General features: G+C 43.3%; 4 protein-coding genes across 7 annotated transcripts in view; 1 reads left to right on the top strand and 3 right to left on the bottom strand.

Annotated features, from left to right (window-relative positions):
• The window catches only part of COQ7 (coenzyme Q7, hydroxylase), a 5,542-nt gene extending 5,434 nt beyond the window's left edge, over window positions 1-108 (bottom strand). Inside the window, exon 1 of one of the 2 annotated variants that reach the window (XM_069486017.1) lies at window positions 1-108. This exon is cut by the window's left edge and continues 25 nt beyond it. In XM_069486017.1, the coding sequence (XP_069342118.1) occupies window positions 1-48 (48 nt within the window). In that variant the 5' untranslated portion in view covers window positions 49-108. The other variant, XM_069486016.1, reaches the window with a different exon arrangement.
• A 5,379-nt stretch (window positions 109-5,487) lies between these two features.
• Window positions 5,488-29,460, bottom strand: TMC7 (transmembrane channel like 7). The gene is made up of 14 exons (XM_069486015.1): window positions 29,316-29,460; window positions 26,802-26,969; window positions 24,614-24,696; window positions 20,030-20,175; window positions 18,049-18,196; window positions 16,739-16,912; window positions 15,301-15,458; window positions 13,104-13,221; window positions 12,730-12,827; window positions 10,561-10,747; window positions 8,064-8,194; window positions 7,794-7,949; window positions 6,344-6,422; window positions 5,488-5,562 (listed from the first exon to the last, which is right to left on the bottom strand). Exons 1-14 carry the CDS (start codon window positions 29,443-29,445, stop codon window positions 5,488-5,490), a joined length of 1,851 nt encoding a protein of 616 aa, XP_069342116.1. The 5' UTR covers window positions 29,446-29,460.
• Window positions 29,461-77,119: 47,659 nt separating this feature from the next.
• TMC5 (transmembrane channel like 5) lies at window positions 77,120-121,093 on the top strand. The gene is given in 20 exon segments (XM_069486014.1): window positions 77,120-77,914; window positions 80,572-80,743; window positions 84,209-84,298; window positions 89,038-89,137; window positions 91,197-91,284; window positions 91,705-91,953; window positions 94,190-94,338; window positions 96,178-96,322; window positions 97,600-97,755; window positions 100,494-100,645; window positions 102,645-102,723; window positions 104,351-104,448; window positions 105,805-105,900; window positions 110,118-110,193; window positions 110,357-110,490; window positions 111,852-112,025; window positions 114,351-114,429; window positions 118,691-118,795; window positions 120,077-120,119; window positions 120,880-121,093. Coding segments are annotated over 20 exon segments (3,027 nt in total). The 3' UTR covers window positions 120,927-121,093.
• Window positions 121,094-128,156: 7,063 nt separating this feature from the next.
• On the bottom strand, window positions 128,157-143,571 carry GDE1 (glycerophosphodiester phosphodiesterase 1). 3 transcript variants are annotated; one of them, XM_069486877.1, is made up of 6 exons: window positions 143,176-143,571; window positions 141,130-141,305; window positions 134,820-134,925; window positions 131,931-132,023; window positions 129,833-130,044; window positions 128,157-128,569 (listed from the first exon to the last, which is right to left on the bottom strand). In XM_069486877.1, exons 1-6 carry the CDS (start codon window positions 143,434-143,436, stop codon window positions 128,422-128,424), a joined length of 996 nt encoding a protein of 331 aa, XP_069342978.1. In that variant the 5' UTR covers window positions 143,437-143,571; the 3' UTR covers window positions 128,157-128,421. The 3 variants fall into 3 exon arrangements, with proteins under 3 accessions (XP_069342978.1, XP_069342980.1, XP_069342979.1); XM_069486879.1 differs by having other exon boundaries at window positions 141,130-141,301; XM_069486878.1 differs by lacking the exon at window positions 131,931-132,023.
• Between the last annotated feature and the right edge of the window lie 608 nt (window positions 143,572-144,179).

Below are 144,179 nucleotides of genomic sequence, written 5' to 3'. Positions count from 1 at the left end.
GCGCAGCCGCCACAGGGAGGGAGCCGCCACCGCCCCGGCACAAATCATTGCCGGACAAAAAAGCAGCCACTCCGTTGAGTGAAGCGGGCCAATCGTGCCCTTGGTGCGGACTGATGACGCACAACAGGCGTAAGAAAGTCGCTTCTCGCCCTGGCACCGGTGGAAACGCCCCCAAGCCCCTGCTTCCGTTCGATTGGTTGGCAACGGCAAATGGAGAGAGTCTATTGGATGCGGTTACTATCAATAACTGGGGAAACCGAAGGCGGTAATGGCGCGGAGGTTGTCATGAAAATAAGAATGCTAAATTACAGTCGAAGATTCGGACAGTGTCGTGATTTCTTACCTAAGTTCCTGGGAAAGAGGACCATGAGGGAATTACTTATTGACAGAGCCATCGTATTTTCTGTTAGGGTGGAAGACCTAGTAGGTGTTCACTGCGCGGGTGAGAAAGATTTTTCGCGCAGAAATTAAGATATAAAAGTAAAATTTTATCTTCTTAGAGGAGAGAGAGAGAGAGAGAGAGAGAGAGAAAGAGAGGGGAAAGAGAACGGGAAGACGGCGTGGCATCCCAAAGAGAGAGGGAGATGCCAGTAGCGAGGCCAAGTGGCTCGCTGATTTTAAGGGGGACGAAGAGAAGAAAAAATAGTGATGACTGTCAGTTGATAACAAAAGCGGCAGTAGGTAGATAAAATCGAGGCTGTAGCTCGTTCTCCTGCTGTTTAGTCAGAAACTCTGTAAAACCAGATTTTCAAAAAAAAATTTTTGAAAGAGATTTGCATTCCTTTTGTATTCATTGAGTTCTTTTCAGAAGTTGTACAAAACAGAACTCCTGCAGGGTATCTGTTAGTGAGAAAACTCATAGATAGATAGGCTTGATCTTTAACAGTTACAGGGAAAATTGTAGGATTAGGTATTTTCCTGTTTTTTTTTTTTTTTTTTTTTTTAAGGCTGTCCCTTTCATTCTGCTTTACCTACCTGGAAGGAGATTTTTCTCTATTTGTATCCAACATCCACTTTAAAATAGTGGAAATTACATGCTAAAATTAAATTCACCACATGGTGAATAGTGTTATCTCTAGGTGGTGGGCTGAAAGCCAACTTTAAATTTCTTCCCAGTCCTTTTCTCTATTTTCACATTTTCTACAGAGAACATGTATTATTTTTGTATCCACTTTACTATATTTTTGGTGTGTGTGTATATTGTGGCAAATTTTTTTTTGAAAGGAGGGGAAATTTAGCAACATATTAACCTTTTTTAGAGTGCATATCATTAATACAGCAGTCTTCTAGGGATCTACTCAACAGAAATAATTTTTCAAATGATTAATGTATAGAAGGGCAAAAAAAATCAAAGATACATATCTGGAAGTATATAAACAAAATGTTTAATATTGGTTGGGATCGTGAGAAGGGAGCTCTCACTCTACACTCTTGGATTATTTATATATTTTATCTGAGTTTACTGTAAAATATTTTAATATACAATACTATTGTAAAATAATTGAATTTAAATTTCTAGTTATTTTTGTATCATTCTACAGTGTTGAAATTAACACAGTACAATAATTTAAAATTATGATGAACCCAAATACTAATACTTAGTGATAGTAAAATTGATGTAACATTCTCATATATGGCTACTGAGAATATGAATCTGACTCTCAAAAGCCTTAAAATGTTCAAAACTTTTCCCATAATCTCACTTCTAGGTCTCCGTCCCTGAGGAGAAAAATGCTGACAAAGATTTATGGATGTCCCAGTTATTTATTAGTGGGAAAATTTGGAAACAAAATGTTAAACAAGGGAATATTTAAAAATTATGACCCATCTGCATGATGTTATATATAGCCCATTGAAATGTTTACAAAGAACTTGTAATAACATGAGAAAACACTTACACTTATATTAAGTGAAAAAGAAATGAAAATACCATTTTTTTCTTTCCATCCTTTCTCTCTCCTTCCTTTCTATCTTAAAAGGAATTTCACCAGAATTAACAATAGATGTACATAAATGGTGCTTATGAGTGATTTTAATTTTTTTCCTTGTAGCTTTTGATGTTCTTTGTATTTTCTATAGTAAACAAGTATTTTTTATGACAAAATTTCATAAAGAAAAAGCATACTATTCCCTAATTCAATCCTAGAAAATAAAAACAAATGTGTGTATATATGGTTTTTTTTTTTTTTTTTTTTTTTTTGAGACAGTGTCATACCCTGTCACCCAGGCTGGAGTACAGTGGTGATAATGTAGTTCACTGCAACCTCAACCTCCCAGGCTTAAACAATCCTTCTGACTCAGCCTCTCTAGTAGCTAGGACTACAGGTGCACACCACCACACCTGGCTAATTTTTTAAATTTTTTGTAGAGATGAGGTCTCACTATATTGCCCAGGCTGGTCTCAAAACTCCTGGCCTCAAACAATCCTCCTGCCTCAGCCTCCCAAAGTGCTGGGATTACAGGCATGAGCCACCACACCCAACCTTATACTAATATATATTATTTTTCCATTTTAAAGATAAGGGAACTCAGAGAGGTGAAGACACTTGTACAAAATCATACAATTAAACAAGTAGCAAAGCTATTCCATGTCCCAAGTGCATCCCATGCATTGGAAAGGAAATACACCAAATGGAATTTACTTCTAAAGCCACACCCTATATAAAGAAAATACATTCAGAAGTTCTCTGTTCCCAAGAGTCAGAACTTGTAGTGCCATCCTGGCAAAATTAATCCCTTTCTTTTCTGATACTTACCTAAGTGGGTAGCTGCTATCAGATTTGTAGCTGCAGGAATTTATTTTGCCAACTTAAGAGTTAATACAAACTAAAGACTTGCTTAACTGGATTCTTCTTTTTGCTGTGAAGAAGAATGTTCTGTAACTGTATGAACCTTCAAGGAACAAGGGCCTGAAGCAGAATGGGGCAAGACGGAGAAGGGTTTGCAGGTTCTTTCAAAATGCCAGTTTCCAGTGTTTATAAAGGAGAGGACCTGAAAACAACTTAAGTGTCTGTTAGTCCTGCAATGGTTATAAAGTATACATTGATGCTACAGAATGCTATGTAGCCATTAAAAAGAATGAGGTAGCTGCTTATATGAAAATGTCTTCGAGATGTTATTAAGGAGGGAAAAAGGGGAATGTCAGAAATATATTATTTTACGCACACACACACATGCTTGAATATATATCTCAATTCTCTGGAAGAATAAAGTAAGAATCATTAGTGGGTTTCTCTGGGGGTGGACACACATACAACGCTTCTTGGCTTCAGCAGAGTCAAGGAGTCTTAAAAGCACTCATCTGATAATTGCATTAAACACTTCTTTCTTCTCTCTGATTCTAGGAAAAGGCAAAGAACAACTTTACAAACTGTTATAGTTTTCTGTGATCACTTGATTGCTATCAAGAAGCATCCATGAATTCAAATAATCACAGTCACATTTTAAAACCTTCAAGACATTGTTTAATCAGTAGTTTTAATGCACCTTTGTTAGAGAGCTGCACTTTAAAAATTACACAGACATCACCTGAAGTTATTAAAGTTATCAAAACATATAAAAACATTCAAGTAAGAGGTATGCAAATTAGCAGCATCTAACAAAAATGACTATATTAGCATATTTCAGTATCACTTTTATAATAGGGAAAGAAAACAGCAATATATTTTCATTGTGTGCATTTCACACACACACATACACACAAATAGAAACCTCAAATGTCTTCAGAAGCATGGTGAAGGCAAAAACATAAAGGCACTAGGCTTAAATACATACAATTAGAATTTGCTTTTTAAGTGAGGTTGGAATGAACTTTGAGTTACTCAAAAATTTCATGATACCAATTATTAGAGTTAGAAACTCATAAGCCTTAACAAGACTGGAAAAGAATGAAAGGCTCATTGGTCTCATAGGTAATTATCCCATGTTAATACTATCTTTGTTGAAGAACATGAAAATGGTTTTGGCAAAGGGACAAGAATATATCTTTACTCCTTGGAGCAAGGAGTCAATCATTTTTGAGGAATGAAGGAATGGAAGTAGGGGTGGGAATTATTCTTAATAGCAGCAGCTTTCTAAAACTTGCACCCAACTTTAAATTCCAGACTACTCCCTGAGAAGGGTGAAAGAAAAACAATGGAAGAAAGGCTCACACAGTCTATTACAAAACTACAGTACTTTGAAAAGGATTTTGCAGACATTAAAATGAAAGTGATTACATTAAAAATAACTTAAGCTTCTATTAAAAAGTTCAGAGCTATCTATTTTGGGTAAGCTCGTGATGAGGTATTTATTGCATATGGCTTTTACTACAACGGAAATCTTAGATATTCCGCATGTTTTGTAAAATAAAGGCACGTGCATTTAAAACTTTAAGCATAGGAAAACAAACAACAGCCTTTAAAAATGCAGACACGTGTATTTAAGAAATGAGCCCCCAGTTCAGCTTGGTACACATTCACAGGCTGGTCGTATTAACAGGCTGAACTGCAACCCACATCCCAAAGCACTTATGCACATAAACTCTCAGCTCAAATACTAAACTGTTCTTTCCAGCCTGGCCCTGAAATGGTAAGTGTCCTTCAGAAATGAAGAGCTTAGTGTAAACCAGGAAGGGAAATGGCATTTAGAAGGCTGAGAGACAAACTTTGCCCGCCTCTTAATTTTGAAGGCACAGGGTCGTCCACCAAGTCTAAGAACTCAGGACTAGATGGGAACTGGAGGCTTGTGGGTAACTAGCCCCCTAAAGACAGTTTTCCCTTGAGTAATAAATAAGGCTGCAGCCAAATGCCCTGAAAGCCAAGCAACCGAAACTGCCATCCTGCAGCCACTCCCTTCCTCCCGAGGCTTAATCTAAGGCATCCAGGGACTTATTCACACAGTAGGGATGGGGTTTCTCGCTCTTATTACTACTATGAGCTGAAATGACATAACCTTCCTCTTCATTCTCACCATCTGTTCCCAACTTCACGATTGGAGAATTTCTGCTCATTAAAAAAAAAAAATCAGGTTTCATTTTAAGTCAACAGAGCCATTCAAAAGGGTCACTGCTTCTTAAGGAATACTCGTCAGCCTAATCCCCTACGACGTGGTTCACAAGAAATAACCCAGCCTCATGAACGATGAGCTCTAAAATTAACTTTAAAAGACAACATAAATAAGCTCTTAAAAAATTGAAAAGTCTCTCCTCAATTCTTGTTGTAAAAGCGTGAATGGCTTAATAAGTTAATTGTTTTTGGTAGAGTCATCACCAAGCTGCTGTTCTACAGGCAAAAGCTCGGGTTTGCCCTGATTTTCTAAGTCACTAAAGCCCTGCATAAGGGCGGAGTCAGGTAAACACAGCTACACATATGGAGCCACGATCAGGAAGAGCCTAAACTCCAAAAAATATATTTTAAGATTTCCACTCAAAACCCAGGTGGACTTTGTAGGCTTGACAGAGTCAGTGTCAGCTGAGAAGCAACAGGCAGCACCACTGTCCTGCTCGGTCTATGCTGGTTGGTTCCTTATGTCCCTTTGTGCTTCGGTGAGTTTCTGGATTAGGTAGCGCTTGTCACGACTTTCCTAAAAAAAGAAATGAGGTTGAAAGCATACTTAATATATTTGAAACAAATATCGTAATTACCTACCAGGCTCAGAGTAGGGATTCTAACTACTGGACTATTGTAATGGCTTCTGATCTGGTCTGCCTCTTTTATTTTGTGTCCCTTCCACAGCCCCTTGTCCACACAGCAGCTGATGCTTTTTAAAAAAAATGCACATTACACTTCTACTTAACACCCTCCAGTGGCTTCCCGTCACACTCAGAGTAAAACCCAAACTTCTTCCCGGAGCCCTCAGGTTCTGCTATGACTCTGGCTGATATTACAGCTTCTTCCTATCCCTCACCACCTCTCCCTTCCTCCTGGCTCCAGAAGTGCCTAGCTTATTACTCTCATCCCTAATTAGGATCTCGTAATTGGCTCCTCAAAGAGGCCTTCTGCGGCCGTCATCCACAGTAGCAGATGGCCCCCTCGTCACTCTGCCTTGTTTTCATTATCCTCATAGCAGTGATGGTTATCGGAATTTATCTTATTTCTTTAACTACCTAGCAGTTTTGTCTCTCTCGTCACCAGTGCACCCCAGCACCCACCACCATACAGAGCACAACAGAGTGGGTGCTCAATATATATGTTGGAGAGATGGATGAGTCAGTGAATGAATGAGGCTGCAGGTGGCCAAGCCTGAAGGCAGACTTTGGGGAGGAGGTGTGAGAGGGTGCCACAGCAATGCCACTCCCTCCCTGGAAAAAGCATCACTTCTCATATGGTGTCCGGCCATGACCTCTGGGCCTATGCTTCCTTACCAGGGACAGCTGCTCTCGGAGCTGGTCAACCACCCGTTTGTGTGCTCCGGCCAAGGCAATGAAGTAAAACATAACGAGGCTGCAACACAAGATGGACAGGTCATGAAGGAGTCTGGATCATTTGAAGGCCACTAGAAAAAAAACAACCTAACACATTTTGCTTGGACTGTTTTCACTTTTGTTAGGAAAAGAAAAAAAGAAAGAAAACACTCATCTCTCCCAAGCAGAGAGTATGAGAAAGAGCCAGCGGAGTTTTTTTTGTCAGTGGCAGCAGAGTCTGATGTATGCCTTGGTTTGGGGTCAATATTAAAAGTTGTTGATGGAGAATGCAGAATGAGAGGCAGAGAGAAGCAGATGGTCCAGAAAGTCGGCTGGGCGTGTAATTAACATGCGATCACTGTGGAAGCTCTCTGGCTTGTTTCCTCATCTGTAAAACGGGGAAAATGTAATAAAATGCAGTGATTGCAAGCTTGAGGTAATATAATTTTGATTAAAAGCAATTAACAACTGGTTCCTGTCTTCTTTGCAGGCCTGGATCTCACATGGGGGTGGTCAAAGTTATCATCTTTGGCGAGGGGGGCTAGTGGAGTGAGGGCAAGCCCCCCAGAAAAACAGCAGGCAACCTCATTTAATGAAGGGGGGTGGGTTTCCTGTCCAATCTGGCCGCACAGGGCTGATGAAATGAGAGCCAAGTAACCAGGAAGTCCTGGAATCACTGATATCCACAGCATTCTCCTGGAAGTGCCTGCTAGCCACAGAGGAACGGCCTCCAAAGACATCGAAGTCAGAGCAGATAACTGCCACCAGGTGGCGCCAGCCAAGCCATAGCTGGGGTGAACCAATTAGCGGGGAGCCACTGGAACCCCGGATCTTGTGAATTCCAGGCTCGCTCTTTGCACAGCTCCCCAAGTCATTTTATTACTCTCATCAAAAGTACCCTGCCTTTTTACGAGTGATTTTTTTCTGGCTTACGTGCCCTATGGTGGGGTTTTACTGTAGTAGCATCCACGTCATAGGGTATCTGTGATGATGTCATGAGTTCGTACAGGTAAGGTGCGATCAATTCCAGTACTCATGGCTTGTCAGTGGTAGAGCGGGGGTTCATGCCCATGCTCCTAATCTGGTGGTCATCTCTCTGTCCAGTAATCTGTTCCTTTTCAAAGAGCACGCGATTTTGTGAATAATCAGTAGTGTTAATAATGGGCAACGTTTACTGGGCTTTTATAAGCCAGGCATTGGGCTAAGTGCCTTGCACGTGTGATCTTTCTGAATATGCTCAAAGACCCTCTGAAAGGGTGACCATTATTATGCCTATTTTAGAGATGGGAAAGTGAGGCTTGGAGAAGCATAGTAACTTGTCAAGTTTAGGAGGGTCCTCAATTTCCCAGTGAAAGGAGCCCATGTGCCTCAGAGGAAAATATTTGCCAGGGTCCACCTGGTTTTCACTCACCAGATGATCATGAAGAAAGGAACCGCGAAGGCTTCCGATGTGATGCCGTGGACCAAGGACTGCAGCGAGCTGGGGAAGGTGCTCACTGTCCTGGGGATGACCTCCCAGGTGGTGTTGAAGTTGGTGAATGGCCCACAGGCTTTAGAGGAAGGGATGCTGCAGGTAGAACACCATGGGAAAAGCCAATAAAACATGGAATGGACCTTTTAACATAAAAGAGGAACACATCACGAAGCCAGGAAATGTTCTAGAAAACAAAGTCATATTTACCGTGACATGCTGATTGTCAGAGGTATTATTGCCAAACACAGCCCAATCAGCAATACCAACAGGAAGAAGAAATTAGAATTGGATGCTCTGAACTGCCTGGGTGAGGGTCTGCAGGTATAAAGAAGACTCAACTAAGGGAAGAAAAGGAAAGAAAAAGTTAGGATCAGTGAGTGCAGCTTCCATGAGGCGAAATCAGCATATTCAGGCATTCCAGTGGGGACGGAAATTGGTCTAACCTTTCTAGAGGGTAGTCCAGCCATGTACATCAAAATGAAAAAATGTTTAATCCAGACTCCAACTTTGGGGAATTCATGATGATGAAATAAAGGGGAAAATGGGCCAAAACACATGTGTGAGGATGTTTCCTGCTGCGGTCATTGATAACAGGGAGTAAGTGGAAACAACCTAAACAGCTCTCAGTGGGGACTCATTAGGTTAAAGTTAAAGGTTAAAATACACCAGGAGGGGCACAGTGGCTCACGCCTGTAATCCCAGCACTTTGAGGAGGAAGGAGGATTGCTTGAAGCCAGGAATTCAAGAGCAGCCTGGACAATATAACAAGACCCTGTCTCTACAAAAAATTTTTTAAAAAAATTAGCCGGGCATGGTGGTACATGCCTGCAGTCCCAGCTACTCAGGAGGCTGAGGCAGGAGGATCGCCTGAGCCCTGGAGTTTGAGGTTGCAGTGAGCTATGATAACACTATTGCACTCTAGCCCAGGCTACCGAGCAATACTGTCTCAAAAAATTTTTTTAAAAATAAAAAATATATGTATTTCCACTGCAGGAAAGAAGATGTGAAGGGAATATCAAGTGGGGAGGAGGGGAAGAGGACAGGAACAGCATCCAATTTCTCAATATTTTAAAAAGCTGTATTACTGGGTGGGGGCACCAAGCTCTTCTGAATTTAGCAGGAGCCAGAACATTTTGGGGGGCAAAAGACACTGCGTACCAGGGACACTGGTGCCCTGCTTTGGGGCAGCTGGCCAGACAGGCCTGGGGTGAGTGTCCCAAATGAGCCCTGGTGCCCCAGTGATATGTTTCATCAGCTCATGCTGTCTTTATTCCGATAAACACTGGGAGACCACAAGCTAACCAATATTTTCTGGAAAGGGGGAGAAAAAGTTCCTATGAGCTTTCTTACATCCATCTCTCCTTTGATGATTTCAGCCAATTGAGGTTTCCAAATGAAAGCATCAGAACATTTGTCAAAGGCCAAAACATCTAGGTAAAACGTTTGGTCCAATTCAAGTCCCTGCTTACTGGGTTAAGAGGTTAGGCTCTGGACTGAGATAAACCTGGGTTCAATTCCTAGGAGTCACTTTTAAGCTGTGTGATCTTGCACCAGTTACTTAACCTCTCTGAACTTCAGCTTCCTAATTTATAAAATATGGGACCTACTTCACAGGGTCGGTGTACACACTGCATGATAATCTATGTAAAGTGGGAGTAGAGTGGAGGAACATGGTATTATTATCTGCTATTATTGCCATCGTGATTATTAACATTATTATTATTTTCATTTTTGAATTCTCAGGGCTTGGCATAATACGTAACCAATAAATGTTGGGCTTGTTAACAGAGGGTACCTCTGGAAGAAGGGATAGAAGTTACTGTATACATATCTGCATTATTTACATGTTTAATAATGAGCATGTATTTCTCCTATAATAAAGAAAAAAGAACTTAGGTTAATAAGCCCAGATGAGCCAGCCATCTGCAAGGCCACTTCATCCATTGAGCACTTAGTTCTGGCACAATGCCTAGGGACTGTGAGCTGTCAAGGGCCTGCACAAATCATTGAGACCTGAAAATAAATGCATTGGCTGCAAAATCCAAGCAGAAAATTATGATATAGAAATTAATAAACGGGTCGGGCACGGTGGCTCACGCCTGTAATCCTAGCACTCTGGGAGGCCAAGGCGGGTGGATCGCTCAAGGTCAGGAGTTCGAGACCAGCCTGAGCAAGAGGGAGACCCCGTCTCTACTAAAAATAGAAAGAAATTATCTGGCCAACTAAAATATATATAGAAAAAAAAAAAAAATTAGCCGGGCATGGTGGCGCATGCCTGTAGTCCCAGCTACTCGGGAGGCTGAGGCAGGAGGATCGCTTGAGCCCAGGAGTTTGAGGTTGCTGTGAGCTAAGCTGACGCCACGGCACTCACTCTAGCCTGGGCAACAAAGCGAGACTCTGTCTCAAAATAAAAAAAAAAAAAAAAGAAATTAATAAACGTTTCATTAAATGTCACTGCAGCTTAAGTATTAGAAAATTACATAAAAAATTTATATCACAGGATCAAAACAATTCTTGATAAAACTCCCAAAATTATAAAAATGTGAAAAATCCATTAAAAGTCTTTTTCCAGAATAAAAATACATTTTAAACAAGGGATGCAATTTTGACACGTCTCACGGGATGCAGGGTGGGCTCCAGATACATAAGTGCCTTGGAGGGTCAAGAATGGTCCAGGGTATGCCCCCACCCTACTTGTCCTTACCTCTTTCACATAAAAGATGATAATGAATTTCAAGGTTGCAATCGCAGGAAGAAGGGGTGAGAAAAAGGCTCCGATCCAGCAAATGGTTTGCCCATAAACAATGCCCAGGACGTTGTCAGGAATGGCAAACTCCTGCTGCCCCCAGCACTGAATCAGCTTCCACGAGGAACAGTAGGTCACTAGCAGCCTGGAAACAAACCAGACAATTTCTTACCTGGGCTGCCGGTGTCTGCCACGGCCACAGAACCACATCCACAAAATCAGGGCCATTTCCATGCGTATTTCCCATGAAAACTGGTTAGTTCCATGTCTAACAGATGTGGACTATAGTGAACTCTGGAATAAGAGTCCAGGCCGGGCACGGTGGCTCACGCCTGTAATCCTAGCACTCTGGGAGGCCGAGGCAGGTGGATCACTCGAGGTCAGGAGTTCGAGACCAGCCTGAGCAAGAGCGAGCCCCCCCGCCCCCCCCCCCCCCCGCCATCTCTACTAAAAATAGAAAGAAATTATCCGGCCAACTAAAAATATATATAGAAAAAATTAGCCGGGCATGGAGACACATGCCTGTAGTCCCAGCTACTCGGGAGGCTGAGGCAGTAGGATCGTTTAAGCCCAGGAGTTTGAGGTTGCTGTGAGCTAGGCTGACGCCATGGCACTCACTCTACTCTGTCTCAAAAAAAAAAAAAAAAAAAAAGAGTCCAAGTTTCAGATCCACAACCCAGCACCCAAATCAACACAGGCTCCTCGACTTCCCTGAGCCCCATTTTCTCATCTGGAACGTGGAGGGCAGGATTGTAATACAGCCCACTTCGCAGGGTTGTGGGGAGAATACAAGACAAGGGAAGCCTCTGTACCCTGGCATCCTGGCTTCCTGCTTAGCACAAAAAGTACCATGTATCCACCTAGAACATGGCTTATGAGGACCCTACCACCTAGCAGTGCCACCTCCCAGAGTCCTAGAAGCTTCCTACAGAAATCCCAGGACCAGGGGCCCCAAGATAAACATACACAGTTGTTCACTGCAGCATTGGCACGGATTAGCAAAACTATTATACTAGCAGCAACCTGAATACCCATCGGTAGGGGCTACATTGGTAAAACACAATAAGCCAGGTATACAGTGAAACATTATTCAGTCTTTAAAATGCATGACGAAGATCCCTGTGTCCTGACATGAAAAGTTATTCGTGATATTTTGTTTGTAGAGGAGGGGAAAAAAAAGTAAGCCGCAGACCAGTGCGGATGTGCTGTTGATCCCGTGCAGGGGGGCAAGGACAGGAAGAACACTTGCAATAAGGCGGTCTTTGCTTACACGTGTACTTATGTAAATGTTTTTAATTTTAAGGACTGTGGATCTACCCCAAGGAGTGGCATTGAGGAATTAGGGGATATGGTCAGAAATGAGAATATCCACTGTTCTCCAAACTTCAGTATTTATTTAAATTCTACATATTTTAAATTTTAAAATAAGTTCATATTCATATCATATTTGTATTTTTTAAAAGAACAGTTTTTTAATGTTTATTTTTAAGGACTCACAGGCCTTCTGTCTTCTGCCTCAATTATCTGTCTGTCCATGGGGAAAACAGGGCTAAGTGAACAGTCTCACTTAAGACTCAAGGAGACGCAGGGAACGACAGCAGAAGTGACCACTCAGGAATGGTAATCAGAGGGTGACAGTGTGTGTGTTGTTGGGTTCTGTCCTATGGAGTGTTCTCGGTGCTTTTATCTGCATTCATTGTCTCATGTAATCCTCACAACAAGGCTATGAGGTGGGTTCTGCTACTATCCCCATTTATAGGTGAGAAAATAGGCACAGAGCTTAAATAACTTGCCCGAATTTGCATGACCAGCAAGGTGCAGGGAGACGTGGTGTCTACTGCCACCTGGAGGGCCTACAGTGACAGTGCCCATGGCTGTGCTCATGGCGGAAGGTCATCCCCAGCAAAGCCTCCCGGCACGTGGTGCTATTTCGACTCTCCCTGCCGCCTTTAGACGGGCAACTAATGGACCCTGAGGTTGACAGCCTGGAGCTGTCTCCAAGTCACCAGTTGTTCGTGGTTTCCGGGGCCGTGGAGTCATCCTGCACTTTCTGGGGAGGCCTGCAACAGGAGTCTCCGGTTGTGTGTGGGAGAGGGTAAGGTATCAAAGGGACACCCCCACACTTACTTTCTGGGAAAATCCACAAAGAGTGTCACAGCCAAGATGATGATGAAATCGAAGATCATCAGCTTGTACATTTCCTGCCCAACTTGGGTCTCCCAGCACTGCAACCAAAGAGAGCGAGGGAAACTGAGAGACCCTACCTGAGGCAGAGAAAGCTCCCAGTCGCCTTGCAATTCCCTTTCCGTCTCCAGATCCTGCTGCTCCAGGCATCAGCTGACTGACGTGCCTCTGAGCTTCCAGGCAGACTCTAGTTTCCAAGCCCTTTAAAGTGCCTGGCATGGTGCCCGACTCTGCTTCATGCATAGCTGTTCTCTTGACCGTGACACTGTCCTCCAGAATGACCCGCCCAGCCAGACACCCCCAGCCCTGCAGCTCACCGGGTAGAGTTTCTGGTTGTAGCCACAGAGTTCACACGTGCCGTTATCACAGGACGTGATCTTGGAGCCCAGTGTGAACACCAGCACACAGATGGTGGCCAGCCGCATAAAGACACACCTTCGGGGAAGAGAAAGAGGACAGAGGATGGAAACAGGAGGCCTCAGGGCAGGCTGGCCCCTAGGAACTGGGGCTCGGGAATGCAGAAGCTGCCTGTCTTAAAATCAAACCCACAAGTGCGTTCAGAGTTTGGTGAAAAAGCACTAGAGATGATGGTAGGGTTTCTTGCACAACTGCATGCCACTGAATTGTACCCTTAAAATGGTTAAAAGCATGTTATATATATTTTACTGCAATTTTTAAGAAAGATCAGAAAACTAGGAACTCCTAGTGCCATGGTGATATAGTTACACTACAGAATATTACTCATTCCTAAAAACAACAAATTGAATCTTTTATGTATCAGCACTGAGGGACATCTGATATATTGAGAAGTGAGAAAAAGTATGTGCAGAGTATCACGTAGGTATGATGCTATTTTTAGAAGGAAACTAAACGTGTGCGAACGTTGGCACGAACATCAGGAACTGTGCGGAGAACGCACACTGGCTGTTCCCGTGGATTCAAGGGAGGAGGGCAGAGAGGGCAAGTCGTTGCTGGTTTTTTTTTTTAAAAGACGCTTTTCTATTGTTTGTTTTGTAATAAAAAATTAAATTAAATAGAACCATTAAAAAATGAGGGAAAAAGCTTAACTCCCAACCATCTGCTCCCTCTCATTATTAAGCCTGCACCACCTGCTGTGACCTCCAGATGGGATACAAGAAACAGGACATCACACCGTTGATGAGGTTTCCATAAAACTGAAAACTGAAACGGAAGCTAAGGAAAACGGAATCTGCACAGTAGTTCACAGCAACTATGGGTTTAGAAGAACAACCCATAAAAGCCCATAAAAACACACCCCCAAGAAAACAGTGAAATAAATCCAGAATAGGAGACATCCTACAGGACAAATGACACAGTTTCTCTCACAAACCAATAGCACAACAAAAGGGGAGGGGACACTCTTACAAGAATAAAAGGGATTTAGGTAACATAACAACCAAACACAGCAGGTGGACCCAATTTGGATCCTGATTTGAACAAATCAACCACAGAAAGCCATCTGCAATCCCACCAGGGAGACTGACTCAATTTTATTACGTGTGATGATGGTTATATTTATTAAAAAAAAAAAAAAGGGCCGAGTGTGGTGGCTCACGCCTGTAATCCTAGCACTGTGGGAGGCTGGGGTGGGAGGATTGCTTGAGGTCTGGAGTTCAAGACCAGCCTGAGAAAGAGCAAGACCCCCTCTCTACTAAGAATAGAAAGAATTAGTGGGGCGTGCTGGTGTGCACCTGCAGTCCCAGCTACTTGGGAGGCTGAGGCAGGAGGATAGCTTGAGCCCAGGAGTTTGTGGTTGCTGTGAGCTAGGCTGACACCACGGCACTCTAGCCCGGGCAACAGAGTGAGACTCTGCCTCAAAAATAAATAAATAAATAAAAATTAAAAATAAAAAAAGAGGTCCTCATCACATACAGATATACTGAAGTATTTACAGGTGAAATGACTTGTTGCCTGAGATTTGCTTAAAATAATCCAGCAAAAGTGGGGGAGGCACAGATGAAACAAGATTAGCAAAATGTTGGGAATGGTTGACACTAAGTGATGGGCACTTGGAAGTTTGTTATACTATTCGTTCGGCTTGAAAATTTCCAAAATAAAAAGTTTTAAAAAATAAGATGTAAACATAAACTCAGGCATTTGGGAAGCAGAAAGAAAACTCTCAAGTTCCACACAGTCCTCACTGGTCCTCTTCATTTATTTGTGGTAGTGCCCTGGACACTGTCTGCCTTATACCTGTCATTCACGACAGGTTCAGAGCAACACCTCCTCCTAGGGCCCCAGCCTGCATCCTCAGCTGTCAATGTGCTAATACATGGACCAAAAAATATAATACCGATGAGCATTCTCTCAAGTCAGAGATTTCACTGCTTGTACAAACTCTGATTCATTCATGGGGGCTGTCCAAAGGTTCAAGAGGATTCTTGGCTCAGCAGCAACATATGCCACAATTGATTAGTAATGTCTGCCATGGGCAAGGGAATGGACAATCAGTGGTCTGCTTGGCATGCCAGCCGTCCTTAAATTAGGCATTACCTAAGGATTGTCAGCCGGATCTCAAAGCCTGGGGAATAATCCTCATAGTGGATGATCTTGGCAAAAATCACTGGGGTGATAAAATTGGCCAGTGTGATCACAATAGACGGTAGGTACAGTATCAAGAGGTTCTCTCCAAAAACCATCTTGTCAATCTCCTACAAAGATAAAAAAAAAAAAAAAAAAAAACTGTTCAGGAGTATAATAAATTACAACACAAATGAATTAAACTGAAAAGAACTCAACTATGCATGTTTGGCAAACAAACAAAATGTATTTGTCATTCGACATGGCCTGTTAACATAAGCCATCTCCTTCTTAAGTGTTCAAACAGAGGTTTGATACCATGCTGGAAGGGAAATGAGCTCTATTGGATTTATTAAGGTGACGTATAAATCCACATAGTCTGCATAAATGGGCAGTTTAAAGTCTTTTCAAGGATGTAGTACTGATGGAATAGCCATTCTCTCCTTATTTCATAGTAACAGATTATTTAGCCACATATATAGCTATCCAGAATCAAAAGTAAATGTCCTGCCGAGCACTTTGGGCAGCCAAGGCAGGAGGACTGCTTGAGAATTGGAGACCAGCCTGGGTGACATAGTGAGACCTCGTCTCTACAAAAAATTTAAATAATCAGCTGGGAGTGTTAGTGCTGGGTGTGGTGGCGTACACGTGTAATTTCAGTGACTCCGGAGGCTGAGGTGGGAGGACTGCGTCAGCCCAGGAGTTGGAGGCTGCAGTGAGCTATGATCATGCCACTGCATTCCAGCCTGGATGATACAGTGAGACCCTATCTCTTAAAAAAAAAATAAAGGAAATGTCCTGGCCTCCCATGTTGGTAGGTACAGCCATGTGACTAAATTTTGGCCACAGGGGATATGAGTTTAAGTGCGACCTCCAGGTCATGACCTTCAAGGGAAGAGATGTACCCACCCCAGCCCCTTCACTTCCTTCCCACTGGCTAGAATGGAGACTGATGGGGAGCTACCTTGTACCACACAGAAGAGGGCCACACCCTACAGGCAGCAGAGCCACTAGATGGCTGGAACCTGGGCCCCTGATGGCTGATTTCAGGAAGCAGAGCCACTACACCAACTTGGATTTTCAAAACCAATGCTATTTTAGGTAAACTGAGGCCCCAGCTAGTAAGTAGAGGTGTCAGGGATAAAACCCAGGCAATCCAGCCTAGATTTAAATATTGTAAATTCAAGGAGCAGTAGGTATCTCCATCACTCTATTTTAGATGCTTTTTAAAATTTCTCTTAAAAGTGCAAATTGATCACCTCTGATCATTCAGTTCTTGGTCATATTAGCCAAACTTATATCCCCATACATAAAACAGAAACGATGCCAGTATTTACCGCACAGGTTTGCAGTGCGCTTAGCATAATGCCCAACCAGGTACAAGTTCGATTGACTCTCGAGGAGTACTCACTTTTTTCATGTGTTCTTGGGAGAAGATAGTTGCTATATAGATGGCATAAAAGCACACCACCAAAACAGCCAGAACGATACAGTTCAAAAACAGCCTCAAAGAATAAATGCGAATCGTTTCTTCTGAGGTCCTTTCCGCTATTTTCTGCCGTATTCTTTCTTCCTCCAGATCTGCCTGAGGAACAAAGAAGACTCATCTGTGAGCACTGGGCACGAAGAAATATTCAGGAATGGAATTTTTGGTTCATTATACCCACCCTGTCCCATCTTTAAAACTTCCTTAAACATTCATCTCCCCCGAGATACCTTCCCAGACTAAGCCTGGCCCGTTTTTATGTCTACTAACGGCCTAAGACAAGGCAGAGCCTCCTATTTGAGCCTGCAATCAGGCTTTGCAATAAATGTGAAAACAGAACTGTAATCTATTCATGGTATTACCTATATATAGTATGTGTCATTTTTTTTAAACAGCAAGTAAGTAGGTGTTGTTATTTTTTCTTTTAACCCAATATGGTAGTCTCATTTTAAGAGGAAAATTCAACCTGTTCATATTTCGTGTAAGAAATAATACATTTGATTTTATTCCTTCCTCCTTACTTTATTAAGATTTTGATTTACATGGCTCCTCCTCCTTTTCTTTCTTTCTTTTTTTTTTTTTTGAGACAGGGTCTTGCTCTTTTGCCCAGTCTAGAGTACAGTGGTGCCATCATAGCTCACTACAATCTCAAACTCCTGGGCTCAAGCGATCCTCCTGCCTCAGCCTCCCAAGTAGCTGAGACTACAGGTGTGTACCACCCACCCAGCTAATTTTTCTATTTTTTGTAGAGACGGGGGTCTCACTCTTGCTCAGGCTGGTCTTGAACTCCTGGCCTCAAGTGATCCTCCTGTCTTGGTCTCCTCCTTCTCTTTGATGGCTTTGATCCAGGTGCTGTTCATTACTCCTCTCTTTATTAATTTGGAAATTTTCTTGCACTTTTTCATATACTCTTCACTCCACCCTATCATCATAACATTCCCTCCTTAGGCCCTTAGATGGTTGGTGGGAGGGGAGACACAATCTCCTCCCAGCCACTGTGTGTCTGCGTCTCCCTTCCCCGCCCCAGTTCACCAGTGCCCCTGCTTGGGTTCAAGGTGATCAATCCCAGTAAGCTGCTGGCTGCAAAAAGCTCTTGAAAACTACACAGGGAAACTTGCTAAGCACCAGGGACAGCCTGGCCCCCACCCTAGATCCTCTGCGAGCTGCAAACTCAGCCTCCCAAGGCAAGATCTTGGCATGGGGACCCTGCCCAGGGAACACCCAGCAGCACTTACCCGGAGCTCGTACCGCAAGCTGCTGTGCTTCAGATCAGCCGTGCTGCGGTTGGTGATGCAGAAGTCCCAGCCGGCAAAGATCTTGTTGCAGTAACTCTGGAAGTGCTCCTCACTCCGAATCAGGTTGATTTTGAACCCTTCCACTGACCTGACTCCAAAACACAATCATCCTTCTTATAAGAACAACAGCAAAATAGGGGCCTATGAATTGGCTTTGTCTAAAATTTTAAAAGTCAGACACGGCTGCATGTTCAGCCCATTCTGACATGGTCGACTCGGACCATTCTAAATACACGTGGCAGCTAACCAGGTATCTCATTTCCTGGAAATGAGATGGAAAATCATTTCCTTTCATGCATCTAATAGCTTCTATCACAAATGGAATAAAATCCAAACTCCTTAATATAGCCTAGAGATCCCGTATGTGCCAGCTCTGCTGTCTCTCCTCCCAGTAACTATACTGGCTCTCCTGTCCCACAAATATGCAAATCCCTGTTCCTGCCTCAGGGCCTTTGCACTTGCTGGTTCCCATCCCAGGGATGGATCTTCTCCTGACTCTTCCTGTGGCTGCTTTCCTTCCATCCTTCAGGTTTCAGGGCAAATATCGCCTCTACGATTCCTAGCTCCCCATCTAAAGTTGCAACACCCCCCGTTCAAGTCAGTTCCTTTTATTTCCATCACAGCAATGCCCCTAATCTGAAATTATCTTATTTATCTATTTACTGCTTGTAGCCCCTTACTCTGACTAAATTTTAAATTCCCTGAGGACAGGTACCCTGGCTGTCTTGCCATCTTTATATACCGAATGCCTGGACCATACTATGGCCAATACGCCACTGAGGGATAAATGAATGAATAGATGATGTAGACAGTAAATTAAATGAATATTTAGTGAGCACCTGTTTAGGTCACATAAAACTCTGTAGCACATTTCATCATTTTTATTCATTCAAATGCTTTCATGGAAAAAACACCCTGACACTTGATATAAAAATACCAAATGCTACACACAGTCCTCTGTAGATGAAATAGTTTATTTTTAGGATTTCTTGGTGCCGAGGCATGGAGACAATAGAAGCAGAAGCAATTATTGCAATCAGTCATTCTGCCAAAGGGTCACAACAAGGATTTTATATCAGAACCACCTGGGGTGTTTTCCCAAAATGCAGATTCCCAAAGTGGTTTCATACTCTGAGATTTTCAATTCAGTAGGTCTCCTGTGGGGTGCAGAAATACACCATTTTATAAAGCTCGGGGTGATCCATCCCAGTTGAAAACCTCTGATTTATGTATTTATTTTTTTGAGACAGGGTCTCGATCTGTTGCTCAGGCTGGAGTGCAGTGGTGTGATCACAGCTCACTGCAGCCTCGAACTGCTGGGCTCAAGCAGTCCTCCTGCCTCAGCCTTCTAAGTAGCTGAGATACCAGGTGTATACCACATACCCAGCTAATTTTTAAATTTTTTGTAAAGATGGGGGTCTCACTATGTTGCCCAGGCTGGTCTCAAACTCCTGACCTCTAGTGATCCTCCTGCCTCAGTCTCCCAAAATGCTGGGATTATAGGCATGAGCCACTGTGCCCAACTGAACATCTCTGATTTAGACCAAACCTATATTTTACAGATAAGGAAGCTAAGATCCAAAGAAGGGAATTGGATTTCTGCCACTTACAACCCAGTAGAGACCTAGTTAACACACATACCAAAGCAAAGGTAAGGTGTGTGCAGGTGCTGGTGGGATTGCCAGATGTGTTCAATAATGACTGAATGAAGAACTCCAGGCTGCTACTCCAGCTCCCAAATCCCAGCTTCCATTTCCTCCAGGTTTCCTCAGCTGCCAACATACTCAGAAACCTTTCCCCACAGAGCCCACCCTTGGACTCCACTGGTCCTCTGGGCAAAGGCTCCCAGAGCTTAGAGCTCACAGACTCCAGCCCTCAAAGGCAATTCAGAGAAAACGCAATTGACAAGATAAAACTTTACCTTTTCACTATCCAAAGAAGGCTCAGGGCCAGGTAGGCAATTGTGCTTAACAAGTAAGCCAGGGGAAGATCATAGGTGAAGTTCTGAAATTTCACCCCGTCAATGGTGTAATGTCCATAAAAGAGGCTGGTCCCCTCCAAGAAACCCTGAAATGAAGCCAAGGGCATGAGGTCAGACTGGTGAGCTCACTGTAGGGAACCAGAAGAATAGTCCGTGCCTCAGTGTCCTTATTTCATTCCCGAATCCCCAGAGGTATACGGGGTACTCTGTTAGTGTTTGGGAAATAAAGGACTGATGAAACCTTAGCATTGAAAATGCACAAGTAACAACTGAAATTAAGAACAAAATTCCATGTGCCATAGCATCAAAAAGAATAAAACATTTAGGAGTGAATTTAACAAAAGACGTACAAATCTTATACCCTGAAAACTATAAAACATTGTGGAAAAAATTAAAGAAGATTGAAATAAATGGGAAAACATCCCATGTTTGTGGATCAGGAGATCCACTGCAATACTCCCAACACTGATCTACAGATTCAACCTAATCCCTATCAGAATCCCAGCTGGCTTCTTGGTAGGAACTGAAGAGCTGATCCTAAAATTCATATGGAATTGCAAGAGACCCAGAATAGCCAGAACAACTTTGAAAAAGAACAAAGTTGGAAGGCACACATGTCCCCACTTCAAAAGTTACTACAAAGTAACAGTAATCAAGATGTGTAGCCCTGGCATAAGAATAGACATATGCATCAATGGAATAGGACTGAGTCCAGAAATAAATCAATACGTCTATAGTCAATTGATTTTTTTTTTTTTTTGAGACAGAGTCTCACTCTGTCACCCAGGCTAGAGTGCCTGGCATCCTCACAGCTCACAGCAACCTCAAACTCCTGGGCTCAAACCATCCTCCTGCCTCAACCTCCAGAGTAGCTGGGACTACAGGCATGCGCCACCATGCTCGGCTAATTTTTTCTATTTTTAGGAGAGACGGAGTCTCACTCTTGCTCAGGCTGGTCTTGAACTCCTGATCTCAAGCGATCCTCCCGTCTCTGCCTCCCAGAGTGCTAGGATTACAGGCATGTGCCACCACGCCCAGCTGTCAATTGATTTTTGATAAGGAGAAAAAATAGTCTTCAGCAAATTATACTGAGACAACTGGATAGACACATGTAAAAGAATGAAGCTAGGCCCCAACCTCACATCATAGCCAAAAAAATTAACAACGTGGATCAAAAACCTAAATGTAAGAGGCAAAGCTGTAAAATGCTTAGAAGAAAACAGAGGGCTAAGTCTTCATAGCTTTGAACAAAATGTGGTCTATACATACAATGGCATATAATTCAGCCTTATAAAAGGAGATCCTGTCACATGCTACAACATGGATGAATCTTAAGGACATTATGCTAAGTGAAATAAACGGGTCACAAAAAGGCGAATACTGTAAGATTCCACTTACATGAGGTATCTAAAGTAGTCAAACTCATAGACAGAAAGTATTATAGAATGGTGGTTGCCAGGGGACGTGGGGAGGGGAAAAAGGAGAGTTGTTTAACGGGTATAGAGTTTCAGATTTGCAAGATGAAGTTCTGGAGGGCCGGGCGCGGTCGCTCACGCCTATAATCCTAGCACTCTGGGAGGCCGAGGCGGGAGGAGCCTTTGAGCTCAGGAGTTTGAGACCAGCCTGAGCAAAAGTAAGACCTCTGTCTCTAAAAAAATAAATACAAAAAAAATAAACAGACCTTTAAGAGACAGAAAGGAGATTAACAGTTCCTTAGTGCTGATGAGGGAGACCAGGAAGTAACAGCTAAACAATACGGGGTTTCTTCCAGAGGTGACGAAAAGGTTCTAAAATCGACTGTGGTGATGGTTGCACCACTCTGAATATACTAAAAACCACTATATTGTACATTTTAAATGGGTGAATTGTATGGTATGTATGTGAATTATATCTCCATACAGCTGTTATTAAAAACAATACGAAGGTGCCCTTTGTGAAAAATAGCAGAGAAAAGTCTCTGACTTCTTGTGGTGGGAGCAATTGGACATCTCCTTCAATGTCAGGAAAGGTCCAGAACAGTGAAGAAGAGAACAGATATAGGAAGCAGAAACAGCGTCTAATCGATACACAGATGTTCCCTACAGCATTGTTTACAAAGGGAAGAAATGGAAGTAATCTGAATGCCCATCAGGAGGGGACTAGCTAGATCATGAAAAATCCATATTATGCAATATTATGCAAGACCATGTAAGTGCATAGAGAAAGGTCCAATAGACTGTGAACCATGGTGTCGGAGGTTCGCTGACCCCCAGGGAAGGGCACTTTCACATTTTACTCTATGAATTCTATATTTTTCATGACAGCCATGTAGTCTTAGGTTATCTGAGTAATTAAGTAAATTATTTAATAGAAAAGAAAAAGTAGAAACACAAGACTACATATTCTCTTTAACTCCCCTAAAAGCTGGACACAGGCCATAAAAACTTGTCCAACTAGATGAAACCTGATTTATGTTGCCCCAGGTCAGTATCAGAGTTATCATCAATCTTTCCCTCAAAATAATGTAACATTACAGGGCAAAGGGCCACTGGGCGTGGAAAATAAATTCCCCAGTTTGATAAGGAGTTTGGCTTAATTCTTTTAAAAAGATAAGTTCCTGTTAGATTTCTCTGGCCCTCTTTTACTTGGGTCTCTTTCAATTTAAATTAATAACAATAAAATTAATTAAAACTCAGCTTCTCAGCCCAAACCAGCTACATTTCAAGCGCTCAAGAGTTAGTGGCTCTCGTGTTATACAGCACAGATCCACAACCTTCTTCAGAACATCACAGGGAGTTCTTTTGGGCAGGGCGGTTTTATATCCTGCTTACTTTATTGAACATTTATGATTAAGTACAGTTAAGTCCCCTATAAAATCTTTCTTATAAAGAAGGAGGTTATGATGTGTCAAGGTTCACAAACAGAAACTTCTCTTGTAAGATGTAATCTTAAAGAAAGAAGGCTAACAGCAGCTTTGGGATCTGATTCCAGTTTTGAGTAGCAGTGTGACCTTGGGTGAGTCACTGAATTTCCTTTCTCATCTGCATAGCTGACATTTGCATAGCTTTCATTTTTCTCATTTGCATAGGTAACATTTGAACATCTATCTACCAATCCCTCTGAGTTGTTTTTTTTTTTTTTTGCAGAAAACATGAGCTCAGAGATATAAATGCACTTTTTTTTTTTTTTTTTTTTTGAGACAGAGTCTCACTCTGTTGCCCGGGCTAGAGTGAGTGCCGTGGCGTCAGTCTAGCTCACAGCAACCTCAAACTCCTGGGCTTAAGCGATCCTACTGCCTCAGCCTCCCGAGTAGCTGGGACTACAGGCATGCGCCACCATGCCCGGCTAATTTTTTGTATATATATATTTTAGTTGTCCATATAATTTCTTTCTATTTTTAGTAGAGACGGGGTCTCACTCTTGCTCAGGCTGGTCTTGAACTCCTGACCTCGAGCGATCCACCCGCCTCGGCCTCCCAGAGTGTATAAATGCACTTTTTCAAAATCAAATGCCACGGACAAATTCAAGGCTTTCTACCTATCTATTTAGACAAGTGGGAGCTCAATGACATGGCATTTTAATACTGGTAACTTTCAGAAAGATACTTTTATTTATCTGTATTTCATAAATATCTACAGTAGTGGTTCTTAAGTGGGGGCAGTTCTGTCCTCCAGGAAACATTTGACAATGTCTGGAAACATTTTTGGTTGTCACAACTGGAAGGGGGTGTGCCACTGGCATCCAGTGGTCATAGACTAGGGATGCTGCCTGATACCCCACAATGCACAGGACAGCCCCCACAACACAGAATTATCTGACCCCAATATCAATAGTGCCAAGGTTGAGAAACCCTGTTCTAGAAGGCAGAGATGGCCACCTTCCATAGCTGCAATCTTACCTGCTGAAAAAAGCGGGATGAAAAAATTAAAAACACACCCACAAAATCATTTTTTTAGAAGACAATAAAAAACCTTTTAGAACTACCGTAAGAGCAATGAAATTAATTCCATTTTAGAGCAGGGGGTGTTTAGCCGGGATTCACAGACTTTTAAAGGATTTCAGGGAATCTGCGTATTCCTGTGCACATGGTGTACATGTGTACACGTGACTCTGTGCATTACGCATGTTTCTGTGTGTAATTTCTGAGGAGTGGAGACAGCTTTCATCCATGTAGTCTAGCACCCCAAAATGTTAAGGCTTGCAGTGTCAGAGAAATTAGATAAATTCTATCCAGGTTCATTTTCAGTGAAACTTCGTTCTGTGGGGGAACTCAGTAAATATTTTGTTGCAGGTCAGTATGAAGGTGGCAAGGACTGGGGAACGGCCAATGGCTGGAAGTGACAAAGCATGTTTCCAGTCATGCTAGCAGGGGTGGGTGGACATTACCTTTGCTGATGAGATAACCACAAATCCTACTTCTTTTATTGGTACATGTGTCAATATTTGTGTTTGGCTCTCACTGCGGACATCCAGGAAACTGATCTTTAAATCAACCAATTTTCAGTATATTGAGGGTCCAAACAAAGGGTGATGTTAAATACTTACAGTGCCGGAAAGCAAGTCTATGATATAACTGTAAAAGTAAATGAGTCCAGAGCTACTTATTGGATACGCTGTACATTGTATATCTGCAAAAAATGAAAACAAGAACATCAGTAGAAACAGTTTTACAGTCTCTGTAACTTGTCTGGTTATCACAATTTGTGTATATAAGCAGGTACAGTCATGCATTGCTTAACAGTGGAGACTCGTTCTAAAAAATGATGTTGGTACATGATTTCAGCATTGTGTGAACATCAGAGAGTGTGCTCACACAAACCTAGATGATATAGCAAACTACACACTGAGGCTATATGGTATATAGCCTATTGCTCCTGGGCTCCAAACCTGGACAGCATATCATTATACTGAATACTACAGGCAAATGCAACACAATGGTACATATTTGTGTAGCTAATTGTAGAAAGGTACAGTAAAAATACAGTATTATAATCTTATAGGTCTACTGTTGCATATGTGGTCTGTTGTTGAATGATACAACATTATGTGGCGCATGACTGTGTGTGTGTGTATATATATATATATGTATTTGGATATGTCATATATATTTGTATATTTGTATATGGAGACGTTTGTGTATTTGTGATTTTCTACGTGTAATCCAAACCCCAATATGTGAAATACAGTACCATTTCCTTCTATTTCTATTTTCTTCCATTTCTATTTTTAGTATTTCCTTCACTATTCTCCCTAAATATTTGGGGATATATACCTTTTCTATACATTTTGTGTGTGGATCCATGTATAAAACATTTTCTGCTTGTATGTGTGTTTTGTGGTTTTGGGTTCATGTTTGTACATGTCTGGGGATATGTGATTGGTATAATTGTTATCCCATTTTAAGTACATCTAATATAGAAATATTTCTGTGTGTGTAAACACACATAGTTTTATTTTTAAAAATACATATATTTACATATGTATAATTATCCAGGAAATTTTTTGAATACCAGTTTTAGTGATACTATCTTATGCTTGAACAACTCACTCACTTCCTCTCTGTATTAGACAGCTATGGCTGTGTAACAAACCACTTCAAAGTCCCAGTGACTTAAAACCGCAAACATCTATTTTCTCATGCATGGGTTTGAATTTATTCAACTGATTTAGGCTGAGCAACAATGGACTCCAGACTTCTAGTTGAGCTCCTGCTCCTAAACAGTTGAGATCTGTTCTATGTGACTTCATTCTGGGGCCCAGGCTGAAGAGGAAATGGTCCCTGGGGAATGCTCTTCTCATGGCAGATCACAGGGCAAAATCAGGCAAGCCAACCCCACAAAGACATTTCTAGCTAACACTTCACTAGACAAAATGAGTCTCATGGTCAAGCTCAATACCAATGGGGAAGGAAATAGTCTCCAACCACAGTGGAAGGCCCTGCAAAGTCGGGATTACAGGGGAGGGACAAATTGGGAAAAATAACCCAATCTACCACCCCTTCTCTGGGCCTTAGTTTCCTCTTTGCTAAAATAAGGGAGTTGAACCAGTTCCTCCAAGGCCATTTTCAGCTCAGCTCTGTTATAATTCTAACATGCAAAAATCCTCCCATCTGAAACACTTAGGACCACCAGATGATCAGACTTGTATTGAGAATCCAATAAGAAAACTCAAGTTTAGCACTTGCCGTAATGTCTGGCACACAACCGGTGTTGAATACATGGTTCCCTTGAACATCACACTTATCAGAGATAAAAATCTTGACATAAAGTCACTAGGCTAGACTGTGTTATATGTGCTAAATAGTCTACTTTTCTACCCTGCATTGCTCCTCCCAAATGCCCTGATGCACTTGGCAGTGGCCAAGTGACTTGCATTGGCCAATGAGATGTGGCAGAAATGCTGTGTCATTTCTAGGCAAAAGCTTCAGGAGCTAGCACAGGTTTGTCCTTGCCCACTGTGACTATCAGTGATCCAAATGCTGCTCCATCAGCTGGGGCTCCAGAGTGAAGACCACCAAGCCACGATGGACATGGGCTGTGAGTGAGAAATAAACCTTTGTGGTTATTAAGCACTGAGTATGATGGGGTCATTTGTTTCTGCAGCATAACATAGCCCATCCTGACTAATACAGTCAACCCAAGACTTTGAATAAAGATTCCTAGCAAAGGAAGCATTGTAGAGAGGTACACAGCAAAAAGAACACGCTTCATAGTAAACCAGGCCTTGGACTCACCCATGTCTTTGAATGGAATGAGCACAAAGCTGCTGTTGGTGATCTTGTATTTGGTAAGCAAGATTGGGAGCAAAACCAGAATAAAGATGATCAGAAATATCACCAAATTCAGCAACACCAGGAACCGCAAGAAGGAGAAATAGGACTGAATTCCAGTGCCAAATTTCCCTGGAAAAAAGAAATTCAGACATCATTGACCAGAAGTATTGACCCACTACGTGTCATAGATTCAGTCAGTCATAGAGAGCTGAAGTCAGAGGAATCTTGGTGGGCGATGGGAGGAAGAAACATTTTATTTTTTCTACCATTGGCTTTAAGCCTCTACTTCCTAGATCTACAATCTTGAATTAATCTTTTGAGAATGTTGTGAGGGAGGGCTCACATCATTTATTGATTGATTGATTGAGACTCCACCCCATTTACTGATTGCCTTTTGGGGAAATCACTTGACTTTATATATATGAATCTGTTTCTTAACTCTACCCTGTCCCATGGGTCTACTTGTCTATCCTTGTACCAATACTAGACTTTCTTATTTATTCCAGATTTATAATAAGACTTCATATATAGTACTATATGTCTTTCACCTTTGTCTTCCTCAAGATTGTCCTAGGTATCCTTTGCCTTTTGCATTTATATAGAAACGCCTGAATCAGTGTATTAATTTTCACACACACACACACACACACACACACACATACACACATACAATCTGCTGAGATTCTAACTGCAATTACATGAAATATATAGGTCAATTTGAGGAGAAGTGACATCTTTTTATATTATTGAGCCTTCTGATCTATGAACATGGTATATTTAGGTCTTCTTTAGTTTTTCTCAATAATAATTTATAGTTTTCTGTGTGGAATTACTGCATATCTTTCTTTAGATGTATTCTTAGATATCTGACATTTTGTGATACCACTGTAAATTGTATCATTTAAAAAATTTCATTTTCTAAATGTCTGTTGGTGGTATATAGAAATACGATTAGTGGACTTTGTTAAATTGACAATTAACCTTGTTAAATTAATTCTAGTAGTTGTCATTTTTATTTTCTACCTATATATCATGTCATCCACAACAAAAAATGGCATTTTATTTCTTCCTTTCCAATTATTGTCCCTTTTACCCCCACCATGTTGCCTTGGTCAGAACTTCTAAGATGCTGCTGAGTAGAATCTGTACTAATTAGCACCTTTTTCTCATTCTCAATCTCAGGGGCAAAGCTTTCAATATTTCACCATTAATTATAATGTTTGCTGTAGAATTTTTGCAAATATTTTTTATCAGATTAAGAAAGGTCCCACCTATTTCTTATTTGCTAAGAATGAGACCTGAACTTTATCAATGCTTTTTTTCTGCATCGTTGGGATGATCATCTAATTTTTCTCCTTCATTCAGTTATTGTGGTGAATTACATTGATTTTCAAATAGAAAACCATCTTTCCACTAGATAAGGATTAAACTGCTGAGGACAGAGAGCACCTTGAAGAGCAAGTGTGTCTGCTTGGTCTCCATGGGGGCCCAGAACTTATCTTCAGAGACTGAAGATGTAAGATAGCCGCAGTCTTTGCCTCTCTTTAATGCTCAGCAACTGCTAGAGGCAGGAAGCTTGCTCATCCCCCCTGCGCTCATGCCCGGTGAGCACCCAGCTGCCCAAGAAATCAGAGACAGAGCACCTGGGAGAAAATCAAAGTCCCAGTTCCCAGGGAGAACCTATCCTCTACCACGCAAGCCACTTTCTGAATGACAATCTTCAGAAAGGCCACCACTTAAAAAGGTAGGAAGCTGGACAGAGTGGCTAAAATCCTGGACTCTGAAACTTAAATGCCTGGGTTCAAACCCTGGCTCTCCCTCATTCCAGCTGAGTGAACTTGGGCAAGATCTTAATCTCTCTGAGCCAGGTAGAGGGTGAGTTCCCATAGGGAGGGTTCTTGTGAGGATTAACTCAAGTAATATGGGGAACATGCTTGGCAGCCCAAGCAGATAACATGATACTATCTCCCAAATTCTCACCATTATGAGAAAGTCAGGATTCTTAGTATTTTCAGGGCCACAGCCACCCTTTCTTTGGCTGTCTGGTGAAGCCAATGAACCTCATCTCAGATAATGTTATTAAATGCATAAAATCCAAACAATAGAGTTATCATCATATTAAAAATCATATTTGTGATAGAATAACATGTGAACATCTTCATCGGTACATTAAATAACAACATCTAGTGGCAAGTCTAGTAACGATCTTTCTAATACATTTCAAAGTATTGTTGTGCGTAAAAGGTATTCCAAGGTAACTACAAAGCCGGAAAGGACAGGAAAACATCCATGACTTTTTCTGGTGATGAAGACACAGGTTCTACTAAGCCTAACCGTGCTTTGTTGCTCACATTCATCACGGGAGGAAAGGAAATGCTCGATTTCAGCTAGTGCTTCATGAAAACGAAGCTATACTTTTTCCCCAGACACAGAGACTTCCGCAGAGGAGACTGCACAGAATTCGGGGTGCAGTACCTTCTATGCTGCGAATGTCCTCCCGCCACAGCTCCAGGTGGGTCGTCATCTCGCGAGCCTTCTCCAGGAATCTCTTCCAAGACTTGCTGCTGTACCGTTTCCACTGGTCCCACTCGGAAAGATACTTCATTTGGGTCTCCTGAATGTCCCTGTATTAAAAACACGATCACGACAATGACAACGGCAACATCATTGAGTCTCCGCATCCAACAAAACCTCAGTTGAGAGGACAGGAAAAAACCGGAGCACTCCTACATTGCTGCTGGGAATATAAAACGGCACAGCCACTGTGGAAAACAGTTTAGCAGTTCCTCAAAACGTTAAACATAGAATAACCATACGACCTTGCAATTCCACTGCTAGGTACATACTCAAAAGAATTGAAAACAGGGTTCTCAAATAAAAACTTGCCATGAATGTTCATAGCAGCACTATTCCCCATCGCCAAAAGGTGGCAACAACCCAAATGTCCATGCATTGGATGAGTACATTTAAAACAAATGTGGTGTATCCACACAATGCAATATGATTCAGCCTTAAAAACAATGAAGTACTGATACCTGCTACAAAATAGACGAACCTTGGAAACATTATGCTAAGTGAAAGAAGCCAGACAAAGATCACGTATTGCATGATTCCACGTACCGAAATGTCCAGAATAGGCAAATCTATAGAGACACATGGTAGGTTACTGTTTGCCCGGGGCTGAGGGGAGGTGGAAACAGAGACTGGCTGTTTAATAGGTACAAAGTCTCCAGCGAAGGTGACAAAACATTTCCGGATCTGGATAGTGGTGACAGTTGCACAACCTTGTCAATGTACTTAATACCACTGAACGGTACACTTTCAAATGATTAAAATTGTAAATTTTATGTGTATTTTACCACAATTAACAGAAATTTTTTTTAAAAAAGGCCAGGCTCGGTGGCTCACACCTGTAATCCTAGCACTCTGGGAGTCCAAGGTGGGAGGATCCTTTGAGCTCAGGAGCTCCAGACCAGCTCAAGCAAGAGTGAGACCCTGTCTCTACTAAAAATAGAAAAATTAGCTGGGTGTGGTGGCACGTGCCTGCAGCCTGAGCTACTCAGGAGGCTGAGGCAGGAGGATTACTTGAGCCCAGGAGTTTGAGGTTGCTGTGAGCTAGGCTGACGCCATGGCACTCTAGACAGGGCGACAGAGTGAGACTCTGTCTGAAAAAAAAAAAAAATTAAAAAAAAAGAAGTGTATTTTAATTTTATGGCTTATCATTATTTACAGAAGAAAAAGCACATTCTTTAGGCTGGAAAGAGAAGGCGCCAGGGCCTGAGGGTGAGAGAGGGAATGTGAGGAATTTGGAGAAAGCCAAGCATCTGGTGAGGGCCGGAGTGCAGCGTAAGTGCGGGGCGTGAGGACTGCCCCGCCTTCACCTGCACGCAGCAGGGAGTCTGCCCTGCCCCACGGCCTGGCCCCGGCCAGCCCTCCATGGCACGTGGCACACGCCTCCCCTTTCCAGTCTGTCCTCCTCCAGCACACAGGGCCCTCCTGTCAAGGGAAGGGCTTTGAACCTTCCATTCAAACATACCTCTTTGTGCCATGCCTCAGTTTCCTTATCTGTAAATTGAGCTTAATAAAGTACCCACCCTTAGACCAGTGATTCTCAACTAGGGGTGATTTTGCCCTCATACCCCTGCCAGGGGATATCAGGCGATGTCTGGGGGCATTTTTGATTGTCACAACTGGGGAGAGGGAACATGCTCCTGGCATCTAATAGGTAGAGGCCAGAGATACTGGTAAACATCCCACAATACACAGGCAGCCTCCCCTACAGGGAACTATCTTGCCCCAAATGTCAACAAGCAATAGTGCCGAGGTTTAGAAACCCTGCCTCAAAGGGTAGACATGGAGATTAAAGCAAAGAAAGAGCTTGGAATAACACCTGGCTAGATGTCAGTGCTCAATAACTGCTAGCCACTAGTATTATCATCCTGTGTCCTTTGTTTTGCCAAGTTCCAGGGATTTGCTGGTAAACCAGGTAGACATGGCCCCTGCTCTCATGAGTCTCCTAGTCTTCTTTTTCCAATTAGCTTGGAAGCCCCTTGATGGAGGAAAATATGTTTCCCTTTTGGGCGTGGAAAAATTTGGTATAGCGTAGTAGTAGTATTTTATAAGCATCCAAAATCTGAATCTGAAAGAGTGGGAAATGAAATACATTCATAAAGTCTTACTTTATTCACATATTTCTTGAGAATACAAGTGGCCCCCAAATTAAAAATAAAAATTACCAAGACGAAGTGTTTTCAAAGCTAGAAGGCACAGTGCATCATGCTCCTCCTTATGCCACTACCTCTGAGTAGCCCCCGTTAGAGAGGTAAGCAGAAATACTCATCTGTGCCATTATATCAAGTCAATGGGAAAATTATGTTTTGAATTCCGCAAGAATGGAGGAGATGGCAAGCTGCCACCAAAATCCACCCTCCCCTTCTCTGGCACTAGCTGGAGACATTTCCCAGCCTTCCTGGCAGTTAGGTTTGGCCATGTGAGTCAATTCTCTCCAGTAGAAATATAAGTAGCAGTGATATGTCCAACTTTCAGGCTTAACTCATATAAGTTCCCCCGATTGCTCCATCTATGTGTACGTGCCCCGTTGCCATGTGACTTTGCAGCTCTTCCCAGTAGGAGGGGGAATCTCTTCTCCCACCAATTGAATCTGGACTGGCCTTGTGATCTGCTTAGACCAGAGAATGCAAGAGAAGTGGGGCTGAGCCAGTTCCAAGCCCAGCCTCAGGAGGCCTTGCTGGCCTCTGCACCTCTCTTGGATCCCAACTGTTACCGCATAAGCAGGCACGAGCTAAGCTGACAGAGGATGATATCATGTGATCATCCCAGCCAAGGCCATCCCAGACCAGCCTAAGGCCAGCTCACCCCCAGCCTAGATCACAAAAGCCACGTTCCCAGCCACAGCTGAGTACAGATATACAGTGAGCCCAGCTGAAACTAGAGGAATTGGCCAGCTAACTTACAGACTTGTGAAGCTGTTGTTTTAGGCTACTAAATCGTAAGGTGGTTTATAATGCTGTGTAGCTAACTGGTGTACTCAAATTCCATACTCTCCCTTTCCACTGGCTGAAAGCAGACAAAAATGAGCCTTTGGGGAGGAGGTACAGAGCCATAAGACGGAAGGAGCCTGGGTCCCTGAATGGCAGCCAACTCCCCTAGTGACCTGAATCTAGTTCTTTGCGTGAGCAAGAAATAAACTTCTAATATGTTGACCTATTACATGTTTGGGTATCTTTGTCACAGAGGCTTAGATTACTCAAGGAGTAAAATTTTAATTATGTGAGCTTTTCAGGAAATGCATTCCATGCATAAAATGCACCTCTGCCCATAACATACATTAGGCGGTTTCCAGGTGGCTATCAAACAAACCTTAGTCTCCGCTTCTCGGAGATGTTCAGTGCATACTTTCGAATGCATTGGCTATTGAGGTTCTCAGTGATTCCTCCCTCCAGGCGGGAGCTGTAAGAGTCTGCCGGTTTTAGCAAAGTGCCGCTTTGCTTGTCACGGGAAAGGATGGCCGTCCTCCTGCGTGCAATGGACCGGTAGCTTGGCAATTCTTGAAGGAAGTTCACTGGTGGAGAGGAGAAGCAACTCGAGTCCAGAGAGGGGGTCTCTGGGTAAAAGAGAAGAAAGCCATCATTCACTCCAGGGTGCCTGGGAGCCAATCCACAAAACTCGTATAGGACACTTGAATCTTGGGCACCATAACTAAACCTTGCAGATAGTCACCAGCCTGGGCCAGTGATGAGAATATTTGGATCTTATTTTATTTACCACAATGGTGCTCATGGCAATGAAATCATCTGCAAATAGGTTCGCTTTCTGCAGATGTGTTTAAAAAACATGCTTTATTATTATTATTTATTTATTTATTTATTTTGAGACACGGTCTTGCTCTTTTGCCCTAGCTAGAGTGCCGTGGCGTCAGCCTATCTCACAGCAACCTCAAACTCCTGGGCTTAAGCAATCCTTCTGCCTCAACCTCCTGAGTAGCTGGGACTACAGGCATGAGCCACCATGCCCGGCTAATTTTTTCTATATATTTTTAGTTGTCCATATAATTTCTTTCTATTTTTTAGTGGAGATGGGGTCTCGTTCTTGCTCAGGCTGATCTCGAACTCCTGACCTCAAGCGATCCTCCCACCTCGGCCTCCCAGAGTGCTAGGATTACAGGCGTGAGCTACGGCGCCCGGCCTGTAAACATGCTTTAAATTGTATGGTATCTGATTTCTAGCATTTGCCTGCAGCCACTAGCTAAAAGTGTGGCACTGGGCAAGTTTTCTAAACTCTGCTTTTCATTTGTCAAATGGGGCTTGTAATATTTGCTCCATGCGTCCTCACACAGTGGAGAGGATAACATATAAAACTTTGAAAAAGCATAAAGTGCTATGCAAATGCATGGTGATAACAACATTGACAACAATAATAATGGCATTTACTGAGCATTTTCTGTGTGTCAGGCACTGTGTTAAGAACTGCACATATACTCATGGGATCTGGGCTGGCTTTGTGACCTGCTTGGACTGACAGAATACAGTATAAATGATGCTGTGCCATCCCTAAGCCCAGCCTCAGGAGGCCTTGCACGCTTCTGCTTCTCATCTGCACCCCAGCTAGCACAAGCTTAAGCTAACCTGCTGCAGGATGAGACCATGTCCCAGCTGAGGCCACGGAAGACCAGCTTTCAGAATGCCGACCCTCAGCTGACTGCAGACAGACAGAATGAATGACATCCATAATTTGCTTGTGATTAGAGAGCCCGTGATGGGGGGGTGCCAGAAACAAAGCCAGGTCCATCTGACTCTGAAACCCTTGTTCTTTCTACTGCCTCAGGACACAGCTAGAAGGCAAGCTCTGCTGCTCCTTCCATGTACGGCAGCCTAAGGCAGGTGGACTTCCTGTTGAAGAGGAGGGAAGCCACCTTCAAGATGGGTTTTATGCCTGATCAGATTTTAGTTGTGGGAAGATCACATCTAGTAGAGACAGACAGGACTCAGGGAAAAGAAAAAGGAGGCAGCCATAATTATCTAAGCAATTTTCCTACAAGTAGCAGAGCTTCTATGGCTTTAGGTAAGATGCCAACTTGCTCTTGGGTTTGAATCCCAGCTCTGTGGTTTATTAGCTATGTGTCTTTGGGAAAGTTACTTAACTTCTCTGAGCTTCACTTTCCTCATCTTGAATATTCATTCATTCAACAACTCTATCTAGCATGTGTCATATCTGGAGCTACGGATACTGCAGTGAGCAAAGCAAATGTCCTACTCACATGGTACTTACATTCTGAGATGGGGAAAGGGAGATAAGATAATAAACAGGCAATAAATATTATGCCAGGAGGTGATAAGTACAATGAATAAAACCCCCCAAAAACAGAGAGATATAAGGGCACAGAGGTGATATCAGGGTATGTGCTGTTTTTGATAAGGTAGGGTCAGGTATGGTCTCCCTATTGAGGCGACATTTGTCGCAGGCTGAATGAAGGGAAGGTGTGAGATCTGTGGGTATTTGGGGAAAGGCACCCTGGGCAGAGGGAAACAGCAAGTGCAAAGGCCCAGGGGCAGGTGTGTGCTTGGCATGTTGGAGAAGAGTGAATAGGCAGGAGGCTGGTAGGCTGTTTTGATGGTGGACCCTCATGAGCCATACCAGTCCTTCTGTGGTCCCCTTCTGTAGTCCCCTTCTGAATCTCAGCTGGGCCTGAGACTTGCTTTACCCAAAGGATGCAACAGAACTGATGCTCTCCCCGTTCCAGCTCCAAGTCATAAGAGGGCCTGGTGGCTTCCACTTCTGTGCTCTTGGGACCCTGGGCTGCCAGCTAAGACATCCAGCTGCCTGGCATAACCACTTGGAGAGGAAGAGGCCGTAAGCCTACAATGAGGAGAACCAAGGGCCCTGGATCATGTCCCTACCCCCTGGGGCATCCTTACCAGGCACCGCCATGAAGAGGCTGTCGTGGGCGCTCCGGCCCCAGCAGACATCCCGTGCAGTGGTGCAAGCCGGTTCCTCCGTGCCCTGTTGCATTCCTGGTGCACAGAATCAGAGAAATGATAAAATGGCTTAAGCCACCGCGTTTGGAGTAGTTTGTTAAGCAACAATAGGTATCTGGGATGGGGAGAATGGAAACACTGAGGTCAGAGAGGTGGCGGGGGTTGGACCGAGTCGGCTTTGGTAGGCTGTGGCAGGACCTTCTAAGGTCACTGACCCAGGAAGCCACTGAGGGCTCTGGGCTAAAGCATGTCCATGTCTTAAAGGGTCACTCGGGAGGCTGCAAGGCCAAGGACAGGACTCCCCACACGGCCTGCTTATGAGCATTGAAGGCAATCACAGGGGTAGAAGGTCCCAGCACAGAGCCTGGCACACACCGCGCTCCATGAATGCACTAACCGGATGTGGAAGGGCTGGCAGGGCTGGCAGGGGCCCAGCCAATGCCTGGCTCTCACAGGGCCCATGTGTAATCTTTGTCTCTCAGATGGGCATGTTCAGACACAACAGAGCAGCTGTCTCACTACAGATGACACACAGACACGAGCTCAGGGCTCTGCCAACGCCATGTGCAAGCCTGTGAGTCTCACCCACCCTTCATCTCCCTGCCCAGCACGCCCTGAGGCTATGACACACCTCCATCAGCAACAGCGGCTCCCTGATGTGGGGGTGGGGGCCTGAAAGGTCCAAGCCCTGACTGGAGGCCACCCTCCCTCTGGGCAGCAACAAAGAGCTGTTATCAACCAGGAACAAAGGTCTTTGGATATAGAACAGCACAGACCTACTGAATATTCAACAGCTGCAGCGTCAGTGACCCCAGGCTGCAGCTGGAGCCTGGGTTGGCTTAAAACATTGGCCAGGAGCCAAGCCACCCCAGCACAGACAACAGCCCCCCAGAGTCGCATCTTTCTCATCTCAGGAATGGGTGATATAATACCATGGATGGAGGTACGAACAACATAAATAATACTGGCTAAGATTTATTGAACATTTACCTCGTCCCAGGCTATTCAAAGTGTTGAACATGCATCATCACATTTAATACTCCAAGCTACTCTTTGACTAGAATCATCCCCATTTTACAGATGAAGAAACTGAGGCTCAGAGAGTTAAGTGCCTTGCTCACTCACACAGTGAGTGTTGGAACTAGAGGACCTATCACAGGTTTATCAGACACCATGAAAAAATTCAAGGGGCCACGGATTTGGAAGTGCTTTGTAAAAGCTAAAAATGCCACACAAATACTAGGTAATTATTTGACTGTTCTAGCACACAGCCCCACAGGAAGAATATGTCCTATTCACATTTCTTAAAGACAGTCCCTGGTGGAAAAGTCTGTTTTCAAAAATGGCCGTCACTGAAGAGGAATGAGTTTTCCTCTTCTGACACTCTTCAAACAAAAAATACCGTGACCACACCCTCAAACACAGGCATCGTTATTTTTAGGACTAGGATCCATCCGCCTCCTCTTGTTTTCATACAGGACCACACACTTTTCACAGCATGACATCACCGATTTCCCACGCCAACCTGCTGAGGTAGGCAGAGAAGGCGTCACTGCCTTGGCTTCTCAGCAGGGAAACTGAGGCCCACGGAGGCGGTGACTTGCCCAAGGCTTGGGTGTCAAGACAGACGCCCAGTTTTACTGCAGGTTGCTTCACCACTCAGAGCCTCGGTTTTCTTCTCATCCTTAGAGAATCAGAATGTCTCGTTACAGTTACTGTCACACGTGCTGCTGAGCTGGTCCAGCCAAGAGTGTCACTGTTGGCATGGGCACTTAAGTCCAGTGGTCAGTATGTGAGTTGCTGCTGACCATTTGCACAGGAAGGGGGAGCATATTTCCGATATTGGGGTGCCTCCATCTAGGAATGCCTAGAACTTCTTGGCCACTGGAGCCAGATTTCAGCCATTGGGAGGATGACTGGGTAACTACAGGGGCAGGCAGAGCTACTTTTTCTGCTATCTATTAATATTTTTCTCGGTCTCTAAGGACAAAGTGAGTCTCTCCGAGGCTTAGAGCGGTGTCTTGCTCACAGAAGGCCCTCTGTCTGAAGAATGAATGAATGGGCAGAGCAAGCACATCTGGAGAGCAGCCGTAGGTCCTTTCTCAGCAGTTCTTTCCACAGGACACGAAATCCTACCAACAAGCATGAACCCTCCCAGGATGTGGGCATCAGCCCAGTGTGATCTAAATGGCACTAAAACCATCACCAGCTTCCCCAGCGTGCCTGCCAAGAACCTAGCCCAGCCATATTTGGTGGTGAGTTCACGCAGAGTTTAGCTTCCCACTCGCAGTAGCATGGAAACTCTGGGTAGGAAGGGACCTTGGAGGTCATCGGGTCCAGGCCTCTTGCCAGCTGCCGTGGGAATTAGTTCTGCTTGACAACTTGCATGGAGCCCCTCTCTGCGCCACTCCCCAGGCTGGGCCTACGACTCTGGTGAGGATGAAGACTTGCTCTCTGCCTTGATGTTTTTTTTTTTTTTTTGAGACAAAGTCATGCTCTGTCACCCAGGCTGGAGTGCAGTGGCATTGTCATAGCTCACTGCAACCTCAAACTCCTGGGCTCAAGCTATCCTCCCACCTCGGTTTCCTGAGTTGCTGGGACTACAGGTACACACCACCATGCCTGGCTAATTTTTCTATTTTTTGTAGAGAAGAGGTCTCCCAATGTTGCCCAGGCTGGTCTTGAACTTCTGGTCTCAAGCGATCCTCCCACCTCAGCCTACCAGAGTGCTAGGATTACAGGCATGAGGCACTGTGCCCAGCCTCCAAGAGCTTTTGCTCACTCCTTCAACCACTACATAACTCCTGCAAGCTCACTCCATAGCACTCACCCCTGTCATTAGTCCGTCTTTTACAACTGTTTACTTGTGGATGTCTCTGACCCCCTTCCTCCCTACTAGGCTGTAACCTCCATGAGTGCAGGGACCCTCTCTCCATCACCACTGAATCCCCAGGGTCTAGCACAGAGTCAGACACATGGTGGATGCTCAGTAAATCCCTGCTGGTTGAACGAATGAATGAATGGTTCAGGAATGAATGAATTTGGCACCAGCGACACAGGCAACACCGGATCACCAACCAAGCTGACCAAAGTATGTGCTCTGCACACCAGCAAAGCAGGGGTGCCAAAAAACGAGAAAAAGATTTAAGAAATTTAAGCATCAGACATTGTCCTTTTCTATATGGATGATTACTTTTTTCACAATTGAAAAAATTTCCAAAGGAAAAAAAAGCTAGCAAAAAAATATTGACTGACACGTTGACGGTATATTACATTTTTCTTATTTCAGGTTACTGTATACAAACCAGCCCTATTAGAAATGTGCTTTGCTGTTTTTTCTCATAAAATGATAAAATGTTGGGCACGCCCACACAATTTGATATCACCAATAAGGCAATGTAGACATCGATTTCAGAATGTTCTGGACTTCTTTCCACTTGCTGTGGTTTGACAGTGCTTCTATTTTGGCTGCTAACTGGAGGTCGGGTGCCCGAATAATCTGTGCTTATAGCTACTGAAGGGTCTTAACCCAGGGGCTCAAACAGTCCCAGGATACTAGTTGAAGCTGCTATGATGTGTCCATCAAGTGAAAAAAACCCTCCAAAGCCAGGGACTCATCATTGCCCTATCGCTGGCAAGACCACCCAGCCACCCATCCATCCATTCATTCATTCCCTCGCCCACTCACTCAGTCACTTGAACACATTTACCTGGAACTACCGCGAGTCAAGCACTTTTCTAGGACTGGGACACAGCCTCGAATACAACACACCACTCCCTGCCTTTACGGAACTTAACGCGCTATTTGGAGGAGACAGACATTAAACAAATAAGACCAATATATTTCAGATGGTGGTTACAGCAGAGGAGTGATGATCTAATTCAGGTTTAAGAGCATCCCTCTGGCCACTTCTGTCCCTCAGCTACACAGGGTAGCATGGCTATAATCCAAGCCAAGGCACCACTTGTTGGGTTTCCGCAATGAAGGCCACATTCTATATCCATGATGTCCAATATGGTGACCACTAGCCACATGGGACTATTAAACAATTGAAATGTGGCCGGTGTGACTGAGGAAATGAATTTTTAATTTTATCGGACTTTATTAAATTGACATCTCCATAGCTGCACGTGGCTAGTGGCTGCAGCCTAGAGAGCCCTGACTCATGGGACCCCAGAGCTTAGTCTGCGAGGGGAGGAGCCAGAGGCCCGGGAAGCCTCCTCCATCTGCCAGACTCCAGAACAGCAGTGCAGGGGGGACCCAGGTGAGTCATGCCAACCGGCACCTGGGTGGGGCCCGGTGACTGCTGGGTCCAAGGCTTTACGACCAGGTGAGCAAACAGCCTTCAAAAGCGGTGACTAACTCTCCCATCAGAGCCACCGCTGGGCCTAAAACCCTGGTTTTCAAGCCCATGGAACATCCGGTGAGCTGTCTGCGGAGCGGTTACTGTGACTCTGCCTGTCCAAGAAGGTGGCAAGGCACAGCAGTTCAGAGCACAGCCTCCAGAGCCACCCTGCCTGGATTCTCACCCCAGCTCCACCTGCCACCTGTGTGACTTCGCAGCTTTCTTGACCATCCTGTGCCTCAGTTTTCCCACCTATAAAATGGGAACAACAGTACCCACCTCATAAAGCTGCCCTGAGGACTACGTGCCTACCGTATGTAATGTGCTTAGAAAAGAGGTCAGCAAACCTACTCTGTAATGAGCCAGATAGGAAATATTTACTATTTGCCATATGGTCTCTGTTGCAACTACTCAGCTCTACAGCTGGAAAGTGGCCACAGATGATCCATAAATGAAAGGGCAGGGCTGCGTTCTAATAAAACTTTATTTACAAAAATAGTTGGCAGGCTGGATTTGGCCCAGGGTCTATAGTTTGCACATCCCTGGCTTAGAACAGTGCCTGATATATTGTGCCATATACTTGTAGGCTATGACTCTGATTATTTACTTATTTTTGAGACAGGGTCTTGCTCTGTCACCTGGCTAGAGTGCAGTGATGTCATCACAGCTCACAGCAACCTCAAACTCCTGTGGTCAAGCGATCCTCCTGCCTTAGCCTCCCGAGTAGCTGGGGCTATAGGTATACCACCACGCCTGGCTAATTTTTCTATTTTTCATAGAGATGGGGTCTTGCTATGTTGCCCAGACTGGTGTTGAACTTCTGGCCTCAAGCAATCCTCCGGCCTCTGCCTCCCAGAGCACTGGGATTATAGGTGTGAACCACTGCTCTTGGCCCTCTGGCTATTTTTGATAAACTTAATATACATAAAGAGTTTAAATTTGCAGTGGGGGATCTTCTTGCTGTGGACCAAGCCACTCATGTAGAGTGTTTTTTCTCCTTGGCCAAGACCTCTTCAAAAAAAATGTTCCAATGTTCCTAGAAGGAACAAGAACAAGAAGCCTTCACTGAGCATTAGCATGCACCAGGATCACATCAAAACCTTCAATTACTTATCTCCTGCAAGCCTCACTATTCCTTTATTCCATGAGTTCTTCTTATGTAATTCCTCATTTTGCAGATATGGAAGATTCCTTGAAGTTCTTATCTTCTCTGAATATAAGGTTGAGCTAAGGTCTGAACCATGAAATCGCAGCATGTTGTATCCGCTTTTATACCCCTGGTGATTAGCATGGGGCCTGGCACATAACAGGTGCTCAAGAAATTCATGTCAAATGAATACATGAACATATGAGCTTCAATGTTCTTCTGTTGGTAGCTTGTCAAGTAAGTTCTCTAAGCCTCAGTTTCCACAGGGGTAAAATGGGCAAATAACACCTCTTTCATTGAGTTGCTGTGACACAGAATCCAAAACCAAACTGTTGACCTGGGCCTACGAGATCCTAATGAAGTGGCTCCTGCTGCTCTGACCTCACTCTCCTCCTCCTCCTCGGAACTCCAGGGCTCCCCAAAGCACCAAGGTCATTCCCACCTCCAGCCCTATGCTCCAGGTATCCCAGTGCCTGAATGCTCTTCCCACCCGCACTTCACGGCACTGGCTCCTCTCCCCACTTCGGGCCTCCACCCAGAAATCACCTCTTCAGAGGCCTTGGGACCACCCCGCACTCTCATCTCATCACTTTGTTTATTTCCTTCCTGGTAGATAAGGCTAGTTCCAAGCTCCAATCATCCTATTTCCGTCTCTCTCTCTCTTTTGAAACAGGGTCTTGTGGTCTTGCTCTGTCACCGAGGCTGGAATGCAGTGGCAGAATCATAGCCCACTACAGCCTCAAACTCCTGGGCTCAAGCGATCTTCTTGCCTCAGCCTCCTGAGTAGCTGGGACTACAGGTACATGCCACCACATCCGGCTAATTTTTTAAATTTTTTATAGAGATGAGGTCTCGCTACATTGCCCAAGCTGGTCTCAAACTCTTGGCCTCATGTGGCCTCCTCCTACCTTGGCCTCCAAAGTGCTGGAATTACGGGCCCCAGACATACATGGCCCCCTATTTTTCTCTCGGTTTAGTGTGTCCCTCTTGAATAGAAGCACTGTGACAGCAGAGACCCTGCCTGTCTTCTTCGCCACCAGGTTCCCAGGGCCTGTGACATGGTGATCACTTGGGGTCAGTTCTCTTCCCTTCCTCCTCCTCTGAGGGTGGGGACAGCCCAGCACAAGGTCTAGGTGGTCCCAGACTCAAACAATGCTCCTTTAAAAAGCAATCAGATGGCAACAAAGGTCACAACACTAAAAAGTTATTTCCTCCTTTTATCCTTCTAAATTCTTCACTTCCTGAAAAAACAAACAAAAAAAACCAACCCAGGCCTCTGGGCTTAATCCAGGCCTGAGTTGCTGGGCAGAGTTCTGTGTCTTCTAGACAGAGGGGGAAAAAATAACTCAAGTCAGACGGGTGGGTCACTGGAGTACAAACCCAGCCTGAAAACAGCCTGTGTCATCCCCAGTTGTGTCCAGACCTGCCTCCCTCGGAGACACCTTTAAGGGTGATGAGTGATCGAGGTGAATGGGTTTAGCTGATAAGGAGGAAAAGAAATAAATACTGCAGGTCAAATGGTTATCTGTCTTCCAGTTTAATACAATCTATCGACTGAAACAGGCCCCAAAGTAGTTACTCAACTATATAAATAGCAAACAGCACAACTCCAGAAAGTATAGGCATATTGCCCAAACAGCCACCAAACCTTGCAACTTTAGGGCTAGAGACCTAGTAATAATAATGGCGACAACAGCTCCCACTCGAGTGCTCAAGCTTTTTTTTTTTTTTTTGAGACAGGGTCTCACTTTGTTTCCGGGGCTGGGGTACAGTGGCATCATCACAGCTCACTGCAATCTCAAACTCCTGGGCTCAAGGGATCCTCCTGCCTCAGCCTCCCGAGTAGCTGGGACTACAGGCACACACCACCATGCCTGGCTAATGTCTCTATTTTTTGTACAGATGGAGTCTCACTCTTGCTCAGGTTGGTCCCGAACTCCTGGCCTCAAGCGATCCTCCTACCTCGGCCTCCCAAAGCCACCGCACCCACCCGCCCCGAGTGCTCAGTCTTTGACGTGCTTATCTCCTTGAACGCTCTCAGTGATCCTAGCCGATAGGAGTATAATTATTCCCATTTTAGAGATGAGAAACATGAGGCTCAGAGGTTACAGGACGACTTGCCCAAGGCCTCACAGCTGATAACTGGCAGGCTCCGTGAGAACCACAGCCAGAGGAGTTCTTCATTTATCTTAAAAATAAAACAAAACAAGAATCAAGTTCCAGCTCCTCCCAAGGGAGCAGCCCAGAGAGGCTGTTGAGTCAGTCCCTTCCCCACTCCCGGTGTTCCCTGCTCCAGAGGGGCTGTTGAGTCGAGTCCCTTCAGGTGTTCCCTTCTCCAGAGGCCCTGGCCAAGCCCCGCCCTCTGGCAGGCCAGGTCAATCCAAATCCAGTCCCATCAGGGCCTTCCAGGTCCCCTCCTGAGAGCAGGGACCCTTGAGGAAGGCAGAGGAGAGGCTGGTGGCTCTGTAGCCATTACTGGGTTCACCCTTCCTGGGCCACCATTTAGTGGCCGTCTAGAGATCTTGGTTGAGCCATTTCTGTGTACTCCACCTCCCCGCTGATTGACGATGATCATAGTCACCCACCACAGAAGGTGAGGAGTCACCGAGTTTGGCCGTTCCTCAAGAAAATTAAACATGGAATTACCCCATGATCCAGCAATTCCACTCCTGGACTCATATCTAAAAGATCTGAAAACAGATATTCAAATACGAACTTGTTCACGAATGTCCACAGCAGCTCTAGTCACAGTGGCCAAAAGGTGGAAACAACCCACACATCCATCAACAAACGGATGAATGGATAAATAAAATGTGGTCTAGCCACACAACGGAGTATTACTACTTGGCCATAAAAAGGAATGAAGTTCTGACACACGCTACGACATGGATGAACCTTGAAAACATTCTGCTACATGCAAGAAGCCAGTCACAAAAGACCATATGGTATATAATTCTATTAAATAAATGTCTAGAATAGGCAAATCCACGGAGACAGACAGCAGATCACTGGCTGCTAGAGGTTGAAGGGCGAGGAATGGGGACAGACTGCTTAACAGGCGTGGAGTTTCCTTTTGGGATGATGAAAATGTTCTGGAACTAGACAGAGGTGGTGGTTGTACAACGCTGTGAATGTCCTAAATGCCACTGAATTGTAGAGTTTAAGATGGTTCATTTTGTGATGTGAATTCCACTTCAATAAAAGAAAATGAAAGGCAGGAAGGAAGGGAGGGATGAAGGAAGGCGGGCGGGCGGGCAAGTGCGGGTCGAAAGTGACCTGGTACGAAGCACTTAGTGAGTGGAACACAGCAAACATCTGACAAAGGGAAAAAGCCATGAAGATCATTCCGTTCAATGAACAACTAACATGCAGGCAACGCAGGGCCAAGAGGCAAAGCAGTCTCAGAGAGGGACGGATGGAGTGGCTGTCACAGAGGTACCTTTGCTGGTGAGGTTGAAGCTGAGCTCAGAAGCGAGAGGGTCCGGTCTCAGGAAGGGCATGTGAGAAGAGGGAACAGCGAACACAAACACCTGAGGAGGGAACTACTGGAAGAGACTCCCAGGGGCTGAGGCTGCTGGGGAGGGAAGCAGCAGGTGCCCAGGCTGGGGAGATCGGTTGGCAGGGGCTGGCCCAGAGCAGCCATCCTGTCTAGGGGCCCCGGGACAAGGTCATTCCCTGGCTTCTACTCCCATCAGAATCTCCACTTTACAGATGGGGAAACTGAGGCTCAGAAAAGTTAGTAACTTGCTCAAGGCCACACAGCTTAGAAGAGACCAAGTCAGAGTCTAAACCAAGGTCTGTTCAATTCCAAAATCCCAGCTCTTAAAAATGACACACCTCAAGGGAAATGAGAATACGGTTCAGTGGATATACTTTGATGGGGTGAGGGCAAGAGGTTGTACAGGCACAGACAAGGGACCCAGGGTCCAGTCTGGGTGAGAGGGGGTAATCTGAGAAGGCTTCCAGGAGGAAGTGACACCAGATTAAAAGAAGAGGGAAGGAGTATGTTTGCCTTATAAGGAAGTAAGCTCATGGTCCCCATGGTGGAGGAATAGGAGCTTGGCTGGCTCAAGAAGCCAGATGGAGACCATCAGGTGGTGTGGGGGGAAATGGGAGCGAAGACAGGGACCAAATCATGAGGGCATCCACTCGCCTCCTATCCGTGGAGGCCTGCTATGCACTGCGCACGGGGCTGAGCGAACGGCTGGGTCCCTGCTCCCAGAGCTTATCATCCAGCGGGGGAGGCGCAGACGCTACTAACAACAGTCAACACTAAGAGAGAACTGCACTCCGTCTCCGGGACGGCCACCAGGGATCCTCCCCCACAATATCCAGATACCCACACCCTATGAGGGCCCCTTCCACACTGAGAAGGCTGACCTCTGTGACCACCAGGTACTACAGAAATGACAGAGTGTGATTTCCGACACCAGATCATAAAAGACATTAGAGCTTCAACCTTGCTCTCTCTTGGAGCGTCCACTCTGGGGGAAGCCAGCCGCCGTGTCAGGAGGACACTCAAGCTACCCTCTGCGAGAGCCATGTGGAGAGGGACTGAGGCCTCCTGCCAACAGCCGGAGTCAAGTCACCACCTCGGGCGGGACCCTCCAGCCCCAGTCAAGCGTTCAGATGACAGCATCCCCAGCGGACACCTTCACTGTAACCTCATAGGAGACCCGGAGGAAGAACCGCCCAGATAAATCACTCTGCGTCTGACCCACAGAAACTGTGAGGAAATAAGTGATTATTATCGTTGTTCTAAGCCACTAAGTTTTGGAGTAATTTGTAACAGCATAGATAACTAATACAAGAATTTATTAAGTTTTTTTTATAAATGAACTCACCTAATCCTTACAATGACTCCCTGCAGTAGGTACTATCATTATCTCCATTTAATACCTAAGGAAACTGAGGCACCAGGCACAACTGCCTCAGCCAAAGACAAAACCAGTGTGAGAGGAAACGAGGATTTGCACTTGAACCCCAGAGGCTCGCTTCATAACCACTACGTTACAGCAGCCAGTGTGGCTGCAGGTACACTTCGTTCATTCACTCGTTCATTCAAAATATACGTAGTTTCTGTTGTGTGCCAGACACCATTCCAGGTTCCAGGAAAACAAGACAAAGCCCCCATTTTTCGTGGCACCCACATTCTGGACGGAGAGATAGCTATAAAACAAGGAAACCATCCAGCTAGATGACTACTTCAGATGGTGGTAAGTGCTTTTGAAGGAATAAACAAGGTAATTGGGCAGAGGAAAGGAAATGGGGACATTCCCCCAGACAGGATGCCCCAGAGGGCTGCCTCTCTGACTGTGGCATTTTAGCAGACACCTAAGAGGAGGAGGAAGAGGTTGCCAGAGGAAGATCCAAGAGAAGAGTAATACAGGCAAAGAGAACAGCAGATGCAAAGGCCCTGAGGCAGAAATGACCTTGGTATGTTAGAGGAATGGGAAGGCAGCCAGTGTAGCTGGAGTAGAATGGGCTGAGGGAGGGTTGTAGGTGATGAGGGCCTGGGCACGGGGCTGGGGTTGAATTACCAGGCTTTGTTGGCCTCCATGAAGAGCCTAGAGTTCATTGTCAGGGCAGTGAGAAGCCACTGGAAAGTTTTAATTAAGCAGGGAAGTGATCTGTCTTATCATTTAGAAGGATGCACACTTTCCATTCTTTAAACCAGACCCCTTCTGTCTCCTGTCCCCCATCCTCCCCCTCCCCAACTGTCATTCCATGATGCCCATACAACAGGTCACTGTTTACTAAGTGCTACAAAGTTATAAACATGGTCCCTGTGTGAGCCTCCCACCAATGCTAGTGGGTACAAGGTCAAAAAATATCATCTGTCCAAGGGGCAGGGGAGACTTTTTAGAAGGGCTGGTTATAGCACTCATGAAAAGACGTTTAGAGGGTCCCCTTTAACACTCAGCAGAGATCCAAGAAAGATGAATCTCACACCCTCTGTACGAGAAACAGAGAGGCTGGCATCTTCAGCGTAATGGATTGTGCTAAAATAAGACAAAGATAAATAGAAACCAACTAGAAAAGATACTTGAATGGCTACTATTGAAAGGCAGAAATTGAGCTGTTGACGGCAGTTTTAATATTGAGCTAGGAATGACTTTGCTTTGAACCCAGCCTGACTTTTGTTTTCTGATTCCTGAGCACTTTTCCCAGGGTTTGAGTCTCTTCTAAATTTTTTTTCTTCTAGACATTGAGAACAATGCAATCCAGAAGGGCCCAATGCCCAAATCTGCATTCATGTTTTACTCCAAATCCTTAGTTTTGTTACCTCTCTAGTCTCAAACTGAAATAGAGAAAACGTTGTAGGGTCTTGTGTTTTACTCAGGACGGACACAAGATTAAAATGCCCTAAGGAAGCCCGCCTGAGTGTGCCAACTTTCCTATCTTGACTGGGTGGTGGTTGTACATATTTACGTAGAAATTCATGGAGCTGGACGCTTTACTGAAAGTTCAACCCAATAAAAAAGAAAAAAAGATTACAATGTTTGGCTGGCTCCCATTTATTGTGCCTTTCTATGTACCAGTACCGGCACTGTGCTGGACACATCACACGTTTCTCAGCTAATCCCATCGCCATCCTATTCCCATTTCAACTGCTGAAGAGTCTGAAGCTCAGAGAAGGCAAGCCGCTTACCACAGGTCACACAGCAATGAACAGCCGAGGCAGAATTGGGTTTCGAGTCGGTTTTCTTGTAATCCCGAAATGTCTGGGAGGCAGGTTTCTCTTATCAGAATGTTAGGACCGGCGGGGCTCCCATAATCTTTCCATTTCACAGATAGGTAATTTAGAGACTTGCCCGGGATCCCTCGGTCGACAACTGGGAGGCAAGCCCGCCGCGGCCCGGACTGCCATTCCAGTGCCCCCTTTGGCCCGGCCCGCTCCCGCTGAACGGGGTGAGGATGGACTGCAGGAGGGAGCAGGGGTAAGAGAGATCCGCCTTCCCAGCCGCTTTCCCCAAAGCCGGGAGGACCCAGCGCAGCGAGGCTGGAGGGGACCGCGACCCCGGCCACTGCCGTGCACTCCCGCCGTGCGCCCGGAGCGCCGTCCCCGCGCGCACCGCCCCCGCCGGCCGCCCTACCTTGGTGGGTGCCCGGCTGCCTGCCGGGCCTGCCGGGCGGGAGCGCACTCGCGCCCGCCTCGCTCATGGCCTCGCCCGGCGACCCGCGCCGCCGCCGCTCCCGGCTTCCCCTCCCGCAGCCGGGATTCCAGGCTCCGGAGCCGACGTCACAGAGGCCGGGGCGGGGCGCCGAGGTGGCCCTTCCCAGGCCCGCCGCGCGCAAGACCACCCGAGAGATCGCAGGGACCCGGGAAGGCTCCATCCAGCGGCGGCGACGAGGAGCGACCTCCTGGATACCTTACTAAAATGCAAAAAAATAACAATACCAAAAAGAGCCGGGGAGCTTTCATTCTATTTTATAGAACGGAGGCTACCCTGATTCAAAAGTTTTAAAAAATTAATTAATCAGCAGTGAGCTATGATGACGCCACTGCGCTCTCTAGCCCGGGCAACACAGTGAGACTCAGACTCAAAAAAGGAAAAGTAACAAAAATTTAATTAAAAAAAAAAAAACCAAGCCCCCCCCCCAACAAGTGTATCTAGTAAGATACAATTTAGGAACAAAAAGAAAACAAAAGAATATATTTGTATTAATACATCTTTGTAAACGCCTAAGCCATCTCATTAGAGGGTGCAAGAAACCGGGTGCCAGGGGTTGCCTTGGGTGAGGAGCAGGGGGTGGTTGAAGGGAGGATTTGCACTACAGGCAGTGTTTGTCTTTTTAAAATTTTGCAACATATCCTCGTTTCGTCGCCACCTCTATACATCTGCATAACTGCCGTCTACCCGTGTGCAGTTGAAAACATAAAATTAAAAGTTATTGCTAAATATGAATGAATGATTAAATAAATCTTTAAATGGGGAAATGTAGATAAATCTGTGCAGAATTCCAAATGATTTCCGTAGATGCTTCAAGGAGGTGGCGCGCAACTCCCCACACAAAATGCACGTAATGAAATCCTACCAAAGAGTAGAGTATGGGAGAGTGTGGGGAGGGGCAGTAAAACTTTACAGTAGATAAAACCTGGCACACGCTTTCTCAGACAGGTGATCAAGATTAACATCAACGAAAGTGAGTCACGTGGATAGTGTGCGCCCTTGATACGGCGTGATGACAAGGGCACTTTACCTCTGTGGTCTTTCTCCCCCAAACCTGTAATCCCAGTCGAATCGTATTAAAAATATCAGACAAACCTCAGTTGAGGGGCATTCTACAGAATACCTCATCAGTATTCCTCAAAACCGTCAAGTCGTTAGAAAAAAGGAAAGTCTTTGGCAAGTGACGCTGTCGCAAAAAAACAAACAAACAAACAAACAAAAAAAAAAACCAAGAAAAATGTCTGAGAAACTGTTACAGCCAAGAGGAGCCTTTTGAAGGAAGCAGTAGCAGAGAAGAAGGCAGGCAGGTGCACACAGAGAGATTTCAGACAGAGGCAATGAGGGCAGAAAGCAGAGCGGAGTTCCTGAATCCACGCATTGCTTTATTTCAAGGGGAGACAGGCGTCTCTTCACATCGCCCCCTATCGCCTCCCTCAATCCTAGCAGTTTGTTTTTATTAATACTTGTTTTATCTATTTCTCCACAACTAGAATATAAGCTTGGCGAGGACTCTCTTTTATTATTAGGGGTATAACAATGATAATGACTGCCACTCACTGAGAACTTACTATATATCAAATTGTGTCATGTGTCACTTCATTTAACCTTCATCATCACTAAGAGGCCAGGAGGAACCTTCAGTCTCATGTTGTAGAGGAAAGAACTGTGGCTCAGAGGAGCAAAGTGGCTCACCTAACCCAGCACCACCGCCTCTGCCCAGACAAAGCGTGCCTCCTGACTGTCCCCCCGTCTTGTCCAAGTTAGGTCCACCAGCACTCAGAGCCAACCTCTCAGAAAAGGAGATCTGATCTTGTCATTTTCCTGCTTAACCAATGGTTTCCTCTGGCCACTTAGAATCCACACTCACCCTTCGTATGTGTCCACCAGGGTTGGCAGGATCCACCCAGCCCCATCTCCTACCAGCTCCATGCTGCCTGGCCTCCTCTTTACCCCTTGGTAACAACTGGCATGCTCCTGCCTTTGGGCTTTTGCACTTCCTGTTTCCCCCTCCCTGGAACCTGCACCTCATGCTCCTCCCTTATTTCATCTGCTTCTCCCTTCGCACAGCAAAGATGGCCACATCGCAGCCCTGAGATTACACAAACCTTGCAGAGACCAAGTAGAGGTCTCTGAGTCACAATTCTCAAATCCTGGGACCCCCACTAACTGTCACTCTCCAAGTTGTCTACAACAGAAATGCTTTGCAAACAGCAAACCTCTAAATAAATGTTAATGCAGTAGCTGTGGCTGTGTAAGACTCATAACTATGGGGCTGCAAAGCCAAAGAAGAGGGCTGTGGACGCACCAAAGGAAAAATTCTGTTCCTCTTCTCCCAATACTTCCCACACCAAATGTGTGGGGTTTTATTTTATTTTATTTTTCACACCACCAGTTCTTTAACTCTCCTGACACCAGCTGGGTGTCCTACAATTCAATTCAATTCTGACACTCCCTACCTGGACTTAATGTTAAACTCCAAAGATTAAGGGCTCAGTCCCAAAAGAACGCCCCCACTTCCGGTGCCAACTGCACGTGGTGGGTCCTCAGGGGACCCACAACTTCTGCCCAACTTGGCTACAAATTGGCGGTTTCCACGACCTCGTCTTCATGTTTGATAATTTATTGTAATAGCTAACAAAACTCAAGGAAATCCTTTAATTACATTTACTGGTTTATTATAAAGGATACAAAGGAACAGGCAGATGAGATGCACAGGACAAGGTATGGGGAAGGGGCGTGGAGCTTCCACGGCCTCTCTGGGAGGACAACCCTAGAAGTACCTCACGTGGCCACTAACCCAGAAACTCTCCAAACCCTGTTGCTTAGGGTTTCTGTGGAGGTTCCATTACATAGGCATGATTAATTAAAATCATTAGCCATTGGTGATTGAAGTCAAACTCCATCCCTCCTCTTCTTCTAGACGTCAAGGGTGAGGCTGAAAGTTTCAACCGTGTAAACACATCTTTGGTTCCTCTGGCAACTGGCCACCACCCTGAAGCTGTCTAGGGGCCTCAGCCACCAGTCATCTCATTAATTACAAAATGATGTTCTTATTACTGGAAATTCCAAAGGTCTTAAAATTTGTGTCAGGAACCAGGAACTAAGACTGAATATTATAATAAAAGATATTCCTATCACTCTTATCACTCAGGAAATTACAAAGGTTTTAGGAGCTCTGTGCCAGGAACTGAGGGCAGAGCCCAAATATTTATTTATATATATATATATATATATATGTATGTATAATGCACACGTATCAATGGATGCATGACATCATTTTAGTTCATTTATAGCAAAATAATTAACCAGTGTCTTTGCTTCTCTGAATCTTCATGGATAATTTGAGTTTGCTGTTGTTTACTTTTTTGGTTTTTTTTTTTTTTTTTTTGGATAGTCTCGCTCTGTCGTCCAGGCTAGGGTGCAGTGGCACAATCATAGCTCACTGTAATCTCAAACTCCTGGGCTCAAGCGATCCTCCCACCTCAGTCTTCCGAGTAACTGGGACTATAGCCTTGCACCACCACACCTGGCTAATTTTTAAATTTTTTTTTGTAGAGACAGGGTCTCACTATGTCGCCCAGGCTGGTCTCAAACTCCTGGCCTCCAGCATTTGTTTGTTTGTTTGTTTGTTTTACCCATTTGGGTGGTTTGCCTAAACCCTTTGCAAAATGTTTTCCTCACCTTCCAACACTTTCCCTGACCTACACTAAAACTCCGTTACCTGCTGATGGACGAAACGTTGCTGTAAAGACCTCAGCTTTTTTATTTGCCAGCAATGATGTCAAGTGCCAGTTGGGCAACTAGCCTGGGGTGCTGAGACTAGGTTAGTTTCCTTTTCTTGGTCTCGGTTAGTTCCCTTTCCCTAGTCTAGCTTAGCTCCCTTATCTGCCGCCGTACCTCTGTAAAGAGTGCCCACGAGGGGGCGCAAGCGAACAGGCGCTAGCGGCTTACAGCCCGGGGCAGAGCACAGCTCTTGCCCAAGGAGGCTCAGGGGCCCCCTTTGTATGGGTTGCAAGCATCTCTGCAGTGTGTAAACACCATCCTCTCAGGAGAGGGCACGATGAAATTGTTTTGGTTATAATGACTGCTCCAGGGAGTGGCCAGAGCTCTACTCTGCCTCTCAGGAGCCTGCCTTCTGGTTGCTGTGGAATTTTCACAGCCACTCTCTTCCCAAAAGCACTGAGTGAAATCCCATTTCACAAGGAGCCTTAGTTCTCACCACCTTTGAAATAGATGGTGTCATATTTTCCAGTCTTTCCTATCAGATTAGCTGAAGAGATCTGGAAAGAAACAGGGCCACTCAGAAAAGGCTTGAATGAACACAAAGTAACATGCTTACACACACACACACACACACACACACACACAAAACAACCCAGAAAGAAAGAAAGAAAGTTTTTTAAGCAAGCGAATTGTGACGTTCCAGATCTTATTTCATCCAATGCTCAGAACCCACCCTACGAGGTAGGTACTATTATTATCCCTATCTGGATGAATGAGAAAATGGAGACATAGATAGAGCTAGCAACTTTCCCAATGTCACACAGCTAGGAAATGCTAGAAGCGGTTTCAAAGTCTTCCCTGTCCAAACTCCACAGTTTGTGTGTCTAGCCATTGCACACACAGCCTTTCTGCTTGAGATAAAGACATGGTTGAATCACGTCTTGATTACTGGACCTGAGAGGCGGCAGTGGACATGGTGAGAAGTGGTTTGATTCTGGACATAATTTGCAGATTGAACCACTGAGGTATGCTGACAGAGCAGATATGAGGAGTAGCAACAGGAGGTGCATCAGGATTTCTCTAAGATTTTAAACTAAGCAACCAACTGGAAGGATGGAGCTGCCATTTCTTGGGAGGGGAGATTGTGGAAGACCAGGTTAGAAGGGGAACCCGCAGGAGGCAAATTTAGCCTTGTTAAATTTGGGATGTCTCCTACTTTCAAGTGGGGTGATGGATTCTGATCTTGCAAACTCACATTGCAAAAGGGTATGCTTACAGGGATGGTAGGAATTTGTGGCCATTTTGCAATATATCATAGCATGTAAAGTGATCAGCACAGTTATTAGCATGTCATTAAATTTTATTTTATTTAATAAGCACTTATAGAACCCTTATATGTGGTAGGCACTGTATATATGTAATATAATATATGCCACTCATTAGATCCTCACCACCGCCCAGTGTGGTAGACTCACTCATGGTCTCCATTTTACATATGAGGAGACTGAGGCACAGAGATTAAGTAATTTGCCCAAGATAATGAAGCTGGTAAGGATATAGCAGAACTGGAATTCAGACTTAGAACGCAATCATAGCTCATTGCAGCTTTGAACTCCCGAGCTCAAGCCACCCTCCTGCCCCAACCTCCCTACTAGATGCCGCTACTGGCCCGGTTATATACTTTTTGTTTCTATGATTTTTTTTTCAACTTCTATGCACTTGGGATTTCTATGATTTTGATCGCTTTAGATACTTCATAGGAGTGGAATCATACAGTATCTGTCCTTTTGTGACTAGCAGATTTGGCTAAGCATAAGGTTCTTGAGGTTCATTCATTTTGTAGTATGTAACAGGATTTCCTTCTTTGCTAAGGTTGCAAAATATTCCATTGTACTATATAACCCCATGTTCATCTGTCAATGCACATTCGGGTTGCTGCTAACTCTTGCTATTGTGAATAATGCTGCAAAGAACATGGGTGTGCAAATGTCATTTTGAGAACCTGCTTTGAATTTTTGTGGATGTAGACCCGGAAGTGGAATTGCTGAATGACATGGAAATTCTGCTTGTAATTTTTTGAGGAGCCTTCATACTGTTTTCCACACGGCTGCGCCAGTTTTACCAATTCCCACCAGCAAAGCATAATTTCTCCAAATTCCCGCCAACATATGTACATGTTTGTTGGATAGTAGGCATCCTAATAAATGTGAGGTGATATCTCATGGTGGTTTTGATTTGCATTTATCTTATGATGGGTGGCAATCATATCTCTTACGGTTAGATGATGTGGCTGGCGGCCACGGTTTGGGGACTGCAGCCCCAGCCCGCGCGCCTTCTGGGTCCTCTGGGAGCCCGCATCCCCCAGGCGGGCGCGTGGCATCTGGTGCGCGCTGGGATCGGTGCTCTCTGAATAGAGCTCAGCAGTGAATAGAGATCTCAGATACCAGCAGGTGTCCTAACCCGGCGCTCAGGAACTTGGCTCAATGCCCAGAAGAAAGCGACCGGCCCTCCAGGCGGGAAGTCCGGCTCCAGCGCCAGGGTGCGCCGCCCGCGGGCTGCCCAGGACCTGGGTGGCCGATGCGACCGGCGGTGAACGCGGCGGCGGCAGCGGGCGCAGGGGACGCGAAGGCGGGCTCGGAGGTGAGGCCGGGGCCGGGGCCAGCGCTGGGGCTGTCAGCCGAGAAGGGGTTAAGTGGCGGAGCCCCCTCCTTAGGTCCAAGATGGGATCGGTGGGGTGCGTCCCCAAAGGCGGGGTGGACAGCGGTGGCGGCGAAGCGGGAGCGGACGGAGTGGGGTACGAGAACGGAGGGAGAGCCACCCGCGGCGGGATTCGGGAAGCGGGTGGACAGTCCTTTACGTTAAGAAAGCTTCTGAGGAATGTTCACAGTTCACCGCCCCAACCCCTGCAGCCGGCCCCGCAGCTGCAAGAAGCAAAGAATAATCGCACCATTTCTCTACGGTACCGACCCCGTGAGCTTTTCCTCTGTGTGGCGACGAGGGTCAGAGCGCCCGGCTTTGAAATCGCAGTTTGTGTGCTGTGCACCTCTGGACAAGTTACTTACCCTCTCTGGGCTCGTTTCCATTTCTGTTCAAAAGAGCTAAAAATAGGACTTCCCTTTTGGGGCTTCTGTGAGCCTTCTATGTGCTGGGGACCCAAAAAAGTGCTTCCTAAATGTTAGATGTTGTTATTTTCCCTGGGATAATCTGTTGAGATGGGGTCTCCTGGTGGCATTTTACCCACAGAAGATTTGGGCTCAGACAAGTGAAGTAACTTGCCCACAGCACTTAAATGGAAACTGCAGAATTTGAATGCAGGAAGTCAAACTCCAGAGACGGGACATTAACATCCCATCCAGGTCCCACCATTTCCCAGAAGGATGAACTTGGGTTAGCTGCTGTCTGAGGCCCCTTTTCCCTACCTGTGAACACTGCTACCTAATCTATGGGGTGGGGACTGGCTGAGCTAACTAACACACGTAAGTGCTTCCCTACTAGTGTGTGTGTGCCAAAAGGGCAGGATTTGTTTTTTCCTGTTTTGTTTGCAGATACATCCCTAGTGCCTGGCACATAGTAGATGCTCTATAAATATTTGCTGAATGAATAAGGAGTACATACTACCTTTTATCCTTCCAGAAACCCCTGTCAGTCCCAGGCTACTGAGGAGGAGACTAAGGTTCAGAGAGGTTGGATAACTTGCTCCATGTTAGCTGGGTGGTTTGTAGAAGAGTCAACATTTGAACCCATGTCTATTTGATCGTCAAGTCCATGTGGTCTTGATGCACAATGCAGGTTCCATCACCTCCTGGCAGAGTGAATGTGGCAGTTATTTGACTCCTCCATGCCTCAGTTTCCTTATCTGTAAAAGGAGGACAATCGCCGTACCTATCCCATATGGTTTTTGTGGGAATTAAGTGAATACGAAACACTCAGAAGGGTTCCCTGCATTTAGCAGACAGTCAATCAACATTAGCTATAGCAAAGGCTGTGACCACCCTCTACAAGAGTAGGGGGATGGCACAACAGGTGTGTCTGCTTAGAGCAGGCAGAGGGAAGAGTGGGATGGCAGGAGCCAAGGTGACAAAGAGCTTCCCACAGAACCAGGCGCCCTGTTTGCCCCCTGGGAAATTCCTGAGAAGCCTCTGGTGCTCTCTGCGGAGGGCGGGTTGCCACCCCATGTCCACACTGTTCATCTAGGGCACTGGGAAGCTGTCTCGAGGCTACTCTTGTTATACAAAGAGGACAGAATGTCCTCTCCACCTCAGCTCACTCCAGCTTTGGCAGGTGAGGGTTTGGGAGGAGGATTGCAGGTAGGAAGGACAGTTGTGGAGTGGTTATTCCAGCCAGACCTGGCTTCAAATATTAGCTCTGAGTGATGCCCAGCTCTGGGACTTCGACAAGTTGCCTTCAGAGCCTCAGAATGGGGACAGTAATAGGACCTCCTAGGGTTTTTGGAGGGATAATCCGAATTCCTATCTAGAAAGCATTTAGCACAGTGTCTGGCACATAATCAACGACAGCTATTAGTGTTCCTATTAGTTGATACTCCAGACTCCTTTCTCCGTTCCTGGCCTGAAGACCTGTTGCCAGGCAGGTAGAACTCCCCCAGGAAGAGTAAACAAAGCACCCCCTTGAACCCCTTCTCATCTAGAGGCTTCCAGGCTCTAGGAATCTCCACTGTCGAATCCTTGGAGAGTTTTGTGTTCTGATAGGACAGGCGCTGCCCTTGAAAGTGCCAGGGCAGTTTCTGGGGACAGTAAAGCTGGCGTGGGATGGGAATGACACTGCTCTCCTCTCAGGGCACTGCGTCCTGTAATGTGAACACTTGGTGGGAGGGAGGGAAACTAACCTTTTAATAGAATCATAGTCAGTAACGTCTGTTCTGCTTACCGCGTGCCAGGCATTGCGCTAAGCTCCAGCTGTAGTCATCTGTAGAACTTAGGTTCAAATCCTGCCACTGCCACTTCTGAGTTGTGTGACATTGGGCCAAGTTACTTAACCTTTCCGTGCTTCGAATGACTCATCTGTAAAAAGGGATGATTGTAATAGTACCTAACTCATAGGGCTGCCGCAAGGATTAAACACAACATATATATGGTGATCAAAGTAATGATAAATGTTGGCCATTTACATATTAATATGTTATAATTATCTCTGTTTTACAGCTGGGGAAACTGAGGCAGGCTCAGGGAAATTAATAACCTGCCTAGTGACACAGAGCTATCCTCCTCTTGCATCTGCCCATTTCTTTCCATTTTCATTTTAATTCACACCTCCCTAATTCCACATGGGGTTCACTCATCAGCCCCTAGCTAGGATTCCTGCTGCCTGTGTCTGGGGCTCCCAGCATCTGCTGCTTCTAGTAGTTCTCCCTCTCCCGCACTTCTAAAACTTGAGGGGCTCCCAGTGACCTTGGAAAGAGTTCTTCTTCTTTTATTCTTCCTATTGTTTTACCCAACTACAAACATAATATATATAAATTATTTGAAAATTTTATTTATAAAAATATTTACATAGAAGGTGCCAAGCTCTGCTAATTCATCCCCTGGTGATAATCACTGTTTAAAATTTCATGTATGTTGCTCCAGGTTTCTCCGCCTCCCCCTGGATATGGTAATAGAAATTATTTTAACTTGTCTTTAACAAATATGGGATCATACTGTCCAAACTGGATGCAACTCACAGGAGAAAATTTTCAAGATTTAACCTATTTTTTGAAAACACTACACTGTTGCATGGTATAAAATCCAAAGGCTGTCTAAGCAAGTATTGAAAAATCTCTGCCTCCCTATCTGGGTGCCTCCCGGCCACCAGTTCCTCACTCCAGAAGCGACCACTATTGCCCATTTATAGTTCACCTGCAGACAAAGCAATAAACACATAACTATAGTTTATAAGGCAGAATATATGTGTCATGAACTGAAATATGTAAAAATATGGTTTGGTTTCTAGAAGGGGAGAAATCGAGGGGGAGAAAAACTCTATTACAGAAAATTCTGAGGTGCTAATTTCCTTGTCTTATGCAATGGGGAGTCAGGAGACACTGTCCAAAGTTCATGGTACTTTATAACATTTATAGCAGTGGTTCTCAGCTGGGGACAATTTTGCCTCCCGAGGGATATTTGCCTATTCCTGAAGTCAGTTTTGGTCGTCATAGCTTGCAGGTGGGGTGGAGTTGGGGTGTCTTACTGGCATTTAATGGGGACCTTGCCAAACATCCTACGATGCACAGAAAGTGCCCCCACACCAGACAGTTAGTTGTCTGTCCTGACTTCCAGCTACGAGAGGATCAGTTACTATTTGTCCTTGCCTCAAGCCCTTTTGACTCAGTTCCACGCTGATTGTCAGGCAGAGTCCTGCAAACCAGGTGTTCCTGGAGTCACACGCTGCCAGGTACTGTACTTTCACCCCAGGAATGACAGTTCTTGGGGCAAATCAAACTATCTTCTTGGACACCACCACTCACCTTCTCTCATTTCCTCTGATCGTACAATTTATAACACAAATCTCTGCCACAGGAGAAAGTTCCATCTCTCCTTTGGAAAAATACTAGTTTGTAATTATTGGGGGAGCTAACACATCAAAGATTGGGAACAGTAACTGCAGGCCCCCAATTCTTCTTGTGAATTATAGAAATAGGGCTTTCTTTTTTTTCTTTTAAATGATAGTCACCCAGATTCAAATGCCATCGGAAACGATCTTGTTGGTTCTGGCATTCGAAAAAGTACAGAAATCTTACCCAGCCCTGGATTGTCTACTTTTTTCTTTCTTTCTATATGAATACAAAGCCTCCTTCCCAGAAATAACCCTTCATGGAGGATTAGCATTGCATCATTTGGAGTTTATCTCCGGGAACTTGAGTCTTTGATGGCTAGAAATAACCTGAACAGTCCAACTTTTCTCCAGTGTTATCTGATGCAGCCCCTATCAACACTCTGAGAAGGTAGAGTATATTGTTCCCAATTTACAGATTTGCAGGGGTGAAACTGAGGCTCAGAGGGGTGGAGGCATTAGACTTAGAGTACTCGAGTCAGGATTCGAATCCAAGTCCACTGTCTTGGAATGTTGCCTGGTTTCACGCTGCCTGGAAGGGACCTGCCATTGGTGATCATAATTACAGTTAAACCTGTGCAGTCAGAATGTTGCCCCAAGGGATGTATCTGCAGGACAAAGTGGCCAGTGCCTGGGGGTGTCTAGAGGAGCATCCTGTTCCAGAAAAATGCTTTGTTGGGTAAATGAATTCAGGTAGTCCCCTCCCACACCACTAAAAATACCTTTAGAAAGGACTTTGTTCTTTTTATTGAGCTGATGCCAAAAGAGTATTGATGAGGGGGGGTGCTGGGGTTCAGGAAGAAAGAAATGCAGAATTTGGGACCTGAGTTGAGTCTTCATCTTTGTACCCAGAGCACAGAGGCCATAGACGCAGTTATGATGTTGAGCGTGGAAGACTGATTTGCATTTTAACCAGGCGAGACCTGCTTATTCATTGGCTATTCATTGCCCTGCAAGGAAAGAGATAATAACCAGGGTAGCATAAAATTGCAACAAGCTGGGTAAACAACCCCTCACTGGGAGCTGGGTGGCACCTAGCCCAGTGGCGTGACCAAGACAGCAAGGAGTGCTGTGTTTATGGGGACACAGCAGAGAGGCAGAAGAAGATGGGCCTTAGGGGTTAGTAAAAAACAAAAAGAGGATCCTGTGTCTGCCTCCCTGGCTTTGGACCGCAGAGCGGAGATAAAACTCATCTGGATCTTCCTATAGGACCGAGGGCAGGTAAGACAGGGAGCTTTGAAGGAGGGGACAGAAACCGAGGCTGTCCTGTTGTTTGTCATCAGATGCAGGCACAGAGTAGATGTACAATAAATATCTGTTAGAGCAGCAGTCCCCAAGCTTTTTTGGCACCAGGGATGGTTTTCATGGAAGACAGTTTTTCCATGACGGGGGGATGGTTTTGGGATGATTCAAGCGCATTATATTTATTGTGCACTTTATTATTACTACATTGTAATATGTAATGAAATAATTATGCAATTCACTGTAGGCTGGGGACCCCTGTGTTAGAGGAAAGAAAGATTCTGGGGAAGTGAGAGGCGAGAGAGTGTGTTAATGAGAGCAATCCCTAGAGCTTGAGTTGGAATCTGGGCTTCCCTGGCCTAACTGTGAGACTCTGTGTGAGCTGCTGTACCTTTCTGGCCTTGGTTTCCTTGGCTGTAGAATGGGTAGTATGCTGACAACTCCCATCTCCACGGTTGGATATCAGAGCTAATAAGAAAATATGGTGCACTATAAGCACTCAATAAATGTTACCTCTGCATTCTCCTCCTCCTCCTCCTTCTTCTCATCCTTCTCTACTTCCTCTGATAACAAGGATGTTGATCATGGTGATAATCAAAGTTCAGGGTCTGCAGTCAGAGAGGCACGGGTTTGAAGCCCATTCTTCCCCTGGTTAGCTGTGTGACCTTGGGTAAGTTACTTAGCCTCTCTGGCCTTCAATGTAATCATCATAAAATGGGCATAATAATACCTCCCCGTAAAGTTGATTGAGGATTCAACTGCTAATGAATGTGAGGGACATAACATCATGCCTGGCACTCACATAATCACTCAATGAATGGGGCTGTCTTTATGCTTATTACTGTTGCTGTTGCTGTTGTTTGACTAGATTCCTTCTGCACTGGAGAGGAGAAGAAAAGCTCAATGCAGATGAATGTCAAAAGGGGGGTTATAGTCATGTTTTGCAGGAAAGGTCCTCTCCTCAGAAGACAAGGTCAGGTTGAAGGTACAAAAGTTCAATGCATCACTCGTTGAATTCTATTTGCTAAAATTTCTTGGAATGGGGTGTTGACTATATTATTGCTCAGGTGGTTTCTGGTCACCTAAGGTTCAGTGTTCCCAGCGATAAACCCCAGTTGCTGGAATACTAATCATTAGGTGGGGTCATTTCTGTGAAGGATTCATAGGAAGATAAATATCTATAGGGAAAGAAGTAATATTTCCTTGTTTTCACAAATGCCAGAACAAACAAGTTCCTATGGCATTTGAATCTGGGCACTATTTAAAAGGGAAAAAAATCCTATTTCTATAATTCACAAGAAGAATTGGGAGCCTGTAATTACAGTTCCCAACCTTTGATGTATTAGAACTCACGTTAATGGCAAAATAGTGGCTTTCCAAAGGAGAAATGGAATTTTCTCCCGTGGGAGAGACCTGAGTAATAAATTATATGACCAGAGGAAAGGCCTTAAAATGAGAGGAGGTGGGTGGTGGTCTCCAAGAAGAAGGTTTGCTTTGCCCTACGAACTGTCATTCGTGGGATGAGATGGGAGTGCATGGCAGAGCGGGACTCGGAACACCTGGATCACAGAGCTCTGCCTGCCAATCCATGTGGAACTGAGCCACTGGGCTTGAGGCAAAGACAGAACAGTCATTTTGATCCTGTCTTTATTGAAAATGTTCATCATGGATTCTGTTGCATTTACTTTTATTTTTTAAAATATTGTATTAAAATATTATTCATCCTGATTATTGGAATTTGGGGCTCCCTTTATTATTATTATTTTATAAAAAGTCACTCTTTTTAAAAGTTTTTTTTTTTTTTTTTTTTTTTGAGACAATCTAGCTCTGTTGCCCAGGCTAGAATGCAGTGGTGTCATTATAGCTCACAGCAACCTCAAACTCCTGGGCTCAAGTGATCCTCCTGCCTCAGCCTTCCAAGTAGCTGGGACTAAAGGCATGTGCCACCATGCCCGGCTAATTTTTTCTACATATATTTTTAGCTGTCCATATAATTTCTTTCTATTTTTAGTTGAGACGGGGTCTTGCTCTTGCTCAGGCTGGTGTCGAACGCCTGAGCTCAAACGATCTGCCCGCCTCGGCCTCCCAGAGTGCTAGGATTACAGGGGTGAGCCACCGTGCCCAGCCTAAAACTATTTTTTAATTTTAATTTTTTTTTTTTTTTTGAGATTAGGTCTCAGAGTCTCACTCTGTCTTCCAGGCTGGAGTGCAGTGGTGCCATCATAGCTCACTGCAACCTCAGGTGATCCTCCTGCCTCAGCCTCCCCAGTAGCTGGGACTACAGGCACAATCCACCACCCCTGGCTCATTTTTTATTTTTATTTTTATATATGGGATCTTGATATGTTGCCCAGGTTGGTCTTGAACTCCTGGCCTCAAGCGATCCTCCTGCCTTGGCCTCTCAAAGTGCTGGGATTACAGGCATGAGCCACAGTGCCTGGCTTGAGCCCCCTTTAATTTTGCGTCCCAGGCCAGCACCTGTCTCACTCCCTTACCCTGGTCCTGGCCCTGTTGTGAACAGCAGTGAATTGAGAAACTTCCCAAGCTTGACATCATATTTACTCCACATGAGCAACAAGGTAGCAGAATTCGAGAGGTGAATGTTGAACAAATCAGAGAGAAAAAAACCATAATTTGCTTCCCTGAGGGGGATGAAGGAGGGCCATTTAGGACACCATATTCCAAAGGAAACACCAATGCACTGCTTCTGAACCACTGTGCGGGCGTCTGCTGACTTAGGGACTGTGATTTCTCAGAAACCTCCGCCAGTCATGGGTTTGTATTTTTTAAGTACTTACTTAATTTGTCTGTCTTTTTTATTTGGATTTTTAGACATCACATTTTTCATTTTCAAAAAGTTGTAAGAGATATATGCGTGACAAAAATTATTTCAAATGATGCAGAACAGTAGACAATAAAAGTTAAGAGCCTCCTTATCCTGTCTCCTATACCAAATCCCACACCGTGGAGGTAACCACCTTTAGCCTTTGCTGGTTCTAGTTCTTTCCCTGGTTACCACCAAGAATCTAAACGATGTCTTGCTTTGCCATACGTAGAGCGTACGTGTTGACTATTATATGAAAGCTCTGGAATTTAGCTCACTTAGATTTTACCCCTTCTCCTGTCTGTTCCTCTTCCCATTTTGTTCCCTCCTAGTTTTGTTTTAGTATTTATGTTTTGTCGTTTCTTTTGGAGTTATAAATCAGGATATCTCAACTTTTGCACTATTGACATATTGGCCCAGCTCATTCTTTGCTGCATTGCAGGATGTTTAGCAGTATCCCTGGCTTCCACCCGCTAGATGTCAGTAGTACCCACACTCACCCCAGCTGTGACAACCAAAATTTTGCCAAATGTCGCTTGAGGACAAAAATCTCTCCCAGTTGAGAACCACTGCCCATGAGGCATGTCCTTGCAGTTCCAGAGACCTGGACAACATCTCCTGACTCCCCCCTTCCTAAGACGAGGACATGAGTCCCTCAACATTTTCCCCTAGTAAAGTTCTTCTCCCCTCCATTTCCCCACCCCTAGAAATTGTTTTTTTACATATTGTAGTTTATAAACATGTATATTGTGTCTTATAAACTACACTGATATGTTTCTTGCATTGTAGGTTGGATATTAGGAAAAAACAGACAGTTTTCTCCCAGTATATTCTCAGTGCAGAACTCTTCTGTGATCAGACGTGTGGGTTTTTTTTTTTCACACCAGCCAAGTCTCCAACACCAGCTGGGTGCCCCATAATTTAATTAAGTTCTGACACAATCTACCTGGAGTTAGTGTCAGAACCCACAGGTTGAGGGCTTAGTCCCACAGACTGCCCCCTGCTCCAGATGCCAACTGTAAGTCCAGGACTCTGGAAACTTCTAACTGACCAGCTGTAAAGTAGATAATGCCATGACTCCCGATAGATCATTTACTAGAATGTCTCACACAACTCAGGGCCACACCATGCCCGCCTGTTATTTAAAGGATATGCTAAACGATTCAGAGAACAGCCAGATAAGGAGGTACATAGGGTGAGTTCCAGAAAGGTGCCAAGTTCAGGAATTTCTGTCCCCATGGAATTGAGTGTGTCACAATCCGGGCAAGTGGATATGTTCAACCTGGAAGTTTTCCTACCCCTGCATTGCGGGTTTTTATGGAGGCTTGGTTACATAAGCATGATTGATGATTAACTCAGTCTTCAGCCCCTCTGCTGGTCCCGGAGGATGGGAGTGGGGCGGAAAGTTCCAAGCTTCTAATCATGGGGCGGAAAGTTCCAAGCTTCTAATCATGACTTGGTCTTTCTGGTGACCGGACCCCATCCAGGAGCCCTGTAGAGAGTTGCCTCATTAGAACAAAAGATGTTCCTATCACCCAGGAAATTCCAAGGGATCCAAGACCAAATATTAGAACAAAAGATGCTGCTACCACTCCTATCACTTAGAAAATGACAAAGGTTTCAGGAGCTCTATGCCAGAAACCTGCAATAAAGACCAAAGATATATTTCTTATTATAAACCACAATATCACATGGGTGGATCGTAAAAATTGAGAACCAGGGCTTGGCATGGTGGCTGATGCCTGTAATCCTAACACTTAGGGAGGCTGGGGTGGGAGGATTGCTTGAGGCCAGGAGTTTGTGACCAGCCTGAGCAACATAGCGAGACCCCAATCTCTACAAAAAGTAAAAAAATTAGCCAGGAATGGTAGCGCATGCCTGTAGTACCAATTACTCAGGAAGCTGAGGCAGGCGGATCGCTTGAGCCCAGGAGCTTGAAGTCGCAGTGAGCTATCATGACACTGCTGAGCTCCAGCCTGAGTGACAGAGAGAGGGTGACAGAGCGAGATTCTATCTCAAAACGACAGCAACAACAGCAAAATAGAGCACTAATATACCTGGCTATAAGGCTTTGGTTACGTACATATTAGGGAAGTTGGGCACATAGAAAAGGACATATAATTCTAAGTCACTTAATCTGAGCCACTGAAGGAAATACATTCAAAGGTCCAGGTGTGTTGCGTTTTCTTTTCCTGAGCTCCCTTAGTCACTCACTGGTCAGAGTTTAGAGTTTGTTCATGTCAGGATCCTGCTTTCTTTACAGCCTCAGGCATTGCTTGTTTTGGTGTTTCTCTTTGTCTTTAATTTTTTTTTATTGACAGAGAAAACACACAGCCTTTACTGCCTCTCTGAGGCCACCCCAGGCCTCATTCATTCTCTTTGTCCAGTGATGTAATTTGGGCCAACCGCTTTCTAGGCGTGGGGCATCTCTTCCTTTCTCTCAAATACCTTCTTTGTCCCGCAAGCAGATTTTAAAGAACAAGTGTAGAGGAGGTTAACTTTCTTACACTTGCACTCTCTGCAGATGTCTCTGTTTTGTCCTCAATTTTGCTTTGTAGTTTTGCTGGATACAGGATTTTAGGTTTGGGTCATTTTTCCTCAGTGTTTGGAGGGCACAACCCCGTTGCTAACACTGGTGCGGTTGGTGTGACGTCTGATGCCAGTCTGACCTATTCCTTTGTAGAAAAATGGCTTTATTTCTGTACATGTTCAAGATTTCCTCTTTACCTGTGATGATTCTAAAATTTTATTAGGATGTGTTTAAGTGTGCATGATTCTCGTCCATTTTCATCCACATTTGGTGGCCTGTTCAGTCCAAAGATGCCTTTCTTCAGATCAGGATATTTTCTTTTATCTTTAATAATTTCAACACCTCCATGTTCTTTGCTCTGGAACTTCTGTTTTGTAGATATTGGACTAGTTTTCTATATCTCTTAAATTTTCTAACATATTTGTCATTTTTTACTCTTCATTCTAGGAGGTTTTCGTGACTTCATCTTCTGATATTTCTATTACGTTTTATACAGTTAGGCAGTCACAATTATTTAACTGTCCTTTCCTATAGTAATCTGTTTGCTTTTCAGTGGATGGGATATTCTCTTAAATTTCTTTGAGGATACTAAATTAAAAGCTCTCAAGTTGTTTCCCTCAAAGAACCTCTGTTTCGGTCAGAGTCCATACTTTATTTTTCTTGGTCCATTTCTTTCGTGTCTTTGATTTTTATTTTTCTTTCTTTCTTTCTTTTTTTTTTTTTTTTTTTGTGTGTGTGACTTTGGCGATCTTTGCTTAGCTGTTTTCTTTCCGAATGAAAAACTGGATTGATGACTATAGCTGGCATTGGTTAACCCTGCTGAAGGTAGGTTTATTTCCCCTGCAGACCCTGTCCCTGAGTGGCAGGCCTACCTGAGATACCTGAGTACACAGAGGGGAAGCTTCGTTAAAGGTGAGTTTAAACTGGGGTGCCAACTGTCTCCTTTAGGGCTTAATTCTTCCCAGAAAGGTCATGCCATTGGTTTGGAGAGAGGCTCTTTGTGTCAGTGAAGGTAGAGGGAACAGTCGACAGAGACCCGCCCCCTCCTCATTTCTAACACCACTGCAAGCTCTGGGTCCCCAAGGCCACCTTGGGTTCAATAATTCTTTACAGAGACTTTGTAGAAGTCTCTGTGCCTCAGGATCCTGCTCAGTAAAGTAAGGATAATAATGGCACCTGTTCCAAAGGCTGTGGTCAGGTTCCTACTAACAGTGTCTGGCACATGCATTTTAGTTGTTTGTTTTGTTATCATTGATTTCTGTTTCTGTTTTCCTCTCTGCAAATCTGGAGCACTAATACCTGGGTTGTGTTATCTAATGCTTGTTTAACTAGGCACTATAGGGCTATACTAAGTATCTGAATTAGTCTGATTAAGAACTAAGCTCTGGTCCCAGGGATGGATCCAGAGGAGATTCTTTTTCCTCTAGAAGAGGGAGGCTTGACACAGACACAGACTCACAGGGTGCAGACGAAGCTCACCTAGCTTTATTGCCTTCTCCTGCCTTTCCCAGACCCGGTCGGGGAGAACAGAGAGGATCCCTAGTCTCAGATTTGTCATTTTTTTTTTTTTTTTACTGCTCCCAGCAGGATTCTGAGCATACTGAGAGTGGGGAAGGGGAAGAGAATGGGTTTCTGTAGCCTGCAGGTCTCCAGGGAGTGGAGTCCTTCCTTGTTAGCAGACGAGTGAGCAGAGGAGCCCATTCCTAGTAGATTCCAGCAGGTGCAAGAGCTGGGATGTGCACCTTGAGTTGTCTCCAGCTCTCTCAGGGAGGGAGGGGGTCCTCGCTCTTCTGGGGTGGGGTGGGACAGTCCAGCCAGGCAAGAAGGGGCCAAGCTGCCATGGCACAAGCCATCCATGAGTCCACGTTTATCCTCCCACCTCTCTGCCTGCTCCTTGCCAGCTGATCTGCAGTGATTCCCAAACTTTGGAGCGTAGAAGAATCACTTGGGAATCCCAATGAGAAGCCAAATTCCCAGGTCCCACTCCAGACTTACTGAATTAAAACTTCTGGGAATGGGACCTGAGCTAGGGTGGTTTTCCTGGGACTGAAGTGGTTCCCAGGACACAGAACTTCTAGGGCTAAAACCAGGGGAGTCCTGGGCAAACTGAGATGAGTTGGTCACCTGACGATCCATGGGCCCCAACTCCAGCAAGCTCCCAAGTGCCTCTCATGGGCTTGAGGTCCCCTGCTGCTCCCTGATCAACGATGCTTTAAATGTTGGTATTCCTTTAGGCTCCGTCCCACACTCTCTTTTCCTTCCCTAGAGTTGCATGTACAATGTGGTGGCACTATGGCCAGTTATAATGATTTAAATTAAATTTATTAAATAAATTTATTAAATAAATTTAAGTTAAATTAAATAAAATTAAAAATTCAGTTCCTTAGTTGAACTAGCCATAGCCACATGTGGCTAGTGGCAGCCACATTGGACAGAGCAGGTATAGAACGACTTGATCATCATAGAAAGTTCTATGGGGCAGCATTGCCCTAGATCAAGGTTTCTCAGCCTTGGCCCTATTGACTTTTGGGACCAGATCATTCTCTGTTGTGGGAGGTCAGTCCTGTACATTGCAGGATGTTTAGCAGCACCCCTGGCCTCTGCCTACAAGATGCCAATATCACACCTCCTGCCCCAAGTTGTGACAACCAGAAACATCTCCCGACATTGCCAAATGTGCTCTCAGAGGCAAAATTGCCTCTGCTTGAGAACTACTGCCCCAGATTCATGGTTCCAAGAAAGGACTATGGGAAAAGACAAAGTATCTTAGCCAGTGGGATGAGATTTGAGAAGCTTCTCATATTCGTGGAGATTAATTGGTGACATTTGCCCCCTTTTTTGCCTCAAATTTCCCAATTCTTATTTTAAAAATATATTAGAACTCATCTTAATACGATGTTATAAGAAACATTTGCTGCTTTGGTGGTAAATACAGTGCATTTGACCATTTTCTTGATGGATTTTTTTTTTTTCTTGATGGATTTTTTTTGCCATGTCTAGGAGATGCCCTTTGTGCAATTAAAATTCGTTTTCATCTTCCAGCTTCTGACTCTTTCGCGCTTGTTTAACAAGCTAAAGATGTTTTATTCTCTTTGCATTCATAAAAACTAATGACCTTTCCTCCAGAATTAAATAAATGTCTTGAAAACTTAGTAAATTGCTTTGAGAAAGGGAAACATTAAAAAAAAAACAAGAAGAGGCCGGGCGCGGTGGCTCACGCCTGTAATCCTAGCACTCAGGGAGGCCGAGGTGGGCGGATCCTTTGAGCTCAGGAGTTCGAGACCAGCCTGAGCAAGAGTGAGACCCCACCTCTACTAAAAATAGAAAGAAATTATATGGACAGCTAAAAATATATATAGAAAAAATTAGCCGGGCATGGTGGCGCATGCCTGTAGTCCCAGCTACTCGGGAGGCTGAGACAGGAGGATTGCTTGAGCTCAGGAGTTTGAGGTTGCTGTGAGCTAGGCTGACGCCACGGCACTCACTCTAGCCTGGGCAACAGAGTGAGACTCTGTCTCAAAAAAAAAAAAAAAAAAAAAAAAAAACAAGAAGATGTAACTATTTTGCTGTATTTATATTTCCTCTTTCCTGTTCATAGCTTTGATATTGCTGTCTTGAAATCACAGACCTTATTTCCCAAGGAGTCTAAGCTTATGGCTATGAATGTTCCTGACACCCTCGCGCTGGTCTCGCACTAACAAATGTTTTGTTCCGGGGAAAGCTTTTTTAAGTGAGTGATGGAAGGTATTGTCCTCACATGCTTTTTAGAGACTATTTACATTATCTTTATTTCCTGGTTCTAAACATTACACACCGCAGACAAAGGAGTTCCAAGGCATTGATTTGTTTTAGTATTAAGGCTGGCAGCCAAAGTAATCGCTAAGCTAACATGACAAGCCTAGAATGAACAGTGAAGCACAAGAAACAAAATCAACGTCCCTGCTGAAATGTGCATGTATCTGACCATTGGATGACCTGGTGCCTGGGCAACCGCTCATGAACTTATGGTGGCCATCACCCTTTGTGTTGGGATTGTCTTTCCAAGATCAAGTGACTGCAAAAGGAATCAAAGCTTCCAGAATCATTATTGTGAAAGTTTGGTTGAAATAGGATGCCTGGGAATAAGTGGTTTCTTCCTTTTTATCCCCTTTCAAGAATTCTTAGAATTACAGACTGATCTTGTGTGTGTGTGTGTGTGTGTGTGTGTGTGTGTAGGGGATGAGGGGAGTATGCAATTGTATTGTTGCTTAACATCCATTGTTTCCCAAACTTTAGTCATTTGCGTTCCACCTATCCTTTTTACCTAACAGATTTATTTTAAAAGGAATCTTATGTCACGTTATCAATGAGAAACTTGTATCACTTGCTTATAAATATCGGTGAATATTGAATAGGTATTAAAAAGAAAGTGAGTATTGCTAGGAAATTTCATGTTATTTTCCATGAGGGAAATTATCCATTTAAGAATTCCTAAACTAATTCCAAACCCCCAATTTATAAATGGGATGTGTTTGAAAGGGAAGAAAATCTCATTCCTGTGCCAAATGTGAACCTAGGCGTGGGACATGCCAGTCTGCATAGCACCCACCCCCCAATGGCTGCCACCACCAATATGGGCATCAGGCATCAGGTTGAGATGAATGGGAACTTTGTGCAGCAATATTCATTCATTTATTCATTTAACAAATATGAATTGAGTAGCTCCTATGTGCCAGGCATGGTACTAGATGCTGGAGATACAGTGAACAAACAGAGTAAGCCCTGCCCTCACAGAGCTTTCAATCTAGTGGAGGACAGATATTCAACAATAAGTACACAAAGTTAATATATAATTATTAATACAAAGAGCTATGTCCTATAGGAAAAGGGGCAAGATGATACCAGATTTACCCTTAAGGGGAACTATTTGGATATGGGGGAATAAAGAAAGCATCTCTGTGAAAGTAACCTTTAAGCTGAGACTTTAAAGATGAGACATTAGCCAAGCAGAGTGGAGGGAAAAGCATTCTAGGCAGGGTAATAGCATGTGCAAAGCTCATGACCCAGGAAAACAGCCTGTTTGGTGCAGGGGTCGGCAAACTACAGCTTGAAGTTCAAAGGCAACCCATGAACTAAGAATGGTTTTTATATTTTTAAATTGTTGGAAAAAAAATCAAAAGAAGGATTACAGATGTAAGCCACCATGCTTGGCCAATGTTGGTTTTTTAAATTTCCTTTTATTGCTGTGATGAATATCTGTTCAACACTACAATGACAATTTTATTGTGCTTGCTTTGCAGCTTTAAGTAAACGGCACAATTAAAAAACTCAATGAACTTTGTAGCTAATTTTGATTTATTTTAAAGCTTCTGTAGCTTATTTGGAGTTTGTGCATGAGGGAAAGTATTTACACAGTCAGCTTCTTTCAGCTTTTTTTTCTCTCCCCCTTTCCCCCAGACACAGTGCTTTACATCTTTTTTTTACATCTTTTTTTAAAACTGATTTTCATTTTGAAATGACTGTGATTCAGGAAATTTCTTGTCTCCTTTCACTCAGCCTTGTTCATTGTTTTCCTTTCCATAAAGAAGGCTTCTTTTTAACTGGACCAGATCCCTTTTGTTTTTATTTTTTATCTTTAATAGAGGGAAAAAACCCCTCTGTCTCTATTTCTCTTTCTGCTTGAGCAATCTTCATTGATTTTTCAAAATATGTAACTAAATAAGCAAATGAAAAAGCAAATCAATCAATCAAATGTAGTTGTTAAGAACTCACTTGGCTTGTGTTTAAATTCCTGTGCCTGCTTACCATCTGTGAGAACTCAGAAAAGTTACAGAGTCCTACTAAGGCTCGACATTCTCATCTGTAAAATGGAAGCGTGAAGCGTCCTCCACTTGTGAAGATTTAAGTGAGCAGGCCGGGTGCCATGGCTCATGTGTATAATCTTAGCACTTTGGGCGGCTGAGGCAGGAAGATTGCCTTGAGGCCAGAAGTTGAGGCCAGGTGTTCAAGATCAGCCTGGGCAACATAGCAAGACCCCATCTCCATAAAAAATTTTAAAAAATTAGCCAGGCATGGTGGTGCGTGCCTGTAGTCCCAACTACTCTGGAGGCTGAGGCAGGAGGATCACTTGAGCCCAAGAGTTTGAGGCTGCAGTGAGCTATGATTGTACCACTGCACTCCAGCCTGGGCAACAGAGGGAGACCCTGTCTCTAAAAAAAATAAGAATAAAAATCAAAGATTAGGTGAGAGTATGCATGTATATCATTCTCCTTGATAAGCTGGCTCAAAGTAAGCAAGGGAAGTTAGGATGTCTCAGAAGTACACATTTTCTTACTTTATCTATTTCGCTTCCTAATTTAGGTTTCACTTTCATCTAAAATGTCCCCCTCTTTCTCTTTAATGGAAAGATCTTTCCTCTGTTTAACTTCCTTTTTGTTTCTTCCTCTGAATTTTTCTTTATATCATAGACTTGGAGGGTTGGAAAAGCCCCTGGGGTCTTCCCATGTTAATCTCAGCCTAACACAACCATTCCCCAAACTCAGTGATGGGGGTGGTGGTGATTTGGCCCCCAGAGGACATTTGGCAATGCCTGGGACATTTTTGGTTGTTACAAGTTGGGGCAGGTGCAACTAGCATCTAGAGGATAGAGGCCAGAGATGCTGCCAAACATCCTACGCTGCCTGTGACAGCCCCCTGCCTCCCGAACAAGGGATCCATCCAGCCCACTGTGTCAGTAGTGCCAAGATTGAGAAAACCTGGTTTAACGGAGGCTCATGCAGCAATTTTGGTTTTCTGTGTTAGCTTCTGGCACTGCCTTGTATGGCTGCGTATGGCTCTGTGGTTGGGTGTAATTTAGGGAAAAGGAAGAAAGATGAATTTGGAGGAATATTCCTGGTTGTCCTTCTGGGATGACAATGTGAAAATGAGTAGGCTACTTATATATTTTTAGTATAAATTATATATACTATCTTATATGTTACATAATAGCTTAATATATAATTGTGTATAATAATATATAAAATTATACATGGACTATATTATATATTAACATATAATTATATATAATATATTATTATAGATTCTACATATTTATATATCCTAGTACATATAGAATATATGTTATATAGTCTATATATTCCATAATATATTATATATAGTTATAAATAATCTTATATATTATATATAAAAGATACATATCACTTTTAGGCATGAAACCATAGTATTGTCACATATTGATACTCACATATGTGGTTGTGCTAGTTTCCTAGGGCTGCACCACAGACTGGGCGGCTTAAACAACAGGAATACGTTGTCTCACAGGTCTGGAGGCTGGATGTCTAAAATCAAGGTTTCCGCAGGGGTATGGTGCCTCTGAAACCCGAACAGGGAGGATTCGTACTTGCCTCCTCCAACTCCTGGTAGCCCCAGCAGTTCCTTGCTTTGTGGCAGGATAACGCCAATCTTCACACGATCTTCTCCCTGTGTCTCTTCACACTGCCCCCTCTCTGCATGTCTGTGTACAAATCTACCTTTTTAATAAGGACACTAGTCACATTGGATTAGGTCCCACTGCAATGACCTCATTTTAGCTTGATTACCTCTGCAAAGACCCTAGTTACAAATCAGGTCACATTTGGAGGCACTCAGGGCTAGGACTTCAACATATTTTGGGGGGGGGGGGAGGGCGACACAATTGAATTCTTAGCAGTGGTCAAAGTATGAACAACACGTCCTGGAAAGCCACACACCACATTCCTGAGAGTGGCAGCTTCCAGACGGGGAAGGGCAGGGAAATTGGTGGAAGACTGGGTTAGGGAGAGGCATGAGAGAGGTTTACCAGTAATGTTTTATTTCCTGGATAAAATAAATGCAAGTCTAGAATTAATATGAAAAAGATTAATATTTGTTAACATTTGTTCTTGTATTCTTTATGCTTCACTGTTGTCTAATGTTTCTTTTACATTATTAAGAAAGAAAAAACCAAGGAGGCATTTGAGCCAGTGTTTTCCACTTTAAGTGTACCTGACTAGGTTGTGCAGCGTGAGACCATCTTATATGGCAGTCAAAGTCCTCTGTCTTCTGATTTTCAGGACGGGAGGCTGTGGCTGCAGTCCGCAACTTGGAATATTCAGACGTCAGACCAGCGTCAGAGATTATAACCCCTCGTAAATCATCCACAGCCCAGCTCCTATCAACAGCCAGCCTGGGAGAAAACACAAGGACATGTGACTCCAGCCGTTCCCAACCGCACCTGAGACCAAGTTGGTTTGTGCAAAGTTTGCATCTATTTGGGACACAGTGAGAAACATAAGGGCAAAAAAGTAAGTTTTCCTAAAACTAAATTTATTCAGTTAAATGAACTGCTCTTTCTATTTAAATTAAATTTTTTGTTTTGTTTTATTTTATTTTATCTACTTTTTTGAGACACAGTCTCGCTCTGTCACCAGGGCTAGAGTGCAGTGGTGTCATCATAGCTCACTGCGACCTCAAACTCCTGGCCTCAAGTGATCCTCCCACCTTTGCCTTCCAAAGTGCTGGGATTATAGGCGTGATTCACCATGCCCAGCCCTGCCCTTCCTTTTGAGATCAGTTTCCTCTATCTTTTAAAAAAATATCCATAAAGTATTTTATGCAATAATGGTGATAGTCAATTGTGACAGTTATCATTGCTTTTAATGTCCTTAATTGGCAAAATAAAATATTGGTGGCTCTAGATTCTTTCCTTCTCCCCCCAAATACAAAAACAATTTAAAAATATTTGATTGATGTATTTTAAGTCAAATAGAGTAGTTAAGAGTACCTGTAGAATCACTTTTATAGTCTTGACTATGGGTCTTAAATGTGTATCTTTTATCATTTATGGGATTGTCACTAGCATAAAGACACTTGATTACATTTAGGTTGAAAGGTTAACCTTGTCATGCGTTGACACAATAAAAAGTTCAGCCTTTTAGAAGATAAAATATACAGCCGCAATAAGAAGTTGTGCCTTCTATTTGCCATTTATGGAGCAACTTCCTGCATTGGTGCTGGAAGCTTTGGTGTTTTACAAGGCTCTTTTCTCTTTCCTGTCTTTCAGGTAATAAATGGCTTCAATTAGTAAAATTAACTTTTGGACAGTTCGCAGTCTGCATGTCTGGCCCTGGGGCAGGCGATGAGAAAAGGAGAGATTAGACACAAGAATCGTAGCTGGCCACCCTCTGCCGGCACACATAGGTCTAAAGTGTCCTTTGTGACAGCTCTATGATACTCCATTGTGCAGATGTCCTGCGACTAATTCGGCCCATCCCAGGTTGATGGGTTTTTGGATAGTTTCCATTTGTTTGTCATTACACAAATCTTGGCCTGACAACCCTTAGTGACTCTGGCTGAGTCTATATGTTTTGTGAGATCACTTTGGTGCAGAACAGAGCTTGTTGCCTTGGCTTATGTTAGCTCGAGGCTGGGAGGACTAAGAAACAGCAGAGAAGCCAGATATATAGGCTGAGTGTGACTTCATCCATATTCTAGGGTGTAGTTTATCCCCTGAAGATTCCTGTATTAGCTGAATGACAAAGACAAGATAGTTATGATGACCCATTCAAACCAGGGGGCCTTGCAACATCAAATAAGGAGCCCCCGATTAATAGCCGTGGAAGATGTACCATTGCTCGGCAATGTGATTGAAAATCATTGACACGGTGAAGTGAGAAACCATAAATGGGATATCAAAAGGAGAACTTAAAGTAAATAGTTCAATAGCCCTTATTGAGGCAGTAGAAAAATAAAAACTAAGGCAAAAAAAAAAGAGGATAGTACCCTCTTTGTGCTTTTTCCAAGGTACCAAGCAAAATTATAATTTTTTTGAACAGGCAGGATATTTCATTTGCTCCTGTAATAGTTAACAGGAAGCTAGCAGTAAGCTTCTCAGAAGGCCACTCCCTCTTCATTTGACATCAATACGAGACTATTTCCTTGTGGTCACTTCCTTTTCTCTCTTTCCCAATCTTTTGCTGTGAGCTTAGCTTTCTGTTTGTTTAGTTTGTTCCAGTGCAGGTGGTAGTGTTAGAGCATCCTCTGTGTCCAGATTGTGAAGAAGACATGCAATTTGACACAAGCTCCTGTCAAATGACAAGACAACAGAGAACTGTACCAATAGACTTGAAGCTCATTGTTGGCTGATCACATATAACATCTATCCATCCATCCATCTATCAATCTATCTATCTATTCTATATGTATACATATTTGAATAAATGGATACATACATCATATGTGTGTGTACACACATATGTATGTATTATATATATATATAAATCTGTCAACGATTCAAAACAAAGACAAAAATGATTTGTATCAGTCAGGCTAGGCTAAGCTCTGCTGTATCCAAATAAACTCACTCAAAATCTCAGTGGCCTAACAGATAACAGTCTATTTCTTGCTCATGAAAAGCTACTGTGGGTTGGTTGGGACAGGGTGGAGTGTGCTGCATGTAGTCATGCGGGAACCCAGGCTGGTGAACTGGTCCCCATCTGGAATGTCACTGGTTGCCATGACAGGGGAAAAGGGAGCAGGAGGGTTGTGTACTTTTTTTCTTTCTTTCTTTTTTTTTTTTTTTAGAAATGGGGTCTTGTTATGTTGCCCACGCTGAAAAGTGTAGTGGCTCTTTACAGGCACGATCATAGCTCACTGCAGCCTCGAACTCCTGGGCTCAAGCAATCCTCCCATTTTAGCTTCTGGAATTGCTGAGACTACAGGCGTGAGCTGCTGTGCCTGGCTTGCTTCTTCTTCTTTTTTTTTTTTTTTGGCAATAAGGCTCTGGCTTTGGCTTGGAAGCCTCTTACGCTCACAGCTCATTGGCCAGAAGTAGCTGTATCCATTGCCTTACTGCATCCCCTCTCAATGAGCTGGGGTGGGGGGGGGGACTCCAGAGTCTCTTCCAGACTCTACTCCTGCAGCTTGTCCTGGAGTTGTCAGAGCTTCTGAGTGTTTGTTTGCTGGCATCCCTGAGCCCTGGCTTCATTTTGCTGTTATCTGATACCTTTAGAAGGGTTTTCATGACAAATTCTTTTCAGAAATTGATCCTGGGAAAAAGTGTGGCCCTCTTGAAAAACAGATATACTTCCTTTTTCTTTCCTCCACACCTCTCAGCCCCAAATAGTGACTATGAGATAACGTGTCATGATTCCCTTTTACTCTCAGCTAATAAGCAGTTCAGGGCAAATTTTATTTTTCAGTTACAGTTATTGTGTCAGCCTAGGAATTTTGTAGGATTGCTCCTTCCTCCACCTGATTATAAGACATTTCCTCTTTTTCTTCTTCTTATTCTTCTTCTTCCTCTTCTTCCTCTTCCTCTTCCTCCTCCTCCTCCTTCTCCTCTTCCTCTTCCTCTTCTTCCTCCTCTTCCTCTTCCTCTTCTTCCTCCTCTTCCTCCTCTTCTTCTTCTTCTTCTTCTTTCTTCTTCTTCTATTTTTTTTGAGACAGAGTCTCAGCTCTGTTACCCAGGCTGGAGGTATGATGCAGTGGTGTCATCATAGCTCACTGCAGCCTCAAACTCCTGGCTCAAGCCATCCTCCTGCCTCAGCCTCCTGAGTAGCTGGGACTATAGGAATGCACCACCATGCCTGGCCATTTCCTATTTCTTTAATCATGCCCTGGTTGAGTGCATGATTTTTATTGTCCGCTGACTCCTGTTTTGATAGTCACCAGGGGTTACATTATACATAAATAAAAACGGTGGTAAATAATAGATTTCATTCAGTGGTTGCTTTCTTGATGCTGGCTGCTCTACATGCCTTATCTCATGCATTCCTTACCACAACCCTATAAGATATTGTTTTCACTATTGTAGGGGTGAAGAAACAGACTCAGAGAGGTTAAGTGACTTGCCCAAGTCCACACAGCCAGCAAATGGAAACCAAACCTAGTTCCACTTTATGCCAAGGGCTGGTTCCTAACCACTTTCATTTTACAGCATCATAGGTCAGGAGGATGGGGAACACTGATTGGCCAGGCCTGAGTCATGTGACCATCCGGGAGTGGGTCAGGAATGCAATCAGCCCTTCCTGCATACCCTGGACCGAGAGTAGGGGAGGCAAAGGATGCCTTTCTTTCACAGTTAGGTACACAGATACTGGAAGATAACCAGCAATCTCTGCAGGGAAGAAAGGGGGGAAAAATCCAACTTTTTCTTTCCTTTTTGTTTTTCAGGCAGTAAAAAAGTATTTCTGAGTAACTGCAAATGCAGGAATGTTTTAATACTGTGGTGAAGAATCTGTACTTGGACCAGCATGTCTGCTTACTACAGGAATAACAGGAGTGAGGAAGATCAAGGTTACCAAGACTACTCAGGGTCTCAGAACCCTATGCAGAGGTATTTGAAAACTCAGGATTATCCAGATTTTCCAGCTCCTCTTAACAATCCAGACCACCCCAGCACCAGGAGAAATCCATTCTCTGCAGGCTCCAGAACGAGTCCAGACTATCCTGTGTCTCTGGCAGAGCCAGATTATCCTGGATCTCCGAGTAATCCAGACCATCCTAGCACGGGGAACCATCCATTCTCTGCAACCTCTAGAATCAGTCCAGACTACCACGAATCTCTACCAAAGCCAGATTATATTGAATTGCAGAGTAATCCACACGACCCAGGCTCATCCGGACAGCCAGACTCCTCTGGATCTCGACGAAATCCTGATGTTGCATATTCTAGAAGCAGAGGAAACTATGCAGACTCCAGAATGAATCCAGATTATCTTGGCTCCTCACGAGAACCAGACTATCCTGGAACTCAGAGCAACTCTAACCATCCTGGCCCCAGAACCAATTCAAGCCATTCAGGCTCCAAAAGGAATCTAGAATATGCTGGTTTCAGAATCAATCCATACACAGACTCTCTGGGAGAGCCTGATTATCCAGGTGCCAAAAATCAACCTAACTCTTCACACTTATTGGGGGAACCAGACTATCCAGGTGCTAAGGACGATCAGAACTCTCCAGACATTTGGGGAGTACCTGATTATCCAGATGCTGAGAATGGTCATGATTATGGCTCTTCTGAGACCACAGGAATGACCAGGGGGTAAGTTCAGGTATATCCCTTCCCTGTGAGTGGGGGCTGAGTGCCAAATCATCAAGCCAATGGAATTTGGTTGGTACAGTTTAGATTAGAGACACATCTGATGGTTTCCATGACCTGATCTCATACCCTACCTGTATGAGTCTCACTATAGACTCAGCCTAAGGCTTAAAGTCCTTACCTGAACTTAATCTTTCATCACCTCTTGCTTGGATCACCTTACCATGCTTTCCATTTCTTCCTAAACCAATCCCTATAAGGTATCTAGATCCCCACTGGGTGGTGTTTTTTTTTTTTTTTTTTTTTTTTGGGTAGAGACGAGGTCTCACTGTGTTGCCCAGGCTGGTCTCGAACTCCTGGACTCAAGCGATCCTCCGGCCTCAGCCTCCCAAAGTTCTGGGAGTACAGGTGTGAGCCACCACACCCAGCCCCACTGGTTTGACTTGTGCTACCTTGCCAGTGGGGTAATGGTTAACACTTGATAGTCGTGAATCCAAACACTTTAACCAGAATTACACCAACAGCAATGAGTTTTTATCAAGAAAATTTTTGAAGGTCTCACTCTATGAAGTCAATTCAGTTCCTCAGTTTTTTATACAAGATCTTTGCACCACTTCTGATTTTTCCACTTTCATTTTTATTTTACTGAAATTTTTGTAGTCAGAATTATTTTTCATAAATACCTTATTGCAGATTTGATTCATTGATCTTCTGCATTGTTATTTTCCTCAAATTTTACTGATTATAGTTTTCCCCATTGGCAGTATTCTTTTAAGGCCATTTTTCAACATTAAGTCCAATTTTTCCTGGTTCAGATTCTGTGGATTTTTTAAAATTTTGTCCGAAAGATTTTGATCTTCCGTCAATTTTTGGTCCTTGACAACTTTTACCAGGTACAATCTGGACATTGATAGCATTAGTTTGGGTGACTTAGTTCTATCAAATCTAATTTTTCCTGGGTTAAGTTTGTCTATGTTTATGTTGCAACAAGATGTGATGCTTATGTAAGTTTTTTGGTTTAACCTCTAACAAATTTTACCATGTGAAATTTTAACCAATATGAGTCTTATTTTGCATTGACTATTTCTGCTAGTAATATTTATGAACTTGATAAAAACTGATGGCTTGTACTTATCTCTAGAAACAAGGATATGGGATTTGGGTGTGCAGTAGTCAAAATACCTTTTGGACCTAAATATTGTGGTTAACAGGACCAGGTCAAAAATGTCCTCCTCTGGTCCGATGGTAGTGGGTTATCAGAACTTACTAACATTAGTGTCACTAAAGTTGGTATACAACCCCCCAGTGCCAAATTTGACTGGAAAAAAATGTCTTCCTTGGTTTTGTCTCCCACTGCCTGATTCATCATTCCAAAAAACACCTTTGATCCTGTCACTCCTCTGCTTTTCATCTTTAACCTTTGGGAGAAAGGCCATGCCACTTCACATGTAGAACATTTATGAATGAGGGTACACTGTACTAAGGTAAGATGCCGGCCAAAGACATGCCTGATTGACCTCCTCCTATCTCTCCTATCCCCTTTCTGCCTTGACCCTATACTCTAGGTCAATGGTTCTTTTTTTTTATTTTTTGAGACAGAGTCTAGCTCTGTTGCCCGGGCTAGGGTGAGTGCCATGGCATCAGCCTAGCTCACAGCAACCTCAAACTCCTGGGCTTAAGCGATCCTACTGCCCCAGCCTCCCGAGTAGCTGGGACTATAGGCATGTGCCACCATGCCCGGCTAATTTTTTCTATATGTATTTTTAGTTGGCCAGATAATTTCTTTCTATTTTTTAGTAGAGACGGGGGTCTTGCTCTTGCTCAGGCTGGTCTCGAACTCCTGACCTCAAGTAATCCACCCACCTCGGCCTCCCAGAGTGCTAGGATTACAGGCGTGAGCCACCGTGCCCGGCTCATGTCAGTGGTTGTTGACCTGGGCTGATCCTTAGAATTACTTGGTTACCTGGGAAACTTTAAAAATAATACAGATTCCTGAGCCCAACCCTTCAGAACTTCTGATTTAATTGTCTGGGACAGAGCTTGGGAATTGGTATATACTGTATATATTAAATTGAGAACCATTGCTCTAGGTTAATTGATTTTCATAACATTTCCTTTTTATATTCAGCTCTTTCTGGCCATATACCTTTATTTATGCTATTTTTTATCCTTGGAATGCTCTCCCCCTAATTATGTGTGAATGTATCCTTCCAATCTTGCTCAGTTGTCTCTTTCCCATGTAGATTTCCCCCTTCAACTCTCAGCTGGAATTCTCTCCTTCCTGTGAGCTCCTTGGGCCTGTCTTCTCATCCTCACCTGTTTCCACTTGTGTTATAATTGCTCATAGCTGTGTCTAAGAAGCTGTACCAGATTGTACCAGGAGCTTCTCAAGGGTAGATACCCCATGTCTTCACCTTAGTGTCTTCACTCCCTAGCCCATGCCTAACACATGGTTGGCATTTAGTCAGCATTTGAGGAATGGATGGGTGGGCAGATGGATGGATGGATGGATGGATGGATGGATAAATGGATGGATGGGTGGATAAATGGATGGATGGGTGGGTGGATGGATGGATAGATGGGTAGACGGTTGGATAAATGGATGAATGACTGTCCTTACCACACTATTGGATGGATAGTCATCCATCATTTTGGGATTTTAAGGTGCTCAGCAGAACATCTTCAGTCCATCCTTCATTTCGTCATAGGAATGGTGGCCCCTTGGGCATTCGTAGGAGAGAGACTGAAGATGACCCTGAAAACACAGAAATGACATCCATGGAGATGACAAATTCATACGGGCACTCTCTGCCAGGGGCGCCTGGAAAAGGCTATGGTAAGCATTTGTCATGTGAGGATCACATCCTGGGAGGTAAACTGCATGGACGTAAGGGTGTCATCATAAGGAGTCATCGCAGAATTGGTGCATCCTTCCCCCCCTCAACACACACCCTCCTTAGATACAGGAGTTGAGAACTCAGTGTCTAGAGAAGCCAATTGTCATCAATTATCAAAGAAGGCCAGGTAAGAGGTGTGGGAAATGGGGACCTGTGTGTCCTGTGCCCACCTGAGGTGGCTAAAGTTCAGTCTGGCCCGGTGTGGTCATGTGGGAATGTGGGCTCAGTGTGGCGAGATCCTCAGATTTTTCAAAAGAAGCTAGACATTTGTTTTTTTATGTGAAAACTCTTGATGTCTACATGCTCCAAAATAATTTTCACAAATTAAAAACACTGAGCTGGGCAAACAAAATGACTTGTGGACTGCCAGCAGCCACCTTCAGTTTAGCATGTTCTAAAGGTGTCCAGAGGATCAGCATTTGTGTGTTCAGAACTGACTGGAAGGCAAAGCGGGTAAGAGGCAGCTCTGTCCTCAGGTTACTTAGAGCCTAAATAGGTAAACCAAAGTGGCACATCAAGACTAAAGGAAATTAGCAAGCAGACTGTTAATATTTGAAACATCATGTTGTCCTCCTAATCTGTTGTGGGTTAAGGTAAGATGCTTAGCTCCGGGAAGCAAAGGAAATTCTAAACAGTTCTTAGCTTTCAGGAGGAAAAAAGGGACTTGTTGCCTCATAGGGGAAGCCAGTTCATTGTACAAGAGAAAAAAATCCAGGCAATGTTATAGGCATTTAGAGGCTGTGAAGGGCAAAAAAGAGAGGGAGCGTTGGGCCAAGAAGAGAATAAGGGATCCAGGTACTGGAGGTGCCGGTGGAGGACTGATCGGCCTTGAGGGGGTGCATGGGAATGTTTTGTAGAAGGTGGAGAAGATGGACAGGATGCAGTGCCAGGTGCTAATGAAAGGCACTGATGGTTACACATTGGCATAGAAAATACTCATCTGGGAGTGCAGACATCAGCTGTTCAGCCCAGGGCTATTCCAGACCTTTATTCCATGCATGCCTCAGTAGGGTGCTATAGCAATCCCAAAGGAAGCAAATTTGTTCTTGCAAGGCCAGAAAAAAAATCTTAACTCTTTTTTTATGTATAAAGCACAGATACACATAGTACATAAACGGATACACAGTCTATCTGTGGTATTGGAATTTCATGGAGGAGGGCAATGATGAAAAAAAATGTCTAAAAAGACCCTATAGGGCAGGGGTCCCCAACCTAGGGTGAGTTGTGTAATTATTTCATTATATATTACAATGTAATAATAATAGAAATAAAGTGCACAATAAATGTAATGCGCTTGAATCATCCCAAAACCACCCCCCACCTCCCCAGTCTGTGGAAAAATTATCTTCCATGAAAACAGTCTCTGGTGCCAAAAAGGTTGGGGATCGCTGCTATAAGGGACTGATAGTGAAAAAAGATTGAGAGACACTGACCTACCCTAATGCTAGCGGAACTAATAATGCCGAGCAAGTTTGGAGTGTTTCCTATGCCCTGGGGACTGCCAAGCACTTTGCTTTTATTATCTTGTTTAATCTGTACAACCAGCTTTCAGGCAGGCACCACTGCTCTCCTTGTTTTAACAGATGGGAAAACAGGCTCAGAAAGAAGCACGCCCAAGGTCACCCAACTACTAAATTAACAGAGCCAGGATCGAATCCAGTCTCTCTGACCCAAGGCCTGACCTCTTATTTACCCTGTATTACTATTGGGTCAAATCAGGACAAAGACAAACAGATTCCTGACCACCAGGCTCTGTAAAACACTGGAAATTAAAATGCTTTGGCGGGAAAAAAAAAAAAATCAAATGTGGCTTCCTTCTCTAGGCTCCTTTGTAGCACAAAGGTTGTAGCCTTTGGCAATCACTTGTCCCACATCACCCCATCCTGATAAACTATTCACTCCTTAAGAAGAATCTGTGTTAATCTATGTATCCTCCAAGGCTCCAGGTGTTCTTCCTAGTGTCTCAGTGCCTGGCACACAGTAGGCACTTGAGAAATGCTAACAGAATTAATAGCAACAGCTATCAGAGTTGTATCAGTTAGCCATTGTCACAGGAGTGCTGCATAACAAACAAGTCCCTGAACCCAGAGTCATGCAATAAACAAGCATTTATTTCTCACTTACACATCTGCAGGATTGGTTGGAGCTTGGCTGGAGGCTGAGTTTGGCTGTCTTGGCTTCTGGTCATGAGTTCTGTTTAGGTCTAGTGTCCTTCTTAGACCAATGAGCTACTAGGGCATTTTCTTCCTGTGGCATAAGCTGGAAAAAGCAAGCAGAAACACATAGTGTCCTTAAAAGTCTTGACTTGGAACAGGCACACAGTAATTTCTCCATACTCCATTGGTAAAAGCAAGTCACATTACCAAGCCCACCATCAACAGAGGTGGCCGAGGTGGGGGAAGTGTGATATCCATACTTCCACAATACCACAATGGTTAATATATGTTAAGAGTTTATTACGTGCCAGGATTATTGAATCACTTTGCAAGTATTAACTGATTCAACTTCCCCAATAAGCTTATGCAAAGGTCCTATTATTATCCCTATTTTGTAGACTATGCTATTGAAACTCAGAGATGTTAAGTAACATGCCTGGGGGCACACAGTTAGTAAGTAACAGAGCTGGGAATCATTCCCAGGCAAGAAGTTCCAGAACCTCCTGCAATGTAATTCTGTGTACAGTCCTCATCAAAATGTGGTCCATTTTCTCTGTTGAGGAGTTTATGTTTAATGTTCACCATGGGTTGAATAAAAATATATTGAAATGTGACACTGTAGTGACAATGCCGAGAGTAGACTCTGTGCCTGAGGAAATCATGCCATGTTTCAAATTTATTCATGTGTCATCATAATATGCGAGAGCTGGAAGGAACCTCTGTACTCACCTAGACAAGTATTTTTCGAGCTCTGAGTTTAACTCATTAACAAGTTGTGAAATAAATTTTTAAAAATGAAAAGAGTGGAATAGAGTAAGAGTATATAATGGTGCAGTTTATATAGTCAAGCAAAGTATTGTTTTGTGAAACTTGTTTTTCAGTTCTGTATGTATAGGTGTGTCCCAGATCTCAATGTAACAATTATTTTTAACTATGGATTATCATTAAATGAAGACCATCGATCTAGGCTGATTATATTTAACAGCATCATTTTTGTATTTTTGTCCTATTTTCCACCAAAGTTCTTCTTCTTGTTGTTTTTTTTTTGTTTTTTTTTTTTTTTTTTTTTAGAACAACTCATGACATGTAACCCAAGTTCTTAATTATTGGTCTGTTAGAACGTCACAGACAAGGTCTCAGTCTTACTGACTATTACTGATGAATACTGACACATCGTAACTATTGCACGCTCAGTAACATCTAGTGTGGTGAGATTAACTGGCAATATCTCCCTCCTCTTCCTTCCAGTGAACCCTGCTTATGTAGGTGAAAGTAGTCCTGTCCATGATTTTGAAAACCCACCCATGTCTGAACGTGATTGGCACAAGTCACCCCAAGGTAAGGCTTAACAGACAGTGACCAAAAAGTCCACATTGGAGAAGGAAGGTGTGCAAGGCAATCTAGCCATTGCCATTTCCTCTTGGCCTCTGGTGCTGTCACTGATACAGTACTTGCTTAATTTATCACAATGGAGTTTTCTTTTAGACATAAGGGTATCAGGGTGTCTTCCTTAGGAATCTTCTGGTTGTAAGTGACAGAAACCTAACTCATATGGGTACTGGTCCAAAGGGAATTTATTGGCTCATGTGGAGGGAAGGGTATGGGGGAAACTTAAAGAACTGAAAGTAGAAACCTTCCTGTACCTAGTACAGTGCCTGGCACATAGTAGGTATTTTAGAGATATTTGTTGGACTAATTTGTTGAATGAGTTACAGAAGCCAGTGCCACTTGGACTCTCCTGTTCTCCATCCATTTCTCATCTTTGCTTGACTCAGCTCCTCTGAAAGCTTGACCTTGCTCATCTCCGTTGGAGTCAGGCCTTGTCCGCAGGCCCCCACATGCCCTCATCTTGGCTACCTCATTAGGAAGCCTTTCTTTCTCCCTGGGTCTGTCCATCAATGCTGGGGAAGGATTCTGACCTGCCCTACTTGGAACATATGCTCACACTTGGACCCATCATTTTTACCACAGGGGATGAGACCAGGTCACCTGCCTGTGTTGGTAGGGATACGGTGCATTGATCAGAATTTTCTCAATAATCATACAATTATTATGATGGTACAGTGTGGAAGCAATCAGACCGGTGGAAGACGGAAGGCTTTGAAATCAGTTAGGAAGCTCTCTAAGTATCACTGTGCACAGTGAGGAAGGTCTGATCAGAGGCAGAGACTAAAACATGGAAAGGAAGCAACAGAGGAGTGAGCCAGGGAATGCTGGGGCCACAAGCAAGTCTGTGAACAAGGAACAAACCTATAGGGTCCTCCATGCAATAATGCACACTGAGGGACCCCATGACTTAAAACTCTCTCTCGCCTCCCATCCCAAGAGCCTGTGCGATGGCCATTGCCACATCCTTCAAGAGCTTTCTCAAGGAGGCAAATGGCTTTCCCAAGAGTTAGATGTTGCTACTTGGGAGAGAAAACTGTGGGGATATAAATGAGTGCACTCTCCATTTGGTTCCCACTGGAGCAGAGAATGGCTTTAACTGTCAGGGAGAAGAAAAGCCTTGAAACTTCGTAAGACTGCTCTGTCTGGCCAACCTGAGGCTTAGGGACTGTACAGAAAAAAACACACACTCGGTGTTTTTTCTATTCTTTTACTTAATAACAATCAACACAGAAGACTTCTGTGACCAAATATGTGGAGGTTTCTCCCCACACACCGAGCAAGCAAGCAATTCTGCAGCGGACACTGGCTGGGCACGCTCCAGTTCAATTCTGACACTCCCTGGAGACAGCGTCAGGTCCCACAGCGGGAGGGCTCAGTCCCACCAGACTGCCCCCTGCTTCAGACACCAGTTGAAAGGCCTCTGGAACTTCTGACCTGCTGGCTTCAAGTTAGGGTTCCCATGAGTCTCTCCTTGAGTTCAATTAATTTGCTAGAGCAGCTCACAGAACTCAGGAAAGAAACAGTGGTTTATTATAAAGGATGTTACGAAGGATACAGTTGCAGAGGTGCATAGGGCGAGGTATGGGGAAGGGGTACAGAGTTTCCCTGCCCTCACTAGGCATGCCACCCTCCAGGAACCCCCACATGTTCAGCTATCCCTGAGCTCCCCAAACTCAGTCCTAGTGAGCCTTTTATGGAGACCTCATTGGATAGGCATGATTGACAATCATGTAGAAATGTGACTGGACACAAAGGGTGTGATCTAATACTAATAGGCTGAGTGGGGAAACCTAGCAAGACCTCTCTGTTCAGATCTTCATCAGCCTCTGTGTGCAGCATTCCTGCCTCCACCGTCCTTAGCAGGTGAATGTTCGTCCCCTTGTTTTCAAAATGGTTAAGGAGGAGAAGTGTTGAAGGGCAAACTGTCACCTTTTAAAGAGCATCCCTGGAAGCAACATGTTTCATTGGCTAAAACTGGGCCATGGGTGGGTCCACCCATAACCACAAAGGAAGCTGGGAGAATTTTAACTGAGCATGGTGTCCACGCGAGGAATGAAGCTTCTCTGGTATTAATATGAGAAAAAAGGAGAATGGATACTGGAGGCAGACAATAGTGGTGTCCACCCCCCTAGACAGGCAGGAGATGATAACTGTATCACTATAAACCTGTCGGGATTTATATAGGCATGTAAAGATTATAAATATAAAATATAAGTCTAGGCCAGTGGCACTCAATTAAAAAGAAAATCTTGCCCTTTGATTATGAGTCATTTTGAAGAACCTCTTCTTTCTGTTTCTAGAATCTCATTGTCTTAAATGGAGATTCTGTTTCTGATTTCTTGCCTAGCTACCAAGACAGAATTCTCTGTCCCTCCTCCTGAGAAGATCCCTCTGGGGGTAGATGCGGGGAGTTATGGTGTGATTTGTGTGGGGCTGGCTTTGGTGGTCTCACCCTGGCATTTAAAAAAATGTGAATGGTGCATCCCTTTGTGACTGCCGTCACTTTCCCCTGGGAGTCCCCACAATGCCGGTGTGACTGCTGTGTGAGGGCTTTGGAAGCCCATCCCAGGGAAGAACAAGGCTTTCAGGAGGCAAGAGATGCTGTCTGAAGACTACGGGAATGAAATCGTCATAGAGGTTGAAAATGTCCCATCTGGGGTCCAAAGCCATCCATTCTCAAATCGGATTTGTCACGAAAAGGCACTGGTTAACTCAAGCTTCAGCATGGTTTCATCACTATCTGACATCGACGTGACAGACTCTCAGGTTTTCGGCAAAAGGAATGACAGAAAGGGCAACCAGTTGTTACGGTTTTCACCATCTTTGAATGAGTCGATTTCTCAGACCCTTCATAGCCCAGAATGCATGGGCGTGGACACTCCCTGTTCTTCACATGAAACCATTCAAGGTAGTAAAACCCTGAAGAAGAGGAGTTAGGGAGGTGGCAAGAAGGTCTCCAAGTTGTCCACAGGTTTTTTACTTTTAAGACATCTAGTAATGTGGAATGTTTTGTATGTGAACTAAGGACCCTGAGGATGAAAAAAGGGACCCCTTTGAGAACTCCCTACTAACAAGAGCTTACTTTGATCAAGCTTAGCTTATTTCATGCACCTGCTTTTTATTATCCATCACATCTAATCTTATTTACTACCCACACCCTGCACCTTTGAGGCAGGCACTTTCATTTGCTTGATAAGGAAATTGAGGCTCAGAGAAATTCAGTGACGTGAAATTCAGAAATTCATGACTGTCCCACTTTAGTCAGATTCCTCCTCTTCTTGGCTTCAGGCAACATAGATAGATAGGACGCCTCTTGCTGCGAAGTGCATCAGGAAACCAGGTCTTAGCTGAGACGTCCCAGCCTCTCTGCTCCTGATGCCAGCAGAGATGCTGTTCCTGTTTCACCTCCATAATATTCCAGACATAATGTCTAACAGTTTTCTGGGAGAAGAGAAAAATCTCTTCACACCAAAGCGTTTTGTGGGTTTAGCTCCTTTACTGAAGAAGATTGAAGCATCACTTCTCATGCTGCTGTCTCCCTGCTTCTCTGTGTTTTCCCCTCTTCCTCCTTCCTCTTTCTTCCTCTCCATTTACTCACCCTTCCTGCTCAGGAGAGACACAAATTCCTCATCTCCAGCAGAGTGACTTGGTGGCCCTCTTTGAGGGAGTTCCTTTGTACCTCAGCCATAGCATTAAGATGAATGTGGTAGTTCTTCATGGGGTTTCTAGCTCAGTGCTGCGCCCAAGGAGCCAGCCTGCTCTCTCTGTACCTCAGCCACCTTCAGCACGTCACTGAGCTGCCAGACCCCAGCTGGCTTCCCTCCTGGTACTAGATGGTGACTGCGTTCCAGGCATCACGTGCAGACACAACAATATCCAGAGGAAGAAGGATCGATCTGTCTTTTTCTTGCTTCTTGCTTTTTTGGAGAAGGAAGAAAGCTTTTCCAAGAAACTTCTCAGCAGACCACCCCTCAGAAAACATTGGCCAACACTGTGTCAGATGCTTGTGCTGAAACCAGTCATCTGCACGGGGCGGGGACAGGACTATAGGGATTGGCTTAGATTCACTGAGACCTGCTCCTCGTGCCTGGAGATGGGCCCACCCCCAAGGAAGCTCAGGGCCATGTGAGAGAGGAGGTAGATTGCTAAACACAATTGGGATTCCACCAACAAGGAGGGAGTGACTTTGGGGTAGGTGACCAGCAGCATCTGCCACCATTGACTGACAATGTGAATGTGAGTTAGTGGAAGAAGAGAAGCGGGTCTTGCAGTTAGGTGGAAGAACATATAACAATAGTCAAGGAATGTAAAGAAAGCACTTGGCCTGGGTTCCGGGGTAAAAGGAAGCAATGTGGAATATTAAAGTGAGAGCGAAGGGATAGGCTAACCAAACATGCAGGATCTTGTTGGCTTTGCAAAATGTTTTGTTGTCACAGGAAAGAGAAAAATACTGAATTGAAATAGAGTGCGACCATTATCATTGGCTGTAGCTTTGAGCTTTACCACATATATATGTCTTCTTGTTGTTTTCCTTTGTGATCTTTGGGATCCCCAAGTCCACCTATTCTTCTTTCCTTGTGCTCTTATAAAAATACTCCCTCACTTCAGCACCGTATTTTAAAATGTTATGATTCTGTTAAAGAAAAAAGAAATGAAACTCCATTTATTTTTCTCCCCCACCCCTGCAGGACAAAAGTTAATTGCATCTCTGATAACCATGACATCCAGAGACAGAATTAAAGCCATCAGGAACCAGCCAAGAACCATGGAAGAGAAAAGGAACCTTAGGTATGGATGGAAGCACTTTCTTGTTTCCCAAATTTTACATGAACCTCAATTTTCTACTTTTGCCCCATCTCAAAGAGATAAGAAATGAATAAATGCAAGAGAAGCAACCAATCTTCCTTACAGAAGGATTTCAAATAATCTATGTAGGTACTCCTCTTTCTAGGAGCTGGGGCTTAATTCCCATCCCTTGGCTGTAGTGTGGGCTGAGCTTGGTGTCTTGCTTCCAATGAGTAGAGTACCAAAGGAAGGGGAGTAACTTTCCATTGGAGAAGTCTGGCTAACACTGCCTCGGCCAGGTGCTCCAGGTTAATACCCCCAAATATAAGCCAGGTGATGAGAAGGACATGTCCCCTCTGTGGTACTCTCTCCTAAAACCCCTAACCCTGGTCAAAACAGGGAAAAACATCAGGCAAATCCCAACCAAAGGACATTCTACAAAATACTCCTTGAAACTGTCCAAGTAATCAAAAACAAGGAAAGTCTGAGAAACCATCATAGCCTAGAGGGTTCTAAAGAGACATGACAAGTAAATGCAATGTGGTGTCTGGATGGGGTTCTGGAATAGAAAATGGACATCAGTGGGAAAAATGGTAAAATCTGAATAGTCTGGAGTTTAGGTAATAGCAATGTACCAACGTTGGTTTCTTAGTTTTGATGAACCTACGACGGAAAGTGAGTAGTATATGGGAAGGCTCTGTAATGCCTTTGCACCTTTACTGTGAATCTCAAACTACTCTAAAATAAAAAGCTTACTGAAAAAAAGAAGAAGAAGAAGAAGAAGAAGACGACTGTAGGAGATTTCTAAGCCCAGAAATTCAAAAACAAGTGTGAGGGCTGTTTTAGCCTTCAGATGTTAGCATTAATTGTTCCTCAATCTTTTTCTTTTTTCTTTTTGCAATTTGTAATAGTTGGCAGAAACTAGCAGAGTGGATGCAACAATTGCCAAGAAATGATTCAAGGATTTAGTTTTTCCTGAGGTTTAAAAGATAAATTTCAATACCTGGCAGAGATTTGTCAACGATTAACTCATGAGTGGCAGAAAGAAAGTCAGGCCCAATCAAGGTGGAAGGAGATTGCAAGGGGAGAACTGAAAAGGTCTGGTCTGCCCCAACCTTCTGGGGCAAAACAGGAGGTGGGAAGATTTGAGCCGAGCTTTGAAAGACAGGGAGGTGGAAGTGGGTATTTGAGGTGGACCAAAAGAAAGCCAGGAAAGGACCAGAACAAAGTTGATGCGGTGAGTTCATGGAAGGATAATGACACCAACTGTGACTGTGTCTTTCTCAAAATTTTCTTCCATTTCAAACTCTGCATGGCTCCTCTGTCATGGAATAAGGGCACCAAAGACCTTACAGTAGGATTTCTCAACCTCAGTACAACTGACATTGTAGGGCCATTGCGGGGGTTGTCTTGTTCCTTGCAGGGTGTTTAGCAGCATCACTGGTCTCTACCCAGTAGATGCCAGACCACCCCTCTCCCAGTTTGACAACCAAAAAGTCTCCAGGCATTGTCAGTTGTCCCCTAGGGGGCAACACTGCCCCAGGTTGAGAACCACTGACTTACAGGGACACCCCTCTTCCCCATGTTACCGTTCACATCCTCCTATTTTCCCTTTGCTCATTCCGTTCCAGCCTGGCCTCCATGCTGTTCTTCCCCTGCGTGGGGCTTCATGTTGGCCGTTCCATATGCCTGGGACATTGCCTTATCCATACGACCAATCTCTCCTCTCCTTTAAGCAGGGTGATGCTCAGATATCACTGTATTTCACATTTTAATACTGTCTCCCCACCATTATTTCTCATCTCTTTACCCTGCTCTGTTGTTTTCTTTTTCCTTCTAATGGTACAAATCACCTTCTAATATGCTATATTTTACCCATTTTATTATTATGTTTATTTGTTGTCTTTCTCCTCCAAAGAGGACATTGGCTCCATGAGCTAGGGGAATTGCTCTCTTACCACCTGGAACCGTGCCTGGCACATCATAGGCGCTCAGTGACTATTTCTTGAATGAATGGAATACAGCATTGGTATCTCTCATCTTCTCCTGCTTTTGTCCACAGGAAAATAGTCGACAAAGAAAAAAGTAAACAGTCCCATCGTATCATCAAGCCCAATTGCTGTGCTCAGTGTCTACATTGCATTTCACGGGTAAGTCGGCCTTTACTGCAGTCAGGAAAATGGGCACAGCAAGAGGGTGGAAACAGGGAAGGAGGAGATTGAAGAGAGAGGGGACCCAAGGGAAAGAGGAATCAAAATTCAAGGTGATTTCATGGCCCAGAGCCATTGGGTCCGGAGCAGTGTGAAGAAACGAGGTGGGCTGTGTGCGTTGGCCAACTTGGCCATCGTGAGCGGCACCTTCTTCAACAGCAAACCTGGGAAGTTAATAATGGCACCGCCTTAGAAGGTAGTCATGAGGATTGAATGAGATACCATTTGTAAATATGCTTAGCACTGTCCTGGCACACCGTAGTGCTTTAGAAACGGCGGCTGTTTTTGCTATTAGGGTATCTGCTCAGTAGACGTTTGTTGAGTGACTATCAAGCCGCCCACTTTGCATCCCGACTCCAGGCTTACCAGAGATCCAAGGGCAGCCTGTCGGAACCTCTCAATACCATCAGCCTGTGGCAGAAGACTCTCAAGGTCATCGGAGGCAAGTTCGGAACGAGCGTCCTCTCCTATTTCAACTTTCTGAGGTGGCTTTTGAAGTTCAACATCTTCTCGTTCATCGTGAACTTCAGCTTCATCGTAATCCCTCAGCTCACTGTGGCCGAAAAGAACACCCTCCAGTTCACTGGGCTGGAGCTTTTGACAGGGGCAGTAAGTTCTCCACTTCCCTGACCCCCAGTTCACCGGCTCAGAAACCCAGGGACATACCTTGCTGGTCACCCACTCAAACCTCTCATTTTGCCTGGGGGGGTCGATGGATGCGGAAAGTGGAGGTTTTAAAATATTTTTCCCTCAAAATAATATATACACATCACAGTAGAAGTTCTGTCTCCAGAGGTAACTGCTGTGAACAGTCTGTGCTGTTGTCCATGCTGCTCTTTTTGCAAACATATGGACACATCTATGCACATACACAGATGTCCTTTTCTTTTGTCACAAAAGATGAATTATTCATTATGTATTATCTGCAACCTGCTTTCTTTCACCTAACAATATGTAGTAGACATCTCATGCTAGTGTTCGTAGATCTACATCTTTTTCCTTTTTAATTTTTATCTCTACAAAATACAATGCTCATTTTGAAAAATTCCTACTATGGAAGAGAATTAAGAGAAAGTCCATTTTACCTCTCATCCCTTGTCCAACTCCCCAGTTTGGGATGTATCTTCATAGACTGTTTTTTCTTCCCATATGAACATCGATAGACAGATGATAGATAAATAGATGATAGACTCATAATCATTATTTTAAAAATAAAAAAAAGGATAGGATTGTACTACAAGTCTTATTTTGCAACTTTTTTTAGCACACTAAAAAAGTGTAGATTTTTATAAATCTACATTATTTTTTTTAACAGCAACCATAATTTATTTACCTTATTTACCCAGCTCCCTATGGAAGCATGTAACTCCTGCCTTGTGAGTTTACCTTCATGGAGGGATTTCTGCCACTGAGATTCTACAGAGCAGATTCTATAACTACAGTCCGAGGGCCAAATCTAGCCCATCTCCTGATTTTGTACCCCCTGAGAACTGAGATTGGTTTTACATTTTTAAGTGGTTTAAAAAGATTCAAAAGAAGGATAACATTTTGTGAAACATGAAAATGATATGAGATTCAAGTTCCAGTGTCCACAAGTAAAGCTCTTTTGGAACAGAGCCACAGACGTTTGTTTATGTGTTGTCTATGCTGCTTTCACAATATGACCCGATATAACCGCAGTAGCTGATGCAGCAGACATATGACCCACAAAACCAAAGATGTTTACCATCTAGTTCTTTACTGAAAAAGTTTGCCAGTCCCTGCAGTAGAACGTTCAAAGTAGGTTTCTTCCATTTGTCTTTTTGTCTTTTTCTCTTAAAAAAACTTTCCTTGAGTAGATGCATTAAAATGGAATTATTGTATACATTTTCTCCTTCATTTTTTCTCATTACTATGTTTAGTTTATATATTTGTATATAGGCAGCATTTTATTAGGAAAAATTTCAAACATACAGAAAAATAAAGAGCAGTATAATAAGCACCTTTGTACCTACTATGTAGATTTTAAATTGCCATATTTGTTTTATCTCATTATTTTTGGAAGCATTTTAAAATAAATTACAGACATCAGGACATTTTACTCTGAAATTCTTCAATGTGCATTTCTGAAAAATAAGGATAACTTTCGTGCAGTCACAATACCATGCCTAACGAAATTAAAAATTAATATCATCTAAAATCCAGACCATAAGCAAATTTTCCCAATTTTCCACAAAATGTCTAATAATTTGCTTGTTCAGACCAGATTCAATCAAAGACCAGATTTTGCATTCTGTTGTTTTTTTCCCTTATACCTCTATTAATCTAGAATAAGCTTCCAGTCCTGTCACCCTTTTTTCCCCTGACAGTGGCTTGTTGCAGAAACCGGACCAGTTTGTCCTGTAGTTTCCAATGTCCTACCTTCTGGAACTGTCTGATTATTTCCTCGTGTATCTCTGACTTGTGTCTCTGGCTCCTTCTGTCCTGTGAACAGAAATGTAGACAGAAAGGTTTGATCTGTTTCCTACTAAGCATGTTTGGCCATAATACTTAATAGGTGATGCAGGCACATAATGCCCAGCTGTCCTGCTCTTGGTGATGTTTCGCTTGGTCGCTGGGTGCAGATGGTGACAGCTAGATGTCGCCATTGTGAAGTGATGTTGGTTTGGGGTTCCTTTCCCAGTCTGAGAGCCTAGTGATAAAAAGTCTATGTTCTCAGTGGCTTCGGGTGCCCCTTTCATGGAAAACTAAATGTCTAAACTAACCGGCCCAAGTTTCTTGCATTCGGAAGGGGTCAGCTCTGTTGACCATAGTCAGTTATTTTCTTAAGCGATCCACTTAACCTAGGGTTTATTGTCCCTTTCAGGGTTATTTTAGGGACACGGTGATGTACTACGGCTTTTACACTAATTCTACGATCCAGCAGAGCAGCGGGGCATCCTACAACATGCAGCTGGCCTACATCTTCACAGTTGGAGTTTGCTTGGTCATCTGCTTTTTCAGTTTGCTCTTCAGGTATGTGGTGTCTCCCCTTCCTGATCCTGGGGCTCATTTCAGATTTAGGCAAAAATCCAAGAAACTCGAAAATTACCCCAGGAAACCGTTTCTCTGCAATTTTGGCTTTCTACGTCTTGTCCTGCAACATAAAATAGGAGTTCGGGAGAGAGGTTTTCGTGTGCTTTTAAAGGAATGGCTCAGTCTGCAAATACAGATGTGATGACCCAAGCAGTGATAAGGACAGAAGGATATGATGGATAGTGTCAGACAGGAGGTACAGATGGAAAACACATGTGCGAAAAAATGTTCAACCTCTATGTTAGTTTGCTGGGGTGCAAAGCACCACAGACTGGATGGCTTAAAAAACAGAAATTTATTTTCTCACAGTTCTGAAGGCCAGAAGTCCAAGATCAAGGCGTGGGCAGGGTTGGTTTCTTCTAAGGCCTCTCTTCTTGGCTTGTAGATGGTACCTTCTCCTCCTTGTGTCTTTACGTGATCTTCCCTCGGTACCTGTCTGTGTCCTAATCTCTTCTTATAGGACCCACTTTAATGACCTCATTTAAATTTAATTACTGCTTTAACGACCCTGCCTCCAAACACAGTCATATTCTGGATACTGCTGGTTAGGGCTTCCACATGTGGATTTTAGGAGGGACACAATTCAGCGTGTAACCGCCGCACTGCCGGCACGTGAATTCAAACTAAAATGAGATTTCGTTTTGTGCTATCAAACTAGGAAATGTTTCTTAAGTTGCTGTTACTGAGTTGTGGCAAATTTCAAAACAGCAGCATCTATTCTATTCAGCATTTATTAATTATGTGCCAGGCTTGTGCTACGTGCTTTCAGGGACTGGGATACCCTGTAATAACAACAGCTACCTTTATCAAATGCTTGCTGCTCCAAGTGCCGAACTGACTCTTGTGGAAGGCTGAATAATCTTCCCCCGCTGCCCAAAATGTCCATGTCTTAATTTCCGGAAACTGTGAATATGTGACTTTACGTGGCCAAGAGATTTTGCAGATGTGATTAAGTATCTTAAAATGGGGAGACTATCCTGGGTTATCCAGACGGTCCCCGTGGAATCGCAAGAGTCCTTATGAAAGGGAGGCAAGAGGTCAGAGAGAGAGATGGAAGGAGGCTACTTGGCTGGTTTGAGGATGGAGGAGGTGGCCACAAGCCAAGGAATGCAGGCAGCATCTAGAAGTTGGAAAAGGCAAGGAAATGAATTCTCCTCTGGATCCTCCAGAAGGAATGTAGCTCCACCGGCACCTTCACTTTATCTCTGTAAGACCCATTTTCTGACTTCTGACTTTCAGAAGTATAAGATAAATTTGTGTTGTTTTAAGCCACTAAGCTGGTGGTCACTTGTTACAGCAGCAATAGAAAACAAATACAATAATCCTCATAATAACTCTGTGAGGAGATTACTGTTGTTATCTCTATTATACAGATGAGGAAACTGAGGCTCAGAACAGTTAATAGGACAAAGACCCCTCAGTTGCCATACACAGGTTGGCAACCAGGCCTGTCTGATCCCAAAGCCGGTGCTCTTTTTTCTTTTTTTGAAAAGGATAAATAAAGAGGCTTTATTGGGGTGTTCCTGGGTGTGGGCAACAGGTCCCAAGAGAGGGACCTGGGCGAGCCTCACGGTCCCACGAGTGGAAACAGAGAAGCCGCCCCAAAGCCAGTGCTCTTAACCATTATGCTGTGACCACACGCTCCAGGCAAAGAACTTGGGGCTGACTCTTCCATGTTGCCTTTCACCATTAACGACAGGACTGTCCTTTGTTTAATCACTGCACTCCCCAATGCCTGCCATAATAACCCTTGGGTGTCTTGGTTTCTGCCTTCCTTAGCATGGCCAAGTATTTCCGGAACAACTTCATTAACCCCCACATTTACTCCAGAGGGATCGCTAAGCTTATCTTTTGCTGGGACTTCACCGTCACTAATGAAAAAGCTGTGAAGCTAAAACAGAAGAATCTCAGTACTGAGATAAGGGTAAGGCAAGCTCACTCTGCCCAACATCTTCCTTCTGCCAGTATCCTTCCCTTCTCCAATATGTCTAACTTTTCTTCAAGTAATAATGAATTATTGTTTTATTGCCCATGAGACTGACAAAAAATTTAAAATATTCATAATGCCTAGTGCTGGTTATGATGTAGGGAAATGGACATTTTCATATCACATGGTGGCTTTGTAATTGGTACAACCTTTCTGGAGATCAATTTAGTGATTTATATCAAACTGGTAAATGTACATGCTTCTTAACTCCACAGTTCCAGGTTTAAAATTTTACTCTAGGCCAGGCGTGATAGCTCATGCCTATAATCCCAGCACTTTGGGAGGCAGAGGTGGGAGGATCACTTGGGGCCAGGAGTTGGAGAACAGCCTAGGCAATAGAGTGAGACGATGTCTCTATAAAAAATTAAAAAAAAAAAAATTAGCCAGGGGTGGTGGCACGCTCTTGTAGTCCCAACTACTTGGGAGGCTGAGGCAGGAGGGTCTCTTGAGTCCAGGAGTCCCAGGCTGCAGTGAGTGAGCTATGATCATGCCACTGCACTCTGGCCTGGACAAAAGAGCAAGACTTCATTTCTAAAAAAAAAAAATGAAAAATAAAAAAATTTAAAAAGTAAATGAATAAAATTTTACTCCAGGGCAGTGGTTTTCAGCCCAGAGCAATCTTGCCTCCCAGGGGGACATCTGGCAACGTCTGGAGACTTTTTTGGTTGTTACAATTGGGAAGAGGGTGCTGCTGGCATCTAGTGGGTAGAGGCCAGGGATGCTGCTAGATGTCCTACAAGGCACAGGACAGCTGTCACAACACAGACTTATCCGGGCCAAAATGTTAGTAGGGCAGAGGTTGAGAAACCCTGGTCTACAGAAACAAACTTATTAAAAAGAAAGAGCAAGCAGACTTTATATATAAAAGGGTTTTGACAAGAAGGTGGCAGATGTTAACTTCTTCCTCTGTGTGGATACTCAGCCACATTCTTCCAGAAAGAGCTCTGTGACCTCAGTGTACTTTCCTCAAGAACATGGTCCTGGTCTGTTAGTCCCATCTGTTCCTCTAAGATGGAAATGGAGTTTGGGGATTCTTGGCCCATTTGAGAGTCCCCCACTGGTGTCCCATAATCCACGTCCTTCATGAACTTTTCCCTCTCTCTCACCTGTGGGATTGGGCTGGGTTTGTGTCTCTGGGTACTGCAGGAACTCATCTGGGGTCTTTGCTAGCAGAGGGGGATCTGTGGGTTAACTTGACTTTCTTGCATTTCTAGGAGAACCTGTCAGAGATCCTTCAGGAGAACACCAAGTTAACATTCCATCAGCAGCTGAGCCGCTTCTCTGCCCACATGGCAGCCTGGACCGTCTCAGCTGGGGTGGCCATCGCCTGCTGCGTGGCTGTGTATTACCTGGCTGAGTACAACTCAGAGGTAACCAGAGAGCCAGGAACACCAGGGGCAGAGCAGAGAGAACCAAGGGAAGGGTTGGGATACCGAGGGGACAGTGGTGTAGAGCCCTCTGCTCAGCCCAGTGTCTATGGCCAGCAGCATCAGCACCAGCAGGAAGCTCAGTAAAAAAATTCAGGATCTCCCCTGCTGCCCTGGCCCCTGAACTCAGAAGCTGCATCTTAGCAAGTTCCCCAGGTGATGTGTGTGCACAGGGCAAGCGAGAAGCTCTGGGTTAGTGGAGAGATGGGAACTTTGGCCATAGGCCTGGGATCAAGTTTTCATTTCTTCCTCTATTATTCTATCCCTAATGCCTCCCACAGCCCCTGCCACAGAGTAGACATTCGATAAATATTGTGAACTGATGGACGCTGGCAAGTGATTTAATCTTTCCGAGGCCAGGTTCCTTGTCTGTAAAACAGGAATGATTCTTCCTGGCTTTGTAGGCAGGTGGTAAGGACTAGGAAAAAAAGCACATGGTGGGTCCACTCAGTGCCTGGTACCATGGGGGACAAAGAAATGATTTGGGGCCAGTTGCAGTGGCTCATGCCTGTAATCCTAGCACTTTGGGAGGCCGAGGTGGGAGGATTGCTGGAGGTCAGGAGTTTGAGATCAGCCTGAGCAAGACCCTGTCTCTACAAAAAAAAAAAAAAAATAGAAAAATTAGCCAGGCCTGGTGATAATAGAAAAATTAGCCAGCACCTGTAGTCCCAGCTACTCAGGAGGTTGAGGCAGGAGGATCGCCTGAGCCCAGGAGTTCGAGGTTACAGTGAGCTATGGATGATGCCACTGCACTCTAGCCCAGATAACGGAGCAAGACCCTGTCTCAAAAAAAAAAAAAAAAAAAAAAAAAATGATTTGGGCTCTGAGACTTGTTAGCTGGTTAGTTAGGTGGCCTTGGCAAAGTAGTTTTTCTATAGGTTTCAGCTTTCTTCTCTGGAAAATGGGGCCAATTGTATCCAGTTTACTGACTCTAGAATTGTGGTGCAGGTTAGTCTGATTATGTCATTTTCTTTAATGACTTCCCATTACCCTCAATATAAAACCTGTTCTACATGGTATGACTGACAGATCTTTTATAATCTGACCCCTGCCCACATCTCTAGCCTCAACACCCCACAACAGTACCAACAATACTAAACGGTGTGTCCGTAGTTCCCTGAACACACTGTGTATCTATCTCCTCGTGTCTAGGTGGGAAACATGCAGTTCATTCTCCACCCCTTACTTTCATATGGCAAACTCCTTAGCGAGGGTGTCACCTCCTCCAGAAGACTTCTCTTGCCACCCCACCTGCACTAGGCTGAGTGGGGTGTTCCTGCCTCTGCATGTCACAAGCAGCATTGAAAATGCTTGTGTATGGGTCTATTTCTTCCTGGCACCTGGGCCAACACCTGGTGCATAGTAGGTGCTCAACTAAATGGATGAATAAGTAAGAAGCCTGCCAAAAAATGGGTGTGTGAGTATACAAACCTAAGGGTTTGCTGTAGCCATATTAAGGTCTGTCCTGAAAGAGGGGAAATCGCGTCTCAGTCCTTAGGGGCCCAGCACAGCTTACTCAGGCTGTACGTGGGGACCAGGCAGCTGCAGTTGAAAGCAGACTTGTAAGCTCTTTTTTTTTTTTGCTCACCTGAAATGAAGAGGGGCAGCTCAGGAGGAGAGAAGGTGGGAATGGAATTATTCCCTCTGTTTGAACATCTGCTCTGTGCCAGGCGGAATCAATCTTTTGCAAATTCTGGTGGTCACCATTCATTGGTGACGACAGTTTCCTGTGAATCACCCCAGCTGTGTCGTTTAGCAGCCCTGGGGCCAGACCTTGCCTTGTTTGATCTCATTTCATTCTTGCAGCATCTCTATGGGTTGTGTGGTCATCTCTCCACCTTACAGATGGGAAAAGGGGCTCAGAGAAGCTAAGCGTCTGGCCTCAGACCTTGCAGCTTATAGGTGTTTTTTTTTGGGGGGGGGGCAGCATTTGAAACCAAGTTACCCTGACTCCAAAGATACCGCCAGGAGTGCAGGTGATGCTTTGGAACCCTCCAGAGGTAGATGGAGGCAGGGTCAGGCCTTGAGGGGAGGAGGTGGGAGTGTGAGACATCAGATAAATCCACTGGAGTCACTTACCCCAAGACCCACGAAGGACTCTTGGCAGAGGGCAGCTCAGGCCCTACTCCAAGCCAAATGCCAGGGCACTGCATCCCTCCAGAGGTGTGGTGTCCCTCCTGACCTCACACAAAGGTGCAGCGTGGGCTGGCAGAGATGCCCCCTGCCCCCCAGTTCAGTACTCAAAGACAGGTGAGGCCTGGTGGAAATGAACTAGGCCACACGGGGAGGGAGAAGTTCCACGGTGATTGGTGGTATTTCCTTGTGTGGTAGCTTCAGTAGACTTTGCTTATGCTCCAACAGCAAGGGAGAGCATCCTCACTGCCCCAGGTTTTTGATAAAGAAAATAAAGCCACACAATGACTATTTGAGCTCAGGCCCCTGGGTCAGACATGCCTTGCTTCCCATCTGCCACTTCCTTGCTGGGTGACCCTGGGCAAGTGTCTTTGCCTCTCTGAGCCTTAGTTTGCTTGGCACAAGGTAAGTGCTAAATACATGGTAGCTTGATAGTTAACCACAGAGGAGCTCCTTCTAATGTTTTCCATCATGGGGGCCTTCTCAGTGAGGCAGCGAGGGGTCCAGTGCACAGTGGACATCTCCGTTCTCTCCTCCATCCCTTGCAGTTCCTGAAGACCCACAAGAACCCTGGGGCAGTGCTGTTACTGCCTTTCGTTGTGTCCTGCATCAACCTGGTCGTGCCGCGCTTCTACTCCATGTTCAGGCTGGTGGAGAGGTATGAGATGCCGCGGCATGAAGTCTACATCCTCCTGATCCGGTAGGTGATCTGTCGTGCCCAATGCCAACCTCAGTTTCCACAGAGGGAAGTAGGGTGGGAGCTGGAAAGGGTTATGCTCCAGCATCTAAGTTCTGCTCTGCAGGAAGAAGGAGTTTCAAGAGTCAAGTGTGTTTGGGTGGTAGGCTAATAGCCATAAAATCTGAGGAGCCCTGAGAAAATACAGTTATTGAATACAAATGCCTTTTGCTCAAAGTAACAATTTATCTTTCTCAATTGCTCCCAGTCTGAAGATTAACTTATTAATAATTCTCAAGTATGAGATGTACAGATAGACAGGCAGTGCACTGCACAAATGCTCCCAGCTGAGGAGATACGTGGGGATAGGAATTATCCAGTGTTCCCCTTAGTCAAACTGTGGGTCTTGGTACCCACTGCAGCAGCTGGGAAGAAGAGGCGCATTTTTGTAACTTAGCCACCCAAACAGAGGTGAGAGGTGTGCTTTTGGCAATTCATTGGCTCAGAAGGGGTGTCTTTTTGTGATTCCCACAAAGGCATCATATGTGCTAGAGGTGACACCAGGGCTTTGACAGACAAAGCCTAAAACTACCCACAATTTGTCCTAACTTCTTCCTGGCGAGTTCCCTGACTAGTTTCTGGTTATGGTGGTGTTTATAACAGTAGGTCTGTACAATGCAGATTGAGTTTCTTTATAGATCATTCCAGAGCCCTTGCCTTACCCTGGCCTCTGAGATCTGGCTCCCAGCTGCTCTCCAGCCTCATTTTCTACCCCTCTCCTTCTCCACCACTACTCCTCTCCCTCCCTGACTTAGTGTCCACAAACATGCCACTCTGCAGCACCACCACTGGGCCTTGGCTTCGCCTATTCTTTCTGCCAGGAATGCTCTTCCCACACACAGCCACATGGCTTGCTTCCTGCCTTTATTTTGGCTTCTGCTTAAACGTCATCCTCTTGGAAAGCTCTTCCCTGAGCACTCCATTAAAAATAATAGCTCTTGAACCTTACATTCAGCGGATTAAAAATAATAATAAAATAAAATAAAAAAATAATAACAGCTCCCCACCTCCCTTCCTCCCCTACATTACCATTTTCTTACCACTTTCTGACATATTTGTATCTATTTATTTATGATCTTCCTCCCCCACAGTTAATGGGGAAACCTTTCCCTTGTTTGCAGTGCCTGGGATATAATAGGTGCTCAGGAATAACTGGCGAATGAATGAATGAGCAAATCAATCAACCAACCAACCAGTCAGTCAGTTATATCCAACTCATATTATGAAAACTCCAACTATAGGTGAATTCTATATTCTATACCCTCATTATTCCCCACATCCCACCTGCCAGTCCAGGGTACCACTTCTTTTAGGTACATTTAAAGGGGAACAGATTAGGTCTCACTGTTACCCCATAACCTTACAGATTGGGTAAGATGGGCATAAAATACCATCAGCCTGGTGATAGAGTTGTTACAATTAAGGGAGATGATTCAATAACAGGTTTAGCAGAGTATCTTGGGTCAGCTCCCAGTGAATATTTGTATATTTACTATTATTATAATGGGAAGTGAAATCAGATAGTTGGAGATGCAACAAAAGAGAGTATATCAGTTAGAATAAATTAGGTTATGTTGCAACAAACAACCCCCAAAATCTCAGAGGCTTGAGACACAAAGGTGTATTTCTTGCTCATGCTACGCATGCGCTGTGGATTGGCAGGAGGGATCTGCTCAGGCTGAGAGACAGCGACCATCTCGAATGTTGCTGACTGCTATTCCAAAGGGAAGAGAGGGAGTTCTGGAGGGTCTCACACTGGCATTAAATGCTCCAGCTTAGAAATGACACAGAGTGACGCACATTGCTTCTGCTCACAATGCATTTGCCAGAACTAGCCTCATGTCCCATCCAACTACAGGGGGGCAGGAATTTCTATCCTACCATGTGCCCAGAAGGAAACATTGGCAAACAGCAGGCAAGCCTGCCATGGAAGGTAATGATAAATGTTTTCTCTTCTGTTTAGAAACATCTTTCTGAAAATATCAATTATTGGCATTCTTTGTTACTATTGGCTCAACATCGTGGCTCTGTCTGGTGAAGAGGTGAGATTTCCATGCTGTTCTGCCTTAAGTTTGGTTTCTCAGCCTTTGACCACCAGGGAGGACATGAGTTTCTCAAGAGCCATTCATCTCTTGTGGGAAGAGAGAACAGAAGCTGATCTGGAAAACACAAGGCAGGAGGGGGTCTCACCAAAAATCTCAGGTTCTAGAGTCAGGAAGACCTGATTCAAAGGCCAGGTGTGTCATCTGCAGTCACTTAGTCTCTTTGAGCCTCAGTTTTCTCATCTGTAAAATGGAGATTAAACAATATCATGTGTAGTATAAGCATAGTGCCCAGCATATGGTGGACATGCAACCGATGGTGGTAATTTTAATGAGAATCTGTCCTAACAGCCTTGGTTTTGGACAAGATCCTCTTTGATCCTTGATGTTCTATTTTTCCTGTGATCTGGGTTTTACCCATCTGTAAGCATGTACCACTGGCAGTAACACTCATGTCCCAACCCTGATCATTCCTGGCCCTCCCTCACTTGACGACACCTTTCAGTCCCCCCTCTCTGAGAGTGGTGTCACATGTGGACTCAGGAACAGACCAACCTCCTGGACTTCTCATTGGGATGCCCCTACCCCTGCTACTGGGTCTCCCCTGAGAATGGGCCTCCACATCACACAGCCATCCTCAGCTCCTGGCCATCCTGAGCCCTCAGGTACAGAGGGTGCCCTGGGGCTGGAAGTGGAGTCAGGGAAGCTGGGGCCTCTCTCCAACTCTCTGCCACTCTTTGTTCCTGGGCCCCAAAATAGCACTGCTGTGTGCAGACTCAAACTACCTCACATGAACATGGCACCTTCAACTTCTCTCCCTAATTACCAAAGAGGTTCAAAACCAGCCCTCCAAGTTAGGCTGGTTAGAATTATTCTTCCATCCATCATCCATCCATTCATCCATCCATCCATCCATCCATTTATCCATCCATCCATCCATCCATCAATTGATCCATCCATTCATCCATCCATGTATCCATCCATATATTCATCCATCATCCAACCATTTATCCATTCATCTGTCCATCCATCCTTGGGCTGTGCATCCAAAACTTCCCTTCCTCCTTCAGCCAAATCTATTATAAAATCTCCCAGTCCATCAGCTGATAGCACTGACTTCCTGCTGAGGTTACTGACCACTGAGGTTACTGGTTTCCATAAACTAATTCAAACTTCCAGTTTACATCAGCCTGCTAAACCTCTTGGTCACTGTTTTAATTAAGCAGACATTAATTGATTTTTTTTAAGGTCAATAAGAAAAAAGAGTGGAGGCATTTTTAGCCATTGATGCCACCTCCTGTCTTGAAGAAACTGATTGGATCCAGAGGGGGAGAGGACAGAGATGAAACATTTTAAGGGGAGAGATCATGAGAAGGGAAAGTTTTGGTATATGTGGAAGACAAGCCTTAAGCCGGGGGAAGAAGGAGCCCAGAAAGAGAATAAGCACCCCTGAAAACAAACTCAGCTATGTTTTTGCAGAGAGTGAGTCCACTATTCTGGATACATAAGGACTTGGTCAAACTGAGCCTCCATCCATGTCCTAACAAGTACACAGAGCCAGGAACAGATGGGAGTTGAGTCATGGCTGCAGCCCCTTCCCACATCCTGATTCTTGTTTGTCTTCCAGTGTTGGGAAACTCTCATTGGCCAGGAAATCTACCGGCTCCTTCTCATGGATTTCGTGTTCTCCTTGGTGGATTCCTTCCTGGGGGAGTTTCTGAGGAGGTAAACATTTGTCATGAATGTGTAATCAGTATCTGATTCTGTAACTAGAACCTGATTCCTGGCTGAGTAGGAAGTATAGGTCCTTCATGTGCTCAAAGTACACATTGTTCTAAGTCTGCTATTATCCTTTGGGATATTGTTCTCTTTTAAATTAACTAAAATTTCACCTTAACCTGCCAGTCCTTTTGTCATAGTTCATTGGGTTCACTTGACCCTTTACAACCTTATTTTGGGGAAAAAAAAAATTCTAGAAATAAAAGACAGAAACTGAGCCAATTGAAATTGTATCCACTGTAGATAGTTTAAAATTCTAGTTTATATTCCTCCAGATTTTTCTGTGTACACACTGCTGTGTGAGAATATACTATACAATAACATATAATTTTTAAAATTTCAAAAGTGGGGTCACACTGCAAAATCATGGTAGAGTTTGCTTTTATTAATCTGTCACTATGCCTTGGCGTCTTCCCATGTCAGTACATATAGATTCAGCTCATTGTTTTAATTAAATTTAATTAATGCACTGGTTTTTATATTAGATGTCAGGTCTACAGAATTGAGGCATTGTCATCATTGGCCCATGTGTGGTTCTTTGCTATTTATTCATTCATTGAGTTTTTAATAATACAATGAGCCTCTCATTCCTTGTATACGTTTACGTACTTCTGTAATCTGCTGTGGTGATCAGATGGTGTGGCCCAATGTTGATTCTTTCCTTAATGGGTAGGTTCAATGCCAAATTTCCTCACTCAGTTCTGCCAAAACATACTTTTATTCCAGCCTCTGTCCAGGGCCTGCACATAAAGTTGAAAAGAGGTTTTTGGCAGAACTTTTTTTTATCGGTAATTCCTCTTTTATGAAGAAATCAGTGTGGTCTCAAGTTTCCCTAGAGTAAATGGAAACCTTGGTTTCCTCCTTGTGGATTTAGAAAACAGGGAAATATCATTGATTTGATAGTAGTAGCTGAAAGTTTAAATTTTGAGTTGGGAGGTGCTGAGTTTATCTGATTCATGAAAAAAGGTTTAATAAGAAAAGAGTGGCATAAACAAATAATAGGTGGGATAATTTAATATTTAATAATTAGGGTAACATGTGATCTCTAGAATTTGTTTGAACCACTTTAGTGGTAACCCCACTTGACTGTATTGTGTTAAATCCATTTTCCCTCAATTCCCTCAATTATTTCTTCAAAAGCATGCTTATATACTTAGAACTTTTAAAAAATGTGCAAAGAAACTTACCACTTTATTCCAGACTGTGAGGATCTCTTTTGTTGATTGTCTTAGACAGAGGGGTCCTTCAAAGAGGTTTGTGTTTGGGTACGGTTTGGATACTCAATGCAGTGTGTTTTCACAGAATCATTGGGATGCAGTGTACCACAAGCCTTGGCTTACAGGAGTTTGATATTGCCAGGAACGTTCTAGAACTGATCTACGCACAAACTCTGGTTTGGTGAGTTTTGTGACTCTGTGAAATACCCAGTAGTTGCCATCTGACTGTGGGGTTGGCATTTTGGTGATGAGACCCCGGTCATACCACCCCAAATGCGCCTGATCCCATCTGATCTTGGAAGCTAAGCAGGGTCGGGCCTGGTTAGTACTTGATGGGAGACCCCAGAATCTGTTGTTTGTAAAGCTGCCACGGGTGTGACCAAATCCACCCAGTTTGAGAGCCATGAATTTAGCATCTAGACTATTCTTTTCCTGTGTGAGAATTTGAGGACTTCAGACAAGAATCAGCTGTTTTGCTTGTCCCACATGGTACTTTTTCTAAAAATTTTAATTAACCACACTGCTGTGGTTGGAATGTCTGTGTCCCCGCAAAATTCATATATTGAAACTTAACCTCCAATGTGATGATATTAGGAGTTGGAGTCTTTAAGGGGTGATTTGGTTTTTGGTGGAGCCCTTATGAATGGGATTAGTGCCCTTATAAATGAGGTCTGAGAGAGACCCCTTCCCCCTTCCACCATGTGAGGACACAGCAAGAGGGCACCATTTATGAACCAGAGAGCAAGCCCTCACCAGACACCAAATCTGTTTTCATCTTGATCTTGGACTTCCCAGACTCCAGAACCAAGAGGAATAAATTTCTGTTATTCATAAGCCACCCAGTTTATGGTGTTTCATTATAGCAGCCCAAATGGACTAAGACAACCACTCATATTTAAGAATCAGGAGATTTCACACAAAATTTAGATTTCTGGCTTCTCTCCAGAAAGATCTGGCCATCGCCCATCATAGTAACATTTGGCCAGGCCTTCACCTGGGGGTGAGTATCTCCAGTTTGCCACAGTTTCCACCTTGAACAGCATTGATTTGCATTTCTCATTGCCCTTATGCTGTTAGTTTGGATGCAGACTTGACTTTGCATCCATGTAGAGAAGCGAGGAACAAATAAATGCAGAGAGGGCTGTGTGTTTGTTATATTTGGCCTGCTTCACTGATGTGCCTTCTGGTGGGGTCTCTGCAGTCTTTGGGATTTGAGACTTCTGTTTTAGCAACTGTGTGTGTGTGTGTGTGTGTGTGTGTGTGTTGAGAATAGTCTGCTGGTTGCTGAATTTTTTTATAAGCTTATCTAGAAACCTCAAACCAATAGGCAGTGACTATTTTTCCTTATTTATTTTAACATGATGGAGTTAATGTCAGAATTCTGTGTGGTGGATCACATTCCCAGGTTCTATCTGATGAAGGGGTTGCTAATTTGAAAGTAGTGGATTTGGAATTGAATAAACTTGGATTCTGGGGCTGGCTCTGCCACTCATTGAGGTCACTGAGCTCCTCTGATCCTCAATAAATGGAGCTATATTATTGTTACCCTGTATCATATAATTTACCCACATTTTTTAAAAAACAAACAATAAAAACCCTTGAAGTGTGCTTATAAGTACTATATGATTGAGCAATTCTACTTCTGGGTATATATCCAAAAGAACTGAAAGCAGGACCTGGAAGAGATATTTGCACACCACTTTCATAGCTGCATTACTCACAATAGTCAAAAGGTGGAAGCAACCCGAGTGTTCCTGGACAAATGAGTGGATAAACAAAATGCGGTTTGAATCTCCTCATCTGTAAAGTGTGCATGATAATAGCTGCCTTTGAATTGTGTTGAGGATTAAATGCCATGGTAGATGAAAGCTGCTTTTGCAAACTTAATATGCCATACAACTGGAAATCATTTTATTTTCTGACTCTTTAAAGCTGCCCTGGGTGATTTGGCTGTCTGCAAATAACTCCGTGTCAATGAATTTATTTTTAGAGATAGTGAAGACTTTTCTTTGGTAGTTTAGGTGATGTATTTGCTCACTGCCAGGTCACCCTGGCAATTTGGCAGCTTACAAAGGCCTTTTACCCACATTATTTCAACTAGAATGCCTTTGGGCAAGTTCCTTAATATAGTTCTAAAACTTAGTTTTCTAATCTTCAAATGGTGGAGATAACAGATAATACCTATTTACAGGGTTTGGAAGAGGATTAAATAAGAAAATGTATATGCTGAGTGCTTCACATGTACTTGACTAAGAAATGTATAAATGGAGATATTATAACTGTTGTTATTCTTAGGAGCACTCTTTTTTTAATTGTAGTAAAAAATGCATAATAAGTATATTCACACTGTTGTGCAGTTATTCTTTAGAACTCTTTGATCTTGCAAAACTGAAACGCTATACTCATTAAATAATTCCTCATTTCCACTGCCCTCTAGTCCCTGGCAACCTCCATTCTGCTTTCTGTTTCTGTGAGTCTGGTTACTCTAGATACTTCATATAAATGGCCTCATATAATATTTGTATTTTTGTGGCTGGCTTATTTCACCTAGCCTCATGTCCTCAGTGTTCATCCATGCTGTAGCCTTTCCTTTTTAAGGCTGAACAAATGCCATTGTATGCACAGACCACATTTTATTTATCCACTCATTTGTCCGTGAACACTCAGGTTGCTTCCACCTTTTGAATGTTGCAAATAATGCTGCTATGAACATGGGTGTGCAAATATCTCTTCCAGGTCCTGCTTGCAGTTCTTTTGGTTATATACCCAGAAGTAGAATTGCTCAGTCATATGGTACTTATAAGCACTCTTAAGGGGTTTTCTTGTTTGTTTGTTTTCATTTTTTTAAAAAAATAATGTGGGTAAATTATATGACACAGTATAATAATACAGCTCTGTTTATTGAATGCTTGCTGTGGCCAAGCTTTTTAATCCTAGGTCCTGAGCCCTCATAATATTGATTATTTGATGGAGGTTGCAAAGGGAGAAATTACAATAGAAATGACTGTTATAGCTTCTGGGCCTTTGAGGTTTTTGTTGATAAATTGTCAATAAGCACAATCGAAAACACCTAACTTCTCCTTTCACCATGGCAATTACAGATTCAGCCTTTGTGATTTTTAGGAGAATATTGCCTTTGATGATAAGCTTGAAAAGAATATAATATAATGACAGAAGAGTAGTGTGTGTCAGGGATGATGGTAGAGACCAGGTGGGGAACCTGTTGCCTAGACTTGAGTCTTTTGCACACCAGCCTGCCTATTTTTTGGCATATCTACACATCACCTGTACTATTATTGACATAATATTTTCTTTTAAATTACTTGCCTTTTTAAAAAAAAAACTCACATACATTTTAAAAGAAGTCTTTATTTTTTAATCCTTAATGGAAAACCAGTGCCATTTGGCAGAAATCACTAGTAACTGGAAAAATAAAAGCAATCCCATCCCAAACAGTCATTAAATTCTAGCTAGATGCTGCTGTCTGCCAAGGCTCTCCATCCAAAGCCTAATCCTTCTTTAAAAAAATGGGAAATTGGCAAGTGTTAGGAGTTAAAGACATTCTAGCGCCACAATGAGATTTTCTTCTTTGGGCACTCAGGAGCATTGAAGGAGAGTTAAGAAGGAAATGCCTTTCTCATCTGTAACTTGATGCAGCTGAATGCTTTGTCTCTACAGGACTTCAGACCTTCTTGAATACCATGGGGCTGGAGAGAGGTGGAAGGGGGCAGGAAGAATAATGTATGTTCCACACTTGGGACACGCTAGCCTAGGGCATGTTGAAGGCCATCTGTGGGTGTAGAGGCTGTGTGAATGGTTGTTCTGCAAAATCTCCTTTCCAGAGCTGGGCAGAGGGCAGCTGTGGATACTGGGTGTAGCAGGAATTTGCCTGGTTTGCTGTGACGGGAACAGTCCCCTCCTATATTGGTTCACTAGAGCCACCATAACACAGTACCACAGACTGGGTGGCTTAAATACTAGCAACTTATTTTCTCATAGTTCTGGGGGTGGAAGTCCAAGGTCAAAGTGTTGGCAGGGCCAATTTCCTCTGAGGCCATGAGGGAATGATTTGTCCTGGGCCTTTCTCCTTCGTTTATAGATGCTCATCTTCTCCCCATGTCTTCACTTGGTCTTCCCTTTCTGTATGTGTCTGTGTCCTGATCTCTTCTTTTAGGGACAACAGTCATATTAGATTAGGGCTCATCACAGTGACCTCGTTTTCCCTCAATCACCTCTTAAGGCCCTGTCTCCAAATACAGTTACACTCTAAGGTGCTGAGGGTTAGGACTTCCGCATATGGATTTTGGGGGAGACACAATCCAGCCCCCACACTCCCATATTCACCCCCACTCCTTGTGTCTGCTCTGCCCTCTGACACTGACCCTCTTTCCATCACAGGATTGGAATCTTCTTCTGCCCTCTGCTGCCCCTTATCCAGATGATTACTCTTTTCATCATGTTTTACGCCAAAAATGTGAGTCAGTCTGATGTTGCAACCCATCAGCTTTGCCCAGTCACATGTGACCTGGTGGTGGTTGGTGTGGGGAAGGGGGCACGGGGAAGCTGGTGCCTGGTTGGGGTCCCCTCTGGCCGCTCCTCTGACCACAGATGGAAGGTGGCTGCTTCTCTCTTTCCAGATCAGCCTGATGATGAACTTCCAGCCTCCGAGCAAGGCCTGGCGGGCCTCGCAGATGATGACTTTCTTCATCCTCTTGCTCTTTTTCCCGTCCTTCACCGGCGTCCTGTGCACCCTGGCCATCACCATCTGGAGGTAGGAGATGGTGGCCCTGGGTGAGGGTTTACAGACTGGGTAGGTGAGCATTTAAGATGTAGGTTTTGTTAGGATTCAGGTATGGCGAAGCCAAGATCAGGAGATGATTGCCATTGGAAAGATAGTTTATTACTCACAGTTCCCAAGAGGAGGGGCTGCTCAGTGCCACACCGGCCACAGGGGAGCACCAGGGTCAGGCAGGAGCAGAGGAGTGAGGGGAAGACTCAAGAAAGAGCCTTTGTTGTGGTTCTCTTGGTAAGGAATGGGCGAGGCAGGGCAAGCAGGCTCAGGATGGGCTAGTTTGAATAATCTCAGCAGGCTCTGGGGCGAAAGGACTGTCCGGAGATGTCTGGTACCTGGCCCTGGGGTGACTGGGGCAGGGTAATAGTGGCCCAGAGTGTGACAGCCTGTAAGAGTAGGAGGTGGTTGGGGGTGTGGGCTCTGGATTGGTTGGTTTGCATATGAAAGACGTGCTTTGCAGCCTAGCCCAGGAAGGGCAATAAGACTCCAGACTTCAAAACATCAAAATAAAAAGACATGCTTGATACAGTGCTTAATCCAAGTTCCCTTGGTAAACATAAGCACTAAAATCGAGGGAGGGACCAAATCCTAGTTGGGTCACCACCCATCAGATGCCATAGTCAGGAGCAGCTTCCTCACTTCTGCCGAGAACCGAAGCTTCCCAGAATGGGGAGAGGCGAGCCCCCCACGTCAACAGCAGAGCTTCATCTAAGCTAACTGGAAAGCTGAGTGACCTGGCTCCCTCCTACCCCTCCAGGCTCACCTCCCTTCACCTCCACTGCACTCTAGCCCCACCACCAGCCTTGGGTGAAGCGCTCTCCCTCTGCTTGACTGCCTTCGCTCCACCCTCCGATTCCCAGCTCCAAGGTCATCTCCAAGACCTGGCCTTCATGGCCCTCCTGATCTGCTGTCCATCCCCACCACTGCTCTCTCTCAGGCCTGAGTTTCTTTCCTTCATTCCTCCATTCACAGTTAGAAATGCCTTTGTTTGAGACTTTAATTGTTTACTCATTGCTTGTCCATCTTTCCCACTAGAACATGAGCCCAAGAGGGCAGGGACTATGTCTGTCCTATTTAATATGGAACCCCCAAAGCCAGTCTAGAACATGACTTGGTAGAATAAACCACAGTTGAATGAATGAATGAGCCAACGAATGGGTGAATGAATGAACAAAGGAGTTGAGCAAGGCAGTGAGAAACAGGGTTTCTTTTTTCAAAGGGGGTTTGGGTGGAACAGGCAAGAATTTCTAGGTCCAGAGCCCAGAAAGGACACCTTGATTCTAAAATAACTATACCCGAGTCTTGTGCTAGAGATGTTTTTCCATCCCTTGTTTTACCAGATTGAAACCTTCAGTTGACTGTGGTCCGTTTAGGGGTCTGCCTTTCTTCATTTACTCCATCTACAGTTGGATCGACACCCTAAGTAAAAGGCCTGGCTACCTGTGGGTTGTTTGGATCTATCAGAACCTCATTGGAAGTGTGCACTTCTTTTTCATCCTCACCCTCATTGTGTTGTAAGTGGGGCACCTCGGGGAAACCAGTGGGGGAAAGCCAAGAGCTTGGGAAAACACTTCATTACTATGAGCTGTGAAGAGCCCTGGGGATGTTTGATTGGAAAGCAAAGGGCTACAGCATAGCTCAGTGTTATGGGTGATTCTACTCCTGAATAGACTTTCAATAAGTTATTTAATATATTCTTGTCCTAGTTTTTTTTTTTCCTGTCGTTTGTTCTATGAAGAAAGCAATGCCTGTTTTGTTCCTCTTAAGAGATGACATGAGAATAATATGAAAAAATGGATGTGAGAATTATATACGTGATTCTTTCTGAGACCGTGATATGTTAAAATGGTTTGGGCATTATTTGTAGCCTATCAAGCTTTAATTTTCAAATTAAAAAAGAGCAATTTCTGACTTCTCGTGAAAAAGTAGATTTGCTGACACTGGGCCCATTTTCCTCCTGTAATAACTGGTTGGCTGATGTGTGGCTGTCCCTCTTGTTTAGGCTTTATGGCTGCAGTCCCCAACCCCTGTTAGGAACTGGGCCACACAGCAGGAGGCGAGTGATCAGTGCATAAGCTCCGCCTCCTGTCAGATCAGTGGTGACATTAGATTCTCATAGGAGCAGGAACCCTACTGTAAACTGCGCATGCGAGGGATCTAGGTTGCAGCTCCATATGAGAATCTAATGCCTGAGGATCTGAGGTGGAGCTGAGTGACGCTAGTGCTGGGAAGCAGCTGCAAATACAGATTATCATTAGCAGAGAGGTTTGACTGCACAATAAAGGTAATGCACTTGAATCATCCCAAAAACATCACCCACCCCTGGTCCATGGAAAAATTGTCTTCCACGAAACTGGTTCCTGGTGCCAAAAAGGTTGGGGATTGCTGCCTTATGGCATTTGAGATTGCAACTTCTCACATAGTGAGAAACAGCTCAAAAGCACAAACTGTTGGAACCAGTTGATGTAGATTGTAGAGCAACTCCTCAATTTTACAGACAAGAGTGATGAGACTTAAAGAGACAGGTTCCAGGCTGCAGGGCCTCTCAGAGGCAGAAAACGCTGGAACCTGGCTCCCCTGGCTCTCGGTCATGCTTTCCCTCCCAGACACCAGGCAGCCACTGGGCTCCTTAGAAAGGTGAGTCCCCCTGGTGCCTCACTCCTCCAGGCTTCTAATGTACTGGGCCTGTGCAGTTTTCACTCACAACGTCTCTGACACCCAATGTGTGGGTTTTTTCCCCACATCAACCAATTCTCCAACTCTCCAGACAACAACGGGGTGTCCTACAATTTAATTCAATTCTGACACTATCCACCTGACCTAGCATTAGATCTCACAAGTTAAGGGCTCAGTCCCACAAGACTGCTGCCACCTCAGATGCCAGTCCCAAGTCCCACGTTGTCACCCATACTTCTGACCTACCAGCTACAAATTTAAAGTTTCCCACAACCTCCCTCTCATGTTTGATATTTTGCTAAAATGACTTACAGAACTCAGAAAGGCACTTTACTATTACTGGCTTAATAAAAAAGATGTGACTTAGGAAGGGCCAAATAGAAGACATGCCTAAGGAGGGGGTGGTGTGGCACTTCCATGCCCTCTCCTAGGTAGTCATGATTGGTTAAATCATTGGCCACTGGTGATTCATTCGATTTCCGGTCCCCCTCTCCTCCCAGAGGTCATGAGGGGCCAGGGGCTGAAAATTTCAACCCTCTAATTATGCCTAATCATGCCTTGGGCTTCTGGTAACCAGCCCCCATCCTGAAGCTACCTAGGGGCCCCCAGTCACCAAGCATCTCATTAGCATTCAGAGATTCCATGGGTTTTAGGCACTATGTACCAGAAACTGGGAACAAAGACAAAATACTGTATATATATTTATCACTGCAGCAGCTTATCAGAAATGAAAATCTTAGGCCCTAACCCAGACCTACTAAGCCAGAATCTGCATTTGAACAAAATCTCAGGAAAATATCACATTGAAGTTTGCACAGTACTGTCCAGATTGAGAGATTCTAGCTGCACATTAGAATTATGTACATTTTTTAAATGCTGATATCTCATCCCATGTCCAGAGATGCTCAATTAATTGGTCTGAGGAGGGACCATGGCATGGGTCTTATCTCCACCTTCCAGGTGATTCCATGTGCAGCCAGGTGGAGAAGCGCTGCTCTAATGTATTTAACCCATAACTCACCCTGACATAACTTTTCAGGAATATATTTGGACCAAAATCTATTTGCAAGCAAATATTCCAGTTCCTTTGCATTCAATTGAAATTCAGAGCCTGCAACCCATTGGCAAAAGTGTCTGTCATTCTTTCTTTTCTTCTCTTCCAGAATCATCACCTACCTTTACTGGCAGATCACAGAGGGAAGGAAGATTATGATCAGGCTGCTCCATGAACAGATCATTAATGTAAATCCCATCGGACCCTTCTGTTATCCTCCCCGCTCTTTCTCACAGTTTGGAGGGAAATTTCTAAACATATTCCAAAACAGTACAAGGGTATAGGCATATCCTTGCCACCCATCCCTAACAACCATTAACATTTGTATACTCTTATTTCATCTACATGATCTCTTCCTTGCAAGTCTCTGGGTTATTTTAAAGCAAATCTTATGCTTTAGATACTTTTTAAATCTGTTAAAACCTTTATACACATGTCTATGAGATAAAGACGTTTTAAAAACATAACCACAGGCTGGCCATGGTGGCTCACACCTGTAATCCCAGCACTTTGGGAGGCCAAGGCGGAAGGACTGCTTGAGGCCAAGAGTTCATGACCAGCCTAGGCAACATAATGAGACCCTGTCTCTACAAAAAATAGAAAAATTAGCTGGTTGTGGTGGCACACACCTATAGTCCCAGCTACTCGGGAGGCTGCGGCAGGGGGATTGCTTGAACTCAGGAGTTTGAGGTTGCTATGAGCTATGATGACAGCACTGCACACTAGCCTGGGCAACAGAGTGAGATCCTGTCTCAAACAAAAACAAAAACAAAAACAAAAACAAACACAAACCAACCAACCAAACTGACAAAAACAACCACAATACCATCATTACACCTGAAAAAAGCTTAATAATCTATCACCGGCCGGGCGTGGTGGCTCACGCCTGTAATCCTAGCTCTCTGGGAGGCCGAGGCGGGTGGATTGCTCAAGGTCAGGAGTTCGAGACCAGCCTGAGCAAGAGTGAGACCCCATCTCTACTAAAAATAGAAAGAAATTATATGGACAACTAAAAATATATATAGAAAAAATTAGCCGGGCATGGTGGCGCATGCCTGTAGTCCTAGCTACTTGGGAGGCTGAGGCAGGAGGATCGCTTAAGCCCAGGAGTTTGAGGTTGCTGTGAGCTAGGCTGACGCCACGGCACTCACTCTAGCCCGGGCAACAGAGCGAGACTCTGTCTCAAAAAAAAAAAAAAAATCTATCACCTAATATCCAATGTTCAAATTTCCCCAATTGTACCATTAAGTTTCTTTTTATAGCAGAGTTGTTCAAATCAGAATCTGAAAAAGGGTCACATGTTGCATTTGGTTGATATGCTTAATTTTCTTTTAATCTATAACCATTCACCACCCCCAACTTTCTCTTGCCTTTTTATTGTTGAAGAATGCAGGTCATTTGTTTTATATTTACCATATTCTGCATATATCTGATTTGCAACCCTGCAGTGTTGTTTAGTATGTTTCTTATTTTTTTTTTATTTCCTGTAAACTGGTGATGATATCTAGAGACCCAATTATATCCAGATCCAATTCTATAGGCAGAGTACCTCACAGGTGATGCTATGCCCTTCTGTGGCATTACCTCAACACAATGTCTGATGGTTTCTTTTTCTGCGATGTTAACAGTGATCAGTGGGTCCAAGCTGATCCATCCATTTTAAGTCTCCCATCAGCCTTCCACCTAATGGATTTAGCAGGCTTTGATTAGTAATGCCTAAAAAATCCATTTATTTCACTGGAAATTACAATAGAAAGATAGTCTAATTCTATAATTCCTCCTGCATTCATTAGCTAGGATTCTTCTATTAAAAAAGAATTTTTGCTCATTAAGTATTTGATTGCCTTGAAATGTAAGCCATAGGGGAGAGGCAGGGTAAATGCGTGATTCTTCCCCTTTATTTACCAGTTTTCAAAATTATGAGTCAGTGCCCTAGTGTATTAGTTTGCTAGGGCTGCCATGACAAATTACCACAAATCTGGTGGCTTAAACCAACAGAAACTTATTATCTCACAGTTTTGGAGGCCAAAATCAAGGTTTTAGCAGGGCTGGTTCCTTCTAAGGCTCTGAGGGAGAATCTGCCACTGGTCCCTGCTGGCAGCCCTTTGATGTTTCTTGGCTTGGAGCTTCATAACTCCAGTCTCTGCCTCCATCTTCACAAGGCCTTTTTCTCTGTGTCTGTTTCTCCTTCTCTTCTTCTAATGACTTATCATTGGATTTAGAGTCTGCCCTAATCGAGGAGATCCTTAATTTAATTATTTCTGCAAAGACCCTATTCCCAAGTAAGGCCATATTCACAGGTCCTGGAGTTCAGACTTAGACATATCTTTTTAAAAGGAGGACACTGTTTATTTTAACCCACCATATCTAGCAACCTCCAAATAAGTATCACTATGAATTCATGGTTTAAATATATTTTGATATCTTCAATTACAGTCTTGTTTTTTTTTTTAAATACTCAAATAGTATCAGCCTTTGCTAGTGGAAACCCTGGGTTCTTTTGACATGACCCCAGAAGTCTTTGATAGCTCCCTTGTTCTCTGGAAGGACAAGATATTCCAAGCTTATCTTTGTTCATTTCCTGTCCCAGAACAGGAATTGGCCATTTCTTCAAGGAGTCCTGGTGAGTGGTATTTAGAGACCATAGTCTGGGCACAGGGATGCTCACTGCTACTGGGCTGGTTCCCTTTTCTCCTAAATACTAACGTAACTGTGACATGAGAGCTCTTGTGGCTAAGAGCGTGGGAAAGAAGCAGAACTCCCCAGTGTTGTATCTGCTTGAATCGTTGGGGTTTCAGATAACTTGAGTTGGTTCTTTTGGAATGTAAAGAAAGGGCATAGATCAGTTGTGCTTTTTCCCTTCTTTCTGATGCAGAGCTCTGAATGGTTTAGGAAAGTCTTATGAAGATCTCAGTGCAGGAGAGATTTGATTCCAAAGGCTTGAGTTGTAAGGGTAGTGCCAGGTCAACTGGGGAGACATTTGGATGGCATGATTTGAAGGCACTACAGGCATGACCACAGCCATGCCTACTTGGGACTCTTGCCCAGAAGATGGACCACAAAGGCAGGGACATTATCTCTAAAAGAACCCAGATAAAGAGGCTGAGAATAGGCTCTGCAACAATCCTTCTCAAAGTATGATCACCTACATCAAAAACACCTGTATTCTTGTTAAAAACGCAAATTCCTGCTATCTCCTTCCAACCAATAACAGCAACATATAACATTTGTTGTGTACTAACCTGATGCTTGGCCTTGTGCTAAGTGATAAACAAAAATTCCTATTTAATTTTAACTACTCCAGGGCACATACATTTCTTTAAACTCCCATTTTAAAATTAAGGAATCTGAGGCTTACAGAGTGAAGTGATTTACCCTAAGTCACAAGACCAGTAAATAAATGCTGGGATTTGAACCAAGCAACTCCAAAGTTTGTGTTCTTAACTACAATGCAGTTTAGCTTCTGAATAAAAATTTATTGGGTATAGGCCTAGGAGTTTGCAGCTTTGCACACTTTCTAGGTAATTCTAATTTGCACTACAGTGTGAAAACAGCTGCTACAGGCCAGAAGTTTCCAAACAAGCTGGCCACATCCAAGGCAGCTCAGGGACTTAATAAAACACCAATTCCCAAAGACAGCTTTTCTTTACAGAGGAATTCCAAAGGAATGAGGGAAATAGAAAATCATCTTGAAACAAACACTGCTGTAATAATTGTTACTTTCAAGATCCACTGGTGGATGCTCAAATTAGTGGATAAAAGTTAAAGGAGAAACAGAGGTATGGAAATGGGACTGCCACGATCGACCTAGACGGGACACACAACCAAAGGGGCTTGCTTGACCACCTCTGCACACTGGTGGAATGCTCTGCTCTCTTATCTGCAACAGAGTTCCCAGGAAAGTGATTACACCTTCCTGGGAGAAGGCACGCCCTTTCCTTTGTTCCTCTGCCCAATTTGGAATTAGTGATCTCCACCAACACAGATGACTTTGACTAATGAAACACCCTTAATGTCTTTAGGGGCAGAGCTCTGAACTGTGGCATTCTCAGTGGGAGAACAGGGAAGACCCAGGCAATACTAGGTTCACAGAACAGGCTTTGGGGGCAGGGAGCGTGCCAGGAAGGGGGACACTGGAAAACATTTGTCCTGGGCATTCACCGAGTGGCATGTAAGTTGTTGCTTCTGGCAGCAGGCTCGAGGCTGCTGCTCCAGCTTGCTAGGGAAATTGCTTTAGAGGGGAATACTAAAATGCAGAAGGCATATAGTTGGGGTGGAGAATAATTTAGCTCTGCTATGAAATGTTTCTTTTCTTTCAAGAGAAAACATGGCAACAATCTCCATCCAACTTCTGGGGTCCTACCTACCTGAAAATCAACCTTTTTGCCATGAGTTGCTTCTCAGCCTCGCACCATCATTCACCCATGTGTTCTTTTTCCTTCTTGGCAGGAGGGCAAAGATAAAATGTTCCTGATAGACAAGCTGATCAAGCTGCAGGATACGGAGAAGAGAGTGAACCCCAGCTCTCTCGTACTGGAGAGGAGCGAAGTGGAGGTGAGGCTGGAGACTGCCTTGGGAACTCCCTGGGACATAGAGTTGCCTCCTTGTAAAAGCGCATCAGGGAATTAGGGACCAAGCTCTTGGCATTACAGAAGGGCCCTTTAACTTCTATGTTTAAACATTTCTGTGTTTTTTATTTAAAAAGTAATATTCATTCATTCAATACGGTCCATGCCTGGACTTATTCTGGGTGCCATGGTTATGGTGAACAAGACAAAGCCCTTGCCCTAGTGGAGCTTGTGATCCCCAACCTTTTTGGCACCAGGGACCATTTTCATGGAAGACAGTTTTCCACGGACCAGGGTAGGGGGATGGTTTTGGGATAATTCAAGCACATTACATTTATTGTGCACTCTATTTCCATTATTATTACATTGTAATATGTAGTGAAATAATTATACAGCTCACCATAGGTTAGGGACCCTTGTTTTATAGAACCCCAATGATACAGAAGTAGATAACACTGAGATAAAAAGTGCCTTAAAATCTCATCCCACTATTAATACCTCAGTGTATATTCTTTCAGATCTTTTTCTGTGGGCATCTGCAAACATACCTGCATCTACTGATACTTTAATTTACTTATTTGTTACAAAAGTGGGGCTATATTATACATACAGTATCATAAAGTTTTCTCTCCACTTAATATATCTCAGACATTGTTTCATTTTGTACATATTTGGACATTTGGGTTATTTCTAGGTTTTTTAAATACTAAAAACCATATGTAGTAAAATGTTTTTGTTATAATTATTTTATGTATTTCTGCCACAAGGCATGTACATTATAATGTTCATAGATATTGCTGTATCACTCTCCTAAAGAGATTTTACCAATTTCATTCTTACCAAGAGGGTGTAAAGACACGTGAAACCCTGTTCTAATTCCAAAGCCCTTGCTGGCTTTGGTGTCCTGGAAAATATGGGTAAAGGGCAAACCCTACTTTAATTCAAATGCCACTTGTTTTGGAAGTTGTGACCTTGACAGAATGCCCAGTGCTAAGTCCTGTCTGTACTCCTGTCACCCTGGGTCCTACTATATTACCTGGTATATTGTAAATGCTTGGTAAATACCTGTGGAATGAATGAATGAATGGAATTAGTGTCCCTAAAAAGCAAAACATGTTTGATAATTCTATGGCTGAGGATTGGTCTTAATCTGTCTCCCCTTAATTCTAAAATGGTGGGGGGCTCACAAATGATGACAACTATGCAACAAGACCCAGAATCTACATTCTTTCTCAGTGACGTGGCTGTCTGTTTTGTTTTCTTTCAGCAACAAGGCCCTTTGCATTTGGGGGAACGTGATGCTGCCCCTGGTGAGTAACCCAACTGGCACAGAACAAGACGCTAATGTGTCCAGGCGATATATCCCAAGATGGAGGGTCAGAATTGCTTGTGTATCCATTGCTCTTTGAATTGCAAACCCAACCCAAACTGGCTTAAGCAAAAGTCCAAGGATGATTCTTGCTTTAGGCCTGGCCCAAAGCTGGAGCTTGTGATGTCACCAGAACCTGGTTTCTTCAGTTTGGTTCTTATCCATCATCTTAGTTCCTTTTGCAAATAGGCTCTTCCTAATAATTGCAAGATGGCTTTATCAACTTCTTATATCTTCCCAGATTCAATCTAGTGGGAAAGAATGGGGGACCCAGGATTCTCACAGTGTTTCATGGGATCGGATTGGGTGATGTACCCATCCTTGCGCCAATCGCCATGGCTATGAAAATGTGGTGGTTCCCTCGTTCAGATCTGAGCCACATGCCTCATCTGTAGATTCAGGTGGTGCCTCCATAAAGACCCCAGCAACTGGGTGTAGAGAAGGGTGGCTTCCCAAAGAACATGTGGGGCTGAGGCCACAAGGAAGAGTGAATACTGGTTAGGAAACAAACAAACCCATTCGTCTTTTGGGATAGCATTTACCAGTGATGGGAGTTCAAGGGGAGGGTTACAGAAACTAAAAAGGAGAAGGCAAGGAAAGTACAAGAAGCTGTGGGATCTTGAAGGCCAATCTGGCCTCTCACTTGTAGAGATGGGGCAGGGTGCATCTGCATTCACTTCTCTTTCCTGTGTCAAACCCAGGCCTGCGATTTAGGCAATCAGTCCAAGAAGATAATCCAAGGGCTTGATGATTATTGTGGCAGCCAGACAGCAATCAAATAAGGAAAGAGATGAAAATGGAACAACTTCTGTGACACCTTCCATGGGCCTTTGGAAACCTCCCAGAAGGGGAATCCAAACCTTTAGCCAGGAGTGGAAACTGACTACAATGTAAATATCAAAGTAAAATTGGGCAGTTCTCTGCTATTTTTTTTTTAACACCTGGATTGCTAATTTTTTAAGACAAAATACTTGAGGTTTTCCAATAAAGATGGTTGTCATATTGAAACTAGCCCACAAAAATCTGGGAAGAGATAACTTGGGAATGATGTATTTTATCTTCAAGAAATGTGTGTATGAATGATTGGTCCTTGGGAATCTCCCCTCCCAGACCTGGCAAAGGTTTAAAACTGGTGCAAAGAAAAGCGGTTCAGGCTGAATAAAAATGTGATCCTCAGTTAGAGATGTGAAGCTTCTGAGTTGTAGAACCTGCATTCATTTATGACTTTGAGCTAAAAACATCCCCATGTCTTCAAAAGGTGAAGTACAACCAGAGGTCTTGTCCCTGAACTTTCTTGCATATTGAGTATACAAGTATCTGGAGTTGGACTGGAGGGATGGAGGGGGGTCTCCCCTATGAGGTTTTTGTTGTGTTTTGTTTTGTTGGAGACAAGGTCTCACTCTGTTGCCCAAACTGGAGTACAGTGGTGTCATCACAGCTCACTGCAGTCTTTAACTCCTGGGCTCAAGCAATCCTCCTGCCCCAGCCTCCTGAGTAGCTGGACTACAGGCGCATGCCACCATGCCTGGCTAATTTTTTCATTTTTTGTAAAGATAGGGATCTCACCATGTTGCCCATGCTGGTCTTAAACTCCAGGCCTCAAGTGATCCTCCTGCCTCTGCCTCTCAAAGTGCTGAGTTTATAGGCATGAGCCACTGTGCCGTCTACATGAGACATTGATCATGTATAAAACCTCATATGGGGCTGGGTGCAGTGGCTCATGCCTATAATCCCAGCACTTTGGGAGACCGAAGCAGGAGGATCACTTGAGGTCAAGGGTTGGAGACCAGCCTGGACAACAGAGTAAGACCCTGTCTCTACAAAATTTTTGGGGGGCAGGGCGCAGTGGCTCACACCTGTAATCCTAGCACTCTGGGAGACCGAGGAGGGAGGATCGTTTGAGCTCAGGAGTTCGAGACCAGCCTGAGCAAGAGCAAGACCCCGTCTCTACTAAAAATAGAAAGAAATTAGCTGGACAACTAAAAATATTAGAAAAAAATTAGCCAGGCATGGTGGTGTGTGCCTGTAGTCCCAGCTACTTGGGAGGCTGAGGCAGAGGGATTGCTTGAGCCCAGGAGTTTGAGGTTGCTGTGAGCTAGGCTGACACCAAGGCACTCTAGCCTGGGCAACAGAGTGAGACTCTGTCTCAAAAAAAAAAAAAAAAAAAAAAAAAAAAAAATATATATATATATATATATATATATATATATTTTAAAAATTAGCAAGGGGTGGTGGTGCATGCTTGTAGTCCCAGCTACTTAGGAGCCTGAGGCAGGAGGATCATGCCACTGCACTCCAGCTTAGGTGACAGAGCAAGACCCTGTCTCTAAAAACAAACAAAAAAAGTCTTATATTGAACCAAACAAGAAAGCAGTGGTGATGTATGGAATATGTGTGTGTGCATATGTAATGAATGTGTGTGTATAATTTTTTTTGCAGATTTGCCAAATGATTCACAAGACATGGGACTGTTATTAAAACTGAAGGGTCCTTCAAAAGGGTGAAAATTACTCAGGGGAGAGGAGTCTCCTCTTAAGTAATCAGTCATGAAATCTCATTGGAACTGAATTTAGAAAGCATTTAAGCTACATTTGAAACACAAGCACCCAATCAGTGCTCAGTCATTGATTCACTTTTTTGTTCACTTATTCATTAATTCACTTCATTAACTGAATTAATTTCTTTTGGTATCATTTTTGGTAGTGGTTGCTAGTAGATTCATTCATTCATTCATTCATTCAACAAATATGGGTCAAGTGTTGGTGAAAAAGATGGTGAAGGAATCATGGCTTATTGTCTCCCATCCAAGTACTAACCAGGCCCGACCCTGCTTAGCTTCCATGGTGCTTATTGTCTATCAGATCAATTTAGATAGACATGAACTTAATATTCAAACAATAATGAATTATGGTTGTGATAGGGGTTCTGAAGGGGAAGCACAAGGGACCATAGGAGACTTGTCTGTGGGGTCAGTGAAGGCAGCCCATGGAGTGATGTTTGAACTGATTTTTTCCCCCCTTCTGGGGCATCTTAATGCTGTTGGTGCTGCTTTGGCTTCTGCACCGAAATGTGAGCTCCCTCTGAAAGCGTCACTTCTGCTCACTTACCAGGTGCTAAGTGCTTCTATATGGAGTGCTGCTCCATCCACCTCCAGCCCTTATTTCCACATCAGTGCAGCCCCTGCTTCTCCTGGAGGTGTAAAAGAAAGATCTGGTCTGTAGGTCTCATGCGCACACATTCAGGTGTAAGAAGGATGCTTTCAACACTTGCCTTGAGATAGGGGATATATTACTAAGAGTTTGCTAGGGCTGTCCTAACAAAACATCACAGACTAGGTGGCTTAGACAACAAAAATTTATTAATATTTTCTTACAGTTTTGGAGGCTGGAAGTCCAAAAGCAAAGTATTGGTAGGGTTGGTTTCATTCTGAGGCCCCTCTCCTTGGCTTGCAGATGGCCACCTTCTCACTGTGTCTTCACATGGTCTTTCCTCCGTGCACACAGATGTCCAGGTGTTTCTGTGTGTTCAAATTTCCTCTTGTTATAAAGACACTAGTCAGACTGGATTAGGGCCTACCCTAAAGGCCTCATTTTAACTTAATCACCTATTTAAAGGCCTTATCTTCAAAAGCAGTTACATTCTGAGGTACTGGGGGTTAGGACTTCAGCATGTGAATCTTGGGGGACACACTTCAGTTCCTAAAAGGGGGAGAAGCCTGTGGTTAGGCAGTGGGGTTCTCAACACTGGCTGCACTCAGAGTCACACGGGGAACTGTTAACAGCAAGCAGGCCAGGCCTCACTGTAGGCCAGCTAAGTCAGCATCTTTGCAGCAGAACCCAGATATCTGTACTTTATCTTTAAAGCTCCCCAGATGATTTTAGTGGGAAGCCAGGTTTCAGAACCACTGAGCTAGGATCTAGAGTTCTTTCCAAACTTGTCTGACTGTAAGAACATGTTTAAAATACTTATTAAACATGCAAATGGTGAGCCCAGAATATTGCATCAGAATCTTCAGGGAACATTCCCTATTCTCCTCTTCCCACCCTTACTTTAATTGGCTCAAAATGATAAAAGTAACCAATGCTTTCCAACAGTCACTTGAAGCTTGGAGAACCCCTGTAGTTTTAAGTATAAAAAAGGATAGCTTCTTTTGAATTTCTGCAGGATCTGAGCCTTCAAGTGGCTACAGTGAATGGCCAGTTCATTTCTTAGGAGGCAATGAGATGAGTTTGTGTATAGTTCAATTATAAAAGGGATGACTAAAATAGCCTATGATTTGCATTTGTTTTTATAATCTTTGAATTGAGGAGAAGTGGTAAGAATTGAGCTCATTAATAGGAATTGTCTTTCAGAATAGCAGCGCTTAACAATACCTCCCTAAATTCTCAAAGGTGGAACTTGTTCATGACATTTATGGCTGATCAACTGTGAGAATGATCCCAGAAAGGGAAGCTCAGCTGTGGAGCAGAGTGTGTGTGTGTGGTGGCGGGGGTGGGGGGGAGGAAGGCAGGGCTCTGCTTTGCTCAGGATTGCACCTGCAGCATAAGAGTAATGCCTTACACGTATGAGTGTTTCTCCAACTCTCATCACCTGGGGATCTGGTTATAATGCAAATTTTAATTTGTGAGGATGGGGATGGGGCCTGAGAGTCTGCATTTCTAACAAGCCCTGTGGGTCTGAGCACCACACTGAATAATACGGTGTTAGAGCACTTCCACTTTTCTTATTTTATCTTCATAACAATAGTATTACATTGTTAATATGTTTTTTAAAACACTTTTTCCCCCCATTTGAACCTGATTATCACTAAGATAATGAGAGCAAATTATGATTACCATTTGACAAATGGTGAAAACTTAGGCACACACAGGTTAAGTGATTTTTCTAAGGTCTCATAGCCAGATAGTGACAGAATTTAGGTTTTTGAGTTTCCAGGAAGGTTGTCTTAGATGTGTTTCTCTAGCTCAGTGGTTCCAAGACTTGACTGTGTCTCAGAACCACCTGGACAGCTTGTTTAAACGGATCACTGGGCCCCAACCAGAGTTTCTGATTCAGAAGTTCTGGGGTGGGATTTGAGAATTTGCATTACTGACAAGTTCCCTGTAATGCTCATGTTGAATACATGCCCAAAAAGACAGCATCCTTTGAGAACCACTGTGCATAGCTGATACCCAACCTCTGCTTAACATTCGGTGTTCCACTGATTGTTAGATTTTGAGCATAAAGTTTGGTAACAGCACAAATGAGGTCATTATTCTTCCATACTTTTGATCAAAGAAGTCACATAACTTTGCCCTACAGTAATGATCACTCCATGCTAACAAGGGTCTGAGTGACTGCCTGGACCACTTCATTAACCCATACCCTTGTGCTCAAAGCTGTGGTTGACTGCCCTGTCCCCGCTTTAGGAAATTGTAGATGTAATTTTGCTGAGAAATTTGTATCCAATAAAAATACATCTTGGTCAAATTCTTGTTGACATAGGATTGTGACACCAATCTCCAAATAAGAAAATGAATATCATATAATCAAGGAAGTAGTGGATTTCTTAAGCCTTCTGAGATGGCCCTGTGTTATCTCTGTTTCTGACACCCTGAGGGGCAGAGGGGCAGTCCAATGAGCAGGAGAGGATGTGTTTTAATCTGTGCTGACTTTCTCTTGGAAAGGATGCTAAGGTCGAGCATGACCTTAGCTGGCCTCTTGATGCTGTTCAATCCTCAGTCATTTATCTACAGCCTTAAATTTCATCTCACTCTAGGTCTCTCTCTAGAGTTTCTTCAAGGAGGTTTGCACTTGAAGATTCCAAAATTCATTCCTTCAACACACATTTACTGAGCATCAACTATGTGAGTGACACTGTGAAAGATGCTGGGAATGATTAAGATGTTTCTAATTTTTTGAGTCCTTGCCAGGAACAATGATGATAATAGTCTTAACCACTGGGCTCTGGAATTCGAATTCCAGAATTCTTCTTCTGGTCCAAATCCTTATTCCATCACTGCTATGTAACTTTGGCCAAGTTATTCAACTTGCCTGTGCTTTGGTTTCCTTCACTATAAAATGGGATTGTAATGGTACCTACCTCATAGTGTTGTTACAAAGACTAAGTACTATACATGCAAAGCATTTAAAAGTGTCTAGTACATGGTAGGCAGTCAGTAAATGTTAATTAACAAACATTTTACATGCACTTTTTCATTTAATCACAACCACCCTCGAGTTGGTACAAATTCTACCCCTGTTTTACAGATAAATTAAGTAACTTGCCCAACGTCATACAGCTAGTAAGTTACTCATCAGAAATTCAGATTTGGCTTTCTCTAATCCAAATCCTGTTTTTAACCCTATACTAAGTCTTCCAAGGAAGTACTCAATAACTACTGTTAATATGAATAGTTATTAACACCTTATATCATCATCTGAATTCTCCGCTGTTCAAAACCCAGACCACTTTAGCATAGGACCTAAATCCTTAATTTGGCTTGGCTAAATCAAGAGCAAAATGAATTTGGGATGAAGGTCAAGAGACAGAGAAGTCCTGGCTGTCTAGAGGTCTTCACACAACAAAAAGGATGTTATTAACTCAATACTGCCCCCAAGAGAAACCCTTCCCTGTCAGTTACCTGTGCACTTGCAGAAGGTACCCCAGGGCTGAATTCAATCTACAGACGTGTCTTCTTTGGTCACTTTTTCCTCCACCTTTTCACTCTACTCATAATGTGGCATGGAAGTACATGCAGTTTAGACATTTGTTCATTGAACAAATCTGTTTTTAATTTTAAAATTAAAGAAAATTTCTTTGTAAATGTTGATTGAAAATGTGCCAAGCACCATCTATAGTGTCCCTGCCAACACTAACTGTTGAAAAAAACCAGTTTGCTTCTCACTGACATTTAGCCAAGTCAGCTGGTGGTCTTTCAAAACTCTCACTGCCTGGCTCCTGCAAGTGTGTGTGAGGCTGGTGACCCACTGGAGGGATACAGGAGAGAATCCACGGCGAGGATGTGGGCCTGGGATAAAGGCTACAGATGGGGTTCAAAGGTGGGAAGGGGTGAGCTAGAGACAGACAACCTTGCCATTTAAAAAAATTTCAACTTAAATATTGCTACTTAAGTTCATAATAAAACCCCTGAAGTTCATGTGGGAAAGAGCACAGAGTTGGGCAGACTTGGCGAGTGGTGGCTCCAGAGGCAAATCAACCTGTATTGGAATATCAATTGTACCACACACTCAGAGACCTTGGTTGTGACTTTAACTAGGCAGTGCCTCAGTTTCCTCATCAGTAAAAACGATGTTAACATCTCCATAAGATTTTTGTGAGGGCTGGATAAGATAATGCATGTTAAACCACTAATACAGTTCCTGGCCAATTGTAAACAAGAAATTTTAGTTATCATGAGGTCAGGCTCTGCTATCATAAGCTGTGTGATTTTTGAGGCAACTCCTTCCCTTCTACAGGTTTTAGTTTTCTCATTTGTAAAATGAGGATAAACCTAAATGTTCTTGGAAGTTTCTTCCAGTTCTAATTTCCTATAGTCATGTTACAGAGCTGCCTAATAAGCCTGGAAAAGTGCAACTCTGCCACCTGGTGGTTTGTAGCACTTAATTCAAAATACCATAAATAATTCCTCAGGTTGGTTTCAAGACTTCCCTACCATTTTGGTTGCTGCACATTGAATCCTCACTGGATTACATACAGCAGCTTCCTCAAATTCCTTATGCCCCAGGATATGATGCTTGGGACAGTTTTCCTTCAGTGCTCCTTTTAATGATTTTATTAGTATGGCCTCAAGTTTGACATCTACAGTACCTTGTTAACATGGCTGAATACAGATATTTGAAATAAGTAAAATACTTAAGTGTGGCAAGTTTTAAAATGTCAACTCTTGAGTTATCATGCATGTCTCATGCATCTATATCTGCATCCCCAAATTGCACAACTCAATCTGTGCTTATCCTCACTGGGTCCCTGTACCTACTTTCAGGTAGGTCAGGGCGGGGCTGTTGTGCCTTTTTTCAGACCCAGATTTTCAAGAGCAACAGTGTTGAACTTAGGCATTCCATGGAGCATGGGAGCAACATTGGGTTTTGCTTTGGTTCAGGTAAAAATGAAATTAACAACTATTGCTTGTGTGAGCCACCCTATCTCCCAGGGCCTGGGCTTAGCACAAAGGGTATTTTGATATCCCTATATGGGGCCACTGGCAGTTTCTGAACCCGTGTTTCCTCCCCTGGGTAAAATTCTAGAAGTGAGGTGCGCAGTCCTCCAACATGCTGTCGGTGATGTAGCTGGAACCAAGATGGGATTTGTAGTAATTTTTTTCATCAAAAGTATTAACAGTCCAACCAACAACGTGGACTCCTTTAGCTGACCACTTCTTCAAGTAGTTCCTGGAGAAAGAAGAAAAATCAATTCTGTTAGAATAATGACCATCTGTCCCAGGAATCTAAAATGGTCACTAAGTATGGTGTTCATTGTGTACCAATAGTGCCCAGAGAGAGCCTCCTAACTGCCCTCTGCACTGTAATCAGAAAGAGTGTTCCAAACCCAGCATGCTGTGAACCTCCTCCACAATGTTCCAGCTTAAACCACTTCAGTAGCTTGCTAATGACACCCCCTGCTCCAAATGTCCTTGGCACAGCCACTGAAGGTGCACCTGGCTTGGCCCCTATCTGTCTCTTTGGCCTCATCTCATATCACACTTCTTCTTTCTTTTCTGAGCTGCAGAACATTAATTTTCCTTCAATTTCTCCCAAGAACCATGCTCCTTCCTGCCACAGCTCTTTTGCATGTGCCTTTCCCTCTGACCTGGACCACCCCTGGTCCCTACTCACCCTCAGATCCTAGCTTAATTGGCACTTCCTTGGGGATGCTTTCCCTGACTACCCAGACTAGGTCGGATTACACAGACTATGCACACTCTTCTCTCCTATGTGGCATGTATCTTAGATATCTTAGTTGTAATTTTATATTTATCAGACTTTTATTTGATAAGTCTCTCTTGTACGTGGTTGTAAACTCCATGAGGACAGAGACCATGGCTTTGTTTCTTCACCACTGCATCTTCAGCTTCTTAATATGGCACCCTGCAATACTGTGGGTACTCACCAAATATTTACTGAATTAAATACATGTATGTCTAAAATAATATGAAACTTATAACTCTCATCTGCTGAAATATACAGCTATAAAATTGCCAAAAGAAAGATTCAGAGATTGCTAGCAGGTTAGGAAACAGAAAATATCTTGGAAGATAACACCATCCTATGATGTTCAGGAAAGCAAAAGGAAAGACAGTAGGGGTGAGGCTGGTGCCCACAGATACCTTCACTATGGCTCTGCCCAAGATCCTGTTGGTTTTCAAAAGGAGTCAATCACAAGAAATAAAATCCTTTTCTCACCACAGTTTGGCAGATTCTTCTTTTTTTTTTTTTAATGCACTAAAAAACCAAAACTATCTGATCAATCTGGTTGGAAACAGTGAAATATGCCTGAACTCTTCCCACCTAAGAAGCCAGTGGCATTCCAATTTAGAGGCATGGTATGCTTTGCAGGTCAGAATCAATCCTGGTTGTCCACTCTGTTATTCCTTCCTTTCCAAGAAGAACATTCAGGAAATGTGTCAGGAGAAAACAAAAAACATTCCAACTTACGGGGATACAAAATCCTTTTGCACGAGGAAAGCTGAAATTCCACATAGGTACCACAGGATATTATGCATGCTCCAATCAAGCAAAATGTCCACTACCATAAACATGGAATGTTTCCAGTAAGTATCAAAGCGTGGTTTCCCATCTCCTGTATGGCTAAGGCTCCAAGGTCTGTGAATCAGAGCTGTTACTACATTTGGATCTGTTTGTCTCATCTGAAAAGGAATTTTGGGAAGTAAAATAATTATCATATCTTAAGTCTAATACTACTCATTAGTTTAGATTTAGCCAATGTACTTGATCAGATGAGGTGGTCATAGTTAGTATCCTGCTCCAATCTCTACTATATAAGTCTATTGTAAACTCTTTGAAAAAATAATATGATGAATATAAAGCATTTAACATGCAGTATAAAAGAGATTACTTTTTTCACAATCCAGAAGAACTTCAGTCCCATCTTTAATATGAGAAAATTATAATCTCAGGGTCAAATTTTAATGACGTAAGAATAAACTTTTCATTGGACATTGATTTAAATTCTGACCAGATATAATTAATTAGAATTCAATGAGGACAGAATCATGATCATTTCAAGAAGTGCTGGTTACCTTTGATCCTTTCCAGAGCAAAAGGCTGAAAAGAGTTGTGGGGATGGGCGGGGGTGGGGGGAGGTGAGAAGAGACTGAGAAGAGAGAATGAGAAGAGGGCAAAGGAGAAACAGAGAGATGTGGATGGAGTTCCTTCAGTCTGGGCTCTCCCACTCTTCTGGAGAAAGTCTCATAGATTTTAAAGGCCTCTGTGGTCAAGAAAGTTTGGGAAACACTGTTCCAAATGTCTGAAAGTCCCACGACCCTAATCTCAATCGTAGCTTCTATCTGGATAGGCTCTACTCTGACTGTAACAATTTTAAATGTATGCTCTGTTGGTCACTGTTGAAGAGTGGTGTAGAATCAACTCAATATTTTGGAAACTGGTAAATAAAGAGAAAGATTAAACATTTACCCTTCCTATTGGATAACTAAATAATAGAGGTGAAATTTCTTTTTATAGATGTATTCTAGCTAATACAAGAAGAAGAAATAATACAATTAAAATATCAACTTTTTCAACCCCATAGTAAATTTAGAGATCTGGCCACTGAGCATCAATAGCAGCCAACAACAACAACAAAGAATTAACCAGATGTTAACTGACTGGAAAACACCTACAAAATTATCTTGCCAAGAATAGTCAACTATAACCTGATTAAGCCAAGCCTCTAGCTCTTACTACCAATTTGTAGGAAATAAAGAGAAGAATGCATTAAACTATATCATGGCATAATCAGCAAAATGAAGACTTGGGTAAACTCTACAAAACAAATAATCTGGTTTCTTTAGTAAATACAACACAACAAGAAAAAGAGAGATAGAGAGAACTCACAGGTTTTAAGATATAAAATTGTAACATGCAGACCTTATTTGGGTCCTAATTCCAACGAATAATTTGTAAAAAAACAAACAAAAACTCATTAATTTCTGACACAAGTGAAAAATTGGATATTTGTTAATAGTTTTTAAATGGGACAATGGCATCATGGCTATGTTTTTAAAAAGGCATCACTTTTAAAAATACTTAATGCAATTTTTATGGATTGAATGATAGGATTTGCTTTAAAATAACATTGTGGGGTATCAGTGGGGGTATGGATGAAATGAGCCAGATCATGGTTAAAGGGGGGTTCATTGCACTACCCTATTTTATGCATATTTTAAACTCACCATAATTAAGAGTTGTTTCTTTTTTAAAGGTATATTCTGCTGTTACTTAGTGAGAAACTGGATTACATAACTCTCTTCTGTTCTGATAATTTTACCAAAGTAATCTGAATCAGCTATAAACAACGTAAGAGGAGATAAAAAGGAATCGTGGTGTTTTAAAATGGGTTATGAGTATATTCTTCTTCTGGAATTTCTCTTGTTAATTTAAAAGAGGAGCCTCCTAACTGTTACCCTGATTCAGTGCAATTTAACAGGCATCTATCTTATGCTTACGTAGCCCACTGCTATTATCTCTACCAGCTAACCTAATAATATGGACAAGAAAAAATCCTGAATGTTACCTTATAGATAACATCTGGCAAGAAAGAGCAGACAATACTATTATTGTATAGTTCCGGAAATTCCATATACATTTTCTTTAGAGCATCAGTAGCCTGTAAAATAGAGATTTACATATTTAAAATCTATTTAAATGTGATAGTCCCAGCCACAAACTATTATATATTAAGTACAACCCTATGGAATAAAACAGAAGTTTACTATTACACGGGGATTATGAAAGTATTGGCAGACTCCATTATCCACTGGCTTACATTTTAAACTCATGTTTAAAGCAAGGAAGAAGCTAGGTTACTGCTGCGTGACTATCTCATTGAGAGCCTCATCCCTTTTGTCATACTTTTGGAAAGTATGGCAGGCTGTAGCAAAATTTTCAAATCCTTTCTTTGTATCCTAGTTTAGCCACTATGAAAAGTCCTTTTACACCTATAACTCTATCACCCTCCACGCCTGCTAGATGAAGCATGAGCCAATCAGCCTGGGAACTACAGAGGGTGGATTTCCTCAGTCCAGGGGGCTGAAAGGACACATCATTCATTACCAACATGGACGGAGAAGCAATGGGACAAAGTGGGGAACTGGGAAGAGTTGGAAGTCTGCTAATTCTTCCCAAGAGGAACAGTTTATTTTTGTAGTAGTCCAGCTAATAAATGAAGAGGACATGATAAACTTTAAATACTGACATTTTGTAACCCCCTAGTGAACTGACACCAATAGCAGCTAACAACAACAAAAATGGTACCAGCCATTATGTGGAATGCAATATCGCTGCATCATAATTCTTGAAATATTGCTAATTTTTGGAATGTCACACACACCCATAACCAAATTTAAGCAACAAAATTCATTCTCCCCCAAAATAAAAAAGAACATGGAAATATTCATGTCATGCCTTCTATTCAATAATGTAACTGAGTGAGAGCTACAGACCTAAAGACATTTTCTTGCTGTTTGAACTAACACATGCACGTGTGTAACTCTTTGCCTACATTATTATTATTTTTTTTTTTTTTGAGACAGAGTCTCACTCTGTCACCCAGGCTAGAGTGCCATGGCGTCAGCCTAGCTCACAGCAATCTCAAACTCCTGGGCTCAAGCAATCCCTCTGCCTCAGCCTCCCAAGTAGCTGGGACTACAGGCATGCGCCACCGTGCCCGGATAATTTTTTCTATATATTTTTAGTTGTCCAGCTAATTTCTTTCTATTTTTTTTAGTAGAGACGGGGTCTCACTCTTGCTCAGGCTGGTTTCGAACTCCTGAGCTCAAACGATCCACCCGCCTCGGCCTCCCAGAGTGCTAGGATTACAGGCGTGAGCCACCATGCCCGGCCTGCCTATATTATTAATTTAATTCTCACAACAACCCAATTGTGGTAGTTTCTTTTATTAGTCTCATTTTGCCCACAAGGAAACTGAAACTTAGCAAAGTTAGGTTACCCTGCTGTAAGTGACAGAGCTCAGTCAAGGACTGTTGGACTCCCAAGTCCATGATCTTGGCTACTGTGCTCTATTAGCTTCACTTTGTTGCCAACAGTTTCCCTCTGTACTACCATCTTGGTGACTTAGATCACTATGTTCTACTCAGTCTTGGTGGAACACCTGTGAGCACCCACCCAGAAAACTCAAATAGCTGGTTGTTTTTTTTTTTAATTTTTTTTCTTTTTTTTTCTTATTCTAAGAGAACAAGCATGAAAGTCAGTGCACTGTGGGTGAAATGTAGGACTTATCAGGGTTCCCAAACATGGGCTGCATCATCAACTAAACCTGAGGTGCTCATTAAAAATACATGTTCCTCAATCCCATCCTAGACATTTTCAGAATCTCTTCTCTAGGTATGGCCCAGGAATTTGTATTTTTAAATAGGTATTCCAGATGATTCTGATGCAGACTGACTGGAAACCTAGACATATACAACTATCAGTTTACCAAAATAATAAATTAGTTACCATTCTCTTCTTTCTTAAAAAATGAGAGTTTACTATAATAAAATTAGAACTTAGGCTCATATTTCAGGTTTTAGCAGCTGGTACCAACTATATTCTGGGATTAATAAAAAAAAGTTGGCATCATCAGAATTCTTAACCAGTACATGGCCATTACTGATTATAAATAGTGCTAGGGGAAAAATGCTCAAATTGCCCAAATGGGAAAAAAAAGGATTTGTGCTTGAAAAGCTGGTTACAAGAGAACAAGTGTAATCTGAACTGTAGTTTCCCTTCGATTTCTATTGCAATAATGTTTTTATGAGTAAAAGTATATGTTCTAAAGTTTAAGCAAAATTTTATTAATATCTAGGAATGTCATACACATTTGAAGAAATAAAGTAATTTTCTGATAAAAGTGTAACTACTAAGATCATTGAATAACAAAACTATACATAAGGGATAGAAATTATACAGGGCGATAAATCCACATAAAAGATATATATTGTTAGCTTTAAATACAGTTCTCCTCTTTAAATGCAGCCCATAGTTGTCTATCCAAGGCCCTTAACTTATGAGCCAGATGCAACCTGATTTGTGTACAACTCCTGAATTTGTTTTTATGAGATTATTTGAGTGGTTTGTTCCAGAAATGCCTCTTTACTGGTTACTTAATATCTTTTGTAAATGCTTTACGCAAATGAAAGAAATCAGACTCTTTCATCTAGTGCTGGTTGTAGGATACTAGTTGTTGAAAGTTTCCATAAAAGGTTAAAAAGTTCCAAAACTTACTGTTGCCTTAAGAGATGTAGATTTTTGCACTGTATACTTCCATTAACCAAGTACATTATAATTTATAAAAATAATTTTTTAAAAAATAACAAAATATACAGTTAATTTTGGAAACAACTAGCAATTAAACAAGATGTCTTTTTAACAAAGTGAAATAATCCACAGTAAAAAACTGTACCTTATGTGCATGGCCTTTGACATCAAAGAAGATTGTGAGGTTAAGGTTTAGGCACTCTGCAACAGCTTCCTTCAGGGTAGGGATCTTTTCATCAGGGAAATCATTCCTGAAAGAGAGAGAAAAGGAATAATACATTGTAGGAAAAAGAGATAAAAATTTAGTAGAACAGACATATTACAAATGTCTCCCAATAAAAAGGAAGGAACATTTTCCCCAACTTCTTTTCTTCAACCATACCATAAGTCCATGGATAATTCACTATTGGTACTTGAACCAAGTTACAGATATTCTTTTTTTATTGATATATAATATTTGTACATACTTATGGGGTACATGTGATATTTTGATACATGAATATAATGTGTAATGACCAAATCATGGTACTTAGGATATTTATCACCTTGAACATTTATCATTTCTTTGTGATAGAAACATTTTGAATCTTCTCTTCTAGCTATTTTGAAATATATAATATATTGTTGCTAACTATAGTCACCCTACTAGGAACTTATTCCTTCTATCTAACTATATGTTTGTACCCATTAACCAACCTCTTTTCACTCCCCCCATACCCTTCCCCGCCTCTGGTAACTATCATTCTACTCCCTCTGTGAAATCAACTTTTTTAGCTCCCACATATGAATGAGAACATGGAATATATGTCTTTCTGTGCCTGGCTTATTTCACTTAACATAATGACCTCCAGTTCCATCCATGTTGCTATAAATGACAGGATTTCATTTTTTCATGGCTGAGTAGTATTCCACTGTGTATATATACCATATTTTCTTTCTCCATTTATCCACTGATGAATACTTAGGTTGATTCCGTATCTTGGCTATTGTGAATAGTACTACAATAAACATGGGGGTGCAGGTGTCCCTTTTTATACCGATTTCTTTTCCTTTGGATAAATACCCAGGAGGATTGCTGGATTGTATAGTCGTTCTATTTTTAGTTTTTTGAGAAAATTCCATACTCTTTCTTATAATGGCTGTACTAATTTACATTCCTACCAGCAGTGTATGAAAGTTCCCTTTTCAGGCCGGGCGTGGTGGCTCACGCCTGTAATCCTAGCACTCTGGGAGGCCGAGGTGGGCGGATCGTTTGAGCTCAGGAGTTCGAGACCAGCCTGAGCAAGAGCGAGACCCCATCTCTACTAAAAATAGAAAGAAATTATATGGACAGCTAAAAATATATATAGAAAAAAAAAAAATTAGCCGGGCATGGTGGTGCATGCCTGTAGTCCCAGCTACTCAGGAGGCTGAGACAGGAGGATCGCTTGAGCCCAGGAGTTTGAGGTTGCTGTGAGCTAGGCTGACGCCACGGCACTCACTCTAGCCTGGGCAACAGAGTGAGACTCTGTCTCAAAAAAAAAAAAAAAAAAAAAAAAGAAAGTTCCCTTTTCTCTGCATCCTTGCCAGCATTTGCTATTTTTTTGTCTTTCTTATAATAGCCATTCTAACTGAGTAAGACAATAACTCATTGTGGTTTTGATTTGTGTTTCCCTAATGATTAGTAATTTGAGCATTTTTTTCATATACCTATTGGCCATTTGAATGTCTTCTTTTGAGAAATGTCTATTCAAATCCTTTGCCCATTCTTTAATGAGGTTTTTTTTCTTTTGAGTTCCTTGCATATTCCGGATGTTAGTCCCTTGTCAGCTAACAGTTTGCAAATATTTCCTCTCATTCAACAGATTGTCTGTTCACTCTGTTGATTATTTCCTTTGCTGTGCAGAAGCTTTTTAGTTTAATATAGTCCCATTAGTCTATTTTTGTTTTTGTTTCCTGTGCTTGAGGTCTTAGCCATAAAATCTTTGCCTAGACCAACATCCTGGAGTGCTTCCCCTATGTTTTCTTCCAGTAGTTTTATAGTTTCAGGTCTTACATTTACGTCTTTAAAATCCATTTTGAGTGATTTTTGTATATGGTGAGAGACAGGGGTCTAGTTTAGATCTTCTGCATATGGATATCTAGTTTTCCCAGCACCATTTATTGAAGAGGATATTCTTTTCCCCTTGTATGTTCTTGGCACCTTTGCCAAAAATCAGTTGGCTATAAATGCATGGATTTATTTCTTGGTTCTCTATTCTGTTCTATTGGTCTGTGTGTCTATTTTTATACCAGTACCACACTGTTTTGGTTACTGTAGCTTTGTAATATATTTGGAAGTCGGGTAGTGTGAAGCATCCATCTTTGTTCTTTTGCTCAGTATTGCTTTGGCTATTCAGGCTTCTCTGTGGTTCCATACGAATTTTAGGATTGTTTTTTCTATTTCTATGAAGAATGTCATTGGTATTAATATTTTCGTAGGGATTGCATTGAATATATAGACTGCTTTGGGTAGGATGGTCATTTTAACAATATTAATTCTTCTAATCCATGATCATGGGATGTCTTTCCATTTGTGTCCTCTTAATTTCTTTCATCAGTGTTTTGTAGTTTTCCTTGTAAAAATCTTTAATATCCATGCTTAAATTTATTCATAGATATTTTTGTTTGGTATCTATTGTAAATGGATTGCTTTCTTGATTTCTTTTTTAGCTGGCTCATTATTGGTATATAAAATACCAATGATTATTGTGTGTTGATCTTGTATCCTGCAACTTTACTGAATTTGTTTTATCAGTTTTAATAGTTTTTTGGTGGAAATTTTAGGTTTTTCTAGAAGTAAGATCATGTTGTTTGCAAAGAGGGACAATTTAACTTCCTCTTTTCCAATTTGGATGCCTTTTATTTCTCTTGCCTCACTGCTCTGTTAGGACTTCCAGGACTATGTTGAATAGTAGTGGTAAAAAGTGGGCATCCTTGTCTTGTTCTAGTTCTTAAAGGAAAGGCTTTTTAGCTTTTCCCCATTCAACATGTTAGCTATGGGTATGTCATATATGGCCTTTATTATATTGAGGTATGTTCCTTCTATGCCTGGTTTGTTGAGAGTTTTTATCATGAAGAGTTATTGAATTTTATCAAATGCTTTTTCTGTCTATTTAGATGATCATATGGTTTTTAGCTTTGATTCTGTTGATATGATGTATCACATTTATTGATTTGCATATGTTGAAACATCCTTGCATCCTTGGGATAAATCCCACTTGATCATGGTGTATTATCTTTTTGATGTGTTGCATTCTGTTTGCTAGTATTTTGTCGAAGATTTTTGCATCTGTGTTCATCAAGAAAATTGCCCTGTGTTCTCATTTTTGTTGTGTCCTTGTCTTATTTTGGTATCAGAGTAATTATGATCTCATAGAATGAGTGGAAGAATTCCCTCCCTTTGCAATAGTCTGAGGAAGATTGGTATTAGTTCTTCTTTACAAGTTTGGTAAAACTCAGCAGTAAAGCCATCCAGTCCTGGGCTTTTCTTTGTTGGGAAACTTTTTCTTATTGATTTAATCTTGTTACTCATTATTGGTCTGTTCTATTTCTTCCTAATTCTATCTTGGTAGCTTGTATGCGTCTAGGAATTTATCCATTTCCTCTGTTTTCCAATGGTTGCTTTTAACCATAAATAGCTGAGGTTGTAATTATGTAAGAAGCAATGAGTAAATGGCTTGCACAAGCACTTTTATAAAGGGTAGAACAACTGGACCACATGGTGGTACCCAAGATATTTTTAATTCAGATCCTGGTAACAAGTGAGCACTGAAAACACAAGACTAGTAGATGAGTAGAATTAACACTGAACACAGGTTAGAGATTAGAGGTTGGTGATCTTTGGTTTCTTATGATGTTGTAGATTTTCCTTTTCTAGTAAATCTGTACTTTTGACCAGCTGACTATAAATTGGAGTTCCACGACCCCATCCTTGGGTTCAATTAATCTGATAGAGTCACATGCAGATATTCAGGTAAACATCTACTAATGTTTACTGGTTTATTATAAAGAATACAGGTGAAGAGATACATGGGGTGAGATATGGGGGAAGGGGTGCAGAGCTTTCATGCCCTCCCCAGGTGCGCCACCCTTCAGAAACATCCAAGTGTTTAAATTACAGATATCCTTGACCAAAGAACAGCAGCGATGACAAAAATCATTTAAGTTTTAGGAAATCACTGAATTTCCATTGAGTTAATTACATAATTAGTAACCCTCCTCACCAAAGGGCAGAGTATATGCCACTGTTGGAGAACTCAGACTTAAGTTTAAGATTCTAATTTCCCTAATAGAACTCTATGCAGGAGAAATTCTTAGGAATACACAAATCTGTTAACTGTATTGTTGTGCATTTAAGTGCAACTGTTTAAAATAAATAATTTTCTAATATATAATTTGCTGATAAAGAAAATGAAGGTTAAGCTCCTGATACATAAGAAATCAGCTTTTCTCTCATCATGAAATTTTACTCTACATGATTTAAGTTATGCTAATTCAACTATATTATTTTGACTGTAAGATCTCGGTTTAAAAAAAGAATAAGAATAATTTAAGTGTTATAGGCAATTTTGCCAGCCATCCTAGTTAATGTCTATTCCCTGAGAATGAAAGATGTGAGACCTGAATTTGTTGTTCCTTTGGCTAGTCTTAGTTTCCACGGCCCCCTTGTAGGATGAGCATCTCACCACAGTGAGCATAATTCTAGAGAAAATACTTATTTTTCCTATAACATCGTCCCTAAACAAGCCAATTATTTCATCTGGTATTCAATCAAAGAAAACACACCCTGTTTCAATTGTGGAGCAAAGCTTGGTTGTGTTAAAGATATTAAGATGGTACATTGACTCTGACATGGTGCCTTCTTAAGGGATTTTTTAAGGGTGATGCTGATCCTATGCATTTTTTGCTTTAAGTGTTAACTTTGAGCCTGGAATCTTATTAGCTGCAATGTAATTGTAATATTAAAGCCAGCCTTTTCCTTGCATATAGCAGAGCAATGAAATATCTGAACATTCAAGAGCAGCCTGGACTCGTAATTTTCAAATGTTACCAATATTCTTTCCAGCCTGGAATATGATTTCCTTTGGCTGACTTTAATTTTTTTCAGATCCTAGGAAAATAAGGTTTGAATCATCTTTTAGGGAGAAATCATGACTTAATTGCTGGGCCAAATACTCAATATTCAAGGAGTATTGATCACTGTCCAGATAATTGATATTACCTAAATAACAGTGAGCATACACTTTTCAGTATTACAAAGAAGACAAGAGGAGAGGGATATAAATAACCACATTCCAAATATATTACCTGATGTACCAATTCCAAGGGTGATTGTAGCTACTAGTGAGGACAAGGGTGTGGGTTCTGTGGTCATATAAGTTTGAGAAACTCTAAGTTAAAGGTAAGAATTGATTGATATGGACTGTTTAACCCCAAGAAGAATATCCAGAGTATAATGTTTGATCTTATTTGATCATAGAACACTTATCTTGCAGAACATCTTATAGGACTAGGTCTGATATACATACTTTGGAAGCTACGAGTTTATACCAGGAGAGGCTTAAATTAGACATCTGAAAGAACTTTCACTCTTACAGGGTTGAGAGACATTGGGTGCAACCAAAAACAGCATGGAATTGTAGATGTTTCTTTGAACTAAAAACTGGGATATCTAGATTCTAGTTTTGGATTCTTTATGAACTAGTTATGTTCCCTCAAGTAAGTCATTTAACTTTTCTGGGATTCTCTCTAAAAGCAAGATTGATCTAGATCTATAGTGTCCAATATGGCAGCCACATATGCCTATTTAAGTTTAAATTTACATTTAAATTAAAAATTCACTTCCTCAGTCTCGCTAGCCACATTTCGAGGGCTCAGTAGCCACAGGTGGCTACCATATGGGACAGCGCAGATAGAATATTTCCATCATCACAGAAAGTCCTATTGCACAGTGCTATTCTAGATGATTTCTACGATACTTTCTATTCCTACAATTCCATGATTCCTCAGAAGCTTGTTACAAGGATCTGAAGAATTAAAAGGGTTAGGTTAAAAGGTGATATTATTACTTGAAGATTTAAAAGAATGTATAATTTGTTTCTTGGTGTATCTGAAGGCAAGAAGATTGCTAAGCAATTGCTTTCAGCCTCATGATTCTATAATTTAAATGACAGTACAAAGTAACTATCTTGTTAGTGACTGGACAGAGTATTATTTTAAGAATAATTTGGCCTCAGAGGGAAAGATTAAAAAAATAATGCCCTATTTCGGTTCTTCCTGGCACCTACTCATTACTGAGGAAAGCTGTATACAGTTCAAAGCAAAACAAAATGAAAGAACTCTCCTGGAGCAGATGTAATTAGACGGTGCCAGTGTCTATCTGTGCCCTCCAATAAAAGCTAACGGATATGTCTAAATGACAACAAACTACTTACCTGAGTCTGTGATTTGCTGCAGGATTAAGCTTCCTAATTTGTTCAAATGTCAAATCACACAATCGACCAGTCCCATCGGTTGTCCTATCTACTGTGTTATCGTGCATTAAGACAGGAACCCCGTCAGAAGTAAACTCAAGGTCCAACTCCACGCCTGTTGCTCCATTCTTAGCTGCCTTAACAAAAACATCAACAATATTACGGTCAAATGGCCACAAACATCATTTTGTACCTAACCACTCAAGAAGACCAACAGGGTTGGCTAAGTAGATAGCTGTTCTTATTGATTCCCTCCCCTTGCCCTGCCAAACAGCAACTCTGACCTCTTTCTGTTTTTTTCCATGGATGTCAGCCTTACTTCAACTCTTAACTGACAGATTCCTTAAAAACTTCAATTTCCCCACTCTTCCCACTCTCACAATGGCAGACAGGGAGACTTCAGGAACTTAAGTTTTCTCTGAATGATTTAACTATTAATATATGGGTCATCAATGGCTTACAAATATTAGACAAATTCCACTGTTTACCTACACTATCTATTGGTACAATAGCTCTGCTACTTCCCCTGTGTTTGTTGAATAGTCGTATATTTCACTACTTTGGCATAAAAAAGATGAGTCAGGTTTTTGTTGGTTTAACTCGACCCTCTATCACAGAAACACCAAGCCTGCTTCTAGGGAACACATTTTGTTTATGTGAGCAACATAAAGGGTTATTATTATTGTTGGCCAATAGACTGGTAAGCTTGAAAAGGTATATTAGAACTTATCTAAAAAGAGAATTTGAACATTAAATTTTATAAGCAATGCTCCACTGGAGAAACACTATCTAAAGTTTGCCTCCTTGGTTTTCTCATCACAATGAAGATGTGAAATGCTCAATACGATCAAGGTTTTTAATTTAAAAAAATTTTTAAGTAATGGTCCATTGCAAACATATACAGTATAGAGTAAAAAAAAGACTTAGATGTTAATGTTTTGTACTATTTGCCTGAAGAACAGGAATTGATAGTAGGAAAATGTGTGCTCTCTTTGATTCTAACTGATGCTATTCGCTTCTGTGACTGTGCTTGCTTTTAGTTGTTTGATAAATATAGTTAATCAGAATGAAAACCAGGTATAAGAGCAAGGGTAACTCCATGATAGGCTAGGCTTCCTGGATGTGAGAAGCTAACAGCCTAGTTCTGCTTCTGTATATATGGCTTGCTGGCTTGGTGCTTAGCATAAGTGGAGCCATGGCAGGCTTCACTAAAGTAAAGGAAAACAAGGCCCCAGGGAGGTAACCGCAAGTTACTTCATGATAAAGGGCTGGAGAGTCCAGGGGCCCTCCAACCAACTAAGTAGATAAGAAGGGCAAGACATGATCAGCGCACGAACGGCTTGTGCAGGGCGTCTGTTCCCAGTATCGCTTGTAACCAAAAACTATAAGGTATGCAACAACAGTCCCCGGCTTGGAAACCGGCAATCAGGAGCCAACACTATCAGCCACTTTTGAAGGAGCAAATGAACTAAGGGGGGGGGGTGCGGTGAGGGGATGGTGTGCCCCATACCTGTAACCTACTGATAAGTATAAAAGCTTAGTTCCCACCCTAGGGCGGGTTCCTGGTTCGTGGAGAGGGCACTGCGTTGGCGCTCTGGTACTTGGACCCCAGCTAGAGCTAGACAATAAACTCCTTTGCCTGTTGCAGCCTTGGTGACTCTGCCTATCTGTTCCTGGGGCTGAGAGAAACTGGTTCTAACATGCCTTAATCTCTTTCTGTCCTAAAAAGAAAAAAGCTCTATAATGCAGGGACCCTTTGGGTCTTTTTCCTGGCTGTAACCTCAGTATCCGGCACGTAGCAACTATATAAATATTTGCTGTAGTCGATAAACACCTCAAATCGGGACATTCCTGGACACTGGGAGGAATTAAGGGCCACCGGAACGTATTTCTTGCGGACAAGTGAGGAACTGGGAAGACTGTCAGGGGGAGGCCGGGGAACCTTCGGAAGGACAAGTAGTCCCAGTTTCTGGAGGACCTAGGGGCGCGAGGCGTGGGGGGGCTCACCTGTCGAATGGCCGCCAGCGTGTTCTCGGGGGCGTCGTGACTGCCGCCGCGATGGGCGATGGCGGAAACGCGGTCCCGGGGTTTGAGCACCTCCAGGGCCCTGCGGGACGGTACCGGCTCAAAGCTGAAGATGCGCAGCAGGACGAAGAGGCTGCCTGTGAGGAGGCAGGCATTGAAAGGGCTGCGCGTCACCAGCAGCAGCAGCACCAACAGGAAGGAGAAGGGGCCCATGAGGCCCCCCTGGTCCTCCCACAGCCACATGCCGGCGCCCGCACCGGCACGGACAGGAGTCCCGGACCTGCCGGGCTCCCAGGACAGGAGAGCGAGAAGCAAGGGAAAGCGCTCGAGGCACTAGCCACAGCTGACACCCTCTGAGGGAAAGAGCGCCGCACAATGGCGGCGGCGGACACATCCAGAGGGCACACGGCTGTCCAGCCAATCAGGGCCCGGGATAGCCAGCGCTGGGGGGCGGGGCCTCTTCATGGCAACGGGGGCGGGCCCAGGCCCCAGGTCCACCCAGGCTCTAGTTCTAAAGTGGGTTTGGGTTGTCAGGTGTCCGGACCTTCACCTGGGCATTCTCTGTAGGCGAGAAGGGCAGGGAAAAGACCCGTCTTACGGCTGTAGGTCCGGAAGAGATTTTAGTGACTTCTTTATTTGCCCTTGTGGAAACTGAAGTCCAGGGAACCTTGAAGGGGCAGGATGCTTAGACTATTTATTTAATTTAATTTAATTTAATTCAAGGTGTGCCCATCACCAACCAGTTCAGGTGCTCCGGACACATTAGTGAAAAGGACCTGCAGGGTTCTTGCTCTTGTGGGACTCACATGCTCGTGGGGGAAATAATAGTGTTAGTAAGTACAGCTAACATTTACAGAGCACTTACCATGTCCCAGGTACTGTGCCAGCAACACTTCATAGGCCTATTTTTCTCACAACAGCCTTAGTAAGGGGGTATTATCTCAGGAGACTGATTTCAATGGAGTTTAGAAGGATTTTTCAGATTC

The sequence above is a fragment of the Eulemur rufifrons genome, chromosome 14, assembly GCF_041146395.1.
Source record: "Eulemur rufifrons isolate Redbay chromosome 14, OSU_ERuf_1, whole genome shotgun sequence".
Taxonomy (NCBI): Eukaryota; Metazoa; Chordata; class Mammalia; order Primates; family Lemuridae; genus Eulemur; species Eulemur rufifrons.
The sequence above is the reverse complement of the archived record's forward strand: the minus strand, read 5'-3'. Positions and strand labels throughout refer to the sequence as shown.

What these genes read in the sequence shown, in the direction of transcription:
- TMC7 (XM_069486015.1), bottom strand. Translation starts at nt 29,445, where the DNA reads ATGAAGTATCTTTCCGAGTGGGACCAGTGGAAACGGTACAGCAGCAAG. An exon ending in GGACATTCGCAGCATAGAAG is followed by an intron (nt 26,970 to 29,315) that starts GTACTGCACCCC and finishes TCTTTTTTCCAG; the next exon opens with GGAAATTTGGCACTGGAATT. An exon ending in ATCCGGCTGACAATCCTTAG is followed by an intron (nt 13,222 to 15,300) that starts GTAATGCCTAAT and finishes TCTTCCCCGAAG; the next exon opens with GTGTGTCTTTATGCGGCTGG.
- GDE1 (XM_069486877.1), bottom strand. Translation starts at nt 143,436, where the DNA reads ATGTGGCTGTGGGAGGACCAGGGGGGCCTCATGGGCCCCTTCTCCTTC. An exon ending in CGCTGGCGGCCATTCGACAG is followed by an intron (nt 141,306 to 143,175) that starts GTGAGCCCCCCC and finishes GTTTTTGTTAAG; the next exon opens with GCAGCTAAGAATGGAGCAAC. An exon ending in TCAAAGGCCATGCACATAAG is followed by an intron (nt 132,024 to 134,819) that starts GTACAGTTTTTT and finishes TCTATTTTACAG; the next exon opens with GCTACTGATGCTCTAAAGAA.